Raw genomic sequence first — 144,179 nt, 5'->3', positions numbered from 1 at the left:
CGGGAACGTGAAGGAGCAAGAAGAAGAGGGAACGTGAAGGAGCAAGAAGCAGAGGGAACGAGAAGGAGCAAGAAGAAGAGGGAACGTGACGGAGCAAGAAGAAGAGGGAATGTGAAGGAGCAAGAAGAAGAGGGAATGTGAAGGAGCAAGAAGAAGAGGGAATGTGAAGGAGCAAATAGAGGGAACGTGAAGGAGCAAGAAGAAGAGGGAACGTGAAGGAGCAAGAAGAAGAGGGAATGTGAAGGAGCAAGAAGAAGAGGGAATGTGAAGGAGCAAGAAGAGGGAATGTGAAGGAGCAAGAAGAAGAGGGAACGTGAAGAAGCAAGAAGAAGCGGGAACGTGAAGGAGCAAGAAGAAGAGGGAACGTGAAGGAGCAAGAAGCAGAGGAAACGAGAAGGAGCAAGAAGAAGAGGGAACGTGACGGAGCAAGAAGAAGAGGGAACGTGAAGGAGCAAGAAGAAGAGGGAATGTGAAGGAGCAAGAAGAAGAGGGAATGTGAAGGAGCAAGAAGAAGGGGGAATGTGAAGGAGCAAGAAGAAGAGGGAATGTGAAGGAGCAAGAAGAAGAGGGAACGTGAAGGAGCAAGAAGAAGAGGGAACGTGAAGGAGCAAATAGAGGGAATGTGAAGGAGCAAGAAGAAGGGGGAATGTGAAGGAGCATATAGAAGGAATGTGAAGGAGCAAGAAGAAGGGGGAATGTGAAGGAGCAAGAAGAAGGGGGAATGTGAAGGAGCAAGAAGAAGGGGGAATGTGAAGGAGCATATAAAGGGAATATGAAGGAGCAATAAGAAGGGGGAATGTGAAGGAGCAAGAAGAAGGGGTATGTGAAGGAGCAATAAGAAGGGGTATGTGAAGGAGCAATAAGAAGGGGTATGTGAAGGAGCAAGAAGAAGAGGGAATGTGAAGGAGCAAATAGAGGTAATGTGAAGGAGCAAGAAGAAGGGGTATGTGAAGGAGCAAGAAGAAGGGGTATGTGAAGGAGCAAGAAGAAGAGAGAATGTGAAGGAGCAAGAAGAAGAGGGAACGTGAAGGAGCAAGAAGAAGAGAGAATGTGAAAGAGCATATAGAGGGAATGTAAAGGAGCAAGAAGAAGGGGTATGCGAAGGAGCAAATAGAGGGAATATGAAGGAGCAAGAAGAGGGAATGTGAAGGAGCAAATAGAGGGAATGTGAAGGAGCAAGAAGAAGAGGGAATGTGAAGGAGCAAATAGAAGGAATGTGAAGGAGCAAGGAGAAGAGGGAATGTGAAGGAGCAATAAGAAGGGGTATGTGAGGGAGCAAGAAGAAGGGGTATGTGAAGGAGCAAATAGAGGGAATGTGAAGGAGCAAGAAGAAGAAGAATGTGAAGGAACAAGAAGAAGGGGAATGTGAAGTAACAGGAAGAGGGAATGTGAAGTAACAGGAAGAGGGAATGTGAAGGAACAAGAAGAAGGGGAATGTGAAGGAGCAAGAAGAGGGAATGTGAAGGAGCAAAAAGAAGAAGAGGGAAAGTGAAGGAGCAAGAAGAAGAGGGAATGTGAAGGAGCAAGAAGAAGAGGGAATGTGAAGGAGCAAAAAGAAGAAGAGGGAAAGTGAAGGAGCAAGAAGAAGGGGGGGAGGTGAAGGAGAAAGAAGAAGAGGGGAATATGCAGGAACAAGAATAAGGGTGAATATGAAGAAGTTAGAAAAAGGGGGGATATGCAGGAACAAGTAGAAGAGGAAATGTGAAGGAACAAGTAGAAGAGGGAATGTGAAGGAACAAGTAGAAGAGGAAATGTGCAGGAGCAAGATAAAGAGGGAATGCTCACCTCATACAATAAGGGAGTCTCGAGTATAGTGTTATGGACTAAAAAAGATTTCTTTGCTTCATTTTTGGCAAACTGATCTTGTTGGAACCATAGCAGACATTTCAACAGTATGACTTGTGCAGCAGCGTAGAGCATATATCTCTTGCTGCAAAAAGGTTATCACTTACCCGATCATCTGAGCATTGTAGAATTGCTCCGCCGATCCCACATTGCCTAAATCTGTTGGAAGGAATCTGTACTAGATCTAGCCACATTCCCAAGATTATTAAAAAAATGTGATTAGTGCACTATTTGGCGGTGGCAATCAGACACTATAAAGCAGGGTCAGGGCTGGATTACACGGCCTGATATTCCGGCACTCACACAGAACCTATTACACGGCTCGATTATCGAGGTCCATGTAGCCCTTACTGTATATCGAAAATAAAAAAGTTTTTTACTTACCTCTCGACACATGTTGAAAGACAAGGATCAACCGATGATCGTTTATTTGGCTGATTGTTGTTTTTATTACAGAGAGCGATAATCTGCTGAATCGGCCTTATTGGTCAGATTATCACTCAGTGTAAAAGGGCCTTTACTTGTACAATAATCATTGTATTATTCGGACACTATATAGGATCCACTTTAAGGGGTATGAGTAGAAGGTACTGCACAGGGCAACATACAAGCTAAAGGCCATCCATGGTTGGAACAAACTTCATTATTAGTCTGTAGTGGAGAGTAATAAATTATAGCTATTGGTTATATTACACTGTGAACACTTTATCTGTTTTTAGCTTCTATGAACTTTAATTTAAATGTTAGTTTCTAGCGTCTCCTGTAGGAACTTCTCCTGAACATACAGTGACCTTTATACTCATTGAGGTTTGTACAGCAAAACTGCACCCGATATTTGCTGCCATTTTATCTTATCCTGAAATTATTTTACAAGCAAATTATATCTGTAAATCAGAAGTGTGATTCTGCCGGTCACACTCTTATTACGCTTCTTGTTGTCTGCAACTTATTGGGTTTTATATAATATTTTACAACTTTTTGTCCTTACAGTAAAACTCTTTCAGTATGGCATCAGATTTAGACTGAGGCCACTTTCTCTTCACCACATTAAGGGTTCGTATTAGAGCCACAGAATCCGGTCTCATTGTGGTTCTATTGCCAGTCCTCAGGGTCCTACAGAAATAGAAAATTAAATTAAAATGTAAAAATTTATGGCGGAGAACAACATCCCAACAGCTGGGCCTTGTTCCGCACCACAACCCTTTCTCTTACACTTACTTGTCACGGTCACTGGTGGGTTCGAGGGCTTCTGCAGGAGAGCACAAACCGCTCTCTGGTGCTTCCCTTTGTAATCCCTCTCTTTTGTAGGGTCTGCTATTTTTGTTTTTGTTGGTGTTAATTGGTGGTTGATGGAGTGGACCATTTGGTTCCCCCAGTGCCAACCCCTTATACTGCTGTCTTGTACGATGACAAGATAAGAGAGACTATCTTGATGTTTGTCAGGTGCAGAATAAACCAGACAACAGGGAGGCGAGGAGGGAGGTGAAGCAACAATAACGCTTTACTGATAGCTAACTTGACATAGGCACTTCCAGTCCAGTCCAGTCTGATACAGTGCTTTAATGGCTGATAGCGTAAAGTGAGTTACTATGCTTGTGTGGAAAAGTGTTTGTAGTCATTGGCAACCAGTGGGTCTCACATCAAGGAAGCCTTACAGACAGGTATCTAGGCCTGGCCTGAAGCCAGCTAAGAACGGTTCCTAGATCTGTCCAAAGGTCCTTTGAACCTTACCCCTGGACGGTACAGTACAGAGGCCAAGTTATCTCAGCTACCATCAAATACTCTCAAATCTGTTTGCTCCAGATTTAATAGGGTATATGTGGGGGAGCCCATAGGGAATAGACCCTAGTGGGCAGTGATGGGCTTGAGAGTCACCTCCAAATGGTGGTGTCTTCTGCTGTTTCTTGGGGTGCCATTAATAAGTCAAACCCTGCACCCAGGATTCTCCAGTACACTGGGGTGCATGTATGACTCCACATTCGGTATTTTTTCTGAAACTCTCTACAAGATGGGGTATTCCTATAAACTACAATATCCAAACATAGCGAATTGTTCAATAATCTTTTTGTCTCTGTTTGACAACATATATCGAATTACAGGATCCTCTGAGAGAGAAATCCACGAGAGCAATCTAATTTCCTCTCTACAGCATGGTAGCACAGTGCTCCGACACCTGCTGTTATCAGGAAACCAATATTATCCGCCAAGTCCCCCACCAGAGCTCCATATTGGCTCTTATAGCAAGCAATTTCCCAGTATGACGTCCAGTGTTATATATTCATATATGGAAATAGTATGTAACATAGCACTTGGGATTTTAGAAGAAACTGATCATAAAAGCCTCTTTGTGGTCTTTTAGACCATGGAGGAAGATCCATTTAGGCTAGAAGATGAGAAGAGCAAGATTTCTAGCCATTTCTGGATCCAGTAGATATTTAACAGATCTATAATAGTACATCCCGTGGATATGGTAGAAATATGAGTTGTCCGCTACAGTCATGGTAGTAAATATGGATGTTCAGTGAAAGGTGTAGGTCCTCCAAGCCCATAAACCTTCAATAAATGATGGCTGAACGATCATCTGGCCATCAGTTATTTCTCATGCTCATTGTACATCCTTCCCACAGCACAGCCGAGCGTTCCTGTGTACCCTATGGGGAGGGGTAAGCCTCTTCTGAAACAAGGGAATCTAGCAGTGATTTTCCATCATGCCCAACCCCTATCACCACCAACATCTGTCAGTGGTCATTACATTACACGTTAGACTGATGGCCAAACCTGTCACGAGTGGTGGGTACGGCCAACCAAAGTCTAAGGTGTATGGGGACCTTTAGCCCAATGTTAATTAAGACTAGGAGACCATTACTCCCTGTTGGAGCTATTGGCTCATTATTATTGAGCAATTACAAGATTTAGTCTATATCTTACCAATGGAAGGAGTCAAAGGGCAATGGAGACAGATGGGCGAACCACCAACCATTATGATAGCCTCTATCTGTTCTTGAAATCAGTAAATAGTGGATGGGATTCATGGTACCAGTGAGCTCTGATTTTGAGCCCATGACTTGATGACAAATGGAGGTCAGTGGTTGGATTCAGCTTTGAAGCTCTCCCCAATACTATATTAGGCTATGTTCACACTGCGTATGTTTCCGGCCGTAGTGCGAACCGCGAATATATGCACGTAGTTTTGAGGTTGATGTGTTTGCTTGAAAGTATACGATATAGGCCTGCACAATGCACACTACATATGAGCTTACGGCCGGATCGTATACAGCGACGTGAAAAATGAACACGACCATTGTTTGAGGACGGAAATGTTGAAACTCACGGCCGTGGATTTCCATGCGGTCCCGTACAAAGTACTTATTTTAGCCAAATTGAATTTGATTTTTCGATCCAAAAGGTTCTGTGTGGTTTACGGGGCTGGGCGAAGATTTCCAAGTAAATGACCTGCCTCAGATCGCTTTGAAACAAGCTAGGGAAGTATAACTGTACTACGGGCGTATGTTCGCAGTTCGTACGCATCCGGCCGCATGTCTATTTTTCCCACGCCCGTAGTTTCAGCCGCACATGTACGGCGGCATACGAAATGCGGCCGGACTCGTACGCAGTGTGAACATAGCCTTAAACTACAAAGCAGGCCCCCCTTATACCTCTGTATTGAACCAGTCCTACAGTATCTCTGAACGCCATCTATGTATTGTAAATGAGTCCTTAGATTGGATCTTATGGGTCAATATTTTACAGGCTACCAGCTTAGAAGAGCGAGCAAAGACCTTCACAATCACAGCAAGGTGACATGAGAATTGTACATACGGCTAAAAATACCAGCGGAAAGAGTGGATCTCTCCTCATCCAGCAATATAATTCTCCAAACAGTAACGCTCGGTATAACGGGTATGTTTCTAGGATCCCCATAGGGTAACACAGTGTGGAGAAATGATACACGTGCATGCTATTAACACAGTGTCCTGTATTTTATTTCAGTCCTAAAGGACATGCAGGATATTTCTGTAGAAATGGATGAAAGAAGGGAAAAATAACTTGGAGGATGGGAAAGAATGCTGCCGGAGATCGCTGGCTACGCCTGGAATAGAAGTATGAATGTCACAACTGGATCAATATTAACCCTGTATCTTCTCGATGCTTGTGCCGAACATGTATGGTATGTCACATGACTTCCCTGGAAGGCTCAGGTGTACATGAAGCCTCTATGGAACGTGGACTCTTGCACAGAAGCTAATGCTCCATTGCTCCATATAAGGCCTGTTCTTAAAGGGGTTGTACACTTTGGACAGTCCTTTGTTGTTGAAAATCTGGCACAATGACTAAAGGTCCTATTACACGGAGCGATTTTTAACGATTAACGACTAACGATAAACAATTGCAAACTAGATTGTTTATCTTTATGCTGCGTTTACACTCATGCTGCCCAATCGATTGCTTAACGATTTTGAAGCAACGATTTGGTTTTTATAACGATTAGCGTTTAGACAAATAAATTGTTAGAAAAATCGTTTGAAAATTCGTAAGAAAAATCGTTATTGCGACGGTTTGTAAGATCGCTTAAGCCCATCTTTCACATAGGGTGAATCTTTGAAAGACTGTTTACACGAAGCGATCTGCTAATTTTTAGCGAACGACGAATGACGATTTGAGAACATGTTGAATGAACGATTTCTCGCTCGTCGCTTGATCGTTTGCTGTGTTTACACGGAACGATTATCTCTCAAATGCGATCGTTATTACGAAATCGTTCATCATATTACACAAAACGATGGTCGTTAGTTACAATCGTTACTACGATCATTATTGCGATCGTTACTATGATCATTTATTCCTTCTGATCCCAGCAAAACAATGAACAATGTGCAATTACACTGACGATTAGTGAAAAATGCGGAACTTGAGCGAACAAATGTGGAATTATAGTGAACGATAGGCGCACGATTAATGATAATTTTAGGTTCAGCTCTAAATCAACGATCAAGGACATACGAACGATTTTTCGATTGTTGCCTGCAATTACACGATTATCGTTTAAATTCGAACGATATAACCATTTTTCGCACGATAATCGTCCCGTGTAATAGGGCCCTAAAGAGCAACCGATAGACGTAGGTAATCAGTGCAGGCCCAATTTTACTGTGGACGTGTAAATAACATGCACCACTGTTCCAGACGCTGTGCTCCTGCTGTCCTCCTTAAGAAGAGGCAGGGAATCCAAACTTTAGCACCAATACCAACCCAGGCACAGTTTCCCAACTGAACCACTGAGACCTTTGAGGTGCTTGTGGATCACAGCCATTGCAGTCACATCACAATGGATAGACTCTCAATGGATACACAACAAGCAACACGTTACGGCCCTCCATTGGGACCTTCATCAGGCAGAGGGGTGTCTTAACAAAAAATTGATCACGGCAACCCCAGCAATCAATTGTAATCTGCAAGAGAAGGCACTAGCAAGTGTTCACTTTTACTACAGTGCCTCCAAAGGGGAAATGAAGTATTACACTATTTTAGTTAGAATAGGGATGATAGGAATTGCAGTTTCACAATAGATTGTCCATCCCTCTAAAGTGGGAAATGCTCTTTGTAGCCATGCTCCTTTTTAAGTAATAGACGTGTAGACATTACTGAAAAATCCATTGACCAACTGTAATCTATGTGGGATCAAGGTGAGTCCAATCTACCTACAGCACCTCCGCAGGAGGAATGAAGCATTACACAACTCTAATTAAAATCAATAGGCTGTCTGTATAAAGCATGGATATGTCATGTCTCCCAGAATGAGAGATGCCCTTTGTAGTCACTCTCTGTTCTTGATAATAGATGAGGGTCCTAAAGCCCCCCCCCCCCAATACCTCAAAGTTTCCTGATAAGAAATGAGTTTTCTAAAATGGATAAGCCCTTTAACAGATGTTATGCCAGATCTAACCATGTCTTCTATTGTCTATTCCTACGCTCAAGTGGAATGTTAGCCCCTGCTTGATATATGGGACGGCCAATGCAGTTATCATCACTCAGCTTTCCCGGGAACAGAATTTTATTTTATTTTTTTAGAAATATCCGAATAGAAGTTGTAGAATAACACAAGGAGATACATCGGCAGGTCTATAGATCTAACTCTTCTGCTTGCACAGGTGAGATAATAGTGTTAATGTGTTCAACTTATATCAATCCTAAGCAACATGGGGGAAGACAAAGAAGGTGATCCGGACATAAATCTGCCATGTTCACAGACAAAGGAGCTCTGCAGACAAATGAGGTTCAGTGGGGAGTACACATTGACTCAGGGAGGAACCGAGTGATGGACAGGAAGGGATTAGGTGCACCAGTCTCTATTTCACTCCAGGGAGGGAGATGACCTTTGACAGCACTGGGGAAGCCTGACCTGTCAAGACAGCCATCAAGCCACATTCCTCCTCCAAGTGCTGAGCCTGTTCCCTATAGAGGATGTCAGTCCCTAAATGAATGCAAAGAGCGGCGGAGGACTGGATGAAGGAGGCATAGGCAGCAGTGGGTGGCACTGGGGCCTGGATGCTAAATGGAGAGAAGTGGGCAGATATTGAGAAGATTATAGGATGGCAACTCTACCATGTAATGCAATGATACACGCCCAGTATTATTGTATGACTTGGAATATATCAGAGACCAATGACAATGATTATTACTACTATGATTTCCCCAAAGGAAGGTGAAAAGACTTTCAAACTCCTGAGCTGCAAATCTACCTAGTTATACAGTGACAGATACCTGGCATGACTGAGGGGCCTATTCCACGGAGCGATAATCGGCTGATTTGGCCGATTATCGCTCAGTGGAATAGAGAGAACGATCAGCCGATGATCGTGTCATCGCCTGATCGTTCATTGAGGTTCAGACCTAAAATCATCGGCGACCGACAATTTCAAAACATCATACATTACCTGTCCAGGCTGCAGGTCTTCTGCTGGTCCCACGCCGCAGCAGCTTCGAAGAGGCCTGTCTGAACTGACAGACCGATCAGCCAATCACTGGCCTGGACCGCCGCAGCCAGTGATTGGCTGAGCGGTCTGTCAGTTCAGACAGGGGGGATCCGGAGAGGACCTGCAGCCTGGACAGGTAAAGTATGAAACAAGGGCTGCAAGGACATCGGTAACGATGTCCCTGCAGCCCACGCTAAACAATTGTTGGGCCGTGGAATAGGCCCAGTAAACGAGCGCCGATCTTCTAAGATGCGGTTATCTAACTGCCCTATAGTAAATCTACTTAAAGGGGTACTGCGGTGATTTTGTTTCTTCTTTCAAATTAAAAGGTGTCGGAAAGTTATATAGATTTGTAAATTATTTCTATTTCAAAATCTTAAGTCCTCTAGTACTTATCAGCTGCTGTATGATCTGCAGGAAGTGGTGTATTCTTTCCAGTCTGACACAGCGCTCTCTGCTGCCACCTCCGTCTGTGACAGGAACTGTCCAAAGCAGGAAAGGTTTTCTATGGGGATTTGATACTGCTCTGGACAAATCAGTTTGTCAATTTGAAAGAAGAAACAAAAACATGTAGCTGGAGTACCCCTTTAATTATTCACAAACACAATATTACTCTTTGACATTCTCATTCAAGCCACTGGAAAAGCTGGGTGGCATCTAGTATTCTTGCCTTCCCTAGGTAAGGGGGTCATACAATCTACTTAGTTATAAACATCCCCGAACATTTCTCTTTCAGCACCCTGGAAAAGCTGGGTGACAACCTATATACCTGCAAGTACATTGGTTTTCAAATACTTGTGTGAAATATATCCCCTAAATGACTGCATAGCTAGGAAATGTTCTTGTTTAGGACCCTGGAAAAGTTGTCTAGTTATCATATAGCATGCCAATTGTAATCAGGGCTTAAGAAAAGTTGGGTGGCAAAAAATATACTAAGGGTAGCTTCATACGTACTGCATCGCAGCTGATTTTCTGCTGCGGATCCACAGCAGATCTGCAGCAGATTTTGCAGTGCAGATTTAATGCTGTGTTCATTCATTTAGTCAAATCTGCTGCAGATCTGCTGTGGAATCGCAGCAGAAAATCAGCTGCGATACGGTAGGTGTGAAGCTACCCTAAATGTTTCCTGTTATGCAATCTTCAACATTGTTAAATGACAAAGACACCTTACACTTTAGTCTGTCAGTGGATATAGGGGTTGAGCGTGATAAGAAAAAAAAAGAAAAAAAAAAAAAAATAACATCTGGACCCCTTTGTTCTGGGAGAGATAAGCCGCAGCCAGCGCTCGGCCTTCAATTATTGAAGGTACAGTGCTGCAGAATATGTTGGCGCTATATAAATTAAGCAATTATTATATCCAGTGTATACTGTGGCGGAGAATAAAGTTAGGGAGAAGGGTTGTGGGACGGTTCACATGTGATCAGAGCGTTTATCTATCTATCTATCTATCTATCTATCTATCTATCTATCTATCTATCTATCTATCTATCTATCTATCTATCTATCTTATGGAGTGAAGTATAAAGAAGCGATGACGCCAATAGGTTTGAGGTACCAGATAAGCACACACCATTGTACCGCCAGTGTGTATGAGGCCTAAGGTAGCGGGGATGGGAGCGGGGTACAGAGCGGAGGACGAGGAGTGCGGAGAGCGAGGGGCCTCTTTGATTCCTTCAGCTTCATACCAGACACTGTCTAGACTACAGCAATTATTACCAGCGCAGAACACCCAGGCTCTGCCATCTCAGCTGAAAGGGAGCTTAACACAAAGCGGAGCAGAAAAGAGAGGGAGAGGGCTGCCAGCAGACATGGCACCTCATGCACTCCAGCCGGCAGTGGGAGATGGGCTCGGACGACAGGGTTTGCTCTCTGTCAATGCAGAAAAGGCTATAATTATATTCCGTGCATAAAGAAGCAGCATGTTCTGTACCGCTGACTAGAGACAAAACCGCTCTCCATACATCTGTAACAAAGCAACACTGAGGAAATGCTCAATGCCGGTGCCTCTCTAATATTATCACATACAGATGCAGCAGATTGGGTTTGTCACTTAGCACAGCTCAATGAGGTGGACATACACAGGGCTGCGGGCAGAAACCGACTTTTATTACGTTCATTTAGGTTCGATGAGGTACGGAAAGTTAAATGACAAACTCAGTGCTGCTACATCTGTAGTGGAAACAGGCTTTGGCATCTGTTTCCAGTCTGTTCAAGATGGCTGCACAACTGCTGGTCTGTGTAAAGTCCGTAGCACAGTCTGGACTAGGTATCATAATGGGTTGAAGAGATGGCAGTGATGTGCGGCCCTGGTGCCCAAGTTTGCTTCTTCACAAAGCATCCCTACCCCCATTTCTGTCTTGTTTCAACAAAAGTGAATAGCGTTTTACTGAGGGATCAGATTACATGATGCCCCTATGGAGAGGAGAGGGCTAAAGAGGGAGAATGGAAGGGGATTAAAGGGGTTATCCAGCACTACAAAAACACGGCCACTTTTCCCCCTCTCTTGTCTCCAGATTGGGTGGGGTTTCAAACTCCGTTCCATTGAAGTAAATGGAGCTTAACTGCAAACCACACCTGAACTGGAGACAAGAGAGGGGGGAAGTGGCCATGTTTTTGTAGCACTGGATAACCCCTTTAAGTTTATAAAGAGACTGCAGAGTGTACAAAAGTGCTTACAGTAAGTATTAGGGTATGTTCACACTGACTAAAACAGGCGGAATTCCGCAGCGGAATCCCACCTGTCTCAGTGTGCCATAGCCCGTCTATGGGAGAGTGCGCGCTCCTCCGCAGCTGCCAATCTCCGCTCAAAGAAGTGACATGTCATTTATTTGAGCGGAGAGCGACGGCAGAGGAGGAGCGTGTGCCCTCTCATTCACTCACATCGGGACACTGAGACTGGCGGAATTCTGCCGTATTTGCTCAGTGTGAACATACCATTACATCACTCCAGTGCTTTTTGCACAGCTTAGACTGCTCAGAACGGCTCCATAATGTCATCCATGCTGCTGCTTCTTAGGGTGTATATAGCATCATAGAAGAGACGAATCCTCAGGTCTAAGTATGAGCGATATCATAGAGGCTATGCTCCACCTATTAGTTCAGGGACAACTGAAAATTAAAGATGAAGTCTGCAAAGAGGGAAAACTGGCGTAAAATGCCATATACAAGTTGTATAATGGTCAGATGACCAATAGTGCTACTCCTTGTGTACACATGGCTTATCCTGAAAAGTAACCTGAAATGACAGGTTCACGTGTTTAGGGTCATATAGGTGAGAGTGCAGTAACCGCACATGATTTACCCTAAATCTATGTGGTTTTTCTGCAAGTAAGGGTAAAGCACATAAACACAATGTTTCAGTATATTGAAGCAGGACTCTAAAGCCTGATTGTTATTAAGATTCATTAAAAATTGAGCATTACAGGGATTTTTCAAGATTAGAAAAAACACAGCTTCTTACATAAACAGCGCCTCCCCTGTCCTCAGGATGATTGTTGTATTACAATTCAGTCTATTCACTTCAACGGAACTAAGCTGCAATACCACAACCAAACTGAGGAAAAGAGTGGCGCTGTTTCATGAATAAAGCGGCCATGTTTTTGCAAGCCTTGATAACCCCTTTAACCTCTTTCTATAATACTTAGGAGCAATATTTAGGAGCAATATAAAAAAATAAACCAGCTGTAACATATATGATCTTGATGTGTTCTTGGTTTTGCCGCTCTGTGCAGCTACATATCATGGTAACCAGATTGTACAGCTACCGATGAGCGGGAGAATTGGAGTCGGGGGCTGAGCGCGCAGCTAGAACCTGTGTAAATGAGTCCCCTGCTAATGCAAACAGTGTGCGATGGTGAAGGGCACGTGCATAAATTACACCGCCGTCTGCAGATATATTGTCCTGACAGATACGTCTTACCACTCGCGGATCAGTAGAGATATCCTGGAGGCGTCACTATGTCAGCTATGGGAACACTGTAAATGTGGGGGGACCTTTATGAGACCACCCTGCAATATTACAGGGAAGAAAGGACATCTAGAGGGGCAAATATGGAAAGGAGAATCTGGTGGATAGGAGGGGTGGTCTTATGCTGTATATCTAATAGGCTGGTGAAAAACATAAACCGTATATCATGGCTATCATGGTCTGACTGTTCTTGCTGGAAATGATGGGAGTTGTTAGAGATTGGGAGTATTATTAATGCCTCATGTACACGGCTGTATGGTGGATCCATGCTGAAGACACCGGAGTATGGCAACCACAAAAATCTATAGGCCCATAATTACATATTCCCCCCGGGACTAGAGATGAAGAACCTCTCGAAATTTGGTGGATATCTGCTGTCAACTTCATTCTGATCCATTGACGGATTCAGGTCTAGACGTATACTTGCTGGAGCCTTAAGCAGGGATTTCACTGTGGCACTCATCTCTTAGTTATAAAATAATACCGCTACACCAGAACCAAACACTACTGCCATGCAATGATAAAATATTACCTCCATATTGTCGAACAATACAGAGACCCATGTTGTCAGGGATATATACCACCACACCATGCCCTGTATCATTACCACTCATACATATATAGATAGTAGAGGTGACCAACCTTCAAGTATATTCAGGTTCGTCCAAACCCAAACTCTCAGCATTTGATTAGTTGTGGCTGACGAACCTGGATGCAACCCTAGGGAGTCCTACAACATAGGCTATAGACTGTATCCATGTTTTCTGACAGGCTTGAGGCTGATTCCAAGTTATTTTGGTAATTATATGCTGAGAGTTGAGTTTGGATGAACCTGAATGTACTCGAAGGTCACTCATCTCTAAAACATAGATACCCGCTCTTTATGCAATCTGCAGACTGTATCAGTGATCACAGTGCAGTTACATCCAGTGACTACAGGTGCCGTCTTCTCCTAATTGAGTCTATAGTAGATCCCTTCCTATTGGTACTAAGAAGTTAAGTTCTATATCTGGCCATAGACACAGCGTTGTGATTATTATAGAACATATGTGACTCATAAATGTATTTTACCCACACAGAAAATTTGAATGCGTTCAATTAAAGGATCATCCAATGGAACAGATTTCCTGCTGTTTGATACCCACCACAGACACATAGATGTATAGAAGCAGGGAATATGTCCAATAAAGGACACATGTTCTGGTGCAAAGGACAGCCAGGGGATAGCGTTTTTTTTTTTTTTTTTTTTCAAAGTGCCATCTATTCGGTCACTTATGGTACTTGCTTAAAGTCTTTGCTTATTTATAAAAGGGTTTCCATTAAAGACAAATAAGTGAGCTTTTGTGTAATCTGGGTGGTGTACCTCATGGAAAGGCATTGGGGCACATTTATCATGATGCGCCCCGGCGTACGCCACAGAAATGGCGTAGATCTTTGACTTTTCCGTGGCGAGGTGGGAAGGACGTATAGTGATGGTGTTTGTTTGGCTAGTATGTGGCATTTATTCAAGAACTTTATGTTGTATATTAGTATTATTCAAGTGCTGTACGGTGATGGCAACTGTATTGCCAATTTTGCTCGCCTGGATTGTATGGAACCATAAATCATAATTTACAGCAATGGAAGAGTCTTTTTAACAAGCGTCAATCAACTTGTACATAGTCAATCGGTACACGTATTGGGCAGCTATTTGCCTATGTAAAAGAACAATTTTAGAGTTTTATATTACAGTCAATGAGCTGCCATGTCTGTACAAGAACCTGGTACAAGAGGCAAACTCCATCGATCATAGAACTGTATAGATCTTCCAGGAGGGGCAGATTTACTCACCCTGTGTAATACCGCATACACCTAGATGAGGCAGTGTAGGGTTTCTGTTCTGCAGATGAATTCTATGACTTGTGCATCTTTCTTGTAGCGTACCTAGAGACTAAGAAGCAATCCAAAATAAACATGTTAAAGCTAATGAGTTATCTGTACGGTACACAAGGGCAAATAAATTATTCTAACCACAACTAAATATATGGCTGCACGGTGCCAATATTACCAGGATGTCGACAAGACTAAACTTACCACAGGAAGTATAAAAAAATAGAACAGGCCTTATACTGTATACTCAGAATAAGAAAACCTTTAACCCATATCTAAGGTCTTAGGTTGGAAGCCTGAGGCTGCACCACTGAATGATCTGGTGACAACAAGTTCACTAACGATTATTACCAGATGAAGTATTATCACAGTTAAAGGGGTATTCTGGGCTGGGGTTATTTTTATTGTACGGCTGGGGAAGGGGTAGATATAGAGGACGCCGGTCACCTACCTCCCCAGTTCCAGCGCCAAGTCCCAGATCGTGACCCCCCCCCCCCGTTCATGACGTCTCAAGGCAGCTCAGCCCAAGGCGGAACCCCACTACGACCGCTGAATGGCTGAGCTGCCTTGAGACGTCACCAGGAGGCGGCAGCCGGACGGGAGAACATGGTGTCGCGATCCAGGACCCGGTGCTGAAAACGGGGAGGTAAGTGACCGGTGGCCTCTATTTCCACCCTTTCCCCGGCCATACACTTAAAATAACCCCAGGCCGGAGTACCTCTTTAAGGTTCTTTTAGACGGTCCGATATGGAGTGATATATGGAAGCAAACGAGTGCCAATCAGCGGGATTGTTTGCAGTGTCTTCAGAAAGCATGATCAATCACGCTGCCAAACCCAAGAACAATCCCTGTATCATTTGTACGGCCATTTAAATATCTTTTGGTCTGCTGCATGCCTCCTGTTTACACAGGGAGATGTGCGGCTGGTATTGATATATTTTAGCACAACACAAAAAATCAGCTGAGTATCAGGCTTTTTCCCGGGCCTCATCTGATCGTTGACACTTTTACACAGGCTGATTTCTAGCAACACTCCTTGACACTAATCATCCCCTGTAAAGGCCCTATTCCACGGAACGATTATCGGCTGTATTCGGCTGATAATCGTTCCGTGGAATAGAAGGCAACGATCAGCCGACATCGTTCATGTCGGCTGATCGTTGCAGTCGTTTGTTTTTCAACATATTGAAAAACAAGCAACTGATACAGCAACGATCTGCTACCGTTGCTCCGTGGAATAGGAGCGGTGGCAGCAGACGCTGCTGTATCCTATGGGCTGCCCAGACGATCTAGCGATCACCCGGCCAGCCCCCCCGCAGCTCCCCCGGCCCTCCCCAGACTCACCTGCTCGCTGCTGCCGCGTGGAATAGCGGCGGCAGTGAGCGGGGAACGAGGAGCAAACGAGCGCTCGTTTGCTCCTCAAGTCGGCCCGTGGAATAGGGCCTTAAGAGGGCCCTTAGAACCACCATTGGCATTAATATCTACATCCTTCATAATGTGTGAATATTGATAGCGTTCATTGTAACTGTATGGTGTACATATGGCTGTAGCCTTTGAATAACCAAGATGATAATTTCAAAGTATACTGAAAGTCTCTCTAAATCAAGAATTAGTGTTATATACAAGATAATTTATGAATGACCTAGCTCCTGTGAAGAAAAATAACCTGGTCAGGAGGGTGAGAGCCCCATAGCATCACTCTAGGACCTTACTGGTCTTCAGGCTAGGCCTCGGTCCTAGTGGCTGCCAAGCTACGGAACTTTAAAAGCTTGGTTGAGAATTTCAGCAACAGGGTAGAGACTTTTTGGCTTTCTAGGACAACTATGGAGCCAAGAGTTAGCATTTTACCTTAAGAACGAAAGAAAGACACAAAACATAATAGAGCCCTCATTCGTTTTCTGTTGGTTGGTTACCCTAGCTCCAGCCAAATCCTGTTGTTGGATTGATTAAGAATCTGTACTTTAAATTATGAAGAACTTGATTACTTATACCCAAAGTTGTGCCTTTTATATGTTATATCATCAAGGTCAAACCAAAACAGTTGGGCCAGACACCATACAGGTTGTGATCCTAGGAAACCATAACCTTCAGCTTCTATTATGCATTATAAAATAACCCTTAAATTTAGCAGTTTTCATTCTGCCCCCCAGGCTTAAAACTAGTCTGAGACTTTCTGTTCTGTTTGTGATGATAAGTAGGGGTCTGCTACAAAGTGACCAGTATATTTAGTGTCCCACTACGGGTGGTTCTTTTGTCCTTGTACACCCAGGTAAAACTAGTTCACTCAGATGCCACAGCTAGTGCAGTTAGACAGCTGCAGTACAGGTAGGAAGGTTAAGCATGGTTTACACTCTTTGCTTTCAGACTTCCTGGGCAGTTGTTATACTCCGTCTCTAGACCAGAGAAGAGTCAGATCAGTCTAGTTCCAGTTCCATAGAGCAAGACCACAGCAGTTATGTGCTGGGGTAACTTGGGAAATAGGAAAACCCATGTCTACGCCGATGATCTTCACTTCAGGACAGCCCCCCCCCCCTTAGAAAGAGAGAAAGAGGGATTGATCTGCAGTAGAGCACAGATGCGAGTTAGCCGCTGTCTACTGACAACGCTCAACTACCTGGGAAAACTTTCACTAGTTAGTTTCACCCACAGACAAATGCTTGTGACTCGTACTACCTCACAGGACGGTCCCTGAGAAGGTGTAGGCAGAAGGCGGTCAGATAACACAAATCTAAACGTGAGTATGAGTTCTTCAAATTGTACTTCACATACATCCTGGCAGAGTACTGTACTAAATAGGCAAGGACTTCTATCCGGCCCCCTACACTACAACTTTGTCAGGAGGGGGGATTAGCACCCCAAAACACCAGAGCCCACCAGCTGGTACAATACAGATTACAGAACATTGTTCGAAATGTATTCCATACAAACGATAGGGTCTGAAGATATTCATTGTGTCTGTGTCCATGAAGTATGCCATAAAGTAGGTCACTAAATGCTGTTAAAAACAGATCGGGCAAGATGTTTCAGTATCTGGATCTAATCAGTTAAAACAAACCTAGGTGATGAATGCCCTTCAGGATTAATAGAACAATGACAGTGCGGCCTGGGCTACCTCAACTGTGACTAGTATAGGACTACAGCTCCCAGGCAATTCACAAGCCTTTTCCCCCCGAGCGCCATGTGCACGCCCTCTTGGTTGCCCCAAATGAATATAGCTTGTTTAGCATCTTTTGGCCGCCAGAGATAAGTTCTAAAGAAGACTGTCTGCCTTGTATCCCTACTGCCCTAGAGATTGGCATATTAACATTGGGTTGAGCTGAATGTATATGTTGAGCGGTTGGTGGAAGAGGAGGTTGGTACTCGCCAAAATTCCTCTCAATGACCAGTGATATGTGTGCGGCTAGGTTGACGTACGGCTTTCTTCCTAATCCAACCTTGATTTCTCCGGAATACCTTGAAGCCTGATTATGAGGAATGCTCCTGTAATGGTAGGATTCCAGCGCAGAAACCTAATTTACCAATTGAACGATCCTAACAGCCAATTAATGAATCAATAATGAATTAGTCTAGTAAGCTGTTTCTCCGCCAACAATACAGATCCCAGAATTTCACAGCCGGCAGCGTGTGAAAGTGCACGATTAGCCTGGTAGATGATATGTGATTGATGGGATTCGTCCTTCATTCTGGAGCCTGATAGACTACTCATTCAGTAACTCCATCCCGATCGTGATAATGAACTTCAGACAATGCATCAGGTAGATAGAAGATAACCTGGCTGTATGTATAATAATGAGGATACTATGAAGAAGACCACCATAGGGGTAAGGTTTTCTGCCCCCACCACACCCCCTTAACTATCAAATAATTTTCACACAATGGAGGTTGTCCTTTTACATGGACCAATTATCAGTAATGAGTGTTTCTAGGAATGGCCATTTACCCAACAACCACCCTGTATATAAGGGCCAGCGATCAGCTGATTGAATCTTTTGTGCAGCCATGTAAATTATCGGCTGCACATCTCCCTGTCTAAAAAGGGGGTCGTGTGACTGATAACAATGCATTTAAATGACCCACCAATAATCCAGCAATTCTTGGTGCAGCCCAGCTGTACAATTCATCAGGTCTTGTAAAGGCTTTGCCCATTTAGCTGATTGCCACTTGTTTCCTGTCTCCCATCAGGCCGTGTAAAAGGGCCATTTAATATCTACCAGCAATATATAAATAATACAACCCCCCACCTCAGCACCTGAGTCACTAAAAGCCTCCCTCTTGGGGTCCTTTCATGTGAGAAGTTCTTTGGCTGTCCAACACATTGGCACTTGTTTACAGAGCCTTTAGACAACACAATTAATTGAGCAGTCGGGTCGCACGAATGATCACTGTATTGTTCGTGTGGCCATTTAAATCTATTGCTATCAGGCACAATCTCCTGTTTACACAGGGAGATGCGCAGCGATAGCTATAGAGTTTAAATCCTGCACAAAAGAACCGATCACCCGAGGATTGGGCGATTTTTCGCTCCTCGACTGATCGATGTCACTTTACGCGGGTCGATTATCACCAAAGGAGAATTTCTAGCAATCCTCCTGGCCTTTACGCTGTCAACGAGTCCTCCCTTACTTGCAGCCACAATTCATCTCTTCTGAACCTGCCAGACAAACATCTTAGGGTCCGCACTTACAACAACTTCCTTCCACATTTTTGTGTCATGTGCAGTAGAGTCAGTAGGTATGTGGGTTGCCCCCTGTATGTAGCATCCCCTGCTGTGTCCTCATATAGTAATACTGTCCCCTGAGCCCTGTCTCCATTGTAATACTTTCCCCCGTGCTCTGTCCCCATTGTAATACTGTCCCCTGTGCTGTCCCCACTGTAACTCTGTCCCCCTGTGCTGTCCCCATTGTAATACTGTCCCCATTGTAATACTGTCCCCCTGTGCTCTGTCCTCATTGTAGTACTGTCCCCTGTGCTGTCCCCATTGTAATACTGTCCCCCAGTGCTGTCCCCATTGTAATACCGTCCCCTGTGCTGTCCCCATTGTAAAGCTGTCCCCCAGTGCTGTCCCCATTGTAATACCGTCCCCTGTGCTGTCCCCATTGTAATGCTGTCCCCTGTGCTGTCCCCATTGTAATACTGTCCCCCAGTGCTGTCCCCATTGTAAAACTATCACCTGTGCTGTCCCCACTGTAACTCTGTCCCCCTGTGCTGTCCCCATTGTAATACTGACCCCATTGTAATACTGTCCCTTGTGTTGTCCCCATTGTAATACCGTCCCCCTGTGCTCTGTCCTCATTGTAGTACTGTCCCCTGTGCTGTCCCCATTGTAATACTGTCCCCCAGTGCTGTCCCCAGTGTAATACTGTCCTCTGTGCTGTCCCCATTGTAATACTGTCCCCCAGTGCTGTCCCCAGTGTAATACTGTCCTCTGTGCTGTCCCCATTGTAATACCATCCCCTGTGCTGTCCCCATTGTAATGCTGTCCCCATTGTAATACTGTCCCCCAGTGCTGTCCCCAGTGTAATACTGTCCCCTGTGCTGTCCCCATTGTAATACCATCCCCTGTGCTGTCCCCATTGTAATGCTGTCCCCATTGTAATACTGTCCCCCAGTGCTGTCCCCATTGTAATACTGTCACCTGTGCTGTCTTCACTGTAACTCTGTCCCCCTGTGCTGTCGCCATTGTAATACTGACCCCATTGTAATACTGTCCCTTGTGCTGTCCCCATTGTAATACCGTCCCCCAGTGCTGTCCCCATTGTAATACCGTCCCCTGTGCTGTCCCCATTGTAATACCGTCCCCCAGTGCTGTCCCCATTGTAATACCGTCCCCTGTGCTGTCCCCATTGTAAGACTGTCCCCCAGTGCTGTCCCCATTGTAATACTGTCCCCCCTGTACTGTCCCCATTGTAATACTGTCCCTTGTGCTGTCCCCATTGTAATACTGTCCCTTGTGCTGTCCCCATTGTAATACTGTCCCCATTGTAATACTGTCCCTTGTGCTGTCCCCATTGTAATACTGTCCCCCTGTGCTGTCCCCATTGTAATACTGTCCCTTGTGCTGTCCCCATTGTAATACTGTCCCCTAGTGCTGTCCCCATTGTAATACTGTCCCCCAGTGCTGTCCCCATTGTAATAATCCCCCCTGTGCTCCGTCCCAATAGTAATACTGTCCCCCAGTGCTGTCCCCATTGTAATAATCCCCCCTGTGCTCCGTCCCAATAGTAATACTGTCCCCCAGTGCTGTCCCCATTGTACTACTGTCCCCTTGTGTTCTGTCCCTATTGTTATACTGTCCCCTGCATGGCCCAGTACAAAAAAATAAAATTATACTCACCTAATCTTGGCATGGATCGAGTCCCTCTATCTTCGGATCTTCTCCAGCCTGTCACCGCGGGGATGGATCCTGCTGGAGGGAGAGACGACGTCCAATGGCGGCGGCGGCCTGTTCATGTGATGTGCGCAGGGGATGCTGGGCGGCCTGAGCTCAGAAGCTCAGAAGTTGAGTGCAGACGCAGCCAGGTTGCGGCCGGCGGGGACGGCAGCAGATGAGAGCGGTCGCCAGCAGAAGCGGGTGATGAGCGCAGTACAGGGGGGATGCAGTCGGGAGGCGGGGGCTGCATCAAGAGCAGGGGTTGACACTGGGGGGGGGGGCGGCAGCAAAAGAGCGCAGTGGGCGGCTGTCTGGCACGCTTTTTACCCCGCTGGGTGAGGTCCCGTAGGATAGCCACTAGCGCCCCCTAGCTGGCGGCGCCCCGTGCCGTCGCCGGGCCCGGCCGGCCCAAGAAACGGCCCTGCTTCCCAGCTCCCTTTTGGCTATGTTGGCGGATGCCCCGCTCAGCCAGTCAGTGACTGGGGCGGGGCACAGCTGCAGCCACTGATTGGCTGAGCGGGCTAAATCCCACCCACTTGTGACGTTTCAGTTGGGTTGTGACATACCTGGAACCTGGCAGAAGATGACACCCCGACAGACTTCTCCTTAAAGCAGGTTACTAAATGCTGTTAAAAACAGATCGGCAAAATGGTGTTGCATGTTTCAGTATCTAGATCTAATCAGTAAAACTAACCTGGGCAACACATGCCTTTCAGGTTCTATTAAAATTTTTTGATTTGTAAATTCTTATAGGTCCCAAAAAGTTTCAACAGTTACCACTAAACTTTACTGAATAGGAACTGGGACAAATGTGTCAATGCAAAACTTTCCCTATTGCCTTATTCAGTTCTATGGGAACACAACTAAACACAATAGGAAAAGTTTCACGAGTCAAATCAGTTATTGCAATAGAACCATTATGTATCAAGGATTGGCTACAACCACCCATAGTAAATCTAAAAGAGGCTGTCCACCTTAAACTAACTTGTCCCCTATCCACACCATAGGGGAAAAGTAAGAGATCGAGGGGATCCAACTGTACCTCCTGCCTATCTCCAGATTGTCTCACGGCTCTTTCTGGTGGCTCCAAAGGAGTAAATAGAACCGTGGGTCATGTGCCGTAGCCGCGGCTGTATTCATAACAAAGGAGCTGGGGGCCGATCTGGAGATTGGCGTGGGGTACAAAGCTTGGGCCCCCGCAATCTCTCTCCTGTCCCTTATCCTGTGGTTTGGTGACAAGTTAGTTTAAGGTGGACAACCTCTTTAAGGGGATTTAGGGTCGCCAAACACTGCAGTGAAAAGTTGGCAGAGCCCACTGGGTTAGAGGAGATTCTGGCATGTTGGATTTAAGCTTGTGTTCTTAGAGACACAAGCCACTGCCAAAGGTCCTGGCAGTGGCTTACCCCAATTATCTCAATTTAAACGTTTATGTGTATGAAGAGACTGGGAAGGATAGCTGTCAGCTGAATAAACATTTGGCCAATAATTGGTGACGGTGTACGGCCACCTCTAGACTACACAGGAGTTACATGAGCTCCTGGGTGTAATTTTTAAAAAATTTAGACCACAGAATGTAATAGAAATAAGGTGATCTTAAATAGAGACCAACTCAAAAAGTTGCTGGTTGGTTGACCATCAGCCAATAATTTTCCAAACTTAATTCAATTTAACTAATGTGATGAATAAATGACCAGTATTTGGAAAAACTGTCAATATTATTATTTCTTAACCAACATCTATGTTGTGTCTCTGGGCAGCTTCAGAGCAGAGGATCGGGGGTTGTAAGAACGTCTCCATAAGGACTGCTCATCCCCTGACCCTTATAGTAATAGTGAGTGTTACCTCTTTGTCAGATAGGTCACTGTTTATAACAACCTTCACGTGGAGAATTCAGATTTCAATTGTGATTCAAAAATATCTCAAACAATTGTTAGCGTTGGTGGGGAATGGTATGAGCCCTCAAGGAATAAAGGTTATAATACAATTAAAGCAACAGTCGCATAAACTGCCTATGGGTTCCTTCCGACTTAACTACCACCTCCTTTGCTCTCAGAGAAGTAAGCCACTGCTTGATCTCCCTATCACCAGCTTACCCCTCCTCTTTCCATTGAGAACACATGGCCAAGCTGAATGGGGAGATGGGGAGATATAGCAGTTTGCTGAACAAACATTTGGCTGACATCTTTCAAAGGTGTATGGCTACACTAACCAACAGCCATTGGCTGTCCAGGAATGATGGGAATTGTAGTTTTGCAACTGCTGGAGGGCCGAAGGTTAAAAATGAAAAACATCATGCACACGGCTGATGAAATAACATTCTCTGCGATGCTCCATCTCTGCATAGAGGAAATACCAGCAGAATTTCTAATTCCGCAAGATTTTTTTTTTTCTATTTAAAACATTCAGAAACAATATTAGTTTAATTATCGGTAGATTATTCTTGCTGAGAAGCTTCAAAGCGGAGCAGGTACGGTCTTTAATGACGGTTAAGTTATCAATAAATTAGATATATGGGGAAAAAGTTAACTATAAACATAGTGCCACCTGCAGGCCATTTGTGGTAATTCCCTTCCAATTTTATTCATTTTTTTTTTTTTTTTTTTTTTTGCTATTTCACGTCAAATCTGAGGAGAAGCTCAAGGCCACTGACAAATACTATACGGGTCCAGCTGAGCTTATCCCAGGGAACAACGTCTATAAAATTCTGCTTGCAAATAGGACTGCTGGGGCCACTGTCAACAATCGCGGCCATGGATATAGCCCCAGAGGTTAGTTTGGAGAAAGCTTTAAATGGACAGGTTCCAGTTATATACTGATTAGATCTGTATAGGGAGACGCTTACTGTCAGGGGGAAAGAAGTTCTTCTTGATCCCTCTGCTCGGCTGGTTCAGCAGGCAGCGTAAAACAGAATTTTACCCTGCAAGATCATGCACGGACGCAGCAGAGCTAAGCCTAGTAGATGTAGTAGAACAGGATTTGACGTTTGGTACGACCCTTCCTGATAATGGTGTGTCATCTGTGGTCTTACATAGGACTGCAGGAACATCCAGCGTGGATTTTAACTCAAGATATTCAGGTGCAGCCCAATATAGTTAAAGAACAAATTTAGCTCTGCTACATAATCATGGCTTTGTAACGTTAATATATGAGAATTGTGTTTTATGTATATTTCCGGTAGTGTTGAGTTCTAGAGAACACAGCAGGGGTTATCCAGGTGAGAAAAACATGGCCTCCTCCCTCTGTAAACAGCACCACCCCTGTCCTCAGTTTGGGCAGCTTAGTTCTATTAAAGTGAATGGAGCCGAATTGTAATACTGCATACAACCTGAGGACAGGGGTGGTGCTATTTTTGCAAGGAAGTAGCTGTGCTTTTTCTATTCTCCTGTCTACCTGACGCTTGTTATGCTATACTATATTATGAAGTGATCGGAGTACCTGCAGTACTACACATATAACCCTTGGCAGGGTTGGCGCTGTTACCATAATATTCCCACCTTAGGGTGCCTTCACACATACCGTATCGCTGCGTATTTATCGCACAAAACTCGCATGAAACTCGCACGAAAGTAGCTGCGTTTTTTGTGCTGTTTAACTCTCCTGTGAAAATCAAAACTCGCATGTAAAAATCGCACCAAACACGCACCAAACACGCAGCGAGAATACACATACATTGACTTTATAGCAATCAGTATCACTGTGGATTTATGTGCGAGAAACTCGCATCGATAAATACGCAGCGATATGGTACGTTTGAAGGCACCCTTATATATTATATACAATACATATATTATATTCAGGGAATATGCCATAAATATTTGATAGGTGAGAGTGCTCGGGCATATCCTAGAAGATAGGAACCAGGGCCGGTGTCAGCACAGGGCTTACCTGGGCAAGTGTTGGGGCCCACAGCGCCTCTAAGGGCCCAGAGAGAGAGCGAGGGGCCCGGTGTTCTATTGTTAAGCCCCCTCACTGTAGCGCAGGTTGATCGCTGAACATTAGAGGACACAGGAGATGGAGCAGGACCTGCACAGAGAGAGAAAAGGGTGAAGGACCTGATCACATGACCTGAAGGTCCTCAACCTTACAGAGTGGAGAGCAGCCTGAGGAAGGAGAGGAAGAGGGAGAAGACTGAGCTGTAAGTGCTGCATGTCAGTGTCAGTCAGTGTCAGTAAGTCAGGGTCAGTCAGGTTCAGTTAGTCAGTGACAATAATGTGTGTTTGTGTATGTTAGTGGTGCATAGTGTGTGGATGATGGGTGCATAGTGGATGGATGCAGGGCCCACTGAGGCTCTGTAGCCCGAGGGCCTGCAAAACCCTGTAGGAACACCTATTTAGTTTCAGACACTAAAGGCTGTATTAGAAAGCTCAATGCATGGGGTAAGCAAGCTCCCTTGTCTGTGCAGTCTTTGCTTTAAAGCAAAACTGTACCCACTGCCACTCACCCCAAGCCGCTGGTATTGTTCTCTAGTCGCCAGCATGCCATGTCCGTTCCCAGGATTGGCCTTCCTCCTAGGGCCAGTGTTATAGTTAAAAATAGGGATGGTCCGAACCGAGTTCGGTTTGGGTTCGTACGAACCCGAACTCTCGGTAATGATTCCCGCTGTCTGCCCGCTCCGTGCAGCGGGCTGATCCAGCGGGAGGACCGCCTGGAAAACTGGGATACAGCCATAGCCATAGGCTGTATCCCAGTTTTCCAGGCGGTCCTCCCGCTGTATCCACCCGCTCCACGGACAGCGGGAATCTGATGCCGAGCGTTCGAGTTCATACGAACCCGAACCTCGGAGAGTTCGGACCATCCCTAGTTAAAAACAAGTATGATTTCAGTGGCGTGGTGGGGAGTCAATGGGGCTGGGCCTAGAGCTTCTGTGCCCTAGGCCTGCAGTGCCTCGCTCTCTGTACCTTTTCTTTATCGGCACACCCCATGGCTAGATTGAGGCGGGCATTGCAGGCCTAGGCCCTGCCCCCTTGACTGTGATGGGCTGAGCGGGGGGACTCTTTGTGTTGAGGTTATGGTTATGCCCGATGTTTACCCCAATGGTCGGTAACCTCCGGGAGTGTTGAGGGTCACTTGAGCACTTGAAGCCTGCAGTGGTAACAGACCCACTGGCTAGTTGGTACTGCCATTCACAGAAAGGGGAAATAACCCAAGTGGGTGCAGGTGCTGACAGATTTGACCATAGGCTCGTGCGTTTAGTGGAAAATATAACACTTTACTGAAGTAAGATTCAATTTTAACAGTACACGTGATACAGCAGTGCAAATCTTGACACATGACTTTAGTGCTGACACAGAGGTAATTAGTGCTTGTGGAAGTAGAAAGTGCTTTGTAGAGAGAGAAGAAGAGGAGTTGCCAGAGGAGCCCTGCCCATTTTAGTGAATGTGCTGTGCCGGAATAGGTGTATAGGTAGAAAGCTAAGAAAATACTTGTACTCAAGGATGTCGGTAGTGGCTCTGAACCACCTTATGCCCCCTAGTTGTGAGATACCCGTCTTAGGTGGGTAATACAAGCCCCAGTCGTCGGTTATCTAGGTTGAGCAGACTTCTAAGGTTTCCCAGTTGTCCTGCACTGCGCAGTAGGATATGTAGACCTTGCATGGTAGCTTTGTCCTACTGGGGTCAGTTCCTCTTGCTTAAGGACACTGCCCTGCACTATTAAGAGAGGTTCCTGGTGTGGGAAAGGGTTATTCCTACGTGTCTTCCTTCTCCTAAGGTGAGCTTAGCACTGCATACTGGTTATAGTTACTTGCATAAGAAAGTTTTTGGTCCCTTTGATCTTGGGTCCCTGTCAGCGGTCCCCACCAAAGCCAGGCCCTGGCTTAACTTCTCTCACACTGAATACTGGTTAGAGACTGACTCACACCTCCACCAAAACTAACTCCTCCTACAGGGGCTGAAACTAAACTCACCTGTGAGTGGTGGGGCTGAGTGTGTGTGAGAAAGCGAAGAAAAGTGATAGGTTAGAAGAAAACAAGCACCTCTGATTAGTCAGCATATAACACATGGTACAAAAACAATTAACCCTTGGTACTTCATCTGTGCAACAAGTTAACAGTAGTGACACCTTGTGGGGAAAACACAGTACTACATCTACCACTCTTGCGAACCTGAGGGAATGACTTACTAAGGTGCCATACACAGCACCAGTGGTGGGACACCACATGACCCCCTGTCTTGCTGCACCACTGGAATAAAACTTGTTTTTAACCATGATATTGGCCCCATCAGGAAGGTGTCGACTAGAGACTGGTACCAGCGGTTTGGGGTGGGTGGCGGCCGATACAGATTCATTTTAAAGGGGTAAAATAATAAAAATGTTTTATGCTTACCTGTCTGCGCTCCTCCAGTGTCTTCCTGCTTTGTCTCTGCGTCCCCTGCTGACCGCTGCCTCCTGAGCAGTGACAACCCACTCAGCCAACCACTGACCGAGACGGAACAGTGCTGTGGTCAGTGATTGGCTGAGCGGACCGTCACTGCAGAGACGGGTTGCAGTGGCTGCAGGCAGATATTAGTATATAGCCGATGGAGACTCTGTTAGTGTATAGTGGGTGCACCAGGTCCTGGAGTCCGAAACTCCTGCCATATATAATGATGCTAGTGCAGACATTAGTATAAACCAGATGGAGACTCCGTTAGTATACACTGGGTGAACCCAGGCCCTGGTGTCCAAGGCTTCTGCCATATATAATGATGCTAGTGCAGACATTAGTATATAGCAGATGGGGGCGCTTATAGTATATAGTGGGTGCACCCAGGTCCTGGAGTCCGAGGCTTTTGCCACTTATAAATCTGTAACAGAGCATCATTATAACAGAATTAGAGATTACAGATAGTGACCCAGAGCCTGGCTGGCCCACCAGAGGAACACAGCATCTTCCAGTAGCCCATGTCCATCTCCTCGAGGACCCCTGAGGGCCAGCAGAGACCCTCATGTGAAGCTGACAGTAGAGCGGATCACTGGCTGCCGGGCTTTTCACATTGTGGGGTTATTTATTGATGATACAACCTCTTAGTGCAGCTATAACCACATTTTAATATGCAAATCCATGTACACATGCCCTTCTTCTGTATAGCTGGAGGGAAGGTCTTCACAATCATGTCCTCTGGTGGGCCCAAAGTACTTGAGGCTGACACCGAGCTACCCCCAGAGATACCGCTAGATGTACGGTTGATGCATTCATATCATTATACAGGATTCGCTGCAATTATGTGATGATTATAGGAATATCATTATGACATTATAAAACTAGGAGACCTATGTGCCCTATGATACTGGTATTATTAGGATATCATATACAATAAGAAGAACGGGTCTGCTTTCCTCCAGCAACACTGTCATCTCTGTCTGTAGGATGTATGTGGTATTGCAGCTCATTCCCATTCAGTTCAGGACTAAACACAACCCACAGATAGATGGGGTGCAGCTATTACTTCTAATTTGGACGAACCCTTAAAGGTACATAGAAACCATAGGGACAGGGGGGTCCACCATTTGAAAAATGGAAACCACTCCGGTGAACTGGATGCCACCATGCCAAACAAAATCTACTGTGGAGGTCCTGATGTGCTTAGCCTAGGGGGTTGGGTCCTTTTGGTTTTATGGGGAGAGAAGAATAAGACATTGCAGACATCTCTGAAGATGTTGGGACCACCTGCCCAATCCTTCTGTTCATCTGGATTCATCTTTCGGGGAAGTGTTGGAAAGCTCCAGCACATATTATGTGTTTGTCTGGTCCCAAGTTTGGCCAATAAAAGTCAAATGTGTTTGGCCTCCTTAACAATGAACAGTGGAATATGGATTACTTATCTTATCGAAAACACATACGAGGATCAATCTCATAAGATTCCATCAGAAACCAGAGAAACCCAGAGATGCAAAGCACATCTAATAATCCATGCTGATTCTACCAATACACTAGGGCCATAGCTCTGCATGGTATCACCACTAATTGCCATGCTGCCTAGATACCACCTAATGGAGAATTTCGTGGCTGATCGTTCTCACTATTACACAGAGCGATAATCGGCCAAATCAGGACAATTTGGCCGACTATCGCTCTGTGTAATAGGGCCCTTAGATTGTCCGGGCTGCCCATCTAAGTCAGCTCACATGGTGCAACAAGCAGTAGACCAGCGCTGACGTGATTGTGATTTTTCAACATGTTAAATAAAACACGATCAGCCGACATCATGCATGTCAGCTGATGGTGGTCTTTTAACATGCACTATTTCACCAAAGGATTATCGGCCTAAACGGAAAGTAATTGGCCGATAATCATTTGGTGTAATAGGAGCTTTAAAATGTACCTGTTGTTATAACTTTCAAAATCTAAATCAACAGTAGATGTGATATAAAGCAAGTTTGCAATTTACATTAATTTTTTTTTAGTTATCATGGAAAACACGGCACTTCCTGTTTTCTGACTCTTTTTTTCTCAAAAAACAGGAAACAGTCAGAAAACAGGAAGTCCTGTGTATCCCAGGCCATCTGAGCGCTCACAGAGGGAAGACAGTCATGTGATTGATGGACACATTGAGCCAAGACTCTCTGTACTGGCCGGAATTCCTGTGTTTAGTCTGTTTTTTTTCAACCAGAAAATCTGCCTTCAGGAGACTGGACCTGGATGTCTGGTAAGTACAGCTTTGTTTTACAGCATGATAAAAAAAAATGTAAATTACAAACTTGTTATATATCACATCTACTGTTGATTTCGATTTTGAAAGTTATAACGACAGGGACACTTTATAGTTTAATCAAGAAGACCCAATAAATAACTGTAGCTGCATCACACAATCACCCAATATGTAAACCATGAATCCAGCCCCAATGTAAAGTGAAGTGATTGATCACCAATCTCAGATGTAAAAGGATCTAAAGTATAGAGAGTTCCCATGTTGTCTCCCAACTCAGGGGCTCTAGCTCAGGTTATCATCATGCTCAATCCTAATGGAGATACTGCTCCTGTACCCCACTCTTCCATTGGAGCACAGGTATTTTGTTCCTCCACATACCCTAATAACATCGCCCTCCCATAAGGGATATGCTGAGGTGGAGAATCCAGCATAAATGGAGTGACTTGTATAGTATACATAACCTTTCCTCGCCCTTCATACATGGCTCTCCAGATACTAATCTACAGGTTTCCCCATCTACACTGCTACCTCTTCTCTCTCACCTGCCGCCATGCCTGTCAATAGCGCATCCTCTGCGGTTGTTTCCTCCCTCTCCTACAAAACAAGGTAAGAGATTAGAGGCGCTGCTCAGCCGTACCCCGTAAAGCATTGCTGCACTGCACATTATATCTGACATTTCCCTCTAATGATCCCTTTGGTGGGCCGATAGATGAATGAAACAGACTATGATTCTGAGAATGTGAATCATAAAATCTGGAATTAAATCCGCCCCGTATCAGCATTTATAAAGTTATTACATTAGTCCTCTCTTTTTGTTATGTCTTTAGGATTTCCAGGAGTCAGGTTGCACCAATAGAAGCCGTATTAATAAAGGGGAAGGAATGGAGGCTGGAAATGTATAGGGCTGCATCTATAACTTTACTAATATCTGTGATTTTATGAATGCTCTTAGGTTCTAAAAGCTTAACCCTTTTAATACTATTAGTTGTATAGGTTGTATATTTGACTTTAAAGGGGCTGTCCACAAAAAGGAAAAGCCTTTTTGGTTGGGCACTGATCATAGGGTGTCCTACTGCGTGGACCCCCATCAATCAGTTGTAGTCAATGGGGGAGCAAAGGAACATGTGTTTTATATTACTGCAGTGCCTCCACAGGGGAAATGGAGTATTACACAGTTGTCATTGAGATAGATAGGCCATGTAATGCAGAGACCTACAGGGTGTGACATAGCATTCCCTATTCTTGCTAGAGTCTTGAATAGGTGATCCCTATTCAATTAGTTATTATTCACCCTTAGGCCCAGTTCACGCACAGTATGACACCGGTCGTTCTGTGACACTGCCGTATCACAGAACGTCCGGTGTCAGTGAACTTCATCTTTTTAGAATTGGGATGTGGGCACATTCGTGTGTGCCCGCATCCCAATTACCAATAGAACACAATGTAAAGTGCCTCCGAACTTTACATTGTCTGCACTGTCAATTTAGTGCTGCTGCTATTCAATGGATAGCAGCCGCACAAAACTGACATGTCATTTTTTGCTGCAGCCACTTGGAATCATGGCCAGAGTGTATACTATGGGGGACATTTATTAAGTCCTGTGTTTTTTACGCTCCAGAGCGCAGGGGATTTATGTAGAGGCGCATTGCCTCTACATAAATTCTGATTTCACAGAGCCTCTTCATGCCAGCTCAGAGCTGGAGTAGGTTTAAGTTAAGGATGGTCCGAACCTGCCGAGGTTCGGGTACGTATGAACCCGAACGCTCGGCATCAGATTCCCGCTGTCTGGCCGCTCTGTGCAGCGGCTGGATACAGCGGGAGGACCAGGGCCGTCTTACCCATTGGGCATGGTAGGCGGCTGCCCGGGGGCCCTTGCGTCCTAGGGGGCCCCTGCCCGCTGTCACAGCGGGCAGGGGCCCCCTAGGACGCAAGGGTCCCCAGGCTGCCGCCTTCCATGCCCAATTGGTAAGACGGCCCTGCGCGCGCCCCCTTCCCCTTCTCTTGCGACCGCAAGCACTTTCTTGCTTGCGATCGCAAGAGGAAATCCGGCCCCGGCTGATGCGTCGCTCCTTGGGGGATTCTCCGGGAGCACACGCATCAGGAACCTCAGTGCGCGTCGCTGGGGTTTCCTGTACCGGAAGTCCCGGCCTGGGCGCACACTGAGCTTCCGGATGTGTGCGCTCCCTGAGAATCCCCCGGGGAGCGACGCATCAGCCGGGGCAGAAGAGGAGAGGAAGCAGCGACGGGGGAGCGCTGGTAGGTGAGTTGGGTGTTTGTTTTTTTTATCTGCTGTGCAGGGGGCCATCTATAAGGGGGGAATACGGGGGAGCCATCTATAAGGGGGGAATACGGGGGAGCCATCTATAGGGGGGGATACAGGGGGAGCCATCTATAGGGGGGGATACAGGGGGGAGCCATCTATAGGGGGGATACAGGGGGGAGCCATCTATAGGGGGGGATACAGGGGGGAGCCATCTATAAGGGGGTGATACAGGGGGAGCCATCTATAGGGGGGATACAGGGGGGAGCCATCTATAGGGGGGGATACAGGGGGAGCCATCTATAGGGGGGGATACAGGGGGAGCCATCTATAAGGGAAGAATACGGGGGAGCCATCCATAGGGGGGAGCCATCTATAGGGGGGATACAGGGGGGAGCCATCTATAGGGGGGGAATAAGGGGGAGCCATCTATAGGGGGGATACAGGGGGAGCCATCTATAGGGGGGGATACAGGGGGGAGCCATCTATAGGGGGGATACAGGGGGAGCCATCTATAGGGGGGGATACAGGGGGAGCCATCTATAAGGGGGGAATACGGGGGAGCCATCTATAGGGGGGATACAGGGGGAGCCATCTATAAGGGGGGAATACGGGGGAGCCATCTATAGGGGGGATACAGGGGGGAGCCATCTATAGGGGGGGATACAGGGGGAGCCATCTATAGGGGGGATACAGGGGGAGCCATCTATAAGGGGGGAATACGGGGGCGCCATCTATAGGGGGGATACAGGGGGGAGCCATCTATAGGGGGGATATAGGGGGAGTCACCTATAGGGGGGGAATAAGGGGGAGACATCTATAGGGGGGGATACAGGGGGAGCCATCTATAGGGGGGGGATACGGGGGGGAGCCATCTATAGGGGGGGATACAGGGGGGAGCCATCTATAGGGGGGGGATACAGGGGGGAGCCATCTATAGGGGGGGTACAGGGGGAGCCATCTATAGGGGGGATACAGGGGGGAGCCATCTATAGGGGGGGATACAGGGGGAGCCATCTATAGGGGGGATACAGGGGGAGCCATCTATAGGGGGGATACAGGGGGGAGCCATCTATAGGGGGGGATACAGGGGGGAGCCATCTATAGGGGGGGATACAGGGGGGAGCCATCTATAGGGGGGGAGCCATCTATAGGGGGGATACAGGGGGAGCCATCTATAGGGGGGGATACAGGGGGGGAGCCATCTATAGGGGGAATACAGGGGGGAGCCATCTATAGGGGGGGATACAGGGGGGAGCCATCTATAGGGGGGATACAGGGGGGAGCCATCTATAGGGGGGATACAGGGGGGAGCTGGGTACCTCTATATGACTGGATGAGGTGATAGTGATCTGTGTACAGTGGATTAGTCAGTAGCAGCGGTGGTGTTAGTCAGTATGCGGTGGTAATATTTGTTGCTTGTTATCTGGCATATATATATAGAGAAGGGCAAAACAACATGTCTCATATAGACAGAGGGGCAACAACATGACTATTATATTATATATGAACCATGTTGTTTCCCTGTATTCTGTATAGATGAGACATGTTGCACTGGTGTGACAATAAACCCTGCAGATTGCTGTTGGAAGTGCGTTTTTTGGATACTTTGAAGCCAACCTGGTCTGGTTTGGTGCGGCACGCACGCACGGTTATTTTTTGTTTTTGCGCTGCTGAAAGACTGTATTGTGAATTAAAGTTTATGTTAACAATAATTAGTATTTTTTATTGTACGTAATTGTACTGGCTAGGGGCGGGGTTGCAAAGATGGGGGGGGGGGGGGTTTTGATGGCGGCGGCCGCGGGGGGTGGGGCCCAATTCGCACCTCTGCCCAGGGGCCCATAATGCTGTTAAGACGGCCCTGGGGAGGACCACCTGGAAAACTGGGAGACAGCCTATGGCTATGGCCTGTATCCACCCACCCTCCTGTATCCACCCTCTCCACGGAGCGGGCAGACAGCGGGAATCATTGCCGAGAGTTCGGGTTCGTACGAGTCCGAACCTCGGCAGGTTCGGACCATCCGTAGTTTGCGCCCCCCCTGTCCCGCCCCCTCTCCGCCCCACTGGCGAAGGTGGCGTAAAATGGCCAGATGCGAATATTTTATTGGCAAAACGGCCATTTGCGAATAAATTAAGTTGCATCTGGCCGTTTTACGACAACAAATACAACTTTTTTGCTTGATAACTTTCCCTCTATGTGTATACACTCCGACCAGGATTTCATTGACTTCAGTGTAATGTAAATTTTCAATTGATCACGGCCAGTGTTGCAATTTGCAACAATAGCCGTGATTAATTGAAAATTTACGTTGTGTGAACATAGCCTAATAGGGTATTTGTAAATGGGTTTTCTTAACTAGACAAATTACTTATAGACAAGAGATAGATGCCCAATTTCTCATTCACATACACATGCATGCTTGGATCAGCTGAATGTGCATATTTACATCCCTAGTGACAAGAAGCTGCTGCCAGATGAATATTACAAAGTAATGTTTCAGCATGTATAATTCCCTTTTCTCTTATTTTTTTTCAGCACTTTTAGGCCCATATGTCTGTGAGGAGATCTCCACTTTTCATCTTCTGCATAGACATAGTGGTACTATGGTTAAAAAAAAAAAAACTTTTGAGAGGTCAGGGTCTGGGTGTTCAGATCACCACTGATAATTAGAACCAGCTGGGAAGAATAATACTCGGCTCACTACAGGAGATGTAAATTTACCATAGAAAGATGAGGAGAGCGGCGAGCTGTGGACGGAAGTGCTCAGCCAAGCATTTCTCTTGCCTCTAACTAGGGATCATTAGGGATCTGAACACCCAAAACCTGACCGGTCAAAACTTTGTACACCTCTCTATCACACGTCAAATGTTTAGTGAAATAATAATAACCCATCCAATGAAAACATTCTGTCTTCCCAAAGCCACCATTAGGGGGAGCTTTCTGTATACTGAGCTATTATTATAATATATAAACATTATGCTGTAAAACTCCCTCCTAGTCACCTAGCGGTAACTACAGACAGATAAAATATAATCTTTTACTGGATTCGGAGCTCTGTATCAGTAAACCACACCCGACCTACATCATAGTCACAAAATATCACCGAAAAAATTCACATTGTAGACAACACTGCCTTGACCAAAAATGTACTTGTAAGCATAGCTGTGTGTTGGAGCAGGCGATGGGATTTGAACTCAGGGCTCCGGCACACATGATGTGTATATATTCTTTCCAGATGTAGGATCATTTGAACTTGTCAGCATTAACCCAATGTACGGGGAGAAGTGTGAGTTCCCTATCTGGGATGTTTGCACAATGCTCTCCTTCTCTCGCATGCAAATCCTCAGCTGCTCTTACAACTGCACTTTTGTCTCTTTTTTTTCGACTGCACCTAAAAACTTATCTTCTGCCCTGGACAAGGATAAATATAATAATAAAGTTTCTGGGAACGTACAAGCCCCACCATGCCCCTTCCCTGTTTGGAGCCCATGAGAATACATTTCTGCCTTTCTCATATTCGGCTCCTCCCAGCTTCCCCCACAGAGATCTGACTAACATGCTGGGGAGCTAGTTGCCAGCTCAGCTGGAAAGGAATTTAACCACTTCGGACCTTGCAACAGTAAAGTGATTGCAGGCGAGACAAGCCGGGACTCTTCTCTCTCCTGGCCGGGAGGGGTTGATGGAAATAGTTCACAGCGAAACTTCTTCTTTATTTTGAATGCCAAGTAGAGTATTTTCTGTCTTTTTCTGCATGAGCAGATGTGCGAAAGGCAAATGCGCTCGCTCCGGGTATAGCACGCAAAGAAATGTATGGATCGAAACAAATTTGTATGGGTTTGGAGACAACGCAGCTCCATATCTTCGGTATCATTTATTGGTGGCCTCAATGTCTTCGGTGTAGACTGGAAGTCCAACATCTCCTTCTGTACGGGACAGTCCTGAGTATGATGTGAAATTCTCCACCCATTTGTAGTTGCACATGCTCAATTTGCTGTTACGACAGCAGCCAAGGACTGGAAATAGTCAACCGATCAGAACAATTAGGAAGAGTATACCGTAAATAATCCTTGATAACCAGAGTTTTAGCAAAAAGTGGAACATTCTAATCTAGAAGTAATGCTTGGTTAACGTAGGATGATGTTACGTCTTCACCGAAGAAACTTCTATAGGAATACTATGGTCTTGCCTGTGTATACTCAATGTAAACAGTGTTTATAGCATAGCGGCAACCTTGATGGCACTCACGGAGTGATGGAACCCATGCCTTTTGCTTTTGGGTTGTACAGAACTCCCATGCAGGACAAAGGAGGATTGGCCTAATGGTCATGGAAAGGGCAAGGAAAGAGTAGTAAGCCCCAGGCCCTTCTGGTCTACTATGTAGATAATTGAAGACATAGAAAACCCAACCAATCCTATTCCTGTATGAGGCAGAGACAAGAAGATCTGGGAATACCCATAAACTTTAGATCATTGGATCCACAGACAATATCCAAGGTTTCTCAAGAATTTTTGAGGTTCTATGTTCATATATCAATGATCTCCCTGGTCCCTAGGGCTCGTGTTCCTGCATTCCTTGCCCAAAATGCTTAACATATAGTCTCTCTGTTTCTCATAAAGGTCTAGCCCTGTATCTACAACAAATAGTGGTTTATTGGTGACTTCCCATGCATAATTTCCATATATATTTTTCTGTGTCCTAGAAAGTCCCAGCCCTGTAAATGAAGAATGGCTTATTGGTGATCCACTTGGTCCTAGGGAGCATGTTCTTGTGTCTTCTCCCCATCTTCACCCTTGTCTTAAGTACTTTAGTTCTCTGATTCCCAGAGAGTCCTAGCTCTGTATGTACAAAGTGGCTTGTTGGTGATCCCCCTGACCCCCAGGGCACATATCCCTCTGCTCCTTCCCAAGTTTTACCCATGGCCTATACAATATACTTTTCATATAGCCTCTCTGTTTCCTAAGAGCACTGCCTTCCAGGTGTAGATGGCTCCAGATCGCTCCTCTTAACTGTATCAACCAGGTCACTTGTTTTAGAACTGACGTGAAGATTTCCTTCAAACATCTTCTGCCATCAATACGTCTTTTTAATGTATTTGACTGAATGCAATCTTTTGCATAAGGACACCTCAAGGACATATGTTCTTTTATATGCCGTTCCCTCTTGATGTGTCATCCTATACTAACATAGTGACTACAAAAGTATTACATGTACCCATCTACATGTCTGTGTCTGTCAAACAGAATATCTACTTGACGTTACCATGAAAGGACCAGCATCAGTCGCCTTACAGTGTGAACTATGTCTTCAAGAATGTAAAGTACTTGCCACAACTAAGTAATCCATCAAGGTGGGAAGTTTAAGAAAATATCCTCCAGACAAATAAGTTCCTATAGGAGTTTGAATGGGGAGGAAATAGTTGATGTTGTCACAAGGAAACGGTTCACGTTGTCATAAAAAGCCCCGTAGGTGGGATCGTAGCACTGGTGGAAGACAACCACTTTATAAGGCTGTTCAGTAAATACCTTGTACTATGGACGCTACCTGTTTACGAGTGTGTGTTGTATCTGGCTGTGTGTGCAGCTATTTGTAGTGACTCACAAAGAACCACAAATTTAAGAGTCTCGTAATAGGAAAAATAAACGTTTCACTGCTATGACTTGGAGGATGTCCGGGATAAGAAAAAAAGGATCCGACTTTTTTCTTCTTCCCAGAAACAGTGTTCCTTTCTCATGGGACAGTGGGACTTTTGCCAATGCAATTTAATAATACCGATTACAGCCTGTGCCCTAAAGTGGCGCTGTTTATGGAAAGACATTGGACAAAAGTTACTAACAGCCAACGAACAAGCATTTGCTTATTTTTCGACTGGGGCAATTATTGGCCAAACAGGGATCCGAGGTAGCCACCCCTATAAGGGAATTTGAAAAAAGACGTTTGTGGCAGGCTTAGGATTGCATCCAACATCCAATGCCAAATGCCAAACATTTGGGTATGGACGAACCTGAATGTTTGCCAAATCATGGACCCATCATTGCTCATGGACCCAATCCAAATAACAAGCAATGCCATGATATGCTTAAGTTGGGCCACTGAGGGTCATTCAACACATTTTTGCTGACTGTGGGCCTAACAGATCAAGTGGCTATTTGCCTTCTTTAGCAATGGGTTATAATGCTCAAATGGTTTGGATTTTTTTTTTCCTTAGGGGAAATGCTTAGTCAATGGTGACAGTAAAGAAGACAGCACTCCCCCACCAAATGACATAGCCATAATGTAGTTGCAACTTTCGTTTTACAGGAGTTTCACACCACAGTTGGACAAACAAAGAGAGTAACCACAAGCTCTTTAAACCCAACCAAATACCTACAGGGAGCATGGCCTGACTATTTACCTCTAATGTCAGAGCACCTCACAGCTATCAGACCACCACCAACCAGACCACAAAACTGCTAAAGTAATCAGAGGACCTTTGATGGGCAGGGGGGCTTTCATTCTCCACCCACAGGTATCTGAACTCCAAACATGCTTTGAAACTTGAGCCAGAGGGGGGTGAGTGTTTATGGAGGCAGTGAGCAGACACCAAGCACTCCTTCCACCACCTCCCGGAATTCCTCTGCAGTTGATTGTTCACATTGTATTACCCTTTGTGTGAGGTGAGGCTTGGTGTGAGCTCTCCTCTGTGCTAACAATGGTTCCCTAAGCACTCCTATCTGTAGTATTGATGGGGTGCTACATTACATTCTCAAAAAATTCTTACCGGTTAGTACGAATCATTGTGCTTCCATCTTCTACCACTTACGTATGATATGATTTTATAGTTCTCCAATTCTGGGATCCAATGCTGCAGCTGGCCATGACCATTAGATAGCTTCTCATAATCAAACGTGCTCCTAGGTATCGGGCATGCATCTTTATTTTATCAGACAGAAGAAATAATTGACTTTTCTAATTGCGCTTATCTCCTAGAAGAACAAAATTGGACTAATGAGAGTCATACACATCAGATAGTTGACTAATCCCCCATGGTCATCAGTTATGGCCAACATCTTAAGCATTTACGTCATATCTACAGGAGATTGAGATGCAGATCTCCAAATGGGTCACCTGATCCCCAGGTTCCCGTTGAGTGAGGGTCCCAGACATTTACAAATTACGGCAAGCAAAGGAATCTTTATATTCTTCAGGATTAAGCAAATAGAATAAGGAAAAGTATTGAATTGGTGAGGGTGCAACCTCTAGGGCTTCCAATGATGACCCCCCCCCCCCCCCCCCAATGAGGGTTCTTGGTTTTCCAATTAAATAGAACGATGGTGCGAATACTTGGCCCCTAGTTCATACACAATTTCTATGGGACTTTGAAGATAACCAAGCTCTAAACTCTTTGTAAGTCCTATAGAGAGTGAATAGAAGTGGGGCCAACATACACACCACACACTCAAGAGACCCCTGGGGGGGGGGGGAGTCCTACTAATCATATGCCTACATACAATCCTGTGGGGGTCAGTTTTAATCTTGGCATAACCCTTTTAATCACCCACAGCAGCAGTAAGTGACAACCTACCCAAAAGGGCAGCAACGTCTATCTGGAATCTGGCTTTACAGGCCATGTCGGGGTTGTGTGATATTTTCTCCAGAAATAGAAATATGCGTTTTTTAAGGATTTAGATTGCATATGCATTGCATATGTCACTGCATAACCAAGCCGGTTCATCCTTCACTGAGGAACAGTATCATCAGTTATCTGTTCCATCAACACAATACACATGAACGTTCGGCCCAGCTTTCATGTGTTCCCTATAAGGAGGGTAGGGGTAAGGTGTCAGACTGCTCTGTCACCAGCTTATCACTCTAAGAACAAAAGGGCTGGGCATAGAAAACACTCAGGAGATCCCCATACACCTTATACTGTCAGCCGAGAGTTGGTTTTCTTACTTCATTATAAAGTGTTTAGGGGCCTATAATACCTTATAGGGCTCTGAGTATCTTTGGGGTCTACCAGTAACCTATATGGGATTTAGTCACTGCCCCTCCTACCTGCCTCCCAGAATAGAGATACAAAAAAAATGGCTGAATAAAGTTTTGTGTTTTTGTTTTCTTGATTGTTTTTCATGAACTATTTAATATAAAATAAAAATTCTAGTGAAAAAAGTAAAAAAAAAATAAAGTTAAGAATTTAAATTCTGCACATTTTGCGACAATACTCATGGATCAGACTATTTGCATTTTGATGGTGGTTATGAAAGCCGCAGTGAGTAGAGCTGATCCCGTAAAAGAAACCGGAGAGGTCGGAGGGAACTCCCAGGGGGCAGACATGTAAATCACCACTTGTGAATCTGACGGGATTATTTGCATAGATCAATATAAGGAATAACAGTAGTGTGTATTGAAAGGCAGCTACTATTACCTGGTAACGGATACAGTCACTGGTACAGAACGGACATGTCTGGCTTTGTTGGGTTGTCAGGTGTAATTGAAGGGAGCGAAAAAAAGGAAATTTGAAGAAAAAATAAAATAAATCAAGAAAAATCAATCTCCAAAAATTATTGGACGTGCTTAGAAATTCTCTTAGAATTTATGAGGACCATAAAAACCCTTAGCTCTAGCTCTGACAATTATCCCTGCTAACTCTAATACACGAAGAGTCCCTTTCATTGTTTACCCAGGCAAGATGCCGCACATGGAGTAGTGGCTGTGCCTGGTACTGCAAGTCTCATTTATCTGAATTGTAGCACAAGGCACAGCCACAACTGAACTCTTTGTGTATTGGGGAACATCTCAGCGCAGTATATTGCGTCTTCATCTAAAACACAGGTTAAATAGATCTTAGACACTCTTTGTGCCTCGCCTGACAAGGAGGTGTGGCTTACCAGGAAGGGGTGTGGCCTCGCAACAAAGGGGCATATGTTACAATGTCATAGGCTGCGCCAAAACTTAGGTTTAGGTTTTGTAAACCAACCACAAGAAGGCATACAAGGGAGGTCTGAAACTGAAGGCTGGTTTTATGGCTCAAAAAAAAAAAAATCAAAATACTGCGTGTGTGAATGTAGCCTTAGTATACTTGGTAAAACAGGCTGTTAATTGCCCTGTGTACAAGGGCTGGCGATCAGCCAACCAACAAGAAAATATTCTTTTGTTGGCTGATTAAATCTTTTGTGCGGCCATATATATATGTTATGGTTATTAACCACACACCTCCTTGCCTAAACGGTATGTGTGGCCTTTAAACAGAACTGAGAGAGTTGGGCCAATGTGTCTTTTTGGTTGCAATGTTCCTTTAAGTAATGCTTTAAAAAAAAAAAGAAAAAAAATTATTATGTAATATAGTCAGATGTCAGATATGTCAGATATACAGTACACTGGAGTCCACAGAGTGCAATCATGGAACTCTACTTGTCAAAAGTGGATCATAATGTGGGCGGGTTGGGCGTCCTCCTAGGGTCCATAAAAGTCCATACTGACAATATTATCATACTGTTGTGCAGTACTTCACTCAGGGACCCCGAAGGATCCTCCGGTGTGTCCCTGAGTGATGCGCTGCACTGCTGCTGCTATGCCTGTCCCGAATTCCCAGGAGATCACAGAATTTAATTGTGTGTGTGCAATTAAGATGCACACGCAATTGACGCTCAGTCAAGGTGACTGGGACTTCTGGCATAGGCAGGATCTGTAATACACACTGCCTGAGCTGGAAGACGGAAGAGGAGTGCATGCGGGGGAAGATGCAGCAACAGGGGAGAGTGTGGGAGGTGAGTTTTTGTTTTAATCTAGTTATCATGGGGGCCATCTGTAAAGGAGCCATGGGACTAGGGGGCTATCTACTATAGGGGGCAGCAGCACAGAGGGCCATCTACTATAAAGGGCAGCAGCACAATGAGCCATCTACTATAGGAGGCAGCAGCACAGGGGGCCATCTACTATAGGAGGGAGCAGCACAGAGGGCCATCTACTATGAGGGGCAGCAGCACAAGGGGCCATCTACTATAGGGGGCAGCAGCACAGAGGGCCATCTACTATAGGGGGCAGCAGCACAGAGGGCCATCTACTATAGGGAGCAGCAGCACAAAGGGCCATCTACTATGAGGGGCAGCAGCACAGGGGGCCATCTACTATAGGGGGCAGCAGCACAGAGGGCCATCTACTATAGGGGGCAGCAGCACAGAGGGCCATCTACTATAAAGGGCAGCAGCACAATGAGCCATCTACTATAGGAGGCAGCAGCACAGGGGGCCATCTACTATAGGAGGGAGCAGCACAGAGGGCCATCTACTATGAGGGGCAGCAGCACAAGGGGCCATCTACTATAGGGGGCAGCAGCACAGAGAGCCATCTACTATAGGGGGCAGCAGCACAGAGGGCCATCTACTATAGGGAGCAGCAGCACAAAGGGCCATCTACTATGAGGGGCAGCAGCACAGGGGGCCATCTACTATAGGGGGCAGCAGCACAGAGGGCCATCTACTATATGGAGCAGCAGCACGAAGGGCCATCTACTAAGGGGGCAGCAGCATAATGGGCCATCTACTAAAGGGGCAGCAGCACAGGGGCCAACTACTATAGGGGCAGCAGCACAGGGGGCCATCTACTATAGGGGCAGCAGCACAGGGGGCCATCTAGTATAGGGGCAGCAGGACAGAGGGCCATCTAGTATAAGGGGAAGCAGCACAGGGGGACATCTACTATAGGGGGCAGCAGCATAGAGGGCCATCTACTATAGGGGGCAGCAGCACAGAGGGCCATCTACTATAGGGGGCAGCAGCATAATGGGCCATCTACTATAGGAGGCAGCCACAGAGGGGTTGCCACATTGGCCAGACAGCCCAGGGGCCTATGGCACATTTAATTCAACCCCTGCTGTACACAGGGGGCTCTTTCACATGGATTAAAATATGACTCCCATCTGGCAAATGTCACCCTGGCGGCTGTACCCCTGAAAGACTATCCTTGTTCAGTGACCTCAGTTGTCAGTATCTGTGTCTTTCAGTGTTTGGTCTTAGAGCCCAATTGTCAGTCAATCATGGAACCCCATGTGTCAGTGAAACCTCAAGTATCTATATGCTTAGACCCCATGATGTGAGTGCGCCTTTGTTCAGAGACCCCAAAGGTAAGCCAAGCCATTCAAAAAAATGTCAGCTAGACCCATCACCCTGAATTACCATATAATGTGAGTGATGGTCTCCCAATAGTGTTGAGCGGAGAGGCCAAACTGTTCAAGTTCAGCAACATTCTTGGCCCTAGGGAGTCCTGGAAAACACGGACACAGCCGAGTTAGGCTTGGGAGTTAAATGCCGGGCATTCGGGTTTGGAGAACGTTACTGAACCTGAACACTTTGGCCTCTCCGGTCAACACTACCTCCCAACTTTAACTAATGGAAGATGTCGGGGGAGATGGAGATTAGGCTCCTACTTGATCAACTTCTCAATCCTTTTTTTTTTTTTTTGAGATTTTGTTCTGAGACCCCAAGTATTAGTACCATTCATTCTATGCCTCCTAAGACGACAACCTCAGTAGCGTTCCTCCGTATATTGCATGAGACTCCCTAAGACTGATATCTATGCTGACATGTAAGCCGCCATCTAATACATAATCTATAAATCTGATGGAGTAGAATAAAGTCGGTTAAAACACTCAATGGACAGAGAGGTAAAATATGACTGGTATAACATGAAATAATATGAAAGCTTCCAATAGCCATGACTAGCCCTAGTAACATCTATAATCAGGCACAATATTATGGCTCTGATGATAGTGTGCTCCTATACTGCTCATAGCGGAAATTATTATGGTGCATGTATAACCAGCTGGCTTTATACACCCTCTTTCAGAGACCATTATATCCCCGGTAATCACATGTTTAGGGGAACCTGCCCCAACACATCATTTATTTGGTGTTTCTATGATTTGATCCTGAAAGTGCAGAAAAAATAGGTTATTCTGTGATTGTAGAAAAATATAGGTAAGAGAACCCCTGCCCGGGCAGACTATTGTAATGTCATATACAACGGGAATGGGTTGGCGTGATAGGTTTCATTGAGCAAACATGTAGCGGGTTTTACGAGCTCAGGAAATTCACATGGTTCCTTCTGAAATACACTGCGAGGGTTTTATTGATATTCAATAAAAATGCACTGGATCACGTCTCACACCAAGAGAAATCATCATATTAATCTTGTAGTACGGGATTCAGGCTTGGTGTTCACATCAGGTTGTCTACACCTTCCATAATCCTCATGTTCTAAGACCATAACCATCTCAGGAAGTCCACACTGACTTGTTGCCATCTCTTGCGTTGGCATTAGCACAAAAGGTGGCCTACGATTTTGACCTTATGGGACGTATTCATTTTTGCTATTACTCTTGGGTTATGATTAAAGGGATACTCCAGAGAAAAGAAAATGTTCTATCCAGTCTGACACACTGCTCTCTGCTGCCACCTCTGTCCATGACAGGATCTTTCTAGAGCATGAGTGTTTTTTTTATGGGGATTTTTCTGCTGCTCTGGACAGTTCCTAACATGGACAGAGGTGGCAGCAGAGAACACTGTGTCAGGCTGGAAAGAATACACCACTTCCTGCAGGACATACAGAAGCTGGTAAGTACTGGAAGACTTGAGATTTTTAAATATAAGTTATTTACAAATCTGTATAACTTTCTGGTACCAGGTGATATGAAAACATTTGTGTTCTTTGGAGTAACCCTTTAATAACAAAGGGTGTCCTACAGACAATTTAAAGACCCTTTAGGGGCATTTCAATGTTTTCTCAGGCCACAACATTCAAAATTTCACCAACTTATGACAGAAGAGCTTGACATTCCCTTGTAGAGGAGAACCTTAGCCTGACTCATTGGCTGGTTGCCACCTCTATTGCTTGATGAGGGACCATACCTGTGTAGAGACAAAGCCCTGTGGAGGCTCATACTGCTAATAAGGAGGTAGCATGGAGTTCACCACCCCACCTTTCCATGGACCTTACAGTACTAATATGTATGGAACCCCCCCCCCCCCCCCCCCATGTTGATCTAATTATGTTATAAAGTTTATAAGCTGACTCTAGATAATAATAAGATATTTGGACACTCCTAGGGTCAACTGTAAAGAAGTTAATAATTAGGTGCCTGTCATCAGCTGAAATCTATAATGGAACCTAGCAGTAAAGGTTCAGTTTCCCTGCAGCACTCCCGCAGGATAAGTTAGGCATTACACAGTTCTCAGTAAACTCAACAAGATTTCCAAGCAATGGATAAATATGTTGGGTCCTCCACAACTATAGATACTTGGATGGATGAATAATGGATGAATAATGGCTTCCAGAGAGTTTTGGGGGTTCCAGCTGTCTTATATAATTTATGTTTTAATATGTCACCATTTTCACAATCTCTGCTTGCGGCCAGTGAATAACTGCAGACTAAACCATACCGTACATGGCACACATGACATCACATACAGTTTCCCATCTCACTGTAAAGCCTACAGCTTCCTATGGATAGAGAATTTAGTTTTTGCCTTCTGTAGGGTAAAATTTCAAAAATCTTTTGATGACCTCTTAATAGGCACCAATTGGAGGAGCCCCATCATATATTCTGCTTGGTTGCGATATAAATCTATCAGCGCATTGCTGTAAAACGAGGTGATGTGTCGTTGTACAGTTATTTATTGCAGAATTATTAGTACTTCATTATTGAAAACTGATGAATAAATCCTTCACAGATCCGGACACAACATTTCCCGTGCTCGCTGCCTGCCAGGATCACACATTCTCCGGCCAAGTAGAATCGCAACCGAAATATCTCAGCTAAAGACATTTCATGTCAGAAAACTCTAAACTGATTAAAGTTGAAAGCTCGGTTTCCTTCTTTTCATCACAGAGCGAAGTCAAAATCTGCTCGGAAAGATGCTCTCCCCCCCGTTCCCAGCGCTCCGAAGGCAGCGCCTGCATCCATCCTGCTGTGTCCCTGCATTTTAATTACTACCTTATTAATATTCATGAGCACAGGCACTCAAGAGGGATTGCAGTCTGTCATTCTCTCTCCTTCTCCTTGTTGAAACTTTTTTTAACAGTTGGTGGTACAATACCCTATGTTTGTTTATGCAAGTGTTTAGGATATCAATGTCTGCTAAGGAGAATGGACAAAATAAGCCAACGTCGATATCTCGATAGGTCTGGGTCATTCTACATAAGATGACCTCATGTTCTTCAATGTTTTATGGTCATGTTCCACAACTACAATTGCTGTGTAGTGCTAAAGCAGGGTGCACCAGAGTGTGGGATATGGTGTTGACATGGCTCGACCACCATTGGGCGTTCATTTCTATTTGGGGTCTGAGGAGCCTATAAATATGCTCTTGTTGGACTAGAGGGCCTCTTAATATGTCCATATTATGCTCTATGACTATGTGGGTCAATGGTCCTCTAAGAGCTAAAGGATAAAGGATCATCATAGAGCGATAGGAATAGGAAATAGCTAAAGACGTACTCTCAATATTAAAAGTTAACCCCAATCCCACGACTAGTGGCTTAATGTGGAACCAACTACTAGAACCAATCACCATTGGTGGGATTGAACCAAATTAAAAAGCCCCTATCAAACAGGGTGATGAGAGGGAGCAAGCAAGGGATGACCTTTCAGGGGGGGGGGGGGGCGATCATCTAGGCAGCCCATAGGAGATAGTGCTCCTATTACATGGTTACATGGAGCAGCAGCAGATCAATGCTATCTGCATCATTGCTTTTTAAACATGTTGAAAGACAACGATGAGCAGACATCGGCTGCATGTTGGCTGATCAACATGGCGACCAAATACGGTCAATGATCGCTTCATGTAATAGGACCTTTACTTCCTCCTCCTCAATTGAGAACATGTGCTGGGATAAGCACACATGTATATGGAATAATCAGGATGGATAGCTGCTGGTGTTTGGCCAATGGCTATCAAGTTAATGGCTGGTTTTTGACTTATTCTGGTGCAAATGTTTAGCCCTGTAGTTGAATATCCTGGCCAAGGAAGAGTGGCTTGTTAAGGTCCATCGGCAACCAGAATCTGCCAGCCATTACCCAGGTAGTTGTATTAGACCTGCCAAGCAGCTCCCGCTAATGAGCACCGGTCTTGCTGATCGGCGCTCGTATAATGAGCCTTCAAGCATCTCAGCCATTATGCAAGCTGCCCAAAGACTGCTGGATTATTCATATGGATGTTTCCTTCCATCCTTTGGCATTCAATTATTATTATTACACAGAAAGATGTGCGGCCAATGAATAAGGATTTATGCTCATCCATTGGCTGATCATTATTACACAGTGCAATATTTACCTATTTGGTTGATAATCACCCCATGTAATAGGCTCTTACAATGGGTTTTTAGCAGCTGGGTTTTTGGTCTTTGGTCTTCAAATGGTGTGTGGTTAACGGATAATCATTAGGACCCTTGGCTTCTCCACATTGGGCGTCATTAAAACGATCACAACAATACATCCTGTTCTATTGTGTGGAAATTACATTATTATTTAATCTTATTGGCTACACTGGGCAAAATGGCAAAATGTATGAAAGAGGTGGCACTGACTGCCCTCTCATCCTGATCATCCGATGTCATGAATAGATGACAGTACCATAGTGACACACAAGGCAAGCTCTGGCTCACCAACTAAAGGAAGATCCCATGGTTGCCATAACCTTCAGGTGGAGTGCCACAGTAAGAGCCCTGTTACATGGAAAGATATGTGTGTGCAGGCAATGATCAAAGGAATATCGAAAATTCATTTGTATGTCATTGATTGCATTTTTTGAGCCGACCATAACATTATTGTTAATCGTTCGCAAATCTTTCGTTGTATGTACACATAGTTTGTTAGTTATTACGATTGCAACTAACGACTATCCTTCTGTGTATTAAGGTAAAAGATCTCAGGTGGTTCCCAAACGCGCTCATTTGAAATCGTTTATCGTTAAGCATAGAGAATGAAAAAAAACCGCTTAGTCTAATAGGACCCTAAGACTAATGACTCTATTACACTAAACAATTATCGGTCGTACTTGGCCGTTCCAGCCAATAATTGTTTGTTGTAATAGGACATGCACAATGTCGGCTGATTGTAGTCTTTCAAGCTATTTAAACGCGATGCTCATGTCATTAATGGTCTGCCACCTGCGTTGTGTGTAATAGGAGGAGCGGCAGCAGACCACAGTTGACTTCAATGGGCATCTGGGCAGCCCCTCCCGCAGCTCCACACATCTCCTCCCGCTGCTCCCTGCTCGCTGGCTGTGCATGAAATAGCACAGGCAAATGAAAAGGGAATGAGGGGGAAGAGAGAGCTAACCTGACAGGTCGGTGCTCAATTCCCCCTCATTATCGCGCGGTTTAATACAGCCTTAAAGGTGCCCATACATACATGCAAAGGTATCACTGATGAAAATTGTCTCCTGACTTTCCACCAACAGATCATGTTAGAGGAGGAAAGGACTGGACATGCTAGATATTTGCAGCCCCACCTCTTTGTTCTCAGAGGGATAAGCTGGTGCCAGAGTTGTCTGATTACAGCTTACCCCTCAACCTGGAGAGCACAGGAGAATGTTCTCACTTGGTGAATGTTCGTAGTTCTCGCCGCAGAACCACGGCCGTAGATTTGCGGTGTGGACACAGCCTCAGTTTCAATGGGATCCGGGCGGAGCGTGCACACATTGTATACGTTCCGGCCGGATCCCATGAGGCGCCGCAAAAAACTGACAGGTCCATTATTTGCGTCCGGAACTCGGTGAGTTCCGGCCTCATAGTGACCTGTCAGTTCACACAGTGAAGCGAGCGGCTCTGGCCGCTTGCTTCACTGTGTGCTATGGGAAGCTCTGATGCAGTCGCGCGCTGATGCGCCCGCATCAGAGCTTCCCGGGCGGATAGATCATCCGGCCGGTACTTGTACCAGCTGTGATGATCCGGGCTGAGACCGGCCGTTCCGTGGCATATAGAACAATACTGTAGATGTAAGATGCTTTGGGGTCTTACGGGCCATGGTTTGGTGGAGAGGTCTGGTTAAAAGCAACATAGGAACAAATAAGTGAAAAAAGATTGCAGTAAAGACTGGGTTTGGACACAAGCCTAGAGAAGAGATGATCCCAGGTCACAGACATACCATGATGTATGAGCTTCTAGAAGGAAGTAGAAAAAAAAACACAACAACTACAGAGCAGACAGAGCTTCTCCTAAGGATCTGAGCATTACATGGCCGTAAAAATACAAAAGGAATAAACATTTTTGGTGCTAAAAGCAAAACTTACTTAAGATGGATGAAGTTTAGACATGGAAAATGCTGAGAGGTGGAAATAACTTTGTATATAACATTAATATTATATTCCCCTTATGTAAATGACTGATCGTCATAGGAATGGTTTTCACTGTGTTTACTATGTATATACTGTACTGCTATGTATGTGCTGTATAACTGTGTGCCCTATATAATCTTATGTACCAAGTTGTATGGGCTGGAGTATCACCATAAACCCTTACTTTGCAGTCACTGTGACCTACAGAGGTCCTCATGTACCAATATAGAGTGGCTGGTGACCCATGAGTACATACTAGGGGTGGGTTGCCAAAAGTGACAAGTAATCTCCCTTAGGCTATATTCACACTACGTAAAACTACGGCCGTAGTTTTGCGGGGTGGGACATAGACATGTCAGTTTTCTGCGGCCGGAATTCAGTGAATTGTGGCCGCAGAAAGCCCTGTCAGTTCACACAGTGAAGCAAACGGCTCCTGTCGCTCACTTCACTGTGGGCTATGGGAAGCTCTGATGAGGCATCAGAGCTCCGCGGCCAGAAAGATGATCCGGCCGGTACTTAAGTACCGGCCGAGATGATCCGGCCAGAGACCGGCCGTTCTGTGACCCGGCCGGTCTCTAACATAGTGTGAACATAGCCTTAGGACTCATAGTGGCATTGAAGAATAGGTGAAAGCTGTCAGCCATTCTGGGCACAATCTGACCAGTGGAGTATTGAGCTGTCTCCAACCCCAGTGAAGACCCAACAGATATACAACAAGCTGGAGCTGGAGGATATATCTATTTTCTTGAATCATTTAAGAAATACAGGTTTAGGTTTAACAACATTCAAGTTCTGTGCACTTTATTTAGTGTTCTGCAACCATCAAGCACATTGCCAACCTGTGTGTTTGCAAACATCAAGCTCCCATGCCTCCTTATAAAGAAATAAAGACTACCGTTGGCCATTGGTGTTGTTAACAGTCTAGTTCCCGGCCACCTGTGGTTTGGAAATCACAATTCAACCAATCCCTAGTATCATGGTTACTGGTCCAGTCCGAATTGTCCAGTCACCAAGACTTGGGTGCCCTCCCAATGTGGTTCACATAAATATAAGGAAAGTGTGGCTATTGTTATACAGGCACTATGCTGGCTTTCAGCCTGGGATTGTCATTGTGCTTGGACACTGTGGTTAGCACTGTCACGGATTAACTGTGCCTGGCCCTCTTCCAGGGACGCCGTATCTAGCACCAACATGGGGCCTGTGCTTGCGTCACACATAGAATTTAGGTCAGTATTTGGTCCTCATTATGATCAGAATTCTTTTTTTGCCAAAACCAGGAGTGGGTCCCAAATAGAGACGAGTGAACCTGGAGCATGCTCGAGTCGATCCGAACCCGAACTTTCGGCATTTGATTAGCGGTGGCTGCTGAAGTTGGATAAAGCCCTAAGGCTATGTGGAAAACATGGATATAGTCGCTGGCTGTATCCATGTTTTCCAGACAACCTTAGAGCTTTATCCAAGTTCAGCAGCCGCCACTAATCAAATACCAAATGTTCGGGTTCGGATGGACTCGAACCCAAACCCGGTTCGCTCATCTCTAGTCCCAAACAAGAACATGTGTAAATTTTTCTTTTATAGTGTTGTCCCTCCTGATTTTAGCTACAAGTACTGACCAAAATACGACACGTGAGCCCAGCCTTTGGCACTTTTGCTCATTTTTCTAGGTTTGTAGTTACAATTCTCATGGCTGGGCTATTGGGTCCTGAAAGTCACAGGTGGTCTTGTGTTGGCTAGACTGGGGCACATAGTTTACGGGATCCTTGGCTTCTATCGTTAAACCTGTAAGGAGTTATGGACAGTTTGTGGAGGGTTTGTTGCAGGATGACCTCCAGGTTGCAGTCCCTAGTATAGTCACCAACAACAAGACAAGAACTACAAGGAGGCTTATGGCAGTACACAGGATAGAAGTAACTGCATTCATACTCAGGCAGTGAATGAGCGACCTAACTGGGTTTAAATAGTAGACCTTGATGGGACCATCAGAAACTGCTGATGCATAGTGATAGAGCTCAGAGCTATGAAGAACAACCATTAAAAGTCAGAAAAGATACAGAGAAAATAAGATAGCAATGAGGGCTGTTGTCATCAGTTCTAGTTCCAATGTTCTGCCAAGTCTCCTCAAGTCCTATTCCAAAATGTCTATTCCAAAAGTCTACATATTGAGCTAAACTTGGAATCCTGTCAGTAACAATGAAAACCCGCATATGGTTTGGGCCCTCTCATTTAATAGGCCCTATAGCAGCTGCATGGTCTGTCTTTATGGAGTCTATAACCTTGTAGATGATCTACAAGGTTATTTGTAACTTATCCTTAAAGAAATAGACCCTAGTGAGAAGTGACTGGCCCCAAAGTCACCTCTAATGGGTCTTCTGTTAGACCTCTGGGGCCCATTTGATTGCATTAGACCCTGGGGGCACTGCAAAATCCATCTTTATACTGGTGAGCCAATATATCAATGTATTGATTGTAAATCACAACTATGTAATAGTGTCGAGTCCCGGTGAATCTCCACTGGATAGGTGTCTACGCCATGGACAACCTATAGTCCTAAATTTTTAGACCTGTATATACTTTATGGTTTCTCTGGGGAAATACCACCCTAATATAATACACCATGGCATACAAATATACTATATTTGTATATACTTATTGGTTTCTCGGGGGAAATACCACCCTAATATAATACACCATGGCACACTCCATGGCACTATTGTTTCCCTCCACACGGCTTCATGGACATCCACAGAGGCCCCATACGTCCTCCTATAATTCTACATAGGGCGATATTTTTATTCTCATTGTTGAATTATATTCATCACAGATGCCGGGACTTTTCGTTTCCTTATTTTTTATTCCTATTTATCTATTTATTTTTTTGACGTGCAGAAAATTCGATTTTGAATCTGCAGAAAATTTGAATTTCCCTCACTGGCAGGCAGAATGTCACAAAAATAATATAGGAGGAAAAAACGGCGAACAGGCTGAAGGGGGAAAAAGAATCTGATGTGAATCCCCCACCCTCGCTTTGGTTTTTCTTGTGCAGCTTTAACAATCTCCCTACCCCCGCAAGCCAGCTGCCTCAGTTTCTCTATCTGTGCTCTCTCTCCCTCCCCCTCCTCCATAACTCAAAAAGCTTGTCAGGCTGGTTCCAGACTGCTGGCGCCAGGCTTCTCTCCAGGAAAAAATAAAGCGAGCTAGAGAGAGAGAAAGGCATGCACAGCAAAATAGCCCCACCGCATGCTCTCCCAGATCAAACCGTCCTTTATCTCTATGGAATTTTCCCTCTGCCTTTGTAACACTGCTGCAGACAGCTGAGATTACTCTAACCCTAACGGAGGAGAGCGGCCGCCTCACCAGCAATGGAAAAAAAAAAGAAGGTTTTTTAAAGGACAAAGACAATGTAGCAACAGCGTATCTATACGTCTATAAACTGCACAAACCTAATTGGATTCTTTCTGGTAAAAGCGCAAATCTTTTTAAAGGGACGGTACACATTAACTAAAGTATTCCAAAAATACAAATATATATATTTTTTAAATCTCCATAATTTGGATGTCCGTTGCCCCTTAGTCTATTGTTCACGCCTCAATGGCAGAGTTTAATTCATAGAAACTTTAAACTCTAATCTCTAATAAGTGGGGTTTGAATCATTATATTATTGTTGCATTCCTGGCTAAATGGTTAAAGACTAGAAAAATTTTTTCTTTTTTTTTTTTTTAGAAATAGCGCTACTTTTGTTTGTAGGCCGTGTCTGGTATTGCAGCTTAGCTTTATGTATTTGAATGGAGATTAGAGATGAGCGAACCTTGAGCATGCTCGAGTCCCGAACTTTCGACATTTGATTAGCGGGGGCTGCTGAAGTTGGATAAAGCCCTAAGGCTATGTGGAAATCATGGATATAGTAATTGGCTGTATCCATGTTTTCCGACAACCTTAGAGCTTTATCCAAGTTCAGCAGCCTCCACCAATCAAATACCAAACGTTCGGGTTTGGATCGACTTGAACCCGGTTCGCTCACCTGTAATGGAGATGTAATATCAGACAGGGTCTGTAGAGAAGAAAAGCTTATCTATGTGTGCCTGTCTCAGAAAAAGTGCTTTATGGTTACAGGGATCCTTAAAGGGGGTTAGCCAGGATTGGAAAAATATAACTGGTTTCTTTCGCCCCTTTTTTGTACTCAGTTTGTATCTGTTATTGCAACTCTGTTCCAATGAAGTGAATAAAGCTAAGTTGTAATACCACCCACAGCCTGACGACAAGGGTGGCGCTGTTTTTTAAAGTAAGCCACTGTGTTTTCTAATCCTATATACCTTATACTAATGTCAGCCAGGATGTTTGTTCAACTCCTGTCACACAGATAACCTCGGTGGAGAGAAGGGTTGGGTGTATTGAATTTTTTTTCCACCCGAACCTATTGTTCTGAGAGGGATAAGCCGATGCCAGAGCTTCCTAACCCCATCTCAGTGTTCAGTCTGTATGCAATACAACCCCATAGAAGTCTATGGATATGATTATAGGTAACTGTGCTACATTTAGGTTATCCCAAGATGCAAATGTGTCTCCTAACCACAAAATAGAGGATATCTAGCTGATCAGTGGGGAGTCCGATAACTGGCACTCCCATCACTCCTGAGAAGACAATCCCATATAAATGGAGTGGAAGCCCTCTGCAATTTTTTGAAGCTCCATAGAGTTAATTTGAGGAACACCTTTTTCCTATTCTTGGGATCAGCAGTCGGACAATCTGATAGTTATTCCATATCCTATTTATTGAGGGCAACGTTACATTTTGGGATAACCCTTTAAAAGCGTTACTGTCATTCGTAATAACTTTTGATGTAATCAGATGTGTAGAAAGTTACAGATCGCAATGAGCCTCTCTCCTGAGACCCACTATCATTCTAAGATACAGTCTGGGAAAAGGGGCTAGGGGTTGTCAATCATATCCGACTCCTTCACTTTATTGCAGTCTATGGAGACTCAGATCTTCGTCACTGCCACGCTCCCCCTGCCACTGTCACCGGGTGTATCTCAGGATTGCAGTGGGTCTCAGGAGAGAGACCTGAGATATTGACAACATTTGCACCTTCCTCCATAATCTCATCTATTCTTCACCTATCTGCAAGACCATGTATACGCCATACTAGTGCTGCCTTCTGGTAGCACTGTGATATGCAGAGGATTGCAGTACGGAGCTGCTGAATGCCACAGAGGAACTGTCCTTGGTAGAGCAAACTCAGGAAGCAATTCTATAGGGGAATAATAATATGGTTTGACTGTAGATTAGTCTGTGTAAGCCTGACAGCTCCGAGCTAACAACCGGGGTGATGGGGAGGCTTTGTGTACTGCAGGGAATGCTCAACCCAGCATGGACTACCATCCAGACCACTACAGTAGCTTCATTTTATAGCAGGGCTAGCTTGGCATAAAGGGGTAGTCACTAGAGATGAGGAATCCTCCGGTTCATCCGAACTCTCGGCATTTAGTTACCGGTGGCTGAAGAAGTTGGATGCAGTAAAGGGGTTAATAACAACATTGCTGGTGGTCTTGGGCGTATAAGAGCATAGTAGCTTAGTTTGTACGGCTAAAGAAAAAGAAAATCATCTAAGTTTATTAGTTCAGCCTGCAGTGTTGATCCAGAGGAAGGCGAAAACCCCACCTTATTTTAGGGAGAAAAAGGGCGTCCTGACTCCAGATCTGTCATGAGAATAAATCCCTGGATCAACCTAGTGACTATAACCTGTAATGTTATTAAACTCCAGAAATGGTCTTTTATATTATTGTGGATCTCATGGGCTGGTGGATTTAGTTTATTGGCAGTATGCCTACTCCTCCTCGCCTCTGGCTCTCTGTAGTGGAGTCGTTTTGCCAAAGATGGTTGGTGGGGACGGGTTTAGGCCTTCAGTATGTAGGGTAGAGTATGGGTAGTGTATGACTACAGATGGTGGCCTTAGGAATTGTCCAATCCCCTTTGAGGCATTAATAACAGATGATAGACAGATCATATAGATGTCATTGGATGCCTCTCCTGCAGCAAGGAGAGAGATGGGGAGAGAACTGCAGATCTGATCACTTCTCCCCGCTCATTGGATGGGATATGGACACCTAGATTCTTGACTTGTTTCTATGACAAATGTTTTCTGTGTTAGTTTAGGAAGAGGTGTAAGGACCTCGGCCATTGTGTGGTCAGAATCAACCAAGGGGAAATAACCCTGTCTTTCCAAAAAGCCTGTCAATGTTAGACATCACAAAAACAGCCCCGGTGGTCCGGTCGTGGGCAGTGATGATAATATCTCTGTTGGTCTAGGGTGCTCAATGAGTTGAAGGGGTTATCCAGCAATTTTTAGCATGTTGCTGCCATATTAGTAAATATAAGAAACATGTTATACTTACCTCTCCATGTTCCCCTGATGTCCTGATGCGGTCATGGGTGTCCCTGCTGTCTGTATCCGCTGTTACTTCCAAGACAAGCCTGGAGTGCGCTGGGCCAGTCACTGACTGAGACAGAACAGCACATTGGCCAGTAATCAAATGCTGTCACTTCCAAGACGAGCTTGTCTCGGAAAAATTGGAGGCCACAAACATTGGGGGACACCAGCGACCACATCAGGACACAAGGGGAGCCCAGAGAGGTAAGCAGGGACGGCTTTTTGTGGGCCCTTGGGCGACAGCGCCTCAGTGGGCCCCTCATTTACACACTATGCACAATAACCTAAGACACCACTAACACATACAAACATACATTATTGACATAGACACTGACTGACTGACACACTGATACACTGACACACAGCACTTACAGCTCAGTCTTCTCCCTCTTCCTCTCGGTCAGGCTGCTCTCCACACTGTAAGGTTGAGGACCTTTTGGTCATGTGATCAGGTCCTTATCTCTTTTCTTTCTCTGTGCAGGTCCTGCTCCGTCTCCTGTGTCTTTTGATGTTCAGTTCTGCACTACAGTGAGCAGGCTGAACATCAGAAAACCGGGCCCCTCTCCTTCTCTGGGCCCCTAGAGATGCTGTGGGCCCCGGCACTTGCCCAGGTAAGCCTTGTGCTGACGCCGGCCCTGGAGGTAAGCATAACATGTTTGTTATGTTTACTAATATGGCAGCAACATGTTAAATGCTGGATAAACCCTTTAATGATAACATTGGTGGTCTGGTCATGTGCAGTGAATGAGTTAATGGTAATATCTCTGTTGGTCTAGGGCGCTCAATGAGTTAATAATAACATCCCTGGTGGTCTATGGTGGTAAATGAGTGAATATAAACATCCCAGGTTGTCTACTGAAAGGGTTAATGAGAACACCCCTGGTGGTCTACTGAAAAGGTTAATGATAACATCCCTGGTGGTCTAAGGCAGTGAAACATTAATGATAACATCCCTTGTAGTTTGGAGCAGTGGCAGGGTATACACACTGTGCTGTCCAGGTCTGGAGCAGTAGCAGGGTATACACACTGTGTTATCCAGGATTAGAAAAACAGAGATTCTTTTTTTCCAGACACAGCGCCACCCTTGTCCACACTTTGTGTGAGGTATTGCAGCTTAGTTCCGTTAAAGTGAATGGAGCCAAGATGTAATACCACATGCAAGGACAGATGTGGTGTTGTTTCTGGAAGAACTCTCTTTTTCTATCCCATTCACCTTTAATAGCTGTCAGCCAAACATTCGTATGGCCAACAGCTCTCTCTTCTAATCCCTCCATACACATGAACATTCATGTTTTTGTAAATGGGGAGAGGGGAGGTACAGTAAGCCGCTGTCAGCCCAGACTCCCTGAAAACAAAGGGATCAGGTTGTTTAAATCCAACATGCCTGACGTAATCTCTCGAGGGGTAATCAGAAGCCCCCGAAACAATATACACAGTTGGCCAATACCAAAAAAGATTGGCTGGGCAGAATGTGAATTCAAAATACTAATCTATAACTGAAGTAGAAAGCAGAGCAGTGAGCACGGAACCGGATGACATCACAATGAAAGCTGCAGGGGATCCAGGTAGGTGAGTACGCCTTTTATTATTCATGCTGTTCCCATCCAAATATAAACTTTTTTGGTATTCAGATAACCCCTTTAGGGATTGCCCAGTTGTTCCTTTAAGAAATCGCCCAATTAGCTTTTATACAATCCATTCCTTTCCATTAGGAGATAAGTGACGCCAATTGTGCCTGGCCACTGCTTATCCCTCTTACTGACCATGTGTAGCCCTGTTTTTGTGGGGTACTGGGAAAAATATTTGGTAATATATTCTTTTCCTCCCTCTTCATATACAGCCCCATTTCAAGTTTTCACCCATTTGCAGACAAAACATATATAACCAGCAGTCCCGAGCTTGCTGCGTCCAGGCCCCAGGTTGACCATATACAGTATATAAAATTGCTCCTGCATCATTGCAAACATGAGAATATGAGCAGACTGCTGTATGTGCAGTTCCCTTAGATGGTAGATTAGTTCACCAGAGTGATAGGAAGGCGTAATTTTCTCGCCGAAATGATCGTACAAGTGTATTCCACCCTACAGATCATTACCGTATATGTTTCATCTAGTAGGCCTTCAGAGAGTCATACGACAAACCACCAATGTGTCTTTGTGTAGGAATATGAAAATAAAGACAATTGCGCAATTAACCACCGACTGCATAGTCACCGGCTCACACCGAGGATGTACATGTGCAAACTATGCTGAAACCACAGCAAACAAGCTTTCCATGGAAGCCGGCAAATTCTCAGGAATTAATGTAATTGTCAATGTGACAAAAGGCCTACAAGGATTTGACATGGTGACCCAGAAGTCCTGCACCGCACAGTAGAGTACCCATACACATTACATTAAAGTCAATGAAAAGGGAAAATTTTATCCAAAATGATCGAGGGGCATTAAACAAAGAACAATCTTGCCAGACTGATGGCAGCCTGTCTGAAATGAAGTCGGCCATATTTAAAATTCTTGGCCCATAATCAGACTACAAATTTTTTTTTCATGAACGATCTTTCAGGAAAGATTATCTTATTCTCAGGAAGATAATTTGTCCTTTGTCCAGTATCGTTGAACATGTAGGGTCAATATGGACCAATATGTGTGGCTGCATATGCAAATCAATAGTAAATCAGATGATCAGTTGATTTGATCAATAGTTGTTCAACTGTTCACCTAATTCTGACTAATGTGAATGGCCACCTTAAAGGAGAAATCCCACCAAATAAAAAAAATAATCAGGAAGCCATGGGGGTGCTGGAAAATAACAAAGTATACTTACCTATTCTTTTGTCCTGTATCGCTGCTTCCGGGTCCCATTGACAGCCATCGGTGACCTGCAGCTCTTTCAGCTCCAATGTCACATACCCGACTGACACTGCCCCAGTCACTGACTGAGCTGCCAATCGCTCGGCAGCAGGAAAAGCCAGGTACGTGATGTATCTGGTTTTCAGCAGAAATTACTTATGGTGGCAGTCAGTGGGGCCTGGGGGCAGTACAACGGAGGTACGGGGGCAGGAGAGTTTAGGTTGTTCATTATTTTTTGGTGGGACTTCTCCTTTAAGACTTCTAGGCTTGAACAGGAAAAGCAGTACACATCCTGAGTCAAATCCAACAACAACAACGTCACATATATCTATATTTCTGTACAACTGGGTGACGATCGGTATGACTACTGTTGTAGCTCATATGACGTCTCTATGTCCCTAAAGGGCAAATCTACTTCAAGACGCCTATACCCACTAGATGAACATTGGCCAAACCCCCTAATTCAGCAGATTGAGCTAAATATCTAAAATGTGTGAGGGTGTCCTTACCCTAACCATATTGTAGCTGTAGGAGAACAAAAGATTGACCATGTTAGATATCAGAATTCCCAGTCCTTCCCTCCCACAGTAGATAAGTCACTGTTATAATGGTGGCCATACACCTTCAATAACTGACAGCAGAATGATCACTCTTTCTGTTATTTTTCCCATCTAGCCCGCGTCCTCCCAATACATAGGAACAGTAAGCAGGGCCGAGCGTTCCCGTGTTCTCTATGGGGAGGGTTATCTCTCCTAGAATTATGTGGTTGGGCAGGGATTTTCAATTACACCTGACCTCTATCTCCATCGACACCATCAGTTGGTGGGCGGCCAGGAGAGCTCCATACACCCTAGACCGACGGCCAAACCCACTGCGAGTAGTGGCTATGGCCGATAAAAGTATACCGTGTATGGAGACCTTAAAGGGGTAGTCCACCCAAAAAAATTTTCTTTCAAATCAACTGGTGCCATAAAGTGCCAGAGATTTGTAATTCACTTCTATTAAAAAATCTTAAGTCTTCCAGTACTTATTAGCTGCTGTATGTCCAGCAGGAAGTAGTGTTTTCTTTCCTGTCTGACCCAGTGCTCTCTGTTGCCTCCTCTGTCCATGTCAGGAACTGTCCAAAGCAGGAGCAAATCCCCATAGAAAACCCCTCCTGCTCTCCAGACTGGAAATAATACAACTTCCTGTTGGGCATACAGCAGCTGATAAGTACTGGAAGGCTTGAGTTTTTTTAATAGAAGTAAATTACAAATCTCTGTCACTTCATGGCAGCAGTTGATTTGAAAGAAAAATTTTTTGGGTGGACTACCCCTTTAAGTGTCTCCTCCCATTGGTGAATGGGGCACATATGTGTGCGAAGGAGTCAAGAGCAATTTTCCTTCGATGAGGCTGTGAGTGACACCTTTTATGAGATCTGTGATGGTCCATATATTGTTTGTCACCCATCTTGTCCAAGACTATATAATTCCTGATCTTCTTAATAATACATTGATATATCTCTACATTCTTCACTGAATTACATTTTCTATTCAAGACTTTTGAAAAACCAAGAATTTACAAACTACCCTACACTCCTCAGCCCTCACATTGGCCATACTTCTTCTGATCTCATGTTGAGGAGGACTGTCTGTCCCACTGTCTACTGACACCATTGGTCAAGGGAATCAGGAATCATGTTGACTTCTTACCTTTCCAACCTTAGGTTTTCTCTATAATAAGGCACAGGAAGGTTACCAAACTGGCATGATTAGGTGGAAATTAGAAAAGATATAGCCTGGCTATCCTATATAAACGGTGAGCTTTACTACCTAGTTGCGAAACTACAATTCCCATCATGCCTGGACAGCTTTGGATGTCCAGGCATGATGGGAATTGTAGCTTTGCAACAACTGGTGGGACGAAGGTTCTCCATCCCTGACCTTAAGGGATTGTCCAAAAAAAATATATATATATGTCCATTGGTTTTTTGTGGTACTGAAGGTCAGCTCCATTGAAGTGAGTGCACTGAGTTGTAATACTACACACAACCTAAGTACAGATGTGGCACTGTCCTTGAAAGAATGCAGCTGCGTTCTTCTTATCCTGGACATTTGTGTTAACCCCCATGGTCTCCTACCTTCCCTAGTCTAGTCTTGGTGGTCCCTCAGTGTATTGTTCATTATTCTCTCTTTTTTCATTTATATGTTTTTGTCTGTAATTATAAATTATATTAGCATTGTCATGTTATTCATGTTTTTAATAATTTCAATGATATGATTTTATATATATATATATATATATATATATATATATATATATATAGTGTATATATATATATATATATATATATATATATATATATATATATAGTGTATATATATATATACATATATATATATATATATATATATATACAGTATATATATACATTTTTCTTATATTTTTATTGCATCATTGCATGCAGTTAATGCAAAGTTACACATTTTGGTGGGACGGTTATCGATGGATACAAAACTGTGAATAAACAGTCAATAATCGTAGTGCAGTTTTACTATCAGGGTTTTCTACCCTGACCTTCAAAACACAATAAAGTTGAAAAAAAAAAGTGTGCGCAGTGTGAACCCAGCTTAAAGACATTGATTTATGTAAATTCACTGCTGATTCCAATGCAATTAATGAATATTGTACAATTTGCTCAAAGTGAAAAGAAAAAGAAAAAACTGGCCCAGTAATACACAAAAATTAGGTTCTTTTAATATTTCATCTTTTCGTGAATTTCTATCTTATTAAAGGAAATTCTATATTTTTTTTGTACATCGTGTATTGAACTGTGATGCATATATATGGTTTATGGCTCTTTTTAGTTCCCCCCTCTGCTTGGTTGGGGGACGTGTACGTACTGAACACCTCCCCCCCCCAGAATAGATGGATATGGCAGTTTTACAATGAGCACGAACCTTACCCTTGTTTCAACACGTTCTGCTATTTGACTAAGTGAGCCTGACCCTACCCCTCTTGTATTACGATGAATAGGGGCACCAGCTCAGGTTCCTACAGGCCTAAGAGACATACAAAGGAAGCAAGAAAGAAAGGCTCTTAATATAATAAGACATGAGTAAAGAGCGTGCCCAGGTCTGGGACTGACATCTCGCCACTCTGTGCCCCTCTAACAGTAATCCTCATTAACTCAAAACTGTGACCCTTAAGTTCCGAAGAAAATATAAAAGTTAAAGGGAAATATAGCATTTTCCATAAAAATTATTAATCGTGGAAAAATATCTAGTAAGAATAAAGAATTTACGGATAAAAAATATCATAATGCATAATGGTACTATTTCCAAGCTCTCGGGATCCATTTGTGTGCAGCGATCATAGTGGTCCCCCTGTATACTCTACACGTATACCCCAAAAGAAGTACGTTTTCCAGCTCTAATTGACTTTAATGGGAAAAGGTAAAAAAGAATGCTGGAAAATACAGCACAAAAAGCTCCAAAAGAAGCAGGGTAAGGATACCTTCACATTGAGCACCAAAAAAGCTCCAAATGAAAAGCTTCTTCCAACACCCATTTACTGTAATGGGGAATTGCAAAAATGATGCTGATACGGAAGCTCTAAAGAAAGAAGCAACATGCCACAACCTGCTTTTTTGAATACCCATTAAAATAAATGGATGGAGCTTTTTTGGTATCCATACCCAGTGAAGAAGAGTTTGCCCTTCAATCATATTTTTTCCACTGGACCGTCATGCTCTCTCCAGTGTGTCATTGTATCACACTTGGTATCCAAGCAGGTCCCCTTGGAGTGTATGGGGGCCCCTGGGAAACTATTACAGTTAGGCCCCTTAACATGACTGTGGCCTTTTTGAGTTGAAAAAACAAAAATACATACTCACCTACTGCACAGCTGTAGCAGTGCTCCTGGCTAGCTTCTCCCTCTGTCTTCTGGCTGTGCGAATACATGAATGATGTCACTCATGTGCCGCTGCATCAGGGGAGACAGCGACCTCTTATGGCCAGAGTCACAATGCTACTTCCAACCTGAAGGGTAATTCACAGGGCTAGGAACCAATGGCTCCGGCCCTGTCAAACACAGCACCCTGTATGTGCTGCTGATTAGTGCGGTGTAACCCAGGTGTGAAGCTCGACCGATCACTTGCCAGATGGTGAAGTGTGACTCCACTACAGTGGTTGTTGGTCGGGATATAGCTCAGCCAGGTGTTATGTTGTTGTGACGCCAGTGCCGGTTGGTCACACAGGTATGATGGCACACCTGTTTTTAGTTTAGATAGGCTGGCTATACCTTTTCCCCTGTGGTCAGTAACCTGCCGGGATGTGAGGGGGTCCCTTGGGCGCTTATCACGGTGGTCCGGAGTGGATTTGTGACCCACCCGGACTATTGGTAACGCCACCCACAGAAAGGGGAGATGACCCAAGGAAGGTGCCATTACTGTGTAGGTGTTGAGTTAAGAATCACTGAGTCCCGTTACAATGAATAAACTGTTCTTTACTACAGGAATACTTGATACAGTGGTATACAATACTTTGGACTTGACTGACAAGACTTGTGCTGAGAGCTTGAGAGGTAGAATAGCTGTGCTGGCTTGGTTGCATGCTGAGAAGTAGAGTAAGTTCAGAGAATTATAGAGGAGGATGTCGAGAGATTCCCAACCCAATGTAGTACTGTGCTCTGCTGAAACTTTAGAAGTAGAATAAGTAGAATACTTGAGAGTAGCTAGAATACTTGTGCCATGTTTTGACTGTTTGGTCTTTGCACCACCTATTGCCCACCAGTGTTGGGAGACCCGTCCAAGAGGGTGACACAAGCCCCAGACCTTGTTACCTGGGTTGAGCAGAGTGGCCAAGGTTCCCTGGTTACACCCGCGCGGCGAGATAGAGTACATAGGCTTCTAGCAACTTTGCTCTATCCGAATCAGTCCCTCTTTATTCAGGATACTGTCCTGCACGTTTATATTTGTTCTCAGCGTGGGCTGGGATGATTCCTGACTTGTCCTCTCTCAGAGTGTTTAGCACTGCATAGTGTGTAGAAGTGCTGCTTTCAAGAAAAGAGTGCCCGTGCTTCCCATGTGCGTATGTTCTGCTTAACAGCTAGGCTACATTCGACACTGACTGCTTGTGTCCTCTCTGTTCAGCGACGTGACTAAGACTCACTAACACTTCCTCTCCCCATGTGACTACCTTCTACAGGGTATGTAATACCTGCTGTGAGTGGGTGAGAAGAGAGTGTAAGAGAAGAAATAGAGTACTGCAGCTGTGCAACACATAAGTATACAATATACATACTAGTGACATCTAGTGGCAAAACCTAGGTACGACTCTATCACCACTTACACTTGGAGTACAGGCTTATGCGATGGATGTATCTACTAGCAACACCTGTTGTTGGTAGATTATTCTAGTTTGGGCCCTTTTGGGTGTGGTTCTTTTTTGAAGGTACATTGAATTAATTAGTAAAGACAGTGAAAAAAAATGTGTGTGAACAACTACAAATAATGTCCGCTGTTTGGCAAATAATTGTCATGAACATTAATTTGACTTCTTCACAAAAAAACATCTGCTATTATACACTAGGGGGAAGATTTATCAAACTGGTGTAAAGTAGAATTGTCGTAGTTGCCCCTAGCAACCAATCAGATTCCGCCTTTCAATTTTAAAAGAGTCTGTGAGGAAAGAAAAGTGGAATCTGATTGGTTGCTAGGGGCAACTAAGACAATCCTACTTTACACCAGTTTGATAAGTTTCCCTCATGTGTATTGGGCAGCCCTCATTCCATTGACTTCAGTTATAATTTGATAACAACGGACAATATTTTTTATTTATTTAGTTCATAGCGGGTAACTTTTCCCTTTTTTTTTTTTACACTGTGAACATACTGTAACCTTTAAGTGATTATATAAGACTAGAAAAACAAAGCTGCCCCCCTCCCCCCCCCCCCAAAAAAAAAAAGCAACAATCACCTTAAAGGGGTTATCCAGTGCTACAAAAACATGGGCACTTTCTTTCAGAGACAGCATGACTCTTGTCTCCAGTTCAGGTGCAGTTTGCAATTAAACTCCATTCACTTCAATGGAATTGAGCAGCAAAACCCGCCCAAGCTGGAGACAAGAGTGGGGCTGTCTCTGGAAGAAAGTGGCCATGTTTTTGTAGCGCTGAATAACCCCTTTAAACTGTACTTGGTATTGCTGGGGCAACTTCTTTAGTCCATACAGACCAAAGACTAGGATGGCGCTGTTTCCATTCCAGTTAATACCTGAGAAAAAAGATACAATACAATTTTGCAATACAAAACATGCACCTAGTAGCACCGATTGATTTTTGAATTAGCAACATGTCATACTTTATTTCTCCACAGGGGGCACTGCAGAGGAAATGTGGCTAAATTAAAACAGGCCATGTTTGTCAACCAACCAAATTAAATCTAGCATTTGCAAGCTAAATATTAAAAGCAAGCATCTGATTGGTTGTCACTAGAGATGAGCGAACCGGGTTCAGGTTCGAGTCCATCCGAACCCGATCGTTGGGCATTTGATTAGCGGGGGCTGCTGAACTTAGATAAAGCTCTAAGGTTGTCTGGAAAACATGGATACAGCCAATGACTATATCCATGTTTTCCACATAGCCTTAGGGCTTTATCCAACTTCAGCAGCCCCCGCTAATCAAATGCCGAAAGTTTGGGTTCGGATGGACTCGAGGTTCGCTCATCTCTAGTTGTCACCTATAACATGATCATTCTTCTTGCTCCTTACTTGTCATAGTGGCTGTTCCTGGTATAACACCTAACTACAACTCAAGTGTATTGAATACACTGCAGCTCCTTTTATCACCTGACAATGATGACCATTATATCAGTCAGTCAGTTGTTCAGAGCTGAAGGATCCCTTTAAGTTATTACCTCTAAACAATACTGAATAATACCAAGATATATTGAACAGCTAACAGCTCCATACTAACACCGCTCTATAATGTGTAAATAATACTGCTGTACAATTCCTATTAATAGCGGTGGTCACAAGGCTCTCTCTGGCGCCCCCTTCAGCAGCACTTTTTCTAATTTACACCTCTTCTTCACGCTGATCTATAGAGGTGTAATTTCCGTTAAGCATTTTTACAAACACTTTAATGACTGACAGAGATTGATGGTGGCTTTAAATGGAAAACGGCCTCATAAAGAAGCATTGAAAGCCCTCTTCTGGCTGCTCTATGTATCTTACAGCATCTCCCTCCTCACTTGCTGAATATAATGCATCTCACACAGATACCTCTTACATATATCTTGTGGTTGCCGCACAGTTACTTGAAGATTTCCCTCTGACAAAGGATGACTGGGAAGAGATCCGGAGCCCCCGAGGCAGAACTTACTATAGACTAGGACCTGGACCATCGATACCCCGATTGTTTAGCCCTTCCAGTGCTGTATTCACATTGTTAGGTTTCCCTCCCCTGGTAAGGAATAGCATTATTCCAGGGATATTCGCACCATCTGTACCCTAAAGCCATGGTTATACCCTGTACTGAACCCATTAAAAAGGTCCAGCCCAGCATGTGATCATGGCCATAGGGGTACACAGAGATGGAAGGCACTTAACTTACCAGACTTGGCAGTGCTACCTGCGTATAGCGAAGCCTGTGTCATGTACTTACTTAGGCATCATCTATGATAAACAGCACTTCCATAAAGGATTCCTTAAAGGGAGTTTGTCCTGTCTATATCATGCTCAGAGCTGCAGACACGGGCAGATAGCTGATATAGGGGGATACAACTAATGATACCTGGTTCTCTTGGGCTTAGAAGGAAACATGATTTTATAACTTTGCAAACAGCATTAGCCGAAGGTCACATATACACTTAATACTCACAAACCGCGAGCCTCCACTGATAGATGTCAATGGAGAGAAGAGTCGGCTTGCAGCTGAGGCTTTCCACCCTCTATAGGGGACACATTTTCATGTGCATGGGGATGACGGTAGAGATAACCAGCCAACAGTTATTGAGGAGTACAGGTACCTTAAAGCCAAAGTACCCTCAGGTATATCGCTTTAAGATTTCTACATTAATAGACTGGCGCAGATGCAGGGAAGTCGGTGCCGCGGTCCTTTTTTTGAACCGAGTCAATTCCTGTGCACCGGCCTGGCCTGAAGTACTGGAGGTGATGAAACCTCTCCCCTCTATGAGGCGGCTCCATTAGAATCAATGGAGCCGTGTCACAGAGGGAAGGGGTTTCGTCAAAATGGGAGTGGGCGGAGAGGGCCCGCCTCCATTGCTTCAGGCCGGAATAGACCGCCTCTTGATGTAAAGATCTTAAAGTCATGTACCTGATGGTACATTCGATTTTAAGTAATTTTGTCACCTCCCCCCTTTCTCTATGTGCCATTCTCCGCATCATGCACAAACTATATCGGCACTCCCTTACTGAGTCTATTACACGGCTCGATAATCGTGCAGCAAGGGCTGTATATATATATATATATATATACGCTACCGTTCAAAAGTTTGGGGTCACATTGAAATCTTATTTTTGAAGGAAAAGCACTGTACTTTTCAATGAAGATAACTTTAAGCTAGTCCTAACTTTAAACAAATACACTCTATACATTGCTAATAAGGTAAATGACTATTCTAGCTGCAAATGTCTGGTTTTTGGTGCAATATCTACATAGGTGTATAGAGGCCCATTTCCAGCAACTATCACTCCAGTGTTCTAATGGTACAATGTGTTTGCTCATTGGCTCAGAAGGCTTATTGATGATTAGAAAACCCTCGTGCAATCATGTTCACACATCTGAAAACAGTCTAGCTCATTACAGAAGCTACAAAACTGACCTTCCTTTGAGCAGATTGTGTTTCTGGAGCATCACATTTGTGGGGTCAATTAAACGCTCAAAATGGCCAGAAAAAGAGAACTTTCATCTGAAACTCGACAGTCTATTCTTGTTCTTAGAAATGAAGGCTATTCCATGCGAGAAATTGCTAAGAAATTGAAGATTTCCTACAACGGTGTGTACTACTCCCTTCAGAGGACAGCACAAACAGGCTCTAACCAGAGTAGAAAAAGAAGTGGGAGGCCGCGTTGCACAACTAAGCAAGAAGATAAGCACATAAGAGTCTCTAGTTTGAGAAACAGACGCCTCACAGGTCCCCAACTGGCATCTTCATTAAATAGTACCCGCAAAACACCAGTGTCAACATCTACAGTGAAGAGGCGGCTGCAGGATTTTGGGCTTCAGGGCAGAGTGGCAAAGAAAAAGCCATATCTGAGACTGGCCAATAAAAGAAAAAGATTAAGATGGGCAAAAGAACACAGACATTGGACAGAGGAAGACTGGAAAAAAGTGTTGTGGACGGATGAATCCAAGTTTGAGGAGTTTGGATCACAAAGAAGAACGTTTGTGAGATGCAGAACAAATGAAAAGATGCTGGAAGAATGCCTGACGCCGTCTGTTAAGCATGGTGGAGGTAATGTGATGGTCTGGGGTTGGTGCTGGTAAGGTGGGAGATTTGTACAGGGTAAAAGGGATGCTGAATAAGGAAGGCTATCACTCTGCACCGCCATGCCATACCCAGTGGACAGCGCCTGATTGGAGCCAATTTCATCCTACAACAGGACAATGACCCTAAACACACCTCCAAATTGTGCAAGAACTATTTACAGCAGAAGCAGCAGCTGGTATTCTATCATAGGTAATGGAGTGGCCAGCGCAGTCACCAGATCTGAACCCCATTGAGCTGTTGTGGGAGCAGCTTGACCGCATGGTACGCCAGAAGTGCCCATCCAACCAATCCAACTTGTGGGAGCTGCTTCTAGAAGCGTGGGGGGCAATTTCTCCAGCTTACCTCAACAGATTAATAGCTAGAATGCCAAAGGTGTGCAATGCTGTAATTGCTGCAAAAGGAGGATTCTTTGACGAAAGTTTGATGTAAAAACAATGTTATTTCACATACAAATCATTATTTCTAACCTTGTCAATGTCTTGACTCTATTTTCTATTCATTTCACAACGTATGGTGGTGAATAAGTGTGACTTTTCACGGAAAACACTAAATTGTTTGGGTGACCCCAAACTTTTAAACGGTAGTGTGTGAGTGTGTATATATACAATATATATATATATATATATATATATATATATATATATATATAAATATTTAGCGATGTCCATACAGCCTTTGCTTTAAAGGGATATTCCACTCAAACATAACTTCAGTTTTTTTAAGCACTCGGGAAGGGGAGGATAAAAAAAATAATATGTTCTTGCGGGGAACCAGGTTGTGAGGTGTGCGGCCAGCCCAGCCAGTCACCAGCTGCAGTGAGGAGATCACGGGGAGCGTGGACAGGTATGTATGAAATACTTTGGATATGTTGCTGCCCATGGTGAGACTAACAATTCCTTCCATACTTGTTATTGTCTATTTAGTCTCCTGGCAGGCTTTATCTGCAACATTGTAGTTTCTTTGTAGTGCTGGGAGGGTTATTCTGAGGTCATGTTGCTGATAAACTTACAGTGATTAATCCTCCCAGCATTACAAAGAAGTTACAAAGTCAGGGCTGTCTAATAAGGGAGGGCGGAGGAGGGGGAGACAGAGAGAAAAGCTCACACACAGATTTTTGTGTTTTCAGCAGAAAGAAGCAGCTGAGAACTGGGAGAAGGAGACTGAATAGATAATAACAAGTATGGAAGGAATTGTTAGTCTCACCATGGGCAGCAACATATCCAAAGTATTTCATACATACCTGTCCACGCTCCCCGTGATCTCCTCACTGCAGCTGGTGACTGGCTGGGCTGGCCGCACACGTCACAACCTGGTTCCCCGCAAGAACATATTATTTTTTTTATCCTCCCCTTCCCCAGTGCTTAAAAAAACTGATTTGTTCGGTCTTCTCCTTTAAGAAAGTTGGGCTTGATTATAGTCTAAAGGCTTCCCATCCTGTCTTGAGCCCATGGTTGGCTGCATCAACATTGCCCCCTCACGCGCTCCCATTCACCATAGCCAGCAAGCTTGTGGGTTCATACATGCAAAATTACTATTCTTCACTTCTCGGAGATGTAGCTATAGACAGAGCAGAGGTATCAATTACATATACCGGTATACTGGTATATTAAACTGCTTATGGTGGACCGGGGGCATGTTGAAGGTTTCTTCTTGGTGCCCAGTGGCATTGATAAAAGGGTTGCAAACAGACCCCTAAGCCAAGGGGCCCCACTATTGCTGCCAGGAGACAGGAGACACAAAGGGGTAGCAATTACTGTATAGTTGGACACAAGGGGTAACCAGATGTGGAGTGGGCTCAGCTCATCACATCATTTCTGCTTCCTAGCTGCGGAGCGCACTCTTCCTGCCAGGGATGTGTGTACACATATGTGAACTGCTGCCGTCAGTGCCCCCGTCCACCTGTTACTGATTGACAGCTTTTTACCTTTGCACAGTATAAGCAGAAAAACTGTCAATCATCTGCAGCGGGCAGACAGGGGCAATGGCAACAGAGGAATACGACAGGGTACAGAAAGCGCACAAATTGTTGGCAGAACCGAGTGCGCTCCGCAGCTCAGAGGCAGAAGTGTTCTTCCGCAAACTAATACCAGACACAAAGGAACACAGCACAGAAATCAGATTCTCTGCCATTACTTTACATTGCCCTTAGATAGCCCAGTATAAACCTGGTGACTTATAACCTATAGGAGACCCAGCAATGGAGCTAAACCTCATGGACAAGGTGTTGTTGGTTTTCGAGAAAAGAAGTTGGGCAGAGGAGCAAGCAAAAAATTTGCACCAAGACCCATAAGCCTTTAGCTTTCCCCTTTTTCCAGTACCTCAGAATTGGTAACATTGGGGCTGTGTTAAATCCTCCAGTAGTCCTATGGACCAGAGGACCAGTGATGGAGGAATTGGGGATAAAGGAAGATCTTGTACCCAATCACCAATTTTATAATCAGGACGCGGCACTTGGATTTGGCATGGCTCAGCGTCACACCCCAACAGCTGTGTTATACTTTACCTACCTACAGTATATGGCAGTAGTGTACGGCCAGCGTCACAGGCTATAAAGAGTCTGCCTAATACAGTCAGTCACCACTCAAATATTTGGACTCCTCGTCGCTTGTAGTACTCAGCTAAGGTTGCAGTTTCTTTTAAGGCTCTGTACACATTCATGTGGTCTAGATTTTTCCTCTAGATTGCAGTTTCCACTGTTTTGATCATTTCTCCTGCAAAGCTGAGTCATTTTCCATGTGACGCATTCCTCCCGGAGTATTAAGTCTGCTATATACGGTGTACTTCATAAGATCAGACATACCCAGACATCTCATCTAAATGCAAACCTGCATATGGCTCATGTTCCCTGCCTTTGGGTATTGAAGGTTCATTATTTGCCCAGATTCCCCATTCATGTTAAATGCCCCACTTGGGCACATCCATTTCTCTACTGTCTTCACAAATTGTGGTATTCTTCAGTGTTATACCCGATGCCCAGTTGATTCCCAGCCGCACCTCCATCCCAGCTAGGCAACCTGGCAACACAGGACACAAGGCCAGTGCCATATTACCCTACTCATCTCTTACATATTGTACATACACACAAAGAACCACATTAGGCCCACATAGGGCTCCTTATATCTCCTTACCTCGAGCCCGGGGGTTAAGAGCATAAGGAGACATTATATAGGAGGTCAGGGGTCTGAGCCAGAGGGTGATTGGACCAGCCCCCTGATCCCAACCACAAGCACCTGAAATATGCTAGACTGACCGATAGTGAGACCTGCCGTCAATCACAATAATTAGCATAAGATTCAAATCTCTCGCCGAGTGATGCAAACCCACAGTGCCCCAGGTTACCAGGGAAGCCGTTGGGTATGTACAAGGCGGAGAGGATCCACAATGCAGTCCTGCAGTGGGCTCACTGTGTCACTGCCGGAACAGACTTCTGTAGCTCCAGGAGTGGCACTCTAGTTGCGGACAATGCTGTTGCGCAGCCAGGTAAGTATCTGACAGTTGGACAGGTCTATTACATGCATACCCGTTGCACCCACAGATATATATATTATGGGCTAAAGTTGCCCTTTAAGACCCAGAAACCCAACACCTCAATGTTCAGTACATTGCCAGAACCCTATGAATTACTTGTGTATTAGCCAAGTTCTGAAGCCCTTTGTTTGTCCTGGATATTATGTTGCTTGCTATTTTGTTCACGTGCATTAAATAAGCGGTGTTGTTGAGCAATATGCTGTTTCGACATCTACTCAGTGCAGTCATCCTTCCTGAAGCGGAGAACTGAAGATGTTTATTCATGGAACACACCTAGGGATTGTGACTGTGTATGTACAGCTCATGACATGTATTTCATCAACGAAATCTGGGTAAATCCTTACCTGTCCTAATCCCTCTAAATAAATATACTATAATCTCCACAAGTTCTCAATATTTATTAGCAGCCATACATGGGTATCCCTATAACATGTATAATCCCCCCTGCTATCACATGTGCTCAGGGGTGTTTGCTCCATAGACCCGGCCCCTGAGGCTACTATTCTGCTATTAATGGCAGAGCCTTAGTGTGCCCATACATTTTTAATAACTGTTGACTGAGTAATCATTTGGTCAGCAGTTATCACCTCCAACCCTCCCCATGAACGTTCAACATGGCCGTACATTCTTGGGCTTCCTTTGCGGAGGGGTAAAACGCAGCCAGGCTTCTCCCTCCCAGGACTATAGGGTAGTGCAAATCCATCACACTAGACTTTTATCTCCACCAATAGAGGATGTTGGTAGTCCCCCATACACCTTATACTGATTGCCAAACCCGCTGGTGGTGGTGATGTACAACATCAACCATAACCAAGAAATAGACCAGGGTGTAAAGGGCCTATTACACGGGTCAGCGCTCGTTTGCTCCTCGTTCCGCGCTCGCTGCCGCCGCTATTCACCACGAGCGGCGAGCGGGTGAGTGCGGGAGGGGGCGGCAGGGAGCTGCGGGGGGGCTGCCCGGGTGATCGCTGATCGTCCGGGCAGCCCATAGGATATAGCAGCGTCTGCTGCCGACGCTCCTATTCAACGGAGCGACGGCAGCAGATCGCTGCTATATCAGTAGCTTGTTTTTCAACATGTTGAAAAACAAGCGACTGCAACGATCAGCCGACATGAATGATGTCGGATGATCGTTGCACTCTATTCCACGGGACGATTATCGTCTGTAGCGGCCGATATCGGCCGAATACGGAAGATAATCGTTCTGTGGAATAGGGCCTTAAGTGACTGGCTTCAACGGCACCTCCATGCTGGACCTTTAGGACCCATTATTGCGATATATCCCTAGCCCATGAGCATATTCTTTTATACCCTGAAGGGCAATTCCAATTCTACTCTTCCTTATACGGTAGGCACGATGCACCCATTTAGCGCCTGCCTTTCTTTGGAACCACAGGATTAATATTTAACTGTGCCACCCTACTGGGGACAACAGAAGAAATACCGCTATCCTGGGATCTGGAGAAATTTTTGCCTTTGTTTTCTTTTGTTGTCTGTTTGTTTTTCTAATTTGTACCTTTTTTTTGCGTTTTTATTGGTCACATTTGTTCCTTGCTCACCAATTTTGCTCGCTAACAGATGAAAAGCTGAGTTGTCTGAACTCTCAGATCCCAACTGATTACAACTTTCGACATGTCAAACGTAGCACGTCAAAAGTTTTTTCTGATGACATGGACACTTTGAAAAAGTGCCAAATTAATGATACATAGCCCAACATTGTGTACGGCACGTGACCGCTGAGTCGTTGATGTTGAGTAGCCCTGATGTACTGGAAAGAAGGAGAAAGAAAGGACTGAAGGGACCAGTACAGCGTTGGCGTTGGAACAGTGGGGGATTTAACAGGTGGGTAAATGATATTTAAAAATTTTTCCTGCTGTTAGGTTCATTTCTTGTCTCCTGGACAACCCCTTTAATAAGACACAAAGAACATGATATTAGCAATACATTGGAATACGTAAGAGTTGCTCAGCGGCCCCGGTGTCTATATGACAAATGGTTTTTATGGCAGTTTCTAATTGGTCATTTCAAGGAAGAAACTAAAAGCTGTCAGCCTAATGGCCGGATGCTGGAAAGCGATGGGAGATATGTATGAAAACTAGTGAACGAGAAAACAATGGTTCTGTCGATGGTAATGAAAAGCTTTCAGTATCATAATCACATTGCAAAAAATGACAGCTGGGACGTGATTGGTATTTATGGTCGAAGCTGTTATGTAATGCACATCAATGGAGAAATTCCATCGCCTATATGTAATATCTATATAATCATGCTCTAATGTGGTGGTGAATGGCATACACCCTTTTATGCCTTGTTGGTGGTGAGAGTGGGGTGACCCTCAGTGTTGCGATGTCCAGTGATGTCTACTGTAGTTTAGGGTTTCCTCATTTGGACATAGTATGTGGCCTCTCCAGCTGTATCGGGTATACACACCCCTGATCTGAACAGATTACATGGCACTGGTGACAGTTTAATATCAGAAAGCTGTACGAGACCACGTCTATGTTAGGTAAAAAATATTGATAGAGTAGATGCAAACTCCTCAGGGGCGGGTCTTCATTTAAAATTTTTAAGAGGGACAAAAAGCTCTGCCTTCTTTTTAAAGAGGCAGAGTGCATACCACTCTGCCTCTTCTAATTCTCCTATTCTTTTCCTATTCAACTAGCCATCTAAGTCACCTACAATTGTTCCTGACCTTACTTTTAGAGCACTTTTACATGGGCCGACATCACCATGATAAGCAATATCAGCAAGATCAGCGCTCATTTGCAGAGCCTTTACAAAGCTTAATGAAATGTTTGCTAGATCATTGGCCTATTAACTTCATCATAGTTGGTTGCACAGGTTTACACAGGAAGATGTGTGGCCGATAGAGATGAGCGAACCTCGAGCATGCTCGAGTCGATCCAAACCCGAACGATCGGCATTTGATTAGCGGTGGCTGCTGAACTTAGATAAAGCCCTAAGGCTATGTGGAAAACATGGATATAGTCATTGGCTGTATCCAGGTTTTCCAGACAACCTTAGAACTTTATCCAAGTTCAGCAGCCCCCGCTAATCAAATGCTGATCGTTCGGGTTCGGATTGACCTAGTGGCCGACTATCCATGATTTAATGGCTGCAGAAAAGAGGAAGAATAAGAGTTTTCTAATTCATCAGCTGATCACTGACTCTCTTACATGGACCGATTATGGCCATTGGGCGCTCCTGCCTACCGATAATTGGCCAATATAAAAGGAGGCTTAGGCCCACAAATCCGGCTTGGAACTGCAATTTTCATGTTGGGTTTGCTACACACAGAAGGCACTTGCTGATCAAGGCTCCTCACAAGGTAGGGTGCCATTTTTTTAATTGAATATCCTTGTCTTAAAAAAGACTACATGTGTTCTATCTTCCTGCTAACTCTAGACCGATCTCAATGGTAAGAGTGGAAATTTTCCACTGTTAACATCTGATATACTGCCATCTGCTTTGTTACCCCACATAAATACAAATAGCAGGAATAATCCAATAAAAAGGAAATAGTCATCCATCTAGGGCTCACATTTACATATCTGCTGGAGACCCTTCCCAAACAGCGTCTAATACCAGAAAATAAATGCCTGCGTCGTGTGACATTTACATTTTTAGAGTGGAATATTACACGTTCCTCCTTATATGTGAAATAGAAGATATACATTATTGTGTTTCCTTTTTTATATGTTGGTTGGTGAGAGTCTTCTCTGGAATCTCATCATTTCGAGCCAGGCTCTTCATGTGCCTAAATAGAGCATTAGATTAATATTAAATTAAATATTCAAGGATTTCAATACAGGAATAAATCAGAAATGTATTCCTGCAACTTTGGGATATTACAATAATGTATTGTATGTGTTGGAGCCAGTGGTATCAACCTGAAGAGTCGTCGTAGGCTGAGGACCATCATCTAACATGGAAATATTGCTACCACCTCATAAATGTATAATAACATGGGGCTGAGATCAGGTTAATGTATGGAACACATCTCTTTGGTTAACTTTTTGCTTATTGGAGACTGAAAAGTCTTACATGTTCTCAGACATCCGACTTACTTCTTGTGCCGAGGGATTCACCAGTAATACTATCCAATATCCCTTTACTGGCTGTCAAACCAGCAACAAGCAATCCCGCTCCCTTATACACACACTCTGGGGTACTTTTTAGTGTATGTAAATCAGGAGATGACTGTGTAAGGGGAGGAAATACAAAGACTATTCGGATGTTGCACAGTGTCAGATTAAAGACTCAAGACTAGTGTTGAGCGGACTTGCTGAACTGTTTGGGTTCTGCAACATTCTCCTAATCTTGGCATTTGACTTCTGGCGGCTGGGTAGGTTGGATGCCGCCTTAGGGAGTCCTGGAAAGCATGGTTACAGCCATAGGCATCCAACTTCTCCAGCCACTGGGAGTCAAATGCCGATCTTTCAGGTTGGGTGAACATTCCCGAATGTGAACACTGCTCAAGACCTCCCTGTATTGAGAAGCATGTCTGCCTGTTTAACACTGCAGTACTACTCATTCTGCTCTATTCGGTCCTCACTAACAGGAAGTCAGATGTGAGCATCAGTGGCTGCCACTTCCTGTTCCCATACTGATGGGGGTTTAGCTGGGACAAGTAGAGGGGACAGTTAGGGTCAATAATAACCCCTATGGGTTTTCATACAGTAGACAGCTGCTGGATTAAGAGCTGAAATACCTCAGTATTTCCTCCTGGCTTAAGGCCCTTTTACTGCTAACTAATCGCAGCAAGTCATCACTGATCTCTGTGATCGGCAATCATTTGCTGTGTCCACAAGGCTCGATCGATCGTGTGGTAGGGGCCACTCGACCGGTCATTGGACTGTTCTTACAGCCATTCAGAGTCATTATTTTCACTTGTTTTGATGGAATGATGTGCCAATAGCGATGGCTTTATTGGCCACAATAGAGATTCAATCAGTCAATGAACAAGTTTGTTTGATCCTATTACACAGGAATATATTGGCCAATAATCTTCCCATGTAAGAGCCAGTTCACACTGAGTAAATTCGTCGGAATTCCGCAGTGGAGCTTTCCACCAAACAGATATGTAAGCAATCAGTGAACTACCAACGATCATTTTTCAACATGTTGAAAGACAAAAATGAACGATTTTTTATTCGTCGTTTGATCATTGGGTGTTATTAAACGGACAGATGATGCTCATTTTTTACCTTTATAGTAAATTTTTTAATTATAATTGTTCCGTGTAATAGGGCCTTAAGGCCAACACTTCCCAGAATAGAAATCTCCAAAAACTTTTATTCTTATTAGGAACACTCATTTACCCAATTATTGGTCTGTGTCCGAATAATGTTATATAATATTATATAATAATACTCCATACACTATATTAATCTAATGTAGGAAAAACAAATGGCCCTAGTAGATAGAAAAGGTATTGGCCAATATTGTCCTGTATAATAGGCTTAATAATCACTGACACACAAATAAACGCTCATTCAATGGCTAATGGCCAATAGACGAGATATAGAGAGCATACATCGTCCCATAGAATAGGGTCCTACTGGTTTTTATAGTATAAGAGCTTAGTTAAGTTGAAGTATTTTGACTGTTTCAAAGAATAACCAGCAGAATTGTGAATGCAGCTCTGGAGTATATTACAGGCTGTAACTTAAAGGGGTATTCCGGGGAAAATTAACTTTTCTCCTATCCACAGGATAGGGGAAAAGTAGTAGATCGCAGGGGGTCTGACCCCTGAACCCCCCTGCGATCTCCGTACCGGAACCCTGGCCGTCTCTGTCATGAATAGAGCCCTGGGTCGGCACGTGACCCGCGGCTCTATTCATTCCTATAGAGCGACGGAAAGAGCCAAGTACAGCACTCTTCCGGTGTACTCAACTCTTTCCGATGCTCCATAGGAGAGAATAGAGCCGCGGGGAGCTCTATTCATAACAGAGCCGGCCGGGGTCCAATACAGAGATCGCTGGGGGGTTTAAGGGTGGGACACCCAGCAATCTCCTACTTTTCCCCTATCCTGTTGATAGGGGAAAAGTAAATTTTCCCTGGAATACCCCTTTAACATCTGATACAAGATAATGAAGGTCATGTATTTGTAAAATTACAGAAATATCAGGTTTAATTCTAAAACCAGAAACAGGTGAAATGAATAACAATGACTGCCTTGTGACTTTAAAGCTTGTCGATGAGTCGGTTAAACAGTCAGTTCAGCAATTGTACGGATCTCAGTGAGTATAACAAGGACCAGATTATGATGGCCAGATGAGTCAGAGCATATTCATGGTCTCCTTCCAATTGGGATGGAGCCAGATATGGAGCAATGGGAAGTCCAAGATGTTTTGTGATGAATCGTATGTGGGCCAAGATGTTGCAAGGCCCATTTCAAAGCTTAAAGGGAAGCTGTCGCTAGGTTTATGGTGCCTTTAATGAAGGCAACATAAACTAGTGATATAAATGCTGATGAGATCGATGTGTTACTTACATCATTCTCTTAAGCCATTCTCCTAATATGCAGGAGAATAGGATTCTTGCCACACCCCTCTCCCCACCCTCCAGCTGCTGATTGACAGTTGACTGCTTATACACAGATAGCTGCCAACCAGCAACTGCTGGGTGGAGTTTTCTTCTTCTCATGAATATTCAGGACTACTGGGCTCATGCACATACTGGAGAGGACTACTTATTGTCCATGGTATTTAGGAAGAGATCTCTGGATCAGCTGCACAGAACAATGTAAGTGATACATTATTCTGTTCAGCTTCTCTGTCACTAGTTTTTGCTGCTCTTAGATAGGACAGCATAAACCTACTGACAGAGTTTCTTTAATGATTCTGCCCTATACCTGTTTCTATATACTGTGGTCAAGGCAGAGTGACTTGTTGTTACCTCTCAGACAACTGAATAACATGTTCCTCCAGGCCCCAAATAAGCCCCTGTAATGCTAGGTTCAAACATATTCTTTAAACTCACTGGATCCATTGCAAAGTCTGTAATAGGGGACCCCCAACAAGCCATAGTTTATTAAACTGGTGTCTTCCCATGTGGAAGATAAGCCTTTGGGAGTGTTATGCACAAAGGCATAAGGATGGAGTCTTGAAGGTCAGTAGTACACAGACTTCCTATGGTTTTGCATTGCCATATTTAAAACTGGAGTCATGGTTAAACTGGAGGCATATAGAGGTAGATTAGGGAAGCCATGAGCGCTAACTGGATTTAAAATTGTTCCAGTTGTATTTTTGTTTATTTTTAGAGCAGTTTTCTAGGCAAATTCGACATTTTCTGTACTGCCTACCAATGCAGTAGAACAATAAGAGAGTGCATACTTATCTCCCTCACTCCCCCGCTGCTTCTGCTGTGAGATCTTCCAGTCTAGGCTGTGCTCCCGTTCTGTCAGCTTCAATGGACATTGTGCTCCCTGCTCAGCCAATCAGAGAGCTGAGAGGAGGAGCAGAATTTTATCAGTAACTGGCAGAATGGGAGCACAGCCAGGACCAGAAGACCTCACAGCTGGAGTGGCGGAGGAGCAAGGGAGGTAAGTGTTCGCCCCATGGAGAAGCAGTACAGAAACTGTTTTATTTGCCTGAAAACCCCTTTAATTAAGGAGTTGTCCTAGAAGTGTTATACTTCACGTCTTAGTTTACTTCTCCTGCTAGATAATGTTCGGTACATCTACATGACCATGGTAGCCAATCCATGTATGGTACTTAACTGCTGAGGCAGCGATTGGCTGCAGTGGTCAGGTGGATGTGTATGTGACATCATCACTGCAGAAAGCAACTTTGGGAATAAGGCAGTGGGGTATTTAACAGGGAAAAATTTTTGTTTTATAAAATTTAGTGCAGTTGGTTTTAGTTGTCAAACTCTCAGACAACCCAACATTCATTCATACAACTGTCCAGCACATTACTGTAAAGTCAATCATGTTATCAAAGGACATCAGAGATTCTCTCAAGTATAGTAACAGCTATTAAAATAAAGAAAAATTTAATTAGAAATGTACAAAACATTTAAATAAACAATCATAGGTATAGAAAACTGGCCACAAATGCCTATACACCTGAATCGTAATAAATCATTAGCTTGTAAAACACATAGACAAATGGACAGGTCTGAGTACCATAAAAACCGTAAAAAAAAAATAAAGACAACATTTAAATACATTTAAAAATGAAGTATATATTAAATATAAAAAACATTTAAAAACGTTTTAATATAATTATATATATATATATATATATATATATAAAACATATAATCCATATATATATATATATATATATATATATATATATATCTTATTATGGATTATATGTTTTTATTATTAATTTAATTATGTATATAATATATATAAACCAATGTTATAAGATATAATACTTCATGAAATATATATATTATATAATAAAACAATAATATCTGTAATTAAATAGAAACTTATTTATATACATATATATATATATATATATATATATATATATATAATGAAAAATGAAAAGAAAAAACAATATATACATAAAAAAATGCAATAATTAAAGAAAAAAAATCATATATCAGATTTAGGAGACAAATCTATACAATGAATGAAACAATATAATATGTTGCAGGAAATAAAAGAACAAATGCAGAATAATAATAATGGCAAATGAAACATAATAAACATAAAACAATTGTTTGCAGAATGAAGAATAATATGAAATTGATGGCTAATAATAAAACAGGTAGTTATGATGAGGAGACCTGTCCGGGTAAAGCAGGCAGCATGGGGCTTCATGGAGTCTTGCTTGAAAGTAAATACAAAGGCTGTAGCTCTCCAGCACTTGCTAATGGTCGACCTCTCTCTTGTCCTGAATGCATGCCTGTCCCAGTTACATGAGATGGTTGCTATAGCAACTGAGCTCTGACTAATCATTTGCGCAATGACCTTTTTTCCCCCCTGAGAGAGAACGAGGGAGAAAGAGAGAGAGTGAGATAGAGCAGGAAGGAAAGACGGAGGCAAAGCTATGGAGGTTACAAATAACAGTTACACTATGACAGAAATATTTCCTGTCGGGAGGGGGGATGAGCAAAAAGGGGAAAAAAAAGTTCTCAAGGATGAGGCCTGTGATTTCCGCACGCTGTAGATTGCAAGGGCATTCGGAAAGCTGCGTTTTTTAGTGTATGTAATGGCTTCAATAGCGAGATCGAGATCTGAGTGGATGATTATATTACAGTATTAACCGATTGCCCGCCTATTATCCTTATTTTGTAGATGCGGCCCTCTTGCTTGGTCTCTGGAATGGCTACCTATAGGAATCATGGCGTGCAGACACCAAAACACTTACAATAGATAGTTTAGCGGTCTACATCCCCCCCACCCCCCCAAACACTCTATCACTGAAACTCCACCCCTTAGACTGTAGAAATAGACACACCCCTTAGACTCATGTAGAAATAGCACACCCCTTAGACTCTTGCAGAAATAGACACACCTCTTAGACTCACATAGAAATAGACACACCCCTTAGACTCACGTAGAAATAGACACACCCATTAGACTGATGTAGAAATAGACACACCCATTAGACTCCTGTAGAAAAAGACACACTTCTTCGACTCATACAGAAATAGACACACCTCCTAAACTCACGTAGAAATAGACACACCCATTAGACTCATGTAGAAATAGACACACCCATTAGACTCATGTAGAAATAGACACACTCCTTAGACTCATGTAGAAATAGACACACCTCTTAGACTCGTGTAGAAATAAATACACACCCCTTACGCTCATGTAGGAATAGACACACCTCAGACTCATGTAGAAATAGACACACCCCTTAGACTCATGCAGAAATAGACACACTCCTTAGACTCATGTAGAAATAGACACACCTCTTAGACTCATGTAGAAATAGACACACTCCTTAGACTCATGTAGAAATAGACACACCTCTTAGACTCATGTAGAAATAGACACACCTCTTAGACTCATGTAGAAATAGACACACCCCTTAGACTCATGTAGAAATAGACACACCCCTTAGACTCATGCAGAAATAGACACACTCCTTAGACTCATGTAGAAATAGACACACCTCTTAGACTCATGTAGAAATAGACACACTCCTTAGACTCATGTAGAAATAGACACACCTCTTAGACTCATGTAGAAATAGACACACCTCTTAGACTCATGTAGAAATAGACACACCTCTTAGACTCACGTAGAAATAGACACACCTCTTAGACTCATGTAGAAATAGACACACCTCTTAGACTCACGTAGAAATAGACACACCTCTTAGACTCACGTAGAAATAGACACACCTCTTAGACTCACATAGAAATAGACACACCTCTTAGACTCATGTAGAAATAGACACACCTCTTAGACTCATGTAGAAATAGACACACCTCTTAGACTCATCTAGAAATAGACACACCCCTTAGACTCACGTAGAAATAGACACACCCATTAGACTGATGTAGAAATAGACACACCCATTAGACTCCTGTAGAAAAAGACACACCTCTTCGACTCATGCAGAAATAGACACACCTCCTAAACTCACGTAGAAATAGACACACCCATTAGACTCATGTAGAAATAGACACACCCATTAGACTCATGTAGAAATAGACACACTCCTTAGACTCATGTAGAAATAGACACACCTCTTAGACTCATGTAGAAATAGACACACCTCTTAGACTCATGTAGAAATAGACACACCTCTTAGACTCATGTAGAAATAGACACACCCCTTAGACTCATGCAGAAATAGACACACTCCTTAGACTCATGTAGATATAGACACAATTCTTAGACTCATGTAGAAATAGACACACCTCTTAGACTCATGTAGAAATAGACACACCTCTTAGACTCATGTAGAAATAGACACACCTCTTAGACTCACGTAGAAATAGACACACCTCTTAGACTCACGTAGAAATAGACACACCTCTTAGACTCATGTAGAAATAGACACACCTCTTAGACTCACGTAGAAATAGAAACACCCATTAGACACATTTGACAGTACAATATTATGTCAGATATTCTTAAAGGCTCTTGGTAAATGTTAATTCTTAATCTTTACTAATCTAAACCTACACTAACATTGTAAATAGCTTCCTTCATTGGTGTATACTAGTTTTGAGCCTACATCTTAAGAATCCGCCCATTTCTCACCACTGACACAGCTCAGACTCTGACTGTCGCCCTGATCCATTCTCGTCTTAACTACTATAACTATCTACTAACTGGTCTTCCTTTCTCTAAGCTCTCCCCTCTCCAGTCTATCCTGAACGCAGCAGCCAGACTCATCTTCCTCTCTAGCCGTTATATTGATGTCCCCCCCCCCGTGCCAGTCACTGCACTAGTTACCCATTAAATACAGAATACAGTTCAAACTCCTTACCCTCAACCATAAAGCCCTCCGCAACTCTGCCCCTCCATACATCTCCTCCCTCATCTCCACCCATCATCCTACCTGTGCTCTGTGTTCCGCTAATGACCTTACACTAACCTCTTCCATAATCAGAACCTCCCACTCCCACCTCTAAGACTTCTCTTGTGCTGCACCAGTTCTCTGTAATGCTTTACCAAAAGACCTCCGACTTATCTCCAACTCCTACAGTTACAAATAAACAAATAAATATTATTATTATTGTTATTATTTATTTCCGTTATAAAGTTGGCTTTAAAATTTTGAAGGTTGCTCTTGGAAACAGACAACACTTAAGCCCCACCTCGCAGTCAGACATGTGACCTGAACCTCTTCGATCCCCACATCTGCCCCAGGACCTGACAGGTGAGGGGAAGAGCATTCTAGGTTAGAATATTGTTGTTGCAGTTTTAACATTTGCAGTTTTAACACTAATAACCATCACCTAGAATATCTTTATGAGGTCCAATTCCCCATTAAGTTGAGGGTTCAATGTGTTATGGAGACACTTCTGGAACAACAGCTATAGGCAACTCACATACTGTACACGCTCTGTATTTTATGCTGTGTAAATCAATATAAATAAATAGTTAAACAAAGCATAAAATCTGTGACGTATGCAGTACATGGGAACTTACCCTAAAGGAACAATCATGGCAATGCTGATGTTATTTGTTATGCCTGGTGCTGAGAATGGTCAGGGACAGGAATACAAAGAACACCCCCAAATCCTTGTGTCTAGCCCCATCTCCTACTACCCTAAACTAGGTTTTCCTGGAGTTTTCCTTTAAGTTTGTCACATCCGTAGGATATATGCAGATAATCACATCTAATGGTATTATTGCCTGCTATAAGTGTGGTTGAGATTGAGTTAGTTGGGGATTTCTTTTTATAGTATCTAAGTATATATTTTTTATTTTTTCCCTAACATTTGTGCTTTACTTAGAGCCATCTATCCCACTCCTGACTTCATGTGTTCTGACTTGGGGCTTGACACCACAGTGATACCAGACTACTGGATTTTCAAGTACACATCAAAGTGAAGAAAAGTGAAGAGGATGGATAACTCCTACACTGGTGTTAGTGTTAGATTGGGGTACAATGGGCCTACTAGAGACCCCAACCTCTTACAATGGATGTAAACTTTGCAGTGATACCATCAATATGGACTAAGAACTATATTAGGGCCTAATTCCCACGTCCCAGGGGCACACAATTGCGGACAGAACATAAAACCAATGTCATTCAATGGCCCTGTTCACACATCCGTACGTGTATACGGGGCCAAGTTCCGTGCCGCCAAAAATCTGGACATGTTCTAATGCGGACCGTTTTTTGCTGCACGGATCGCTAGGGTAATGAAGTGGGAACGTAGTGCTTCGTAAAGCATATTACTATAGATATAGGATGTCAGATCACAGCAGCAGCGCACTAGGTAAGTACAGTGGTGCCTTGGATTACAAGCGTAATTCGTTCCGGGACCGTGCTTGTAATCTAAATGTCAGACTCAGTAGGCAGAAACAGTACGAGACAGTGAGTCCTGAAGCTAGACCCACCCTCTGACCCTACCTGCCGGTCCCTATACTGATGTAAGTGAAACACAAAACGCAGACAGACGAACAATCAGCAATACATGGGCAGCGAAGTACAAAATCAGGAAGATAGCGGATAGTCGGTAACAGGCAGGAGGTGAGGTAACAGAGTAACAACTCTAGGATAGGACAGGGTACGCAGGACAGAGTTAAGGGGAGCTGGGACTAGATTACTCTAATAGCCAGCAGGGAAGTGACCAACTGGCTTCTTTTTAACCAGGATCAGAGCCAAAGTCCAGCAGCTGATTGGATCAGCCCTGATCCCAGCACCAAGTTCAACTGGACAGACGTAGCAGTGCAGTAACCCCTGCACTGCCAAAGTCTGACAAGCAAGGCGGGTGTGGCTGGAAGGTAAGACACAATTCAGACAACCCATACAGTGCAAAAAACAGACAAACTCAGCGCTTCCTCGATCGCCCGACACAGACCAAGGAACGCAAAGTCACACTCCTGACACTAAATCCACTCTTAAACCAAAGCAAACATTTGTAGTGCGGGCCGCGAGTGCACTACAGGTGTGTAAATAAGGCCTAACCCAAAAGAATAAAACCTATTCCTACCAGATCTACCGCCAGCTGTCTCCCGGACCCCGCCAGCTTTCCTCTTCTCCCCGGGTTCCGGGTACATCATGCCCCAGGATACACATCCCAGACTGGTGGATTTAGCCCACTCAGCCAATCAGTGACTGCAGCAGAGCCCCGCCCTAGTCACTGATTGGCTGAGCAGGGCATCTGTCAGCCGAGTTGTTACGTAGCCGGAGGGGAGCTCAGAAGACAGCCGGTGGGGTCCAGGAGTGGGACGCAGCTCTGTGTGGGCACCAAGACAGATGACTATGACATTTTTATTCCCCCCCCCACCCCCTGCCTGAAATGACAGTTTACTTCTCCTTAAATTAATCCTATAGACCTCAGTATTATAGACCCACTGGAAGATTCTAAGGTCGTCCTGTCTGACATATTACACAAAAAATATCCTATCGTTTTTGTTATGCAGCTCCCATGTATGCCTATGTGTCTCCCTGGCTACATATATGAGAAAAAAATACATACACTTAGATCCTTAGATTATTTCCTAATCCATCGATTTGCTCAAAGCTCAAGACAATGCCGGCCCTCCGTAACTATCCTATAGTTGTCGATTCCAGGTGGAGCAATAATATAAAATACACACAGAAAACCAAGTACTATAGAATGCAAGGAATAATGTAAGGTATGGCAAGAATGATATGATCCTAGTGACCACTCAATACAAGATATCTGAAGGCAAAGGCAGGAAACAATAGAGGCAGCTGCCCTATTCTTCCACAGTCAGGAGTGTCCTTATAAAGGTAACTGAGGACAAGGCTTCTAGCAGGTTCTGAAAATAGATTCTTAAGTCCAAGGTTGAGCTGGCACTATTATATGTGTCAGAGATGCCTTAGGACCTGAAAATTGGATATTAAGTCAGTAAAGTCCACCCATATTCCTCATACAGGGATCACGTGGCTATCTCCTGTATCCTCCAAGTGAAATGAGTGTCCTGGTTCTGGTGGAGACATAATACAATGACATTTCATTCAGCTCTATATCATGTTTAGGATGTCTGTGATGAACAATACAGGATATGATATATATATATATATATATATATATATATATATATATATGTATATATATATATATATATATATATGTATATATATATATATATATATATATATATATATATATATATATATTATTATTATTATATTATTATTATTACTCAGATTCTCCTGTATACCGTAAGATATAATTTAGGCCAGGGCTACACTGTGACTTTTTGTAGCGCTACATGATTGATTTTAACTATTGAGCTGTAGCTATAGGGCAAAGCAAGACATTGAGTTGTATGTAATCTTCTGGACTGAAGTCTGCATTCAATAGTTAAAATCAATCAGGGACACAAAAAGTCACAGTGTAGCCCTGGACTGATTCTCCAATACATACATAATAAAGATAGATAGATAGATAGATAGATTGTAGTGATGAGCGAATAGTATTCGATTGAATAGCTATTCGATCGAATAGTACACTATTCAATTGCGTTCGAATTTTGGAACAATAATGCAGTAAAAATTTGATTCGCCCTCCCACCTCACCTGGCGCTTTTTTCCTGGCCAATAAACATGCAGGGGGTAGGGACAGGCACTAGGAATAGACAGGACTTTAAAAAAAACTCTAACTGTCATTGGCTGGCTAAACCATGTGACCTCCTGAATATACAAATAGTGGATTTCAGATTCATTTCAGTTGCTGGTTGGAGTTAGAGAGGGACAGACTGTATACCAGGGAGAGAGAGCTTTCAGGTAAAGTTAGGTAGGAAGGGACCCCAAAAGCCCTTGTGAGGGCTAAATGTATAAAAACCAGAGATTTACAAGCTGATGTGAGACAGGCAGTGTGTTCAGACATCTACGGCTGTATACTGTGATTGCGGGATAACACCTGTTATCTTGCTACTACTGATTTGCATAGTCTGCGTCCTGTGAAGGCTTTGACCAGGCCATTAATTTTATTGTTGTAAAAACAATTATATATCCGGTAAACGGCTGTATACTATGATTGCAGGATAATACCTGTTATCTTGCTACTACTGATTTGTATTTATCGTTAATTTTCATTATTACGTATTTTACACTGCATTTGACCTGATACGTACACAAGTGCATACTGCTAGACCGAAACGTACGCTTCTACTTTATGTTCAGAATTTGTTTGTGAATCTTTGGCGTACACTCGGGAAAATTGGGATGTTCGCTCATCACTAGTGTTAGATGCAGCCAGACATACTTCCCCTGCTGTCCCATATGCATCCAGAAGTGTTGGCATCATTTTCTGAGGTGTCATTGTGCACTTGGTGACCTCCTAGTGGTCGAATATTGATTTCCAGGTCCCAAGTATTTTTCTCCCATAGACTATAATGGGATTCGATATTTGTTTGAAAATGCGAATATCGGGAGCTATTCAAATCGAATTTTGAATTATCGAATCTTTCACTATTCACTCATCTCTAATAGATATATAGATATTAGATAGATAGATAGATAGATAGGAGATAGATAGATAGATAGATAGATAGATAGATAGATAGATAGATAGGAGATAGATAGGATATAGATAGATAGATAGATAGATAGATAGATAGATAGATAGATAGATAGATAGGAGATAGATAGATAGATAGATAGATAGATAGATAGATAGATAGACATTCTGCTGGTGGAATTACTGTGTACATATATTACATTACTTATCCTGTACTGATCCTGAGTTACATCCTATATCATACTCCAGAGCTCCACTTACTATTGGTGGGGTCACTGTGTACGTACATAAAGGTCTTAGGGTGGTATTACACGGGCCGATTGGGGCCCGATAATACCTGTAAACGAGCGCCGATCTGCTAGATCGGCGCTCGTTTACTGGGCCTATTACACGGCCCGATAATCATTTAACAAGGGCTGCAGGAAAATCGTTACCGATGTCCTTGCAGCCCTTGCTTAAACTATATACTTTATATATCCATGCTGCAGGGCTGCTCCAGGACCCGGGGAGAAGCGGACCGCAGGAGCAGCGCTGGAGCGTGGATAAGTATATCGTCAGTCACCGTTCGCGCACCGCTATTACATGTAGCGGTGCGCAGTCGGTGCCCGACAATTATAGGTCCTAACCTATATCAACAATCAGACGATGATCGTTGTCATCGGCTGATCATTGTATTTATTAAACGGAGCGATAATCAGCCGATTATCAGCCGTGTAATAGTACCCTAACACATACAGATTTCTCAGCCAAGGTGTCTTTACACTGCCTGAGAAATCTAGCAGCCTGACTGCACGAACGATCCATGTATTGTTTGAGCAGCCATGGAAACTGACACCACAGATTAACATATATCAATGCTGTCAGTTTCCATATGACGGCGCAATACATACAGTGATGCCTTGGTTTAAGAGTAACTTGGATTAAGAGCATTTTGGTTTAAGAGCTCAAACTTTTCAAAATTGTGACTTGGTTAGACATTGCTTTGGTTTAAGAGCTCCCTGTACTAGGTGGGAGGGCGAGTGGAGGAGGGGCATGGTCTGCATAGCGGGGTCTACAGCACTGTACTCTGACCCAGGAAGTCTCCCTCACCTTCCAAATCATAGCAGATCCACTTCAGGCTGGGGCTTGCATCAGGGGACAGGACTGTGGAGGTAATCTCTCCATAGCTGTAACCCCTCTCTCCCCGGACAGAGAGCGCTGTATGTATGTGCCCACATCTGCCCTGCTCATTCCTTCATGCTCCCTGCAGTCTCTGTCCGCCCTTGTGTTTCCCATCCTCGCCATTATGGGGATCGGCCCCTCCATCCTGTATTTACAAACTGCTGCTGTTCTTCAGGTTTATGCACTCACTATACATTATACTCCAAATGCTGATTGCTATCCTGTACAGTAACTTATAATATCACATATATAGCTGTTTCTAAATTTTTGGGGTGTGGAACCAATTGTCTGCATTTCAGTGATTTCTTATGAGAAGTTTTGCTTTGGTTTAAGAGTGGATTTGGATTACAAGCACGGTCCCAGAACGATTTATGCTCATAATTCAAGGCACCACTGTACTTACCTAGTGCGCTGCTGCTGTGATCCGACATCCTGTTCCTCCAGCTCTCCCATCAAGCCTCTGTGTCTTCAGGTCCCGCCTCCTCCAGAATGATTGACAGTAGGAGGAGGCGGGGCCTGAAGACACAGAGGCTAGAAGGGAAAGTCGGAGAATAGTATGCCGGATTGCAGCAGCGGTAAGTATGCACTGCTCTGTGATATGGAAAATGACATCCGACCTGTCAGCTTTCCTTTATAGTCATCGGCCTCTCATCTCCTGTTTACACAGGAAGATGTGTGTCTGCTGACAATAAATTTTAAAGCCTGCTCTACACAGATGATCCTTGGCAGATCAATGTCACTCCTGGTTGATAATCAGCCCGTGTAAAAGGCCCTTTACATTATATCCCTGACTAGAACCTGGCATCCCTCTTCCCGGACTGCAATCAGAATAGAAATTTCTGTATTCTGAAAAAGGTGCTGGGTGATTTCAGCTCTGAAGCTTCCAGAATTTTTATGTAATATATGAACGGGTAGTGAGATTATCACTTCAAGTCAGATTTTATATGAACACAGAACCCTTTATAGATGTCTCCCTGGTGTTAGTGTGTATATGTATCACTCAGACATCTGCATGGGGCAGCCAGTGGGCAGCCGCTCCTCGTGAGTGTGAACTCTTCCTTTCTTCCCATCTCTATTTCTCACATGTTGATATTACTTTACGCATCTCCAAACCCCAAGGTTGTCAACTACAGAATCCGCCGCCAGCTTCTTGGCAAGTTGTGTGCATCCCCCCCGCCAGTGTAAGCTATTTGTGCAGGAACCCCGGACTCAGCTGCCTCCCCCGTCCCAGGGCCGTTCAATCTACAGCCACTGAGATCTGAGCGAAGGCTGGAAGTGTAGAAACAGGATCTGCAGGGAGGATAATGACGCGAGTGACATCCACCTCAGCTCCTCTGTGCCTACAGTGCCAGTGATGCAACCTGAGAGACGTGCCAGCTATTCCTACAGAGCTGACTGGGCTTACAGGATGGCACCTCATTATTTCAGTGTCAGATGGTGAATGCGGATTCAATGGACAACAATACACAGAAACAGAGACAATACAGAGAATACAAGTGTAGGAAGTCGCTGAAATAGCTATTCACTGTTGTATTATCAGAACAAGGCCTTGTGCATATGGCAGAGCCAGGGCGGTGGTATCAAAATGAAGCTGTAGCCATTCCAAAGATTGTATAGGAGCAAGTTACACCTCTGTATGCCGCCATATGGTGCCCATGTATAACACTATGTTACAGAACAACTGAAAAGTATCTGCATCAATTATCTGGATATGCAACAATCTAATATATCTGGGTGGCTTATGGCAAAATGGCTTGTTCCATTGCTTCCCTCTTGGGGCATAGAGTCACAGTGGGCCACCTGTCCATGTCACCAATGGCTTGATAAGCATTGACCATAAAGGGGCCTCTACGTTTGCCTTGTTATTATTATCATTGGTGATTACTTGTATGTATCCGTAATGTTTGTCACCCTATGAAGACAAAAAAAAACGACAAGTCAAGGACTCGTGACTAATGAAAACAGTAAATATCAAGGGATATTAGAAGATTCTAGGTCCCGGTAATCACCTCATGAGGCAACAAGAGGCAAACATTTAGGAACTGGGGTAAATGTTGCTCAAGAGATGACACAAAAATGAGTGGGCCATGTGGGACAATGATGAGAATCCCTAATGGTGGAGGCCTCTGTCCTTTAGCCATGGTATGGTAGTAAGGTGACCACTTCTATAAAGGGAAGGCAATAGAGATGAGCGAACCGGGTTTGGCTTCGAGTCGATCCGAACCTGAACGTTCGGTATTTGATTAGCGGGGGCTGCAGAACTTTGATAATGCTCTAAGGTTGTCTGGAAAACATGGATAAAGCCAATGACTATATCCATGATTTCCACATAGCCTTAGGGCTTTATGCAACTTCAGCAGCCACCGCTAATCAAATGCAGAAAGTTCGGGTTCGGATCGACTCGAGCATGCTCGAGGTTCGCTCATCTCTAGAAGGCAACCATTGTGCTTGAATCTAGAAGGTCATAAACTTCTAGAAGGAGCCAGTATCTTGGGAGCATCAGAGATCCATGAACAGGATATCATAGGTCAATAGCTATGGTTGTCCAACCAAACATCTGCTCTCCAATGTAGTGGAAGATCTGCTACCCAATGGTTGTACAATTTATATTAGGGGTGTCTTTGATCCCCTCTACCTCAGTGCCCCCTATAGTTGAGCCTCTACTCTTATTTCTCTATTAGGCTTACAAAGAGGCCACCACCCAAGAGATCATATGGTTGAAAGAAGAGTAACTTTTGTGTGGAAGTTTCTCTGATGTTAACTTCAATTTTGAGATATTGGGTTGAATTCTCGTCATGTTCTGTTCACTTTGTCTACAGGGCTGAGGACGTTCTCTAAGACCTTACACATAATACAAGGTTTAAAGTGACCAATCCTATCCTAATGATCGTTGCGCTGATGTCAAAGCCATGGAAATAAGAAGATGAGGCAGCAGAGTAAATTTCGAGGGGAGGATGAGGAAGAATAATTTAACCTAAACACAAACTGGGCCTGTCCATAGCTCTCAGCAGTTGTGTTGTTACTAGAACATCACATCGTGTTCCTGGCTTCCAGTAATGTTTAGCTTGATCCTTGTGACAACTGCTGGCTCCTGCCCGTACTGACCAGAGTAACACAACAGTTGTGGTGACTATAGTGATGGCAGCTGTTGTCGTCGCCGGGATGAGGAGGAACAAACTCAAGCGGCTGTCACCAGATCAAAGATCTCTGTGATGTCAACATCTCCCAGGTAGTTTTTTTTTCATACTATAAGTAAACTTTGCTGGAAACAAGCTTAAAATTGGTTATAAAACTTCATTATAATTAAATGCAAACCCTTCCTGGCCTATCCTACTAGCCCCTCTCTCATAGTATTGCAGTATCATGGTAGGCCCTCTCTCTACTCCACCTTTGGATTGGCAAGCCTAGATCCCTATAGGCCCCATAGCCTTGAGGACGCTGACATCTGCCCAGGTTTCCTGATGCTGGCTCCAGCCCTTGTAAGTAGCTCCATCTGTTACCTTCTCTCCCCATCTGCTTGGCTCATGATGGCCACCTCAGAAAAGTCCACATCACAATCTGATCCCATCAAGTGGTATGTTTAACTTTTTACATAAATTCTTTTACACTTCTACTGGCCCATGTTGGGGAGGCGGATAACAACCAATATGGTCACCATTATATTTCCAAGAGGGTTGCCGACCACGTTTCCTAAAGACCTGAATGGCAAGTTGGACAGTAGTAATACTGGAGAAGGGAAAGGAGAACCCCAGAATATTAAAGGGGTATTCTGCTCAGGTAAAATATAAGTTGAATCATCACCCTCCTGGAACTTAACAATTATTGCATATATGTCATTACCATATTAGTGTCCTTCCCCCATATCTGAGCTGCTACTTTCTGCTGAAAAGTGTGCGTGAGCTGTTCTCTCAGTCTCCCCCTCCTCCCCTCTTCTTTCTGAGACGGCTCATGTAAACAGTGTCCCTGGCCGGCTGTCTCTGCAGTGTGTAATGCCAAAGAGTTAATCTAAGGTCAAGTTACTTGTGACCTTACTGTGATTAACCCTCCCGGCCTCACAGAGTGCAGAAACAGCCGGCCAGGGACAAAATTTACATGAGCCGTCTCAGAAAGGAGGAGGGAGGAGGGGTAGACAGAAAGAGAACAGTTCAAACAGTTTTCTGTGTCTTCAGCAGAAAGCAGCAGCTCAGAACTGGAGGAAGGAGACAGAAAAAGGGTAAGGGCATATCTGGAATAAATTGTTAGTCTCCAGGAGGGGTATGATTTAACATGTATTTTGCCTCTTTAAGCTGTTCCCAGTGATATAATTATAGGAAATAAAGAAGTTGCAGTCACAACAGGCCCATGGAGCCTGGTGGGGCCTAAAAGGTTTCTTTGCCAGATACAAGGAGGCCAGTAGTATATGTAATATTTTGGGATCGATTACAGAGTTCAAAATGGGATCAAGTAGCTTCCAGTCACCGCTTCGCCTGCTTTATTGCTTAGTCTCATGTATTTGAATTGAAGATCTTAAGATTGGGTTTGCAAATGGGAAGAATTCTCCCACCTTCTGTTTTTCTTGCAGTATATTGTTATATTATTATATATGTTATGTGTGTTTGCTGTGCACTTGGTTGCAATATATGTCAGCAATATGCAAATAAAGTATAAAAATAACTAAACCTATATTTTATCTTCCGCTATATTTTTATTACTGTTCTGCAAATATACTGTTTTTATTATAAGAAATCATGTGAATGCAGACAATTGGTTCCACACCCCAAAAATAATCATTTTTAATTCTGAATAACATGTAAAACATATGAAACAAACATATAAAAACAGCTAAATATGTCACATTATAAGTTGCTGTACAGTATAGCAATCAGCATGTGGAGTATAATGTATAGTAAGGGCATAAACCTGGAAAAACAGCAGCATTTTTTAGATACATGATGGAGCTGCAGATCCCCACAATGAAGAAATGTAGTATAACAGGCTAGAATAGAGAAGCAGGGCTGCTGTCAGAGGTCTGTGTGGTCACATGACAGCAGTGTGGAAGAGGGTGTGTGTATTCAGCCTGGACCAATCAGGAAGTGAGAATCACAGAGCTGTGCAGGAGGACAGTGACAGAAACTTTTCTATACAGCAGTGTGAATGGCTGAGTGCGAGTGCAGGCACATTATAGTAGCAGTGTATATAGCTGAGTGTGAGTGCAGGCACATTATAGCAAGAATAAGGAGGATGGGAAAAACAAGAGACAGAGACTACAGGGAGCATGAAGGAATGAGCAGGGCAGATGTGGGCACACACATGCAGCACTCTCTGTCCGGGGAGAGAGGGGTTACAGCTATGAAGAGATTAATGCCACAGTCCTGTCCCCTGATGCAAGCCCCAGCCTGAAGTGGATCTGCTATGATTCAGAAGGTGAGGGAGACTTCCTCGGTCAGAGTGCAGTGCTGTAGACCCCGCTATGCAGACCATGCCCCTCCGCTAGTACAGGGAGCTCCTAAACCAAAGCAATGATCTTAAACCAAGTCACAATTTTGAAAAACTGTGAGCTCTTCTTGCATAACTTTCTTAATCCAAGTTACTCTTAAACCAAGGTACAATTGTGGATATATATATATATATATATATATATATATATATATATATATTATACACATTATACTGTATGCATCTATTTAGATAGATGAATGGATAGATAGATAAGATAGATAGATAGTAGTGATGAGCGAATAGTGAGATATTCGAATATTCGATATTTGTACGAATATTCTGCGAATATTCGAATATTCGATCGAATATTCGATCCCATTAAAGTCTATGGGAACAAGTATTCGATTAGTGAAAAAACATTTATTTGACCATTTGGAGGGTAAAACCGGAAGCTGGGGGATTTGAACGCTTATTGAATATTTATCGAATATTCGCGGGATATTCGTACAAATATCGAATATTCGAATATCTCACTATTCGATCGAATATCTATTCAATCGAACAGTATTCGCTCATCACTAATAGATAGATAGATAGGAGATAGATAGATAGATAGATAGATAGATAGGAGATAGATAGATAGATAGATAGATAGATAGATAGATAGATAGATAGGAGATAGATAGATAGATAGATAGGAGATAGATAGATAGATAGATAGATAGGAGATAGATGGGAGATAGATAGATAGATAGATAGATAGGAGATAGATAGATAGATAGATAGATAGATAGATAGATAGATAGATAGATAGATAGACAGATAGCCCCCCCCCAGTCCCCTTAGGGCTGTATTTTTAATAGACAATACATAGTAATCCCCTATTGTGCTTACAGTATGATGATCATTCTCATCTGGTATTCTGTATGTGATGCCGGCTGTAGGGAACCAACCTGAATTGTATTAGGGAATTATCTAAGCAATTTCCCACAGACTAACCTGCATTCACTTCCTTGATGGAAATACGTGCAGTTTTTGATGCAGTTTTTTGAGCCAAAGCCAGAAGTGGATCCGACAGGAAGGAGAAGGATAAGATCTGTCTTTATATTAACCATTTCTTCTCATTTCTAAACTTTTAAAGCAATTTTAAAATGCTACACGGTTCTGTTACATTAACCTTTCAGACTGGTAAGTCCCTTACTGCTGTTATTGAGCCCCTTAGAGTCCCCTCCGGGATCCACAGACAAAGTGCTATGTAAAAAAAAAGGAAAATAAAGACACTAGCAAATCAAGATAAAGGTTACATTGCAAAAGCAACTCTGGTCTAAGCAATGAACTGATGCTGCCAATGATGATGCGAAGTTTAGGGAGGAGGGTTGGTACAGTAAGGAAGGGGTTAGATTACAAAAGCAATAAACTGCTGCTGATGATAATGACAAGCTACACAAGGGACAGCTGCCCAGAAACAGCTAAGAGGAAAGCCTTGATTTACCTTTCAGGCACAATGTGGGGCTTTTGGAGGGAGCAGACATACTTAGCTTGCATTCACACAGTCTAGGCAATCCCCACATTCTAGCACTATCTAAGCCATGCTCTTACTTCCTCTATCCCATCTTGGTCACTCTGCTGCTAGAGACAGAATTCCCCCAACAACAGGTAGTGGACAGCAGTTTATACGAAAGTGAGACAGCTAATGGACAAAAGTTTAAAGCTATTATTCAGGGGGTTTTTTTAGCGCATGAAGTGACTTACAAATAAATGTGTCAGATCATATAGGCTACCAAATGGAGGGAAATGTAATGCAGTATTGCACAGGTTTTTTTTTGCTTGTTTTTTACAGACAACCCAGATACTGGCTACTGTTTCTACAATATCTAATACCCAGCATGTGAAACATGATGCATCCAGAGGTAGGAATGGAAAAGGAGGGCAGTGGAAAGGATGGATAATTTTAGTGATAACCTGTTTACCCCTCTATTGCAAAATGTACGGTGATGCTGTAATTACACCGCACAGATTTGCTACTGACGCTAAATGTCTGCTGCCCAGAATGTAAAACATGATCCTTTTAGAGACATTAAGGGAGTGAAGAGAGCAGGGTACAGTTGAAATAAGAAGTATGTGATTGTCAGGACAGGACTAAGAGACAATGGACAGGTCAGACCCTGTACTGCCCCACTGTCCCTGCCTACTTACCACAATCACCCTAGGCGGCAGCAGATAACTGGGTGACAGTCTCTAACTTGAGCAAGTGGAAACACAAGAGCGCAGACCGGACAAACAAAACACAATGAATCGGAGTCAACAAGCAGCCCTAGTATTAGTAGGTCATCGCGGTATAGAATCGGTAATCAGAGCAATAGTCAGGAAGCCAAAACCAGGATCAGGAAACATGGAAATACAATCTAGATAAATGCTAGCTTAGTTGCTCTCACAAGGAGGCTCTATCGCAGCCAAAGAGGGCACAGAGGGGAGGATACTTATGTAGGCTGAAGTCTCATCCCCAGAGCGTGATTGGAGCTGAGACTCCATCCCCAGACCTCATACACAAGCTGACTGATGGTGCCGGCTGCCAGTCAGTGAACATCAATATAGCACATCTGTGGCGATTGGCTGGGGGCAGTGAAGCCCTGGCCATGGCAAGACCTAGGAACGTCTTCGCCGGCGCACCCCCAGCAACCGTCCAGTCAGTCGCTAGGGCCGCCTGTGCGTGGTCTCCGCAACCAGCCGAACTGGTTGTCGGCGGCACTTGCGTCCGCTTTGGCGTCCGCACCTGTGGGAGGCCAGCCATACGCTCTGACATCACCGGGAGCCGAGTGTGACGGCTAGCTCCTGACAGGGATGTTTTATATGCCCTGAATATAGAGGAAAGCCACTGGAAACTGGCTAAGTAGTCACAGTTGGATCCTCCCTCCTGCCAGCCCTTGACACATCTTCCTCTATACCAACATAGGGAGAGATGTATATCTGTAATCTGGGAGCACCTTCAAGGCGCGACCACAGGAACTACTTTCCCCAGATTTAGGGTAAATCATAGTATGTTGTGTTCCCGCTCCCCGTCTTTCATGCTGCCCGTGATTCAGACAACATGTAAGCAGAGACACGTTCCCTTTAAAGATCAGACAAGCCCTTTTTGAATAGATTATACATTTGCATACTTCGCCTCTGTCCCTGCATCTTAATAACACACTTTCCCTCAGCTCTTCTTGTCTCACACACAAACCCTTCACCGGGCTGTCAGCATGGCGCGTGACGTCAACCAAAACCCTTAAAATAAACCCCGTTTGCATTGAGGGAAAATCCTGGTTCAGATAATATGTGGAAATAGCAATAATTCTGGATGGAATTTAATGAGTGCAGATGACGCCGGCCACAGACCAGTCATTAGAATAATTACCTCCTCGTAGGCTCGCTGGCTTTCCGTAGAAAGTGCCCAGCACACGTTCACTGCTCGCAGGTTTCAGCCGACCGCAGACCCCGTTCTGCTGATTAGTTAATTTAATCAGATCCTATGGAGCGAAAGATAGCGGTCTGGTAGATGACACATTGCGTCCTTGCACGTTTGGTGTTTTATGGCTATGTCCTTGCGGTTGGGATAATATCCCATTTTCTAGGTTAAATATGGCTGCGGGGCTCACTCTACCCAAGGAGTATTAGACATTTGCTTCATTTTTTTTTTTTACCTTGTGTTATCATATAGGAAAGTAGTGTTTGTCAATGGGAGGAACAACTGTTCCCGTCACGGCTTCCAGCATGCACTGCTGCAACCCCGCGAATTAATGGCAGCTCAGTTCCGTCTAAAAATATCCCAACGTTTATCAGCTGAAAATACGGGAAGCGAACAGCGTGATCTACAGAGAGACACTCTGTACTGGATTGCACAGCCAAGCTTCATTTATCTGGGATGTGCTATGTCTTAGTTCACACACTGCACACCCCTACAGCTCTGCAAGGGGGGAGCACAAATTGGCGTAACCTTAACCTTAACAGCGTTGAGGTCAGCATCCCACCAGGACTCATTAGTAGTAATTTGGTAAGATAGCGTGCAGGCACACAGTGTCGTAGACAGGCTTTCCTTTTCTGAGTGACTGCTATAGCCCTGTATCTATATTTCCTGGCTATGGCAGAACAGCTTGTTGGTGCCACCCTGGCACATTGCCAGCCCGTAACCCCATCCACTACACCCCCCAAGTCCATAGTCTAATAATGTGCTCTCCAACCTGTCCATAGCTACAACCCTTAGCGGTTGTGTCAGAGGTTGCAGCCATAATTGATATACTTTCTGGCATTCTTTAACACAACTATAATACGATGGTAAAAAAAAAAAAAAAAAGATTTCTAGATTGCTAATTCAAAGGTTGGACGCCTATCGCTGCTATTACAGTGTCAGTCTTCACTGCGGTGCTGGAATTCTATTCCTGAATCAGGAGATCTGTATGAACTGAACTATAGATCTCAAGCACATGGCAGAGTACTTGATATTGGATATATAAAAGACAATATAGACAGTACGAGATGATGTGTCTCCAATTGTATATGCCCTTTAGTGCTAACATTCATACAATGAGCATACACATTAACACAAGTGATTCCTAATCTAGTGGGTCTATTGCATAGAATCCAAAGTTGTCCATGCAGATTATTTTTTCACAAGACAAAAGTAGAGTCTTTAAAGGGAATCTGTGAGCTGCAATTCATGTTCCAAGCTGCTGACACTGTTAGATAGCTGTTAGGTCAAGGAGACACATGGTACCATTTATATATTCAGCTGTGCTTCCAGAATGTAGAAAAATGTTTTTATTTTATAGTACAAAGAGTCAGAGAAAGAGAAGAGGGGTTCCCGAGCTCCCGAAGCGCAGCAAGCTGTAACACCTCCGTACTCCTTAAAGGGGTTGGCCACTTTATTGTAAACTAGGTCAGTACAAAGTATTAGTAAGTGTGCTCAATGTATATAATGACAGCAGCTCCCTGTGTACCTCATAGCATACCTCCCAACTTTTGCAAAGAGCAAAGAGGGACATGTGCGCTGCGGTTCCCATAGCCACACCCCCATAGCGACCCTCCATAGCCCCGCCCCCATAGCGACCCTCCATAGCCACGCCCCTACAGTCACCACATGCTGCTGACTGAATAGTGCCCTATACAGTATCCAATCCACCTAAAAATGCCCTATATGGTATCCAATCCCCCATTATAGTGCCCCACATAGTATCCAATCTCCTCATATAGTGCCCCACATAGTATCCAATCCCCCCAATAGTGCCACACATAGTATCCAATCCCCCACATAGTGCCCCACATAGTATCCAATGCCCCCATATAGTGCCCCACATAGTAGCCAATCCCCCATATAGTGCCCCACATAGTAGCCAATCCCTCAATATAGTGCCCCACATAGTATCCAATCCCCCACATAGTGCCCCACATAGTATCCAATGCCCCCATATAGTGCCCCACATAGTAGCCAATCCCCATATAGTGCCCCACATAGTAGCCAATCCCTCAATATAGTGCCCCACATAGTATCCAATCCCCCACATAGTGCCCCACATAGTATCCAATGCCCCCATATAGTGCCCCACATAGTAGCCAATCCCCATATAGTGCCCCACCTAGTAGCCAATCCCTCAATATAGTACCCACATAGTAGCCAATCCCCCATATAGTGCCCCACATAGTAGCCAATCCCCAATATAGTGCCCCACATAGTAGCCAATGCCCCATATAGTGTCCCACATAGTAGCCAATCCCCCCATATAGTGCCCCACATAGTAGCCAATGCCCCCATATAGTGCCCCACATAGTAGCCAATGCCCCATATAGTGCCCACATAGTAGCCAATGCTCCCATATAGTGCCCCACATAGAATCCAATGCCCCATATAGTGCCCACATAGTAGCCAATGCCCCCATATATGCCCCACATAGTAGCCAATGCCCCCATATAGTGCCCCACATAGTAGCCAATCCCCCATATAGTGCCCCACATAGTAGCCAATGCCCCCATATAGTGCCCCACATAGTAGCCAATGCCCCCATATAGTGCCCCACATAGTAGCCAATGCCCCCATATAGTGCCCCACATAGTAGCCAATGCCCCCATATAGTGCCCCACATAGAAGCCAATGCCCCATATAGTGCCCACATAGTAGCCAATGCCCCCATATAGTGCCCCACATAGTAGCCAATGCCCCATATAGAGCCCACATAGTAGCCAATGCCCCAATATATGCCCCACATAGTAGCCAATGCCCCATATAGTGCCCACATAGTAGCCAATGCCCCATATAGTGCCCCACATAGTAGCCAATGCCCCATATAGTGCCCACATAGTAGCCAATGCCCCCATATAGTGCCCACATAGTAGCCAATCCCCCCATATAGTAGCCAATCCCCCATATAGTAGCCCACATAGTAGCCAATCCCACCATTTGTGTGGCCCGACCAGAAAAACAATAAACCTGTGACTCACCTGTCCGCCGTTTCCAGCAGCTCCTCTCCCGGCAGAGCGCGCACTCCCATCATCCTCCGGGGTGGGCAGCGGGGTATACAGACACTGACTGTGCCGGAAGTAATTCATGATAGAGGCTGCAGGTGACTTCCGGCACAGTGTCTGTATACCCCACTTCCCGCCCCGGAGGATGACGGGAGTGCGCGCTCTGCCGGGAGAGGAGCTGCTGGGACCGGCGGACTGGTTTATTGTTTTTTTCGGTGGGGCCACATATAATGCGGGACACTGGGTGCTGTTCCGGGACCGCAGGACAGCACCCCGAAAAAGGGGCTGTCCCGCGGAATCCGGGACAGTTGGGAGCTATGCTCATAGAGCTAAAATCAGACTCCCCTGCACCAGGCTGTGCTGCCCTGCTCTGTTTTGTTTCAGTCCATAAAATGGCTGACATAGAGGAGCATGTGACCATGCCCTGTCCCCTGTGTCCTCCATAGACATATACAGGCTAAGTGGTGGACAATGGGGGGGCGGGGCATGGTCACATGCTCCTCCATGTCAGCCATCTTATGGACCAAGACACTACAGGGCAGGGAAGTGCAGCCTGAATGAGAAGAGTCTGATTTTAGCTCAATGAGGTACACAGGGAGCTGGTGTCAGTATATACAGTGAGTACACTCACTGGGGCTAGGTTCACACTATGTATCTGTGCGGCTGTATTGCGGGCGGTAAATCATCGGCCGGATTTTTCCGGTTCATGCGTACGCTGGAAAGTATACGATATACGGCTGCACAGTGCACACTATGTATGAACCTACGGCCCTATCGTAAACGGACCCGTAAAAAATGAACAAGACCATTGTTTGCGGCTGGAAATGTGCAAATTCACGATTGACAGGCGGTCCGTACGGAGTACTTCAAAAATAGCCGGCAATATGAATTAATAATAATTGTAATAATGTCCCTTTCGTTCGGATCCGCAGCAGATTTATAAGTGCGGATTTGATGCTGTGTTCATTCATTTAGTTAAATCTGCTGCGAATCCGCAGCGGATTTTCTGCTGCGATACAGTAGGTGTGAAGGCACCCTTAAAATAAATATATATATAAATAAATGTATATTTATATATATATTTATTTTTTGACTGTATATTTAATTGCACAATGATGGATTTGTTTAAATTAAATTATTGAACAACAAAACTGATTTTATTACAACGAAAATGTGTTTTATTAATTAAATATTGATTAGTACAGGAAGCTCCATTAAGCCATTAATTCATATTGCCGGCAATAGAGCATTCTGTACATTCTGTACTAATCATCACTTTACTTTAATGAAAACATCAAATGTTTCTTCTAATTATGTTATCACAATAGCATTATTAGAAGAAATATTTTGAATTATATGTGCGCTCAGCTGATTGGCTGATCGGCTGAGCGCACATATAAAGAGCCGGTCCGCAGTACAGTGACTTCATTGTGCTGCGGACCAGCGAAGAGGACACATCGGGGTGAGTATAGAGCTCTCCCCACCCCCTCCCCTGCACTGCACCCCTCCCAGCAAGGAAGGGGGGTCACTTAACCCCTTCCTTGCTGGGATGGGTGCAGTCTGACATCAGTCTGGATGCAATTTTTTTAAATTATTTATTTATTTAAAAAAAAAACACATAGGGTTCCCCCTATTTTTATAACCAGCCGGGTTAAAAACCAAACGACAGCAGCCTAATAACACCAGGGTGGGAAGAGCCATTGGTTTAGGCCCTCCCCAGCCTAAATCTTACCAGCCTGCTGCCGCCCGGTCCAGGAGCGCCAATTTTGACGATCCGGGACCACTGGCACCCAGCTCTTCCCAGTACCCCTGGTGGTATTGGGTACTGGGGTAATAATGGGGGGTTAGTGTTAGCCATTTTATACCGGCTAACACTAGGCCCCGACTTAGTAATGGATTCCGTCTATTAGACGGCTTCCACTACTAAGTCTATAAAGTAAAGAAATAAAGACAACACACAAGTGAATTTTTTTTTTATTCAAATAAAAACACCCCCACACCCCTCATTGACCATTTTATTAAAAAAAACCACACCAAACAACCGCTGGTCATCGACGTAGTCCACGTAATCCGACGTAATCCACAGGATACCGATATCTGAAAAACAAAAAGGGAGAAACACACAAAAAACACACAAACAGGAGCACAACACCCATCATTGTGAGCGGTGTTGTGCACCTTACAGTATGCAGCATCTTTACAGATCGCTGCTTACAGTCTGGCCCCCAAGGGGTTAAGGGACGATGTATTGCATCCCCCTTAACCCCTTGGGGGCCAGACTGATGTCAGACTGCACCCATCCCAGCAAGGAAGGGGTTAAGTGACCCCCCTTCCTTGCTGGGAGGGGTGCAGTGCAGGGAAGGGGGTGGGGAGAGCTCTATACTCACCCCGATGTGTCCTCTTCGCTGGTCCGCAGCACAATGAAGTCACTGTACTGCGGACCCGCTAATTATATGTGCGCTCAGCCGATCAGCCAATCAGCTGAGCGCACATATAATTCTAAATGTTTCTTCTAATAATGCTATTGTGATAACATAATTAGAAGAAACATTTGATGTTTTAATTAAAGTAAAGTGCTGATTAGTACAGAAAGCTCTATTGCCGGCAATATGAATTAATGGCTTAATGGAGCTTCCTGTACTAATTAATATTTAATTAATAAAACACATTTTCGTTGTAATAAAATCAGTTTCGTTGTTCAATTATTTAATTTAAACGAATCCATCATTGTGCAATTAAATATACTGTCAAAAAATAAATATATATATAAATATACATTTATTTATATATATATTTATTTTAACAGTATATTTAATTGCACAATGATGGATTCGTTTAAATTTAAATATTGAACAACGAAAGGGACTTTATTACAACGAAAATGTGTTTTATTATTTAAATATATTAACCATGAGAGGCATCGGCATTAGTGCAGAGGATCGCAAACCCCGGTAATAGCAATTCATGTAAACTATGTTCCCTGCTTTCCCAGATGCATCCAGATGTGTTTGCATCACTTTCTAAAGATTTTATTAGTTTTTTTAGTTGAACCAGATTTCCAAGTATGTTTTCAGCCGCATGCCTATTTTTTCTCACGGCTGGAGTTTCAGCCGCACATTTCCAGCCACATAAAAAATACAGCCGCACAGATACATAGTGTGAACATAGCTTCATACTGTACACTGAGCAATTTTACTATAAAGTGGCCAACCCCTTTAAATTGACTATCTAGATCAGGGCAGAATTCATTGTGTGAACATGCCTATAGGAACAATCCTCTTCAATGCTGACTTTCTAGCTGCTTATTTGTACACCTAACATAAACTCCTTTATAAATTTTGACTGGTCCCCAGTTGCCATTTTTCCACCTTCCACCTAATATATACTTATTAATGCAGTGTCCCAGCTCCTGTAGTATAGAGTAGTTGTGTAGCTCCCTAAATCTGTATCCAGGTAATTTGTGTCAAACAACCAGAAACCACCTTGATGCGTTGCGTGTTGTGCTGCATGATCTCCACCCTTTGTGCAGATGAATAGGGTCATGTTGCGACCCACAAGTGGCGGCTAGAGATGATCGAACAGGGCCGAGGTTTAGGTTCGTACGAACCCGAACCATCAGCATTTGACTCCCGCTTTCTCTCCGTTCTGTGGGGAAGGCGGCGACAGCTCGAGTACTGCCTGGAAAACAGGGATACAGCCTATTACCAGGCAGCGGGAGTCAAATGCCGATGGTTCGGGTTCGTACGACCCTGAACCTCGGCCCTGTTCAATCATCTCTAGTGGCGGCTACCACGCACTTGTCAGTTTGTCTCTCACACTTACATTTCAGCAATTACTGTGGTATAAGGATATAAAGGGTTCATTTATTGCTCTTTACTGCCACCACTAGTGGTCACACATGTAAAGGATGCATGGAACGTGAACGTGTGTGCCCTCCTGTGTCCGGCAGGTGGTGGGTACAGTATAACATTAAGTGTTAAGCCTCCAGACACAGGAGGGTGCTATGTATGCTGCCTCCTGTACCCGGGAGGTGCACATCTTCTCCATTCTCCTGCTAGTTGCGGGAGATGAAGCCATGTAGTTTCATGATGTCATTTTAAGAGAAGACCTGCTAGGGGCATCATAGTTGGGTTAACTGCCCTGATAGGGGCTTCATTGGGGGTTAACTGCACTGCTAGGGGCATCATAGGGGTTAAAGAAGAAGTTCCACCAAAATGAAAAACAGCATGCAGGCGGGGGGGAAATAAACAAGAGAACTCACCGCTCCTCACTCACTCCTTGTGACTCCATTCCGTTCACAACATTCTCTGCTGCAAACCGGGTATGTCATGCACTCGGCTCTTCCAGCTGCAATGCCACAGCTCAGCTGAGCAATTGCCTGCTCAGCCAGTCATTGACTGTGGCAGTGTCCCGTCCCAGGCACTGATTGGCTGAGCAGGAAATCACGCAGCCGCGGGCTACTACACTGCTAGGGGCAAGGGGGCGCTCAATATTATAACATCAATATATTATACCATTGAGTGTAGCGGCCATGTGGCATATGGCCTTCAAATGATTTTATGGATACCCAAATGGTCCAAAGGTTCCCCACCCCTGTATTAGAGGCTACCAGAATGTTCTGAGGAAGATGTTTCCCCAGTTCAATTCTCTCTCACAAAAGGACTGGATCCAGCTGGCTTTGTCAGTGAATCTAAATCCTACTCCACTTATGAAAGTCTACTATTTATGTTAGCCTGTAGTCCTTTCCCCAAAAGAACAACACTAATGCCTTATCCAGTAGGTGTCTCACTTCTCCGAAGTCTGCTGTTCACTGCCTGTTGTTAGGGGAATTCTGTCTCTAGTTACAGATACAGAAAGACAAAACACAGAACGTAGATGTGGGACATAACATGTGATCTGTGTTAGAGGGGGAGATATAAGAAAGACTGTGTGCATTCTTCCACAGGCAAATGTTTCTACATTCTCTATGGGGGGGTAAGCCTGCCAAAGTTCTCCTCGATCTCCACCTACATCATCTGACAGCTAATTCTGATACAAGTCTCATACATTTTATACTGACGACCAAACCCACCGCAAGCCACAAGTTTGGCCAACAGAAGTATGCCAGTCTGTCAAGTGCACTCTCACCATCTTGGTGCCATATTTTATGCTAGGTGGTCCAGAGAACTTTCAGGAACCTTAAGGGAAAGTTTAGATACATGTAGAAAAAAAATTCCTGCCCCTGTGTATGTTTCTCCTTTTTAAAATGCCCAATGCTGCCCATCTTGGCATTTTACCCTCAGTCCATATAGCAGTCCCTATAACATGCATAGCAGTCACTCCAGATGGGCCCCTAAGGCTCCTCTACATCTAAGAGGTCACTGGTATATGGCGGGTGGGGACCTATAGCTCTCCTACGGCTGTATCCATCTTTTTCAGGCAGCATTAATCAACAACCAAAGGTTTGGGTTCGGACAAATTTCCTGTAAGTTATTTCACCAATGCCTTATCTATTCATGGATCAATATACAATATATCCCCTGCAATTGATGATGGCAGAACCCTGTATGACCTTATCGCTGCCAGTCCCTTCTCAGTACTCGCTCTCTGTATTTGGAGGCTGAGGAGTGAAATGTGTTGTTTCACCTTCAATGGGAAGCACCGGTGGGTGGGACATCATTACTGAGACGGGAGCTGAGCTATTGATGGACGGATCCTGAGTGAGTCAGACTTCTATTGAAATAGATTTAGCTACTGTTGCCACACAGTGGAAATTTGATGTCCTACCTGAATGCAGAAGTCATAGAAAAATAAAGCAAGCGCAACTTACAATGCTGCTGGCTTGCCTTCTATCCAGACATGCGAAGCTACAAATGGCAACGACTAAATCAAAAATACAGCAAATTATCTGCAAAAGGAGACAAATAAATGACTGATCAATCTCCATTTAAATTATCGTAGACTTTATATTCATCTTTTTTTTTTTAAAGATTTGGGGTAAAATTTAGACTCCACAATACAGGAGAAGGAAACCCTTTACTAAGTGGGTCTGATACTCCGCACCCTGGAAATGATGAGTGACCATCCCTATGGGTGGTATGAAGGCCCTATTACATGGGACGAGTATCGTGCAGAAAATTATTAAATCTTCAAAATTTACACGATAATCGCCCTGTGTAATTACAGACAACTATCAAAAAATCTTTTGTGTGTTGTTGATCGTTGATTTAGATCTGACCCTAAAATTATTGTTAATTGTTCGCTTTAATTCCACATTCGTTCCCTAATCTTTCAGTGTAATGGTGCATTTACACAGAGTGATTATCGTTTGAATTTTCGCGATAACGATCGCGTTTGAGCGATAATGGGCTTGTGTAAACACAGCGAACGATAGGCTTAGGGCCCTATTCCACCGGACGATTATCGTTTTGATTATCGTTAAATCGTTCGAATCTAAACGATAATCGTTCGGTTGAAATGCAGTTAACGATTAACGACCGAACGAGAAATCGTTGATCGCTTTATAAGACCTGGACCTATTTTTATCGTTGCTCGTTCACAAAACGTTCGCAAATCGTTCGCATTGAATAAGACATCGTTTAGTCGTTCGCAATAGATACGAAAGCAATAGCGAATAAATAGCGAAGAAAAACTATCGCAATTACGATCATAAGTAACGATTATCGTTCCATGGAAATGAGTGAACGTTTTCAGGTCTTTCGCAATAGCGGTCGTTTGAGAACGTTAATCGTTAACTATTATGCAAACGATAATCGTCCGGTGGAATAGGGCCCTTAAGCAATCTTAAAACTAGGGATGGTCCGAACCGAGTTCGGTTCAGGTTCGTACGAACCCGAACTCTTGGTAATGATTCCAGCTGTCTGCCCGCTCCGTGCAGCGGGCGGATCCAGCGGGAGGACCGCCTGGAAAACTGGGATACAGCCACGGAGCGGGCAGACAGCGGGAATCTGATGCCGAGCGTTCAGGTTCATACAAACCCGAACCTCGGAGGGTTCGGACCATCCCTACTTAAAACGATTGCAATAACGATTTTACCAAATGATATATCGTTCCGTCTAAACGCTGATCGTTATAAAAAAACATATTGTTACTTTGAAATTGTTATTCATTCGATTGGGCAAATTATCTCTCCGTGTAAACACACCATGATTCCACATTGTTCCTTCTTTTGCTGGGATCAGATGGAGTAAATGATCATAGTAACAATGGTAACTAACGACTATGGTTCTATGTAATATGGTGAACAATTTCAGGTAATTGATAAACAATCTCGTTTGCGATCATAAATCGTTAATCATTAATCGCTTAAAAATCGCTTTGTCTAATAGGACCTAAGCTAAGACCAGATTTGGGCCTATGCCCTAAAGGAGAGGTCTGGCAAAATTTTTATTAAAGTATTTTATTGCCACCCAAAAGTTATACAAATCTCCAATATACACTTATTATGGGAAATGCTTATAAAGTGCTTTTTTTCCCCCTGCACTTACTACTGCATCAAGGCTTCACTTTCTGGATAACATGGTGATGTCACTTCCTGGATAACATGGTGATGTAATTTCCTGTTGTTATACTGGGCGAACACCGGTCGGTGTTTGCATGTTCCTGCAGCCATCAGAGCTCTGACAGCCACAAGAGCTGTCAATTTCCATACGGCCCAATCAGGGTGTGTCTGGAGATCAATTAAAGAGGATGTACCATCAGGTACATCCTCTTTAATCTGACCCAGGGAAAGAACAGCGCCGTCACAGGGAAGCTGGTGCCGCGGTCCATTTTTTGAACCGCGGCCTGGTTCCCGTGCACGGCGCCGTTCTATCAATGGGTCCTGAGCCGGAGCTGAAGCACAGGAGGTGGGCCAGCCTGCCCCCCAGTTGGAGGGAATTCCTTCCGCTCTATGTCGTGGCTTCATTAGAATCAATGAAGCCGCGTCATACAGGGGCGGGGGATTCCGCCCTCGGGGCCAGCTTCCTGTGCTTCAGCTCCGGCCCGGGCGCCGTACATGGAAACGGACCGCGGACCCGGCTTCCCCGTCTTGGCGCCGCTCTATCCCTGGGTCAGATTAAGGAGGATGTACCTGATGGTGCATCCTCTTTAAGTATTGATTTCCATACACACCTTGGATGAACAAACTGCATCCATGTGTTCATAGAATAATAAAAAACAACGAACAGCGGCCCTTATTATTTGACATACTCATTCTTTTGCATGCAATGCCGCCCGTTCCATGCACAAGCTGCACAGACGATGGGTGTTGTTCGGTGCAGCTTGTGCATGGAACGGGCGGCATTGCATTGATTTCAATGCAATGTGGCCTAGGCTGAAAAGAACGGCCACTGTTTTAATTGAAAACAACAGCAAATAGGCGCTCATTTACTATAGTGATCAGCCCTTATAGAACTGCTGGAGCAGATACCAAAGGCCACCTTGGAGGCCTACACAGTATTAGACAGGCAGTTTTAATGTTGAATGTGCCATTTTGTCTTTTAAAAATATGTCTTCATAACGGCAATGTAGCATTGGTACAGGTTCTCAACTGATACCTTACTATGTGCTATGAGAATGTTATTCTGTCCATTAGTACAAGGCTTTCCATGGGGCCTCCACATTTTATGGACCACCACCTCATCTCCGTCGAAGATTTCTCGGCAGTCATTATATCCTGTATACTGTTCTTTATTGGGAACTGTATGGTTCTGTCGGGAAGTCTATGAGGATACAGTTATGTAGGTACATTATAGAGATTTATTGCACTATATGACTATATATTATTTTGTGAAGTATTTTTTCTGAATACCTGTCCTTCATAAATAACTGATGGGGTCTCCCAAACTATTTCCCAGAGGTCCTTGTACACCTTGAATCCCTTAATAAAAGCATTTGTTGTTGCATATATCTGTTGATCCTATTTGCTCAAAGCAATATACCTTCAGATGAGAATCACAGTGGGTTTTCCATGTTCACACAGCCAAAGACCTCAATGAAAAATCCACGTGAAAATCAGCATTGAATCCACTGTGCATTCTGGTGCTACTTTAGATGTGGTTTTTAGTGCAATTTTTTCCCGCACTTCCATTGACTTCAATGGAAGCAAGAATTATTACCATGCGGAATAAGTGATGTGTGTGGGGAAAAAAAGTAAGATGAGGTTTTTGAAAATTAGTTTTTTTCATTGATGGTTTTTATCAATGCAATTTCTATGTCAAAAAACTACATGGGTCTTAACCATGGGAGCATGTACTTAGGATGGGCATAGTCTGTCTGCCCATCAATGAGACATCTTTCTGGCCACAACCACCTCTTCATCGGCCATTGGATATTGAGAGCATGTGATATATGAGCCATCTATATAGAGAGATGTCCGGATTCCATTAGAGCGCGGTCTATGTGATTGCTCACTAATTCCACATATATCTGCCTATTCCACCAGTTTCCGAATTGCAAAAGGACAAGTAAAAAATAATTTCCCATAATGATGTTAAAAGATGCTGGGTCAGGATTTCTCCACTGGCACAGATCCCACATTACAGAATGACATACAGCTTCCAGCAGCGGCAGAACATTACACATTTCACAGGATGAATCTGGGAGCCACCTTCAGTCCAGCGCCATTAATTGCCATATAAACAGGAACGGGAAACGTTTACACTTTCAGTAATTTATTGAGGCTACAAGCGATTGTACGAGCGTCGCTGGTCCATACTGATACACTTCTTGATTAGCAAGCAAAAACCTCATTGAATCCTATCTTGAGTCACCACTCTGAAGGGGTTCTGTAGAACAAGTGCACCCTTTAAATGCTTTTTAATCCCCCAAAATGTATATCCCCCAAGTCCTTACAACCAAATGGATGGGCAGAAACTTTCTAAAGCACATAAGTTATTGGTAAAGATTAGTGATGAGCGAGTACTAAAATGCTCGTTTGCTCGTTACTCAAGCCGAGTATTTCCCGATACTCGAGTGCTCGTTTCGAGTAACGAATCTCATTGAAGTCAATGGGAGACTCGAGCATTTTTTAAAGTTCAGTAGAGAGAAGGTCGTGTGAAAACCTGTCAACCTCAGAAATTGATGGAAACACAACGGAAATGGACAGGAAACAGCAGGGGCAGCATGTATGGATGCCTGTGAGGCTGACTAATGGCACCATTATGTCTAATTCTGTGCAACAGCCTGGTTAAAACAGAGGTAGGCATAGGGACCACCCAAAAACTCAGCCTGACACAGCATGGCATTGAGAACACAGGGAACCATTAAAACAGAGATAGCTTATCATGAACCACCCAAAATTTCAGCCTGACACAGCATAGCGGTGAGGACAGAGTGAACAAGGTAGAAGCGGTAGCCAGTCAGCCTTCCAAAAATTATACCAGACTTAGCATGGCAATGAGCTCACAGAGAACAATTAAAAGTGAGGGAGGAAGAAAGTGAGCCTCCCCAAAATTAGGCCAAACACTGCATGGCATTTAGCACACAGAGAACTGCCGGAATCAGCAGTAGCCAACATAGAGGCCAGGCAGGAGCAACAGTAACCAACATGGAGGCCAGGCAGGAGCAACAGTAGTTAACATGGAGGCCAAGCAGAATCAGCAGTAGTCTACATGGAGGCAAGGGCAGGCACACCAGTAGTCAACATGGGTGCCAGTTAAGGCCCAGCAGTAGCCAACATGGAGGCAAGGGCAGGCACCACAGTAGTCAGCAGTAGTCAACATGGATGCCAGTAAAGGCCCAGCAGTAGTGTACATGGAGGCAAGGGCAGGCACACCAGTAGTCAGCAGTAGTCAACATGGATGCCAGTTAAGGCCCAGCAGTAGCCAACATGGAGGCAAGGGCAGGCACCACAGTAGTCAGCAGTAGTCAACATGGATGCCAGTAAAGGCCCAGCAGTAGCCAACATGGAGGCAAGGGCAGCACAGTGCCTCAGTGGTTAGCACTGTAGCCTTGCAGCGCTGGAGTCCTGGGTTCAAAGAAGAGCAAGGACAACATCTCCAAAAAGATTTTATGTTCTCTCCTTGTTTGCGTGGGTTTCCTCCGGGTACTCCGGTTTCCTCCCACACCCAAAAACATACAGATAGGTGAAGCGCTGCGGAATCTGTGTGCGCTATACAAATAATAATAATAATTTAAAAAAAACAAGGGCAGGCAGAGCAGTAGTCAACATGGATGCCAGTTAAGGCCCAGCAGTAGTCAACATGGATGCCAGTAAAGGCCCAGCAGTAGTCAACATGGATGCCAGTAAAGGCCCAGCAGTAGTCAACATGGATGCCAGTTAAGGGCCAGCAAAAAGAAGGCAAGGGCAGGCACACCTAGTGAGGCTCCCTAAAACTAGGCCAGACACTCCAGGGTCTTGAACACACAGAGAGCCATTTCAAGTGAGGCTCCCCAAAACTAGGGAAGCTAGTAAGGCTCCCCAAAACTAGGCCAGACAAAGCATGGCATTCAGCACACAGAGAGCCATTACAAGTGAGTGAGGAAGCTAGTAAGGCTCCCCAAAACTAGGTCAGACAGTGCAGGGCCTTGAACACAGAGAACCATTACAAGTGAGTGAGGAAGCTAGTGAGCCTCCCAAAAATTAGGCCAGACAAAGAGAGCCATTACAAGTGAGTCCACCCAAAAATTGGAGTGAGTCCAGGGGCTGGGATATGTAGGGGACATGAACCCGGGTGCTGACAGCTAACTGTCAGCCAGTTGTCAGTCAGCACTCACCATCAAGGGTACACTTGATGCCTCTCGACCGGGGGTGGTGAGGCCCCGGCCTCGGCTAGACAAAAAAATAAAATAAAATAAAACAGCAGGCTGGTTGGCGGGGGCGCGATCGGCGGGCCCCCGTCAACCAGTCCCGCTCCTCTGCAGACGTAGTGTGACGTCAGAGCATGGACTTTGATCCACGGAATTTGATCAAATACACTTTCAATCCTTTAAAGAGTCTCTAAAAGACGGCAAGTGCGGTAGCCTGTGTATTAAAAAGACCTGGTCAATCCTGCCTTCAAAACGGCTAAAACATACAAGGAAGATGGAAGGTGCTGTTCAGCAGTTTGAGCACCGCCTGTTGGCGCTTACCCACGGCAGTGCTGCTGCGCCTAAAAGTAAAATAGCCGTATTATGGCTAGATTTAGCCTCACACCCTCATGCAGTTGTGCGTGATAGGCATCTCTTTGGAGGTAGGGACGAACATATACAGTCTTCTTAAGAGGCCCCGAGCTAAAAAATAAAAGGACGGCAGAGAATCCCCGCTAGTTCACATCCACAGGTCATATAGTCTGAAATGGATAACACAAGGATGCTAAATTAGGATCCACCATTATCACTGTCTGTTCCTTTGAACAGTGAAAATTGCACTTTTATTGAAGTCGATTTGATTTTAAAATTTAAATTGAAGGTTAGAAAATAAAAAAAAATTAAGTGGCCTTACCGGCAAGGTCAGGCGGCACACCAGTAGTCTACATAGGTACCAGTTAAGGCCCAGCAACAACAAGGCAAGTGCAGGCACACCAGTAGGCTACATGGGTGCCAGTTAAGGCCCAGCAACAACGGGGCAAGGGCAGGCACACCAGTAGGCTACATGGGTGCCAGTAAAGGCCCAGCAACAACGGGGCAAGGGCAGGCACACCAGTAGGCTGCATGGCTACATGCCAGCATAATGTGACTCACCACCTCTCCCCCCCCCCCCCCCCCAACGCTGTTTTGTTTTTGAATTTGACTTTGATCCTTGAGGATCTGGCAAGTGTCTCATGCAAAGGGATCATCACTTGAGGGGTAGTGTACTACAAATCCCAGCAATACAGTGTAGTACCCACTAGTTTAGGGGGGCTGTACGGTACAATCTGGTAGTGGCTGAACCTAGACACACACTGGGATACCCCCTTACAATGAGCAGTGAAGTTTTATGCCGATGTACTACAAATCCCAGCAATACAGTGTAGTACCCACTAGTTTAGTGGGGGCTGTACGGTACAATCTGGTATTGGCCGGAACTATACACACACGCTGTGACACCCCCTTACAATAATCAGTGAAGTTCTGTGCAGGATGCACTACAAATCCCAGCTATACAGTGCAGTAAACACTAGTTTAGGGGGGGCTTGATGGTGCTGTCTGGTATGGGCAACAACTGTACACACTTTGTCACCCCAATACAATGAGCAGTGAAGTAAGTTCTATGCAGGATGCACTACAAATCCCAGCTATACAGTGCAGTACACACTAGTTTAGGGGGGGCTTGACGGTGCTATCTGGTATGGGCAACAACTGTACACACTTTGTCACCCCAATACAATGAGCAGTGAAGTAAGTTCTATGCAGGATGCACTACATATCCCAGCTATACAGTGCAGTACACACTAGTTTAGGGGGGGGCTTGACGGTGCTATCTGGTATGGGCAACAACTGTACACACTTTCTGTCACCCCAATACAATGAGCAGTGAAGTAAGTTCTATGCACTACAACTCCCAGCTATACAGTGCAATACACACTAGTTTAGGTGGAGCTATCTAGTATGGGCAACAACTGTACACACTTTGTCACCCCTATACAATGAGCAGTGAAGTGATTTCTATGCGGGATGCACTACATATCCCAGCTATACAGTGCAGTACACACTAGTTTAGGTGGTGCTATCTGGTATGGGCAACAACTGTACACACTTTGTCACCCCAATACAATATGTGCAGTGAAGTAAGTTCTATGCGAGATGCACTACAACTCCCAGCTATACAGTGCAGTACACCAGGACCACCAGCCCCAAAATCGAAGGAGTACACTGAGCACTTCTTAGGGGTGTGTATGCAACACCTAATGTCCCCTTTCTGCCAGCAGCCGGTCACCACAGTGTGCTGGTTAAATCGCGGTAGCAGCACTGCAGCTCCCAGCCAGCAGTCTGTAGTAATAGTATTAATAAAAGCTTTTAAGCCCTGAAAAGGGCTGATTGTTTATATTGCTAGTAGTCCCTGCCTACTGGAACGCTAAATCCTACACTGACACTCTCCCTGACCAGCAGCAGCTCTGTCCCTGATCTCTCACAGCATGTGTCTGAAGCGAGCACTGCCGGCTGCGCGTTTTATATGGCAGGGTCATCTGATCTGGCCAACAAATCGCTGCTATCGACATGTATGGGTCCCATGTGATCGCAGGATGTACCAAAGAGTCTCCTGCATGTTTATTGGCTGCGAAAAAGCGCGCAAACTTACAGGAAACGGATGATGAGAGTTCCTCGAGTATCACGAGATGCTCGTCCGAGTAATGAGTACCATCGAGTACCCTAATACTCAATCGAGTACCAAGCTCGGACGAACATGTTCGCTCATCTCTAGTAAAGATATGAAGGTACATTGCTAGAGTCTTAAAAGGTACAAAACTACAACCATCAAGATATACGATTTTGTTCCACCCCAAGAAGTATATATATATATATATGTATATATATATATACAGTATATATATATATATATATATACTTTTTTTCTATATCCCAAGAAGTATATGTATATATATATATATATATATATATATATATATATATACAGTATATATATATATATATATATATATATATATATATATACAGTATATATATATATATATATATATATATATTTTCTATATCCACCAAGAAGATGTCTTCTAGACTTGTCCCGGCACTCAAACTACCCATCCTGCTGCTACCCCAAATACCCCTCTAAGTGCCCCTTTAATAATAGCCACCTTATGTTCCACACAACGCTAGTAAACCCATAGTATAACAATGTCTCCTTTGTGTTCCTACACATTGAAAATACCCTATAGTGTCCCCCATAAAGTAATAATGTCCCTTTTGTGCCCCACAGTAACCGTAATAATGTTCCTTTGTGTCCCTGCACAGTAATAGTACCCACTTTTTGCTCCATAGAAATAATTTCCGTAAAGCGTCACTGTCGTTATAACTTTCAAAACCTAAATCAGCAGTAGATCGGATATAAAGCAAGTTTGCAATTTACATTGATTTTTTCTTTTTGTTATCATGGAAAACACAGCACTTCCTGTTTTCTGACTGGTTTTTTTTCAAAGAGTCTAGACACAGGAAGTCACATGTTTCCCAGTTCATCTGAGCTCACAGAGAAGGCAGCCATGTCATTGATGGACACATTGAGCCGTGACTCTCTGTCTTGGCAGGACTTCATGGGTTTAGTCTCTTTTTTTTAACCAGCACAAGACTAAAAAGTTTCAGGAGACTGGACCAGGATTTCTGGTAAGTTCAGCTTTGTTTTACAGTATGATAACATTTCATATTAGTTCACATATATTGTTTAGGCATTGAAAGTTATAACCACAAGTACACTTTAAGCGTCAGGTGCAGGCAAGCAGATGACGTCACTGCATTTAGCTTCTTCTCTATCATAGTATTCAACTATATCCACATAAGGCTGCTACATCTAGGAAACTAGGGTTTCCCCAGAGGCGTCACAAAGGTCTCATTCATTTTGGCTTGTTACCACCACAAAACACTTATGGACTGGCTTATTATACAGGCCCATGCTTAGCCCCTCTTTACCCTGTAATTTCTGTACTAGGGGGGACAATTGGTGGAATGGGTTTGTCGATGGTTCATGTATTCTGAATAGGGAAAAGGGGGGTAAACAGCTGCAGGAGTCTTAGAGAAGAAAAGGATTAGGGCCCAATTCAGACGATAATCGGTCCATGTATTAGAGACAATGATCAGCCAATGAAACAATCATCAGCTGATTGTTTCTTTAGGCGTGGTGTCTAGAGCACCTTATAAAGTCATTCCCTCAGGTTCGCAAGAGTAGAAGATATAGTACTGTGTTTTCCCCACTAGGTGGACAGCTGTTGCAAAGCTGAAGTTAACATAGAGTTAATCGTGTTATGCCACATGTGTTATTCTGACCAATCTTAGGTGTTTGTTTTTTCTGACCTATTGCTTCTCTTTTCTCTCTTACACATACTCAGCCCCACCACTCACAGGAGGGTCTAGTTATGTCCCCTGAAGGAGGAGTTAGTTCCTAGTGGGAGGAGGCCAGGGAGTCAGGTCCATACAGACGAACGTGTGGGATACTCCCTCCTTACAAAGCTTTCCTACTAGACACTAAAGCAAGTATGCAGTGCTGAGCTTAAGTTAGAGAACAGAAGCCACTTAGGAATAACCCTTGCCCAAGACAGAAACCTCTCTAAAAAGTGCAGGGCAGTATCCTGAAGCAACAGGAACTGACCCTATTAGGACAAAGCTACCGTGCAAGGTCTATGTGTCCTACTGTGCAGTGCAGGACAACTGGGAAACCTCGGAAGTCTGCTACACCCAAATAACAAACAACTGGGGCTTGTATTACCCACCTAGGACGGGTACTTTGCAGCTAGGGGCATGAGGCGGTTCAGAGCCACTATTGGCATCCGTGAGTATGAGTATCTTCTTATCTCTTCTACTTATACACCTGTTCCGGCACATTCACTACTTTGGGTAAGGCTCCTCTGGCAACTCCTCTTCTCTTCTTCTTTCTCTACTGCAAAGCACCTTCTACCTCTACAAGCGCTGGTCACCTCTGTGTTAGTACAGATGTTGTGTGTCAAGATTTGCACTACTGTTATTGCGTGTGCTGTTCTACCTGAATTATCCTTTAGTAAAGTATTCTTTTTTTTATAAGACGCATGGGATTCTGGTCTACTCCTTCAGCACCTGCACCCACACACACCATCATATACTTGGGTTATCTCCCCTTTTCTGTGAGTGGCGGTGCCAACAACCAGGGTGGGTCTCCTACCACTCCAGGTTACTGTGACAAGTGCCCAAGTGACCCTAAACACTCCCGGAGGTTACCGACCATTGGGGGCAGCAAAGACCACCAACATCTGGTCCTAAAAGCAGAGCAAAGTAAAACACATCGGCTGAGCTTATCACATAGGTCCAGCCATAAAATTATCGGCCACTGACTGCGCATCGTTACCTGTAATAGTGATGTGTGGCAGGCAGCTTATCCTGACCTTACTGGTTCACGAATAGAACTCCAGAACTGAAGTGATGACTGGCATACTGATGACAAAAGCCAAGAGACAATGTCATCAGAAACAACCGTAATGTGAATGTTGTCCATGAAATGAATACGGTGCCGGCACATTGTGTGGGGGTGATTTTTTCAGTACACAAATTCTTATCGTTATGACTCCTAAAACCGAGCAGGTCATCACTTTTTTATATTAATTCATGTCTACCAGTCGTTCTCAGCCAATGCAGAGCACAGAGATGAACATTGCTAGATTAGGGACTGAGGTAAATAATATATTTTTTGGTCTGATGTAAGATGGGTGGTGGGCGGTGGGTGACCGGTGCCATCCTGCAAGCGCAGCTGATATGTAATGTGCCCATCAAACAGATTATGCACTCAGGATAACCCAGTGGTTTATCAGGAAGAAATCCTGCTACATGCAGAACGTAGGCTGTCAATTACTGGGACAGGCCTCAGTAATGGAAGCTGAAGTGTAACAGGCCTGTCCCCAAATAGCAAACCTCAGCACATTCTCCCCCCGCCTCACGTGCTATTTTGCTGAGATGTGACCGCTATTTGGATTACAAAATTTGAAAACCGAAGTCAAATTTCTCTGTAGTTATATCTGATTATTAGAGCTAAGGTAGATGACTACCTCTTCCCAAATAATAAGTTAGATACTGATGTATAACTCCGTAACTAGATGAAGCAGTGACTGTCTGACAGTAGAGATCATCAATTTTCCCAGAATTTGTTTCATGAGAATTTGATACAATACGACAGATTTGGATTCAGTAGCTGATTCTAATTCATACAGGAGCAGGGACTCCTGTCAAATGATAGGGCTCCTATAACACTGAGCATGGAACATGTAAATACCCAGTTACATTTGCTGGGCTGGGTGCAGATCACTCAGTCTAGTGAATACACTCAGTTAACTTCAATGTATAGAGCACTGCTGATTACTGTACAGGAGCAGGGAATGCTCACCACCAGTATAGAGTGCTACACAAATGAGGTAGAGGAGCAAGGACTCCTGTCAAATGATAGGAGACCCTGCTTCTATAGCACTGAGCATGGAACATGTAACTACCCAGTTATACTTGCTGGGCTCAGTGCAGATTACCCAGTCTAGCAAATATACTCAATAAACTTTAATGTATAGAGCATTGCTGATTACTGTACAGGAGCAGGGACTGCTCACACCAAGTATAAAGTGCTACACAAATGAGGTGGAGGAGCAGGGATTCCTGTCAAATGACAGGAGACCCTGCTTCTATAGCACTGAGCATGGAACATGTAACTACCCAATTATACTTGCTGGGCTCGGTGCAGATTACCCAATCTAGAAAACATACTCAATAAACTTCAATGTTTAGAGCATTGCTGATTACTGTACAGGAGTAGGGATTCCTAGAAAAGCAGGGACTCCTATTAAACCGGTCATACACCTTCATTAACTGTTCGGCCATCAATTATCTCTTGTTCTCTTGTTCTCCCAATACACTGAAACGGTCAGGCACAGTTGAGCGTTCCTGTGTTCTTTATAGGGAGAGGCATGGTTAGAGAACTTTTGCTGTGGCTTATCTCTCCAGAAACAACAGGGTTGGGCGGTAATATTCTACAAAGTCGGGTTTCTCTAGGTGGAACCTGATGGACTCTTGTTTTCTTTCAACCTTATTAACTATGTTACTATGTTATTACCCCTAACCCCTTTCTCCACCAACATTATCTGTCGGTGGACAATTGGAAGAGACCCATACGTTTCAGATTGACGGCCAGGCAGTTCTAATTTCTCCTCTCTCCTTGTTCTCTTCCTCTCAGGATAGGGCTAGGGTAGTATATATATTTTCTACAGGAGCAGCCATATTTCTATGCAATCCTGGTAATATTCCTTGTTGGTAGGTTCTCTCCAAACAGGTTCTCTCTTGGTCATGTTCTCCCATCCTAAACGTTTAGGCATTGTATGGCGGTATTATTACTGCACTATATTACGTTGTTATTATTACAGCATTGTATAAGTCTGTCATTTCCTGCTTGGTTTTCATAATCTTTTCCCTGTTTTAGAGGCAAGTTTTAGCTATTTTTACTGCCATAGCATGCCCAAGACCGTGCTAGGCCTGAATTGCTTCTACCCGTGTGCCCATCCAGGCACAAGCCTTCTATTCCTATAGAAAAATCAAACCTTGACGCAACGATTGCCACTAATTGGCGAACCTAGAGGGTCTCACTAAGTGGACCTCTACCCAAACTCCACGATTAGCCAGCTTGCAGCGTTCTCTCAAGATAATGGGGAATACAAGGAAATAGGAAAGACAAGAAGATCCGCATCAGACAAGGATTTCATGGTAACGGAAACATAAAAAATAATGTACCAACGTGGCGAAGGAAAGTGAGTGCAGAAATGGGGAGATGATGAAGGATGGGGGGGATACGGGAGGGGTGTAGGGCACCTTCACAGTTCTCATCCTGCTTTTCTCAGCTCTAATTAGGAATGAGCGCAGCAGCGCGAAGCAGCAGTGAATTAATTCAGCCTCGTTTGCTCCTTTACAAACAAATAGGCTTCTCTGCAGTGAGCGGGGAGGAAGGAGCCGGCGGAGGAGAACAGCTCCAACTGTGCCTGCAAAGCACAATCCCTGCCACTGCAGAAGCAACCTCGTCCTTCCAGCATTCAAGGGGTTAAACCCAGGAGCTCTAAACTTGGTGGAAAGAACTTGATGGTGGGCAATCTGAATGCATTTGTGACCTGAGAGATGTGTGGCCCTCAGCACTTATGTTTATGGGCCCTTTTCCAACCGCCATAACCATATAGCTATATTGTTTTCTCTGTAGCTAAGGGTCACCAAGGCCCAGGTCTGACTGCTACCCACTATGGCTACACACCCCAACTAAAGGCCTCCATACACATTAACCATTGGTAAGGTGGTTTAGAAGAGCGGTCCCACAGCCGGGGGGGGGGGGGGGGGGGGGGGGGGGGGCATGTTGATAGATTAGTCAAAATAATCCATAGTTTTGGTTTACTGGTTAGCACTGAGTGGGGTTCACAAACATATAGTACTCTCTCATTCTCTCACAATGCTCTCTGTTGCTCTTTGGAGCTTAAGACCCGGCCTAAAGCCCTGTGGGGTCCTAGACTAGCAATGGGGCAACTGAAAAAGTTCTCACCAATGACAACAAATTCTCTTTCTCTCCTTCTTTTGTGATCCCCATAATAGTGGACTAGAAAAGGGATACCCATGAGTAAATCCAGTCGTGGGATCTCAGCTCCAATGGGGGGGCTACACTAGGAAAGGAAAAAAGCTGCTCCTCTTACTTCCTTACCCTTACCCAGCTTACTTCTAACAGAGTTCAGCAAGGACCTCCTACCTTTTAGGGCATTCCCAATGTAGGTCTATGGGCTGGTGTTTGTGCAAAGGGAAAAAAAACAGCTCACACCTGCAAAAAGAATGTAAAGAGACCTTAACAACATAAATATAAAATACATCTTATGGTGCAATCACATCCGATGAAGAAAGAACAAATGAAGAAAACAAACAATACGCAGTGGGACACTGCATGGGTGGCTACCTTAATAGGCCATGGGTGCTATTGCCCACATGGTCATTCTGTCCCTGTCTGGATTTATCACTCAGTTTTACTGATAGGCAAAGACATTGTCCAATAAGATCCCTACTGCACATTGGGATGGATATAGATATAATAGATTGATAAGGTGTAACATTGCTGGAATTTTCCTTAAAATATATAAAAGGTAGGCTACATAAAGAATTTAGGAGTACCGCGATTATCCAGGGATCCAAGGGGGAATCAGCAAAAACTTATATATATATAGTTTTATATTATTTTTAAGGCAATGCATATTAAAGCTAAGCTAAGCGTAAAGAAGAGATGGAACAGGACGAACCTTCCAATTATCTATACATTAGAATGTTTATTCTTAACAACATATATTCAGCACCGTTACCATGGACGCAGCACATGTGCTCGTTATCAGCCATATGGGCAGAAAATTGGGGCCCCGAGTGCTGATCTCAGGGACCACAGCCTGGATGGTGGGGGAGGTTGTTGTCCACGTACCCTCATCCTTAGGATACATCATTCTAGATTTATGTCTCTTACACATAGATGAGACATAAGTGCTTGAGTGTTGTCTTCCATGAATGGCTCTATGGGTAGGACGTATGAGGCGTCCATATGTCCTTACAAAAAGTGGTGTAGCTATAGAGGGTATAGAGGTAGCTGCTACCATGAGGCCAACAGCCCCCTGATTTGGCCAGGTGGGATTGGGATGTAAATGGGACAATATTATTTTTCAAGTGACCATTTGGGGTATTCTCTACATTTTTGGGGTATTCTGGGGTGATCTCAGGGAGAGGCTTAAACATTGTCTTGGAAAATATTGGTAATTTTGGGCCTGAGAAAGGCTTAAGGTCCCATCTGCTCCATATGAAGACACCAAGATTAGTATGTGTAGGAACAGAGGGGTGGAGGATTGCAGATTCTTTATTATTGAGTAGGAGGCCTCAGCCCAATAGGATCAAGAATGGGTTTATCCGAGTCTTACATGAGCACAGTCAAAAAAACAAGATCTTAGTAACTGGAAACCACAGGTTAGTGGGAAATGTGACATAGATCTTCTCAGAAGGGATGTTAAATACTTTAAAGGGAAAATCCTATGTAATCTGTCAGTACCATGTTACAGAGCAGGTGGACCTGAGCAGATTATAACTGCAAATTATTGATTGAAACCCCTGCTCTTTCTATTTTCAGGAGTCCTGTGGGCATTATCACTCAATGATAGATCCGCCCACTGGACTCCTCATTGGAGATTCCATCAATAAATTACAGGTGATACAGTATCATTTCCCACAATGATATATATCAATCTGCTCGGTTCTTCCTGCTCTACAACATTGATGCCAATAGATTATATAGCATTATCATTGTGACAGATTCCCTTTAATTATACAACACAGTCTCTCGGTTAGGCTGGTGCTCCTTGTGGGAAGGCCCGTACTATGTAGTTTTTGCATGAAGGCCGGAGGACTCTTACTACTTTACACACTGTTGCTGGGCCTCCTGAACATACTTCTTCTGAAATCCCTTGTTCAGATGAGCAATCACTCCTCAGAGGAACCTATGTAACTCCAAGTGGGTAAGGGTCTTGTGAATACCAGTGTGAGACCCATTGAGTTGCACAGCCTTCCTCTCATGAGCAGCAATGATCTTTCTTTATATAGCGCACACCAATAAAATCCTACCCGATCTGGAATCTTCTAGCAAGTTCTATACATCGCCTAACATGCACAGCAATGATAAAAAAACATGCATTTAATAAAATACACATTACATAACGGCCACAACCACACAACGTTTTTGCTTGGCCGATTGACAGCCTTTTTTTTAGACAGGCGTGATTTTGTGCTTAAATAGCAGATTTTATTTTGCCATATGGACGTTTCTTGGGTACAAAATGACGGCCGTCCAACAAAAAATTGCCAAAAAAGGTGTTGTGTGGTCGTGGTCCATAAGTGCTTATTTAATTAAATTATCCATATCCACTTTGCGAGGGAAGGAAAAGAAAACTGTGTTAGCACACTGGTGCCTAAACCCATAACTAAGGGCCCTATTACCCGGGACGTTTATCGTGCGAAAAATCGTTGTATTGTTCGAATGTAAACAATAATCGTTCTGTGTAATTGCAAGCAACGATTTGAAAATCGTTTGTGTGTCGTTGATCCTTGATTTAGATCTGAACCTAAAATTATCATTAATCGTTCGCTGCAATTCCACATTCGTTCGCTCAGGTTCCGCATTTGTTCACTAATCTTTAGGTGTAATTGCACATTGTTCATTGTTTTGCTGGGATCAGAAGGAAAAAACGATCATAGTAACAATGGCAATAATGATAACTAACTAAATAACGACCATCGTTCTGTGTAATATGGTGAACGATTTCAGGTTAACGATGATCTCGTTTGTGATCGTTTATCGTTAATTGTAAAAAAAATCGCTCCGTGTCATAGGACCCTAAGGGCTGTGTTACACGCTTAAGTTTACACTGTGAGCAAGCGCTGACCTGCCCTTACCGAGCCCATGCATGGCTTGATTGGAAATGTCAACAATGTCAATGCAGCCCTTGCTTTGTTATAAAAATAATAAAGATGTACTTACCTATCCTGCTCCCCTGGTGTCCTCCAGCCTTGTTCCTGTGTTCCTCACTCACTGAAGCCACCTCTAGGACTTCTAATGTCATCTCAGGCTGCTCAGCCAATCACTGTCTGATATGGGATAACACTGCTGCCAGTGATTGGCGGAGCGCCCTGTCACTTCAGAGATCAGTTCAGATGTGCCGGAGGCAAAAAACACAGGAACAACACAGAAGGACACCAGGGAGCGTGGACAGGTAAGTATAATCTTTTTTTCCCCTTTACCCCAGCATCAGCATCATCACCACTATTAAACATAGCGATGCAGGGGCAGCGGCCGATGATTTAAACATTTTAAAAGACAATGATCGGCCGATGATTATTGTCTTTATTACACTGAGCTATAGTCTACCCCAGGGCCGTATTTGCCACTAGGCACCTGTGGGCGGCACCTGCCGGACACTATTTATTTATTTATTTATTATTTTCTTAACCCCCTCTGCTGCCCGCCGCTGACGTCAGCGCCCGGGCGGTGCGGGGGTGGTGGTGGGGGGGGGGGTGGATTAATCGGCTATGGAGGCAGCCGGGTGACAGGGACGGAGGCAGGCTTGAAAGTTTCCCCCTAATGCAGCGCCGGGGTAAGCTTCCGGCACAGGCAGCCTCTGTATCACACACGCCGGAAGCTCAAAGCTGTGGCCCCGCGCTGCCCGAGGGGAGTTCGGGCGCCGCTGGGCCGCAACTGTGGGGGGGAACTTCCAAGCCTGCCTCCGTCCCTGTCACCCGGCTGATCCCCCTACCCCCGGCTGATCTCCCTACCTGTCACCTCAGCTGCCCCCCACATCTTCTCCCTCCTGCCCCCACATCTTCCCCCACTGCCACCCTCCCATCTTCCCCCCAAGCTGCCCCCCCCCACATTCTCCCCCTGCCACCCTCCCATCTTAAGGCCTCTACCGGTGCCGGCCTCCCCTATATAGAGTGAGATATTGCCAAGAATATAGGCTATTGTACAGCAATGAAGCTATGCACAGGTCTTATAGTGATTATATGTATTATAGTGGATTCTATGATCATGGTCCAGGTCTTATGCATTAAAAATTATTTTTTCTCAGTGGTTCCAATTAAAGTTCTTGCAACCATAAACCATAGAAAGTGGAGGGTATTTATGTATCCCAGTACTATCCCAGATCCACTCTCACCCCAGGTCCTTTAAGAGAGTCCATGAGATCACACCACAACCGGAGCAATGCATAAGTCACTGGAGAGACAGGGCCATGCCAGGAAGGTATACAGGATGGATAATTATAGTCACCACTATGCTAAGTGTGAACATAGCCTAAAGCTATGAATGCCTGCACTATGGAGAATGAGATGACAGCTTCACAGGGGCGGATTACACCTCACAATGAATGAAGATGAGAGACAAAGCATAATCCAGAGAATGTGCAGAGCGACATTGGACAATCTATGGCGCTAGTATATGGCTGCTATTTAGCCCTTAGCATTTCTTCATTTCTCACCCAGAGGTGCAGTCATGGAGAGTATAGAGATATACAGTAATTTATATCCAGGCCCTGGTGGTAGATGAAGGGGCCCTGTGACATCATTGCACTGGGGCCAAGCTACTCCTCTGTTCTCATCTTCAAATAGGAAGGTCCCCAGACCCGCGCACATTCCCATACTATGGACAGGCTACATGAGATAGTCTGCATACTCCGCCATCCACCCCTCTGGCTATGAAGACGAGTCATAACGCTCTGCACATACAGCTCACACTGATTGAAGCCGAAGGGTCTCTCCGCAGATGCTGACCACAAAGGCTGATTCAGATCCTAGCACATGGAGTGCTATCACATCCCATGATGCATGCAGGATACTGGAAGCCAAGAGATGTAGGACTGGTTTTCCTGTTCTTATCACTAAGTATTTATAGTGTCAACATATACCGCAGTGCTGTACAGAGATTACACCCACATCAGTCCCTGTCCCCAGAGGAAGCCAATTACAGCCTACACAAGATTAAGAGGAAATCATGAGTTCCCAGATGAAGCCCACACAAACACTAGGGAAACATGCAAACTGCACATAGATGGCGCCTTATTCAGGATTTAAGGGGGTGTTCATATACATTTTTCTATATATCTGCTGCGATCAGCACTTTGTGAGACTGCAGGCATAATCCAGAACCAGCGCACATGTCTACAGGTTCAGTTATATCTATAGATCATGGGTGACATAGCAGATGGAAGGAGTCAGCAGATTCTTCTTTTTTTTTGCCATTGGAAGGGGTATGGAATAAAAAGCTGAGGCTGAACGTACCATAAGTTCAGTGGCGGGGGGGAGCAGTAAATAATGGAACCTACTATGCCTTGGAAAGAACTTCCTATGTTCTATTAGATTGCATATAAGGAACTGAGCGGTGGGTTTTATAGCTGAAGATTACCATTGCATTTTTACAGAGGTATACACTCATGATGAGTAAGGGGCCTACATCCTGCGTTTGCACAGGACCTTTCACGGGATTCCACATTCCAGGGCAGGGCTTAAAGGGGTTGTCCAGGGAAAAGAAGAATTTTCTCCAGTGCTGGAAGTGGTGTAAAAAAATAAACATGTTATACTCACCTCTCCTGGTCCCCCACAGCTGTCACGCTAAGACTCCTGGTTCTCTTCTGGTCTCTGCTTATTCCAAGATCTATGTCATTCTGGACCCACAGGACCTTTCCAGTCAGCCCACCAGTGACCTGTGGGATTGGGACAACATAGGACCTGAAGAATAGAGGAGGACTGGGGGCATGGCAGCTGTGGGGACAAGGAGAGGTGAGTATTGCACATTTATTATTAGGTTGCTTTTAAACAAGTTGACCCCATTTCCCACTCAGTTTCTCAACTGGACATATGAATGACCACTGGATGGTTTGAGTGACCCTTTATTTCCACCATTGATTGGCTGCACTTTTTAAAAAAAAATGTATTTATTTGTATAGCGCACACAGATTCCACAGCGCTTCACCTATCTGTATATTTTGTGTGTGGGAGGAAACCCTCGCAAACACGGAGAGAACATACAAACTCTTTGCAGATGTTGCCCTTGGTGGGATGTGAACCCAGGACTCCAGCGCTGCAAGACTACAGTGCTAACCACTGGGCCTCCGTACATAGAGAGATGTGGCTTGTCAAAATTATATGATCAGTCTACGGTCTTCCCATACTTATCAGCTGCTGTATGTCCTGCAGGAAATGTTGCTTTCTTTTCAGTCTGACACACTGCTCTCTGCTGCCACCTCTGTCCGAGAAGGAAACTGTCTAGAGCAGGAAAGGTTTTCTATAGGGATTTGCTGCTGCTCTGGACAGTTCCTGTCTCGGACAGAGGTGGCAGCGGTGAGCGCTGTGTCAGACTGAAAACAAAACAACATTTCCTGCAGGACATACAGCAGCTGATAGGTATGGGAAGATGAGATTTTTAAATAGAGTAAATTACAAATCTATATATATTTTTATATTAAATAAATAACAAATCCATATAACGTTGTGAAACCAGTTGATTTGAAAAGAAAAAATATTTTCGCTGGATAACCCCTTTAAGTAAGGATGGTAGAGTTGCATATCCTTCTTACACACTACATTGTGGAACAATCCTACCAAAATGGGCTCTGTTTTGTCCGATGTGTCCAGTCAGGATTACTCCTATACTAACATCCCTGCATTATCTATGCCCTCTTTTTTGGCCATAGACACTAGGTTAATGCGGCCAAACCTTCCAATTTTTTTTCTAACCATCTTTGTATGGACCTCCGATCTTTGATGGCAGATATCCGGAGTTGGATTTCAATATGGCCAATGGTTTTGTTCTGAGGGAGAGGCATCTGGAAGCGCCTCTCTCCCCTCTCCTTACCCAGTATGTAAGCATCATTTGGCTGACATATTGGGAATGTATGGCTAGCTTTACACTTGACAGCCATGCTACATCGCAATGTAATATTCTCCAGTTAAACTTTCCACAGTCTGACAGAAAACAACTATAAAACATAAAAAAAATAAATAGTTTGAAACTTTGGAGCCTCAGTGGTGGGATGGTGCGGAGTCTCAGGTCACTACTAAGCAGACTTATGCAGGCAAGCATAGAAAGTCCTCTCACACAGACAGCAATTACAGAGCACAGAGGAGCTGCCAGTGGCGGCTGTATTCATCAGACAGCCTAGAAGTCGCCTGGGCAGCCTGTCCCCCTAGCTGACGGATTAGGCATTAGACAATTAGGTTTTAGACACACACACAAAAAATCCTCTCGGCAGCCTACTTCCAATCCATCTGTGAGGCAAAGGCCGCTGCACACAGCTGCGCTACCCTGAAGACTTGGAGACTGACTGCCCCACGCCTTTCACATCTTTCAGCACCAGTTCTCAGAATGAGAAAAAGGTCCCCGAAGAGATGACACAATCTCCAAAGCTCTGCTTAACCCCTTACCGCTCGGCTTTATCAACCAAAAAACTAAAGGAAATTCATGTGGTTATCCCCCTGAAATGCGTTAGGAAAAGGGGGAGCTTGAAATGTGGGCCAAAATGATCTCAGCCTGGCTGCTTATGCCGTTTGCTTTTTCTTAAAGGAGACCTGTCATATGAAAAGGCAGTCTATGTAACAGGGCAGGGACTAGACTGATATATAGTCAGGTGGGGGGAAACATTTGGCATTTTATTGACGTAAACCCCTTTTCATTTTGGGCTTAAGAGTCCAGTGGGTGGTCCTAATTAGTGATTGACAGCTGTCTTTGTACATAAACCCATACAGAGGAGGCTTCCACCCCTGATTAGGTATGTCCAGTGCAAGTATAGCTCAGATATTGGGGGCAGGGGATTATGGGGTAACTGTGGCTCTCACAATGGGTCTGTTGTGGTGGTCTCTATAGGAACATTGGTGGCACTGTAGCCTGTTGTTATCATGGAGACTGTAGCTCATTCATCATGGGGGTGCTCGGGTTATTATCATGGAAGACTCATAGCCCTCACTATGAAAGTATTGTGGCTTTTGGTATACGAGCACTGTGCTATTACTATGGAGGCACCGTGGCCTCTTGTCACAATGGGGACGGTAGCTCACTTACAGAGTGTCTCTCTTTGGCAACATCCATAAAACATAACAGGGAGTAAGGACAGGAGTTGCCAATATGACATAACCATAACCATCTACATAGAATTACAGTGGTGCCTTGGATTACGAGTATAATTCGTTCCGGGACCGCGCTTCTAATCCAAATCCACTCTTAAACCAAAGCAAATTGTTCCATAAGAAATCATAGAAATGCAGACAACTGGTTCCACACCACAAAAATAATTTTATATTCTGAATAACATGTAAAACTAATGAAACAAACAATGAGAAACTGCTGAATATGTGATAAGTTGCTGTACAGTATAGCAATCAGAATGTGGAGTATAATGTATAGTAAGAGCATAAACCTGAAAAACAGGATGGAACTGCAGATCCCCATAATGCAGTAGCGTAGTACAACAGGCTAGAATAGAGAAGCAGGGCTGCTGTCTGAGGTCTGTGTGGTCACATGACAGCAATGGGGAAGGGGTGTGTTCAGCATCAACCAATCAGGACTGACAGAGACTGCAGGGAGCATGAAGGAATGAGCAGGGCAGATGCGGGCACATACATGCAGCACTTTCTGTCTGGGGAGAGAGGGGTTACAGCTATGGAGAGATTATCTCCACAGTCCTGTCCCCTGATGTAAGCCCCAGCCTGAAGTGGATCTGCTGTTATTTGGAAGGTGAGAGACTTCCTGGGTCAGAGTTCAGAGCTGTAGACCCCGCTATGCAGACCCCTGGGCCTGCAGCTCCTCTCTTTTCTTGCTGCCAACCCTTCTTCTTATTAGCTACACCCCTGGAAAGGGAGAGCAGAAAGAAGAGAGAGGTTTCTGCAGGCTAAGGGCAGGGACACATATTGACACTGCTGTGCCGGACTTTTTGCGAAGGACGACACCAGAAGATATTTTGACTCCGGGTCAGACATGGATTGGGAAGAGTCAGGGGTGTCTACAGATTTGCTTTAAACAGGTTCTGTAGGGAAAAACACAGCGACTTTCTTGCATAAACAGCACCACCCCTGTCCTCAGGTTGTGTGTGGCATTACAATTGAGCTCCATTCACTTCAATGGAAATGCTGCAAAACTCACACCAGAACTGAGGACAAGACTCCTGCTGTCTCTGGAAGAAAGCAGCCATCTCTTTGTATGCCTGGACAACTCCTTTAAAGGGTGAGCTGCATTACCACATACGCAAAAGAACACTGCAGAGACACCATCACATGTCTCAAAGTCAGTGAACTAGCCAGACCTTCCTCCGGGAAGGAACAACCAAGCCAAAAAAATGTCTCCAATCAAGCAAACCACCCAAGCAAGGTATCCATCCACAGACAGCTGTTTCGGGGTATTTTGCTTGATCTCCCTGAGGTCAACCAGCATCCTTTTGCATGCACATACTAGACATCGCTCCCACTAGCCAGATTCCTACTCCACACTGATGAGGGGCAAATACCCTGAAACAGCTGTCTGTGGATGGATACCTTGCTTGGGTGGTTTCCTTGATTGGAGACATTTCTTGGCTTGGTTGTTCCTTCCCGAAGGAAGGTCTGGCTAGTTCACTGACGTTGAGACATGTGATGGTGTCTCTGCAGTGTTCTTTTGCATATTTGATTTCCCAGGGGGCAATGTTCTACAATACACTGACATTGAGACATGTGATGGTATCTCTGCAGTGTTTTAGTTGATCTCCCTGAGGTCAACCAGCGTCCTTTTGCATTACCACATACAACCTGTGGATAACCGTGGCGCTGTTTTTGAAAGAAATGTGCCATGCTTTTCTAATCTCGAATAATTTATGTATCCATATCCATGTAATATGACCATATACCAGTAATAATAATATTATTGAACACAAGTAATGATTTTTCTGGCATTTTTGCTGATTCTTCCTGTATATTCCGGCCTGTCACCCATTATAATTGTAAAATAAATAAATACAGATGTAAGACGCGCATACGACATACGGACGGGAGGTAAATCCTGCTCCTACAAGGAGTTCTCCGGAATTTATGGCAACCTCCTGACATTTCTCTTGTAACATTCTGCGAAACATTACATCTGCTGAAGGAACATCAGCCGCTTCTGCATATGGAGCAGTGTAACAAATATGTCTCATGGCTTCATCACCACCGCTGGTCAATGACTGTGACAATGAAGCCGAATAGCTAGCCTCCCGCCTCTCATGGCGTCACTGGATTATCACAACAGACAATGATATCATGATACTATTGCGACCATAATGGAATAAAAAAGTCACATAGAATCTTGTGATTATCCCTCAATAAAGGAATTCTGGATTAAGGAATCTTAAAATATGTCTGCTTTCTGCCAAAAACAGCGCCACACCTGTCCCCAGGTATGTGGTATTACAACTGGGCTTTATTAATTTCAATGAAACTGTACTGCAATACCACACACAACCTGAGGACAAGAGGGGCGCTGTTTTTGGAAGAAAGCCGCCATGTTTTTCTAATACTGGATAACCCATTTAATGTATAAGCATAAGGCTCTGTTCACATTTAAGGTATGATAACTTTTTGTTTTTAACTTCAATGGCTATGTGTAAATCGAGGGCTTTTTTTTCATTGTTGGAAGAAAAATCATAAGAAATCGCTAATGTTCATGATCATTATTTACGTCCGCCATTATCAAACAACGGACGTTGTTTTGCTTAAAAATGACATTGTGTGAACATAGCCTAAAAACGTTTTTCTTTCAGATCAACTGGTGTCAGAAAGTTATATAGATTTGTAATTTCCTTCTATTTAAAAGTTTCAAATCTACCAGTACTTCTCAGCTGCTGTTTGCCCTGCAGGAAGTGGTGGATTCTTTTTCAGTGTTACACAGTGCTCTCTGCTGCCACCCGTGTCCATGACAGGAACTGTCCAGAGTAGTAGCAAATCCCTATAGAAAACCTCTCCTGCTCTGGACAGTTCCTGACATGGACAGAGGTGGCAGCAGAGAGCACTGTATCAGACTTGAAAGAACACACCACTTCCTGCAGGACATACAGCAGCTCATAAGTACTGGAAGTCTTGAGATTTTTAATTAAAGCTAAATTAAAGCTAAATTAAAGCATTTTGGTCAGTATTTTTAACCGAAACTAGGAATGGTTGTAAAACACAGAAATGGTACACATGTAAAAAAATAGTCGTTTAAAATTTGGATAAACATTGAAAAATAATTCTAAAATATAAAACTATCTAAAACGAAAATGAAAACCATGTAAAAAAAAGTTCTTTATAACACCAAACAAGTTAAATAAAGAGTAATAGGAAATGTTATACCAAAAACTTTAGCATAAGTATAAAACTTGGATACACTTTGAGAAAACTTAAAACTTGTATTAAATTAGGATACTTAGAGCATAAAATTTAGTTTAAAAACTTAAAATGTATAGTCTTCAATTGAAGAGGTACTCCAGCAAAAAAAGAAAGAAAATTCTTTCAAATCAACTAGTGCTAGAAAATACCAGAGATTTGTAATTTACGTCTATTAAAAAAAGTCTTCCAGTACTTATCCGCTGCTGTATGTCCTGCAAGACGTGGTGTATTCTTTCCAGTCTGGGGAGCAGGAAAGGTTTTCATTTCAGGGGTTACATTTCTCAAATGCATGAAAAAATACAAAGTTTAGCAAAATTGCAAATTTTGATTAAAAATCTAATACCACTTTGTGTCTCTAGTTTCTTTAGAGACCTATAGGGGACATTTATCAAGACTGGCATACTCGTACGCCAGTATTTAATTAGGCCCCACCCCCTTTCCCAGACCGGATTTACTAAAAGGCGTCAGATACAGCTGGCCAACACCATAGAAATGGGGCAAATCTGCCCCTTTCCCATGGCGTACGCCAGAGGTGCATCATAATAAATCTCCCTCTATGTGTCTCCATGGTTACTGACTACAAAAAAACCCTGTGTAGTCAGATCCTCAAGCCACACTCTCTTTCCTTGCAGGGCGGGCCTTGTCACGCCCTTCTGCACGCCCATCAGGAGAGAGATACGGCTGGTGTATGCCATGGAAAAGGGGTGACTGCCACTTTTCCGTAGGTGTACGCCTGGGGCCCATCTTAATAAATCTCCCCCTATATGTCTCCATGGTTACTGACTACAAACAAACCCTGTGTAGTCAGATCCTCAAGCCACACTCCCTTTCTTTTCTTTTTTTTAACTTATCTCTAACTCAAATGACAAGGTTATCAGGGAACAGATAGAAGGGAGTATGACTGCTAGTCTGACTACAAAGAGTCTGTTGTCTGTCACCATGGAGACACAAACATTTAAGCTAATCAAATCCAGTTGATTCTTTCTGTGTCTTTTGGTGCTTTTATATATTTTTTTTTATAAACATTGGTTTTATATATATAAATATATATATATATATATTTATATATATGCCATTCTGCTGAGAAGTTCTAGTAACATCGCTCCCTGCAGCATGTAAACAGCTCAATGCACAATTGCATCTGCATTTTAAGTGAAGGCAGGGCAGCCAGTAAGGGGCTGCACTGTGGCATTATATGGGACCCCTTGACCCCCCTTGCATTGTAGCGGGTACGTGCAGCTGGTGCTTGAGGTAGATCTAATAGCATGGTCTCCGCTGAAGGCACAGCATGATCCCTGCGGAGGCGGTAATGAAAGAGTACAAATGTGCACAGCCAATATACACGGCAGAGCAGGAGCTCAGTAACGCTGAGAGGTGTAGCTGAGCTGAATTTGTTTAACACATCCTCTTGCGGTATCACTATGTGTTATCAGTGGCCTGACTGCAGAAATGTATTTAGATTGTAAGCTCCTATGTCCCACTCCAGTGCTCCTAATTGCATATGGAGATTTTCTGGAAGACAACGTGCAATTAACCTTATCTCTCCCTGTTCTCAAAGGAAGGCAAGGAGCAATCCATCAATGAGGTGGGGGTGTGGAGTCCAGGCAGATGTCACACTTGGTCATCACTGTTTGTGGTTCCTAGCTGTACAGGTCCTTCCCTGTTCATATTACTCGTGTAACACCAAGACCCCCTGTGGTTCTACGAAAGAATGTAGGAAGTTGTTTCTACAGGGGCTGGAATGGTGGATGCACAGGGGGAGGAAGCGCCACCAGCCAATCTACCTAACACATGTTATTTCCACACAGGGCTAGGAGAATGAATTTTGAATTATAATTTTGCTAAACTCTGAGTAAAGCTGTTGGTTACTATATGTCGGTATTATTTTTGCACTATTATTATTTTAGCACTGCTACTTAGGCACTGTGCAGTATGATATTTGTGCAGGGTATGGTGATGATGGCACTGTAAAGCATCTAGGTAACTTTGTGAATGTGTTATTTGACCAACATATGGCACTGCTGTTGAGACGCTATATATTGTATGTCACTTATGGTTAGGCACTGTATTTGGACCCCATACTGGAGTCATTTATGTATAGTACTTAAAGGGGTATTCTACTCAAAATATAACTTTTCATATGTTGCTGCCCATGGTGACACTAACAATTCATTCCATACTTGTTATTATATATCCAGTCTCCTTCCCCCAGCTCTAATGCTTTCGGCTGAAGACACAAAAACTGTGTGTGAGCCTTTCTTTCTGTCTCCCCCTCTTCCCCCTCCCTTCTGAGACAGCTGATGTAAACAAGTCCCTATCTGCAACTTTGTAATGCCGGGAGGAATAATCCCAGTGAGTTCATCAGCAACTTGATCTCAGTTTAACCCTCCTAGCATTACAAAGAAACCACCAAGTTGCAGATAAAGCCTGCCAGGGACTTGTTTACATCAGCTGTTCCAGAAGGGAGTTTTTTTTGTATCTTCAGCAGATAGCAGCAGCTCAAGACTGGGGAAAGGAGACTGAATAGATAATAGCAAGTATGGAATGAAGGAATTGTTAGTCTCACCATAGGCGGCAACATATGAAAGGTTATGTTTGAATGGAATACCCCTTAAACTCTGCTGGTGTTTTTGGCATGTATGATGCTAGTGGCACTTTATAGTACTATAATTTAAGCAACTCACTGAAGGTGTTGCTAGACCAATGTATGGATAGATAGATGTTATGTTATGTCATCACTAGTGGTGTGGTATCCCACCACTGTTGTTGCCATTGGTTACACCCCTCGCAAAAGCCTGTACTTTCTTGTAAGTTAGGGGTGATGTAGTAGTGATAAAGTTTCGCCACAAGATGTCGCTATTGTAGATATGTGTACTCAGTAGCTGCACATCTGAAGTATAGAAAGGGTTATTGTTTGGCTATATGTCACGTGGATCCGTGAACCAATGAGAGTGTCTACTTCTTCTGTCCTATCATCTGTTTCTCTATTTCTTCTTTATGCACTCTTCACAGCGCACACCTTACAGGGAGCTGTAGATAGGAAGTCACGTGGGTAGAGGAAGTGTAGTGTTCTTTTGGTATTGGACTTTGCAGGGGAAGGACGCTGACTAGAATGATCCCTACAGTGGTTCCTCCGAGCCCTGGCCCTCTGCAAAGTCCCCAGTTTTAGTCAGGTTCCTGTATGGAGAGGAAGCAAGACAGGATGCACCTAACAGTTTTCCTTCAAGTAACCTTACTCAGCACTATGCAGTGTTAAAACTTTTACAGGAGAGGACAAGTCCGAGATCATCTCAACTCACGCTGTTGACTAGGAGAGTCACAGTGCAGGACAGTATCCACAAAAGCAGAAAGCTAGGAACTGATCTGGATAGAGCAAAGTTGCTAGGAGCCTATGAACTCTATCTTGCAGCATGGGTGTCAGCAGGGAGCCCTCAGCATTCCGCTCATCCGAGGTAACAGGGTCTGGGGCTTGTGTCACCCTCTAGGACTGTTCCCCCGACACTGGTAGGGCAATAAGGTGGTTCATTCCGACAAGAGTCAATGCACGGACACAAGTATTCTCTCTCAAGTATTCTACTATTTCTACCTCCTCCTTCAACATCCCGGCAGAACACAGTACTACTTGGGTTGGGACTCTCACGACATCCTCCTCTCTGCTCCTCTGGTTTTTCTGTATATCTCTCAGCATGCAACCCAGTCGGCACGACTGTACCGCTCTCTATACTCTCACTACAGATCTGGATCCTGAACAATTAAGTGTCATATCAAGTACTCTGTCAATGCACAGCTGTATATTCTGCTGTACCTAAGTACCTTCAGAGTAAACAAAATTTTATTTATTGTAAAGAGACTTTGTGATTCTTCGTCCTGCACCAACACAGTGTACACACAATCCTTGGGACATTTCCCCTTTCTGTGGGTGGCAGTACCAATAGTCCGGGTGGGTCACTACACCACTCCAGACCACCATGACATTAGCCCAAGGGACCCCTCAGCAGCCTGGCAGGTCACTGACCACAGGGGAACATGGTGTAGCCGGCCCTTTAAAATAAAAGCAGGTGAGCCATCATACCTGTGTGCCCAACCAGCACTGGCCTCACGACATAACATCCTAGGGTCCGGCTACATCTCAGTCAACCACCAGAGGAGTGGCGTCCCACTCTACCATCTGGCAAGTGACCGGCCGTTCCCATCTGCCTTTCTCTATACTTCTCTCTTTGCGCACTCTCTTCTCCACCACTCACAGAGACTCTTACACACCCTGGCAGGAAGTAGTCACTTGGTGGGAGGAAGTGTAACATCAGTTTGCCTCTGATTCTCTGAGAAGGACACACAGAACAGGCATCCCTGCTGCAGTTAGCCAGGCTCTGCCAGGAACCATGTCTGGGACAATCCAAGTGTGTGTGGTTTAGAGTGTTAGTGAGTCAACACACGTTTATGGAAAACCCAAAGACACTCAGTTTTCTTAGTCTACCTATCCAAGTAACTATGCAGTGCTAGACCCCAAAAGGAGGGTAAGTCGGAGATCATCCCAATCCACGCTGTAAACCTCTCTAAATAGTGCAGGGCTGTATCCTAGGACAGAGGAACTGACCCGGATAGAACAAAGCAACCGTAACAAAAGGTCTACGTACTCTATCTCGCAACGCGGGTGACGCCAGATAATTCAAGTATCTCTCTCTAAAGTTCCGGCAGAGCACACACTACTACCCTGGGTTGGGGCTCTCACAACAAACTCCTTTTCTCTCCACTGCTCAACACTAAGCTACCCAAGCAACGCTATTCTACCTCAGCTCTTAAAGTATCTCCCAGCACAGATCCAGTGAACACAAGGGTGTCCTGTATCCTAAGAGACTATTAGTAAATCCATTTTATTTGTTTTACTGGGACTCAGTCATCATTGCACCAGCACCTACACATTGGCTACACCATCCTTGGGTTATTTTCCCCTTTCTGTGGGTGGCAGTAGCGACAGTCCGGGTGGGTCATCTCCCCACTCCGGACCACTGTTTTAAGAGCCCAAGGGACCCATCACAGCCCGGCAGGTCACCGGCCATTTAAGGGGGATACAGCCAGCCCTAACATAAAAGCAGGTATAACACTTAGGGCTTGCCACAGTCTTACAGCTCTCTGCAATATTATTTATTATTTAAAGTGATGACGACACTCTGGGGTTCACTTTATTTCCTATTTTTTATTTGCGGTATGTATTTTGCAGTGGAGGGCAGCAGCCATTGAAGGGTGTTTTTCCATGCTACATTCGCATTATGCTGGAAGCACCAAGGTTGGTCACAGCTTTAGTGGTGAGGCTTTGAGAAAAGCAGCAATAAGGGAGATTTACTACTCTGAGCCCTATTAACTGGGCCATCTGGATCCACAGCATCAGCATGAGTTATTGGAGACCACAGCCTGATCTTCTAAATGTGTGCAGGCAGAAAGGCAGAGGCAGATGAGCGCAGGCAGCAAGCATTAAGCCTCCCCCTGTAAGCGACATCAAGAGACTCTTACAGTAAACAGGGGGAAATATAGCGGCATCGCTTACACCCAGCTATAATGCCTGCAAAGTGAATGTCAGCACACAACCATGTCCCAGGTGTAAGGAGCGTCTACACAGTCACAGCAGAGAGATGATTCTCATACTGCTTCATTATTACACTGCAACTATCAGCTATCTATTATCTATTTATCTAACTTCTATCTCCTATCTATCTCCTATCTATTTACCTATCTATCTCCTATCTATTTACCTATCTATCTCCTATCTATCTATCTATTTATCTATCTATCTCCTATCTATTTACCTATCTATCTCCTATCTATCTATCTATCTATCTATCTATCTATCTCCTATCTATTTACCTATCTATCTCCTATCTATCTATCTATCTATCTATCTATCTATCTATCTATCTATCTCCTATCTATCTATCTATCTATCTATCTATCTATCTATCTATCTCCTATCTATTTACCTATCTATCTATCTATCTATCTATCTATCTATCTATCATCTATCTATCTATCTATCTATCTATCTATCTATCTATCTCCTATCTATTTACCTATCATCTATCTATCTATCTATCTATCTATCTATCTATCTATCTATCTAAACAGTAGAAGTGAGTCGCACTACAAGTCCCAGTGAGGCGGGTTCCAGCTGACTGAGTTCAGACCACGAACCTTTGATCCATAAAGTAGTGATGATCAGCGGCACACCAAATAGCTTCAAAAACGTGGAGGTTTATTCAAAAGAACAAAACATTCATTAAGTGCAGCACAGCATAGCACGACGTTTCGGCACTTGAAAATGGCAGATACCCCGCCGAAACGTCGTGCTATGCTGTGCTGCACTTAATGAATGTTTTGTTCTTTTGAATAAACCTCCACTTTTTTGAAGCTATTTGGTGTGCCGCTGATCATCACTACTTTATCTATCTATCTATTTATCTATCTATCTATCTCTCTATCTATCTATCTATCTATCTATCTCCTATCTATCTATCTATCTCCTATCTATCTATCTATCTATCTATCATCTATCTATCATCTATCTATCTATCTATCTATCTATCTATCTCCTATCTATCTATCTATCTCCTATCTATCTATCTATCTATCTATCTATCTATCATCTATCTATCATCTATCTATCTATCTATCTATCTATCTATCTATCTCCTATCTATCTATCTATCTATCTCCTATCTATCTATCTATCTATCTATCTATCTATCTATCTATCTATCATCTATCTATCATCTATCTATCTATCTATCTATCTATCTATCTATCTCCTGTCTTATCAATCTATCTATCTACTATCTATCTATCTATCTATCTATCTATCTATCTATCTATCTATCATCTATCTATCTATCTATCTATCTATCTCCTATCTATCTATCTATCTATCTATCTATCTATCTATCTATCTATCTCCTATCTATCTATCTATCTATCTATCTATCATCTATCTATCTATCTATCTATCTATCTATCTATCTATCTCCTATCTATCCATTATCTATCTATCTCCTATCTATCTATCTATCTATCTATCTATCTATCTATCTATCTATCTATCTATCTATCTCCTATCTATCTATCTATCTATCTATCATCTATCTATCTATCTATCTATCTATCTATCTATCTATCTATCATCTATCTATCTATCTATCTATCTATCATCTATCTATCTATCTATCTATCTATCTATCTCCTATCTTATCAATCTATCTATCTACTATCTATCTATCTATCTATCTATCTATCTATCTCCTATCTATCTATCTATCTATCATCTATCTATCTATCTATCTATCTATCTATCTATCTATCCATCTATCTATCTAATATATTTATCTAATGTATATTGATGGTCCCGCTATATGTGTGGCTGTGGTTTTATGTGAGCTGCAAATAAAAGCAGTATGTAAACAGCCAGGGCTGGAATAGAATATGAGTGCAGAGTATTGGGGCGATAGATAATGCATGTGTGGCCTTTTCTGGGTACTGACTGGTAGGCATTATATATTGCCATGTATGGGCTCAAGTTAGTTTTTTATTGAAGCCTCTTATAGTCACCTTTGATAGCTGTTGAGTGAATGAGCCCATTTGGATGATGGCTATCCCTTCCTACCCTCACACATATGCATGTTCAGCTCATCTGAGAATACATGTGTTCTTAGTGGGGAGACAGAGCTTAAGGGCCCTATTCCACCGGACGATTATCGTTCGCATAATCGTTAACGATTAACGATCTCAAACGACCGCTATTGCGAAAGACCTGAAAACGTTCACTCATTTCCATGGAACGATAATTGTTACTTATGATCGTATTTGCGATCATTTTTTCTTCGCTATTTCTCGCTATTGCGTTCATATCTACTGCAAACGACCGAACGATGTCTTATTCAATGCGAACGATTTGCGAACGTTTTGCGAACGAGCAACGATAAAAATAGGTCCAGGTCTTATGAAGCGATCAACGATTTCGCGTTCGGTCGTTAATCGTTAACTGCATTTCAACCGAACGATTATCGTTTAGATTCGAACGATTTAACGATAATCTGAACGATAATCGTCCGGTGGAATAGGGCCCTAAGCCACTGCTAAGTTACTCTGGTGTCAGCTTATCTAAACAACCTCCAATACAGATGATCTGCACCTGTATGATCATCCACAAGGACGCTGAGGTGCTTCTTTCAACAATGGGACAACCTTGTTATTGATAGGAGCAGTGTGTCTAGGCACCAGCATTGTGCCAACTTACAGTATCTGTACCTACAAGAATGTTAGGTTATGGGATTGTGTGAAGGAAGCCGGAGCATCCAGTGCCCTTTGTATGGATTAATCTTCAGGGATATCATATATCACAACAACCCCTGGCGAGACTTGTAGAATCCCTCCACTTATAGGATGGTCACCCGGAATTATTACTTATTAGCCAATACAAAGATCACAGATATTACACAGAACAATGTCTAATAGATGAATATCCTGGCTTCATGTAGTATCCCTCAAATTACAAATTACTGGCAAATGTTTTCTAATGCTGAAAGATAGATGCTTGATCAGTTATCAATCTGCATTGGGCCAAGGTAAAAAAGGCTGGAACATCTATCTGGAGCCATACAGCCACCTTCACTTCCTGACAGAGACGAGAGTGTCAGCCCACTCAGCCACTTACTGGCTTCAGCGCTGTCTCAGTCAGGGATTAGACACTGGGGGAGTGCAGATAAGTGAGCATACCCTTTTTTTGTTTTCTATGCGTATTAAATACGTCCGCCATCTTTACGAACTTGTTTTGAACTTTCCAAAAAGTTAGATTCTGTAACTAAACAAGCTTTTTGCAAAGTTAATAACCAATCTCGGTACCTCATCTCTATTTGTCAGATGTGACTGTTATGAATTTGCTATAGAATAAAAAAAATGGGTGGCCATTCTCAGCGGCAGTGGCTAGATCTCCATCATGTATTTCCATTTTTCTGGCCCATAAATGCCCATTGATGGCTCTTCACGGATCTCATTGACGATAATGTGGTCCATTGGGAATCCATCATGGCAGTCATCATTTTAGCAGGCACATGCAGTGCTTTGTTAGCCAGAAATCTTCCACCAGTCTACAGCGGAGGCTCCTTAAATGATTTTCAATGTGGATATGAGCATGGCCTAAGTATGGGGGCTTAATTTACCATGTAATTCATGGTGAGCTCAGTATTAACAGTGCTATCTCATGATGACAACCAATGTTCATGTAACCAAATGGGACAGCAAGTGGGATAAGCTTGACTGTCAGCTATTTCTCCCAGTTCCCCAACGCACGCACGCACACACGCACGCTGTGTCGGTGTTAGTTTCCACTTAAAGGGAATTTGTCACATTGAAATGCAGTCCAATCTGCAGGCAGCATGTTAAAGAGCAGGAGGAGCTGAAAAGAGTGATATATAGTTTGCTGGAAAAAGTTCTACACTTACACACAAAAAGATGTCAATCACAGACTAGGACCGCCTCTTTGACTTCTTAGCTCAGCATGAGCAGAAGTTTTCAAGCGTAAATGACAAGTTATGCTGGATATTTCCCCACATAATTATATATCAATCTGCTCGGCTTCTCCTGCTCTATAACATGGCGTCTGCAGATTAGAATATATCTTCAATTTGACAGGTTCCCTTTAAGCACAAGAAAAAACTTATTCTGTACTACTGCAGTAGAACATTACATGAACTGAAAATTATACATTTCTATTGATCCTATAGGGTGTTTGTGCTGCTATAGAGCGCACTGTAACGTGTGTCACTTTATACCAAACTCTTGTATTTTATTCATGAACCAGGAATTACAAGATGAATAAGCCCAAAAGACAGAATTCCGGGCTCAGCTGCACTGCATGGGAATTCGCAAGGTAAATAGATGGCAGTTTTCACTATGAAACAAATGACACAGATTTAGCTGGATGTTGCTTCAATTCACATCGGCCGCTTCAAATAGGCCGCTAGATAAAGAGATGATAAGAGAGATTACTACATAATCTGTGTTGATTAAAAGAGATACAGACGATTATGTTACACTGGTCTGAAATGATTGCCTGTTGTAGGATAGTTATAGCATGTCGTATGGCTATAAAGGAATGTACTCGGTGAGGCTGGATTTACAGAAAGCAGGAGAAAGATGGGGGGGGGGTATTTATTTCTAAATACTCTCAACAAACTTCTTCTATCAATTATTTATAACGTAAGAAATCTTCTCTTGACATGGCAAGCTGCTTCTCCCTCTGCTCCTGCTAATAAGTGCTGTCAGTAGGGAATGCAATCCCCATCAATGTCCACATCTTGACTCGGGCATTGATGTGGATTGTGGTGCTGACCAACAAAATGTTCCCTATGACAATGTTGACTGGCAGGAGAAGAGAGAACAGGCAGTACTGTCATCAGGACCAGGACAAGACCACTACAACTACACTACTGCATCTTCAAAATGCGATGAATGAACCATGAGAGGTAAAGCTAGACCATGAAAGCAGATCTGTAGATAGGCATTTCTTTACCTAGGCAAAGATTTAAAGTGAGTCTGTGACCCCCGACCACCCACTGAGCTGATAGCAATGCTGCATAGATCTAAATGAAAGCATTCAGAACATATGTTTGTTTCCTGCATCTGTGTTTTATTTTAATAAAAAACACCTTTATTTGGGTTGTGAATCGAGTGTCAAATAGGAGGAGCCTCTTTTTCTTTGGCCTAGCCCGGTTACACCTTACTGTGCTGTTTGCCCATCCTCTGTATAATCAGCCATGTATGCTCCCCATACAGCAAAGACGCAGCAGTGCTAGGGTCCTGGGAATAATAGTCACCGCCTCTTTGACACCATTCACAATCCAAATAAAGGTGTGTCATTTAGATCTGTCCAGTGATGCCAGGAGTTTGGTAAGTGGTCAGGGGGTTACAGATTTGCTTTATGGTGCATATATAAATAGAGATGAGCTTCTCTCCTCTAAGCATCAGGAGACCTGCAGCAACGGGGGAGTGTGTGGAGGTGAGTTTTGTCTACCCCGGGGGCCATCAACTACAGGGGGACTATACTGGGGGCCATATACTGATAGGGGACTATACTGGGGGCCATGTACTGACTAGGGACCATTTACTAAAGGGGGATTTTACTAGGGGCCATCTGCTAAAGGGGGACTACACAGGGAACAATTTATTAGAGGGGGACTACACAGGGGGCTATCTACTGACTACCTACTAGGGATATTACGTATTAGGGGATTACATAGTGAGGGATGCCAACTACATGCGTGATACTATATATTGGGGGGGGGGATAACAGGGGGATTACCTCTACAGTGTACTACCTACTGGGGGGGGGATACCACATAGTGATACCTACATGGGGGATATTATCTGCACAGAGATGCCTAACTGCTATATGGGAGGCACATAGGGGCCTAACCACTATATGGGGGAACATATAGATTTTGTGAGTTGTGGCCAGGAGACTTCTTCATGATGGCCTGAACCAGATGGAAAAGAAAAGGAAAAGTGAGCAACTCCAATCAGAGAAGACGCCCCCTGTAAGGTCACTGAATGTACATGTACCGTTGTCACTTGCCACTATACCACAAAGAGGTACAGTACAATTACACCAAAACCACATGCAAAAAGAAAACTGCTATACCAAGCACATACATTGTGCAGTTATACCATGCTATCTGTTCTTTCTCTCTCTTCTTTGGTTCCTCAGCAGCTGAAATCTCCAGCAATCAACAATTATCATTTGTGCAATATCATGTGATATCTCTCTTCTCCTTTAGAGGCCACTGCACATTTCCTCTACAGTGGCCACTACAGGAGAAGGGTGGTATTACATTGGTTCCCCTTTAAACCAGTGGGGGAATCTGTAAAACACGCCCACACTCCCTGGAGCTTCTTCTTAGTAGCTCTCCCATACTTTTCAGCTGTGGCTCCTT

At 43.9% G+C, this 144,179-nt stretch overlaps 1 long non-coding RNA gene across 1 annotated transcript; it reads left to right on the top strand.

Annotated features, from left to right (window-relative positions):
• The first annotated feature begins 23,678 nt into the window (after positions 1-23,678).
• On the top strand, positions 23,679-92,760 carry LOC138802893 (uncharacterized). The gene is made up of 3 exons (XR_011364825.1): positions 23,679-23,793; positions 29,468-29,652; positions 91,602-92,760. It is a non-coding gene; the product is annotated as an uncharacterized lncRNA (long non-coding RNA).
• Positions 92,761-144,179: the final 51,419 nt, after the last annotated feature.

This window comes from Dendropsophus ebraccatus, chromosome 10 (genome assembly GCF_027789765.1).
Source record: "Dendropsophus ebraccatus isolate aDenEbr1 chromosome 10, aDenEbr1.pat, whole genome shotgun sequence".
NCBI classification, from domain to species: Eukaryota; Metazoa; Chordata; class Amphibia; order Anura; family Hylidae; genus Dendropsophus; species Dendropsophus ebraccatus.
Note: the sequence above shows the minus strand (reverse complement) of the source record. Positions and strands in the feature narration are given on the sequence as shown.